The following is a 144179-nucleotide window of genomic DNA, read 5'->3' as shown; positions in this document are numbered from 1 at the left end:
AGGTACTACAGACAAAATTAGTAAGATACTACACAGACATGACATCAAGACTGCCTTCAAAACAGACAGAAAAATAGCAGACATCCTTAGAAACCCCAAAGATAAAATTGACCAGGAAAACCAAGGCATATATGAAGTCCCCTGTGCATCATGCCCGGCCACATACATTGGACAGACCAATAGAAGATTAAGTACCAGCCTGGATGAACACAAAAATGCAGTCAAAAAGCTGGAACACACTTCCTCACTAGTCCAACACATGGAAGCCACAGGTCATAGCATCAACTTCAATGGCACCAAAACCCTAGCCACTATAGAAAACCCCAGCCACAGAATCATCAGAGAAGCCATAGAGATTGAAAAAAGACCAGAAAGCATGAATAGAAGAGATGATTCCACCAGACTGTCAATCATTTGGAAGCCTGCACTCACAAACAAACAAATCTCCACACCACAAGCCAGGCAAACACCTGGGCACAGACAGATCCCCCCTGATACCTCCAGCTCAAACACATCCCAACCAGGCACCTAGATGAAACCTAGCTTTCTAGCTTTCCGTCCATTTACCTGGAGCCAAGCTGAACTAAAGGCCGCCAGTAAAGTAACACAATGTTGCCAGCTAATCAAGATACAAAGAGAGCCAAAAAAACAAACAGAAGATATTAGAAACACCAATCAAGCAGAACACAGCAAACTCCAAGACCAATAAACACAGACCAAGACTCCCAACCAATCAGGATGAAGAAAAAACCATTCTGGCACAGCAATAGGCTGCCCCAAATTTAAATCTGAAACCACTGTAAAAGTCTGACTCACAGATGAACACTATACAGAAGCCTGATAATGGCAGATGAGATTCTACTGAAACGTTGCTACAACTTTAAAAGCACAACTACAATGACATGGGAAAATACCCAAACAAAGCTGAATGCCATACATGTAAGTACCCATGAAAACTATCTATCTATCTATCTATGTTTATACACAGGTTTATATAGAGAGTATGAAGAGACCAACTCTCTTCACACTCTACATAAATGACCTCTGTGATCATATTAAGAGCAACTGCGTTCTTTTCGCTGATGATGTAAAGCTGTTCAATACCACAGACAGTACTGCTACCCTTCAAAAAGATCTTGACTATGTATCAGAATGGTCAAACAAATTGCAACTTCAAATCTCAACAAATAAATGCTCTGTCTTACATATTGGCAAAAAAAATCAGAAAATAAAATACAAGCTGAATAGTCAAGACCTTGTTGATGATCCAAGCTCTGTAAAGGAGCTTGGAATACTCATCTCTAATGATCTAAGTGCTCTAACCCACTGTAACTACATAGCCAAAAAGGCATTAAGAGTTGTTAACCTAATCCTACGTAGCTTTTTCTCTGGTAATATCACACTACTAACTAGAGCATACAAAACATTTGCTAGACCAATACTCAAATACAGCTCATCAGTCTGGAACCCACATTACATATCTGATATTAGCACAGTTGAGAAAGTGCAGAAATATTTCACAAGAAGAGTTCTCCACTCCTCTACTCATTGTAGAATACCTTATGCCACCAGACTTGACTTGTAGAATACTTATGCCACCAAACTTGAAATTCTAGACCTAGAAAACCTTGAATTATGCCATCTTTGGTATGATTTAAGTATGGTATATAAAATCATATGTTACAATGACTTACCTGTCAATGAATACTTCAGCTTCAACCATAACAACACAAGAGCACACAATAGATACAAACTCAAGGTAAATCGCACCAAACTTTATTGCAGGAAATACGACTTCAGCAACAGAGTGGTCAATGTCTGGAATACTCTACCTGACTCTGTGGTTTCTTCCCCAACCCCCCAAAACTTGAACCTTAGACTGTCTACTATTGACCTCACCCCTTTCCTAAGAGGTCTGTAGGGGGCGTGCATAAGCGCACCAACGTGCCTACCGTCCCTGTCCTATTGTTTCTTTTATTTTTCTTGTATGTACCCATTTCATATATTCATAACTATGTTTTTACTTATACCTATTATCTTGTAACCAATTGACAAATCAAATAAATAAATAAATAAAACAGGTGAGTATATTTGCCTACAAGGGAGGGAGGTGTCTAATAATCATGATGCCTCATAACTTAGAATAATGAAAATGGTATCACATCAGGGGTGGGATTCAAATTTTTTCACAACTTGTTCTGTGGGCGTGGCTTGGTGGTCATGTGACTGGGTGGGTCATGTGACTGGATGTGAGTGACATCACTCACATCAAGAGGTGCTTCTCCTCGCCTGGCCTCTCATCACAGCGGGGATGCTGCAACGGTCATAAGTGTGAAAAATAGTCATAAGTCACTTTTTTCAGTGCCATTGTAACTTTGAATGGTCACTAAATGATCATTGTAAGTCAAGGATTACTTGTACAAAAATATAAAAAGCTTTTTATAAAAAAATATACAAAGCTTCTTTGATTGCAAAAAGCTATCCTAAATACCAATCATTAGATTAAAAATACGTGCACGCTGGAGTTACAAATCAGGCAGGGTGCCAAAGCACCTTGAGGAATTAAAATAGTTAAAGTGCAATGATAACTATCAGCAGTCAACTATTGCTCATAAAGTGAAACTTTAGCAGAGAGGTCATTTAAGCTGTCCAGAAAGAGCACACCCAGGAGAAGTAATCCTTAGATCCATTTGCATTGCTTAAAGATACCAGCTCACTTCACAAGATATCCTAAGGAAATCATCCAGATTTAAGGAAAATTCACATGCCCCCACCCTCAGAAAGGCAGTAAAAAAATCAGTGCCAAGTTTGTATCCTGCCTCTTGGAAGTACACCCCAAAAGGACAGTGCCAGGAACCACTAAAGTAGTGAAAGAAGACCCCCTCATGGAAGTGTATAAATTTATCTTCTCTTTGAGAACAGTAAGGCAAATGACTATGAAAAACATGTGGAAAATTTGCTTAGGTACTATAAAGCACTTAGTACAAATATGTCACTGAAAATTCACTTCTTATACTAACATTTAGACCAGGCTTGTCCAACCTGTGGCCCGCGGGCCGCATGCGGCCCAGGTCGCCTCGTAATGCGGCCCAGTGCCAACCCCAACCTTCGCGCCAGAGCCAGCGAGGAGGAGGAGGAGTGGCAGGCGCGAGGCGGGGCAAGGTGAGCGCCAGGCCAAGCAGCAACAGAAAAGACGGGTGCCGTCAGAGTGCCACCTCCTGCTGTTGCTGCCGCCGCCGCCGCTGCTTCTGCCCCCGCCGCCACTTCTTCCCCGCCACTGCTGCTGCTTCTGCCCCTGCCACCGCTGCCCCGTCACTGCTTCTGCCCCCGCTGCCACTTCTGCCCCACCACCGCTTCTTCCCCGCCGCTGCCGCTTCTTCCCGCCACCGCTGCTGCTTCTGCCCCCACTGCCGCTGCCCCGTCGCCGCTTCTGCCCCCGCCGCCACTGCCACTTCTTCCCCGCCACTGCCACTTCTTCCCTGCCACTGCTGCTGCTTCTGCCCCCACCACCGCTGCCCCCACCACCGCTTCTGCCCCCGCCGCCGCTGCTTCTGCCCCCGCCACCACTGCTGCTTCTGCCTTCCAGTCCTGCCTCATCCAGCCAGGCCATTTGCAGGAGGAGAGGTAGGCGCGAGGCGGCGAGCTTCCCCCAGCAAAATTTGGCTAGAAAATAAACTGTGATAAAAACCATGATAAAAATAAATAATTTTTAATAAATAATTAATAATAAATAATAAAAACATCTCACTAACTTCATTTCCAAATAAATTTAATATGTTAACTATGTTTTCTATGGTTTTTTTGGATGATCAGGTATCGTTACTGTTATTTATTTTATGTGTGGCCCAAACCAAATTTTCATCTTCTAATGTGGCCCAGGGACGGTGAAAGGTTGGACACCCCTGATTTAGACTATTTCGCTTTGAACTGTGAGGCAGTGAGTGATGAGCATGGGGAGGGATAGATTCCACCAGGATATCGCAGGGATGGAGAAAAGGGAAATGGAGTCCATCCATGCTTGCCAATTACTGCTGGAATCTCCTCAGGGATGATCCTACTGCAGTTCACAAGAGAAAAGCCAAAAAGTGCAGTTTAGATACCAAATAAAGATTGAACCTTATCATTTAATCTGATGTTAGAACTGGTCAGTTTTTTTCATGCAAAAAGCATGAAAATGTTACATGAAAAACCAATAAATGAATGGAAAGTTATTTTATTGGTATCAATAAAAAGATAAATTTATAATAATTGGTGTGGCACCATTCTCATTGCTATATCACATTTTGCTGAAAAGGTATGGAGTATAATCACACACACCCCTCGTAATTTTGAATTATTTTAATGCAATTTTGACCTGAAGCTGTATCTTGGAAACTGGAGCCAATTAATACTTGGGACTTAATTTTCCTTTATTAGTGACCCAATTCTGGCAAAATTAAGCTACTTTCATTTTGTAGGCTTTCTCCTTATAGACCAGTGTAACAGAATAAAACAATAACAGATTAAAAAATTAAAACATCAGAAATTAATAACTAAAATGTTAAAATTAATATTAAAATGGATTTTAAAAAACAATGCTTAGATGGGGTAGAGTCTCCTAGTCTACTAGCCACCTTCAAAATGGGGTTCCCCCACCAGGGGACCAAGGCAGTTGGCAAAGCCTGGTTTTCCGGCTCTTTTGGAAGGCCAAAAGGGTGGGTGTGAATCTCACCTTGATGGGCATGATATTCCAAAGGGCATGAGGCATGGAAGAAAAAGATCTTTTCCTGGACCCCGCCAGCTACAATTTCTTGACCAATAGGATCCTGAGCATGCCCCTTTTGCTGGAGTGAGTGGGGTAGGCCCATCCCTTTGGGGTGAGATGGTTCCTCCAATAAATTGGACCCATCCCATGTTGGATTTTAAGGTCATATTTATGCAGCATATGCACATTGGCACTGCTGCAGAGTACCTTCCAAAGGAACCTTGAGTTGTAAATATCAGGATTTTTTTTATATAAAGGGCTTTTATTTATGGAATTTCTACAATTATCCGGTGGACCTTGAAAATCTCCTATAAACTTTAATAACATTAATTCAAACATTTTTAATGTTTTTCTTGGTCTGAAAGTTATAAGTGATAAGAAAATAGCTCTTAAGAAAATGTTTCACATATGAAATGGCCATGAGTTAAAGATCTAATTTTTATTCCTAAACCTTTTAATGTCCTCTAGTCTGATGCTACTGACCAGCCTTAGTTTTCCCCATCATCTTCAATACTAAAAAAAAATTGCTATGTATCTGCATTTCCTCTGGTATTTAAAAAGCAGGAACAGGGCTAGAAAAAAAGACAAGCAAATCATTGTTGTTAATAATCTCATATCTCAGATTAGAAGAGAAAGGCTACCAGAAGGTGTGGCTTTAGGATAATATTACATCACACATACCTCCCTTTGAACAAATATCTGTATCAATTATAGCACAAAAAGTACAGAGTTACTTAACACAGACAGATTAGTTATTAAATCTATTTTCCACATCTCTTATTGGATGAAAGTAGCATTACTCTTCACAAAAATATAACTAGAAAAGATATAGGGACAATTCAGAACTAGTGACCAGAGCTTAGGGTAGAACATTCTGATACAAATCTGACATGGGTTGCTTCTCAGTGTGAATGACAGATTTCTCTTTCATCATATTTATGTCCTAATTTTAAAAACAGGTCTTTGTACACATCTACTGGTGTATTTAGAAGGCAGGGGCTACATTTGACATGAATAAGGGAGCCTGGGCTTTGTATATTCTTGAATAGCAAAAAAAAAAAAAAACACCTACTCATATTCACACAGCAGTATTGTACAAAGTTCTCCAAAACTTCTATTTTGCAGCACTTCTTAAACTGATCATGTGACCACATGAATTTTATACATTTTGAAGCGAATGGTACTTTTTTCTGGAAAAGACCCTTACAATCCAAAAAAAGGGTGGAACTGATACCAACACAAAGTTGTGCAAGAAAAGCCCTCCTGACCATGGCTGTTGCTGTTTCTTGAACGAAAACCACGAGTCCAGGATGAATTCCAGATTTTGCACTAGTTCTGTATGAGATAGTGAAACCTTCCCCACAACTAAAGAGAAAGTACCCAGAACCAGGGATCCTAGCAACCAAAGCCAGTCAGCCTTGCTAGAGTTCAGTCGAAGCCTGTTGTTCCCCATTCACACCCCAAAGCTTCCAACAGCAAGACAGAACCTCTATGCAACCATTTGGGCATCCAGTGGTTTTTGTCAGCCTTCCTAGGTAGATCAGACAGGAAATGCAACCAGATGAGTTAATTCTACTTTATTTTAAAGCTATGTTAAGAGAATTTTACAAGCATGACAGTACAAATAACTATTGCCACCAACAGCTGTTTATTGGTTTTTGTCATTTGGAATGGCATGTCTTTTGTTTCCATTGTAAATCAGTGAGCATTGAATGTCTTTGATTTCAGTGGTCTGTAAAAATAATTTATAAATAAATCTCATTTTCCTTTCCCTAGCAGGACTAACACAATCAATTGCTCTAAAGGGAGAAAGACTGGAGAAGGAAGGAGGAAGCAGAGCTATGAAAGTAAAGATTAACTCGGGTTCCCTCTCTATTTCCAATCACAATCCCTTTCCAAATCATTTAGAAATTAGTCATTAATTTCCTTCATCAACACTGAGCTCAGAATACTGAGAAGATGCAGAAATCACTGTGCTTTCCTCCAGCTGATCATGAGAAAAAGTGAAAAAGACAATTCTGTCAATATTACCCACTAATAACATCAGCAACTTTAAGATGCCTGGACTTCAACTCCCAGAATTACCCAGTCTGCTGTGCTCCAGGAAGATGCAGAAAGAAACATTATGACAGCAGAATTGCCACAAGGCTGGGCTTCTCAAACTTGGAAACTTTAAGATCTGGTTCAGGAATTTTGGAAATTGAAGTCCACACATCTTAAAGTTGTCAAAGTTTAGAAATATACATCTGGAAGACCTGCAACGAGATGAATCTGCTCTTTAGAAAGGTCTCCAACCATCCCTAAGGTTTGGATGGCTCAAAGCTTATGGGCTTTCCATAGAACCACGATGGCAGATGTATCTGTTCTGTGATAAATAAGTGTATATGTTATTATTTCTAATCTCAATTTGGTGTTAATTATATGTTGTTTGCTTATTTTGGTTTTGGATATTGTTTATTTTATTGTTGTATGCTGCCCATAAAAATAAACTGTGAGAGGGGTGGCTTTAAAATCCCACAAGCAAATTGGCATTGCTACTCTTAATCCTAAATTGCTTTGCAAAGTGACCCACTCAGTTCACTTATCCTGAATTTCCTTTTCTTCTTCCCAATGGCTCATTTTTGCAAGTGATAGCGCTATATTTACAATATTACTATTTCTTATTAATTACAATATGACTTGGTAAAATCTGTGTTCTGAAAGGCAAGATCTCTACATGTAATAAATAACCAAATACAGCAATGCATATTAAGAATGTACACTATCATTGGAACATGCAACCTTCATTCCTCTTTTGCATGGATGGGATCCCCTTGATGGTGCCTTGGCATAGTTATGAATGGACAAGAAGGCAGGAAAGGGAGTGAAAATTACGTTACCAACATTCAAGACCACTCTCAATTAAAGATGCCCAATTAGGTGGGTTTGATCCAGTTATTAACTCTTGATCTCATAGGATTGCTATTGGATGAATTAAATTTGGGACAGAGATATCACTCTCAAATAAAAGCTTAGCTTCCTTTTATAATCGTTACTTTTTTGAAGATTCCCATATAGAATTGGTCTATATGGTTTAAGTACATTTTTATAATGTTATAATTACTTTAGTTACAGTTATCCTGTTCTTTATAGTGAAACATGAGGATAAAAACACAATTGTTAGAAGAGGGAACGTCACATATCCTGCATACAGGAAATGCTAGGTTCAATTTCAGATACCTCAGATGAAAGGCAGAGGCAAGTGCTGGAGACTCCTTAGATAGCTACTATTAATATGAGTGTAGATATATAGACTTATAACCGAAAAGGCATTAAAACATTTCTTGGTTTCCTGGTTATCTCCCCCAAAACTAGAACTGTACCAGAAAAATTGGGATGTACAATTATAGCTAATCCATTCAAAATTAGACTAGAAATAGTTCCCTACTGAATAACAAAGAAGGAAGTCTCCCAGCAAATGGCTTTCAGAGGAAGCCACTCTGCCATCAAGGTTAATAGCCATTACTTGCCATGACATTCATGAGTTGACCCAACAGTTTTTAAAGAACACTCCTCATGGTAACTGATTGGAAGATTTCTTCATAATGAGATATTCTGGTGGGGAACCTTTGGTCCTCCAGATGTTGCTGTGTTTCTTAGCATATCTGACCATGAGCCACAATAGTGAGGTCTTCTGGAAGTTGTAAATCGAAAACATCTGGAGTATAGAAATTTCCCAAACTTATCTATCAGAACAATCAATGTCTTTTCTGGCAATAGATAAGATGGAAAGAGATTAACATTAAAATGAAATGAAACTGGCATGAATTAAGAATGAAAACAATCTTCTATCCACTTTTGATTCTCGTCATCCCCACTATTAAAATGTTCTTTAAGATGAATATTTTGTCACATGTAGAAAATGAATGTAGGCTGCAAGCCCTTCTGTATGGTTCACCGCAGTACACAAGCAGCTAGCCAGAGGTGGGATTCTACCAGTTCGCACCTATTCGCTAGTTGTTAACATTCTAAGCAGTTTGGAGAACTGGTTGTTAGAAGAAATACTGGCCTAATCCTGTAAGGAAGGCAGGAAGGAAACATTCTGGTGTTGCTTACAGAAAGTGCCTCTCCATTAACATTCTTGGCAGGACTAGACTTCCTGTCTCAGGAACGTCTCTGGAGTTTTTTCCGCTTCCTTTGCTGGAACTTTGCTTGTGGGGAATGACCAAAGTTACAATGGCACTGAAAAAAGTGACTTATGACCATTTTTTACACTTATGACTGTTGCAGCATCCCCACAGTCATGAGAGGCCAGGAGAGGAGATGCGTATCTCGATGTGAGTGATATTGAGTTGGCCACACCCAGCCAATAACATGACTACCAAGCCACGCCCACCAACTAAGCCATGCCCACAGAACTGGTTGTTAAAAAATTTGAATCCCACCCCTGTAGCTAGCCATGAGAATACAAAATTCTTTAAATAATGCATAGTTGCACTATGGAGTTCACTGCCATCAAAATCCATTCCGGTGTTTTTAAAAACTCTGGTGATCAATTGTTAGCAGGCTGAACCCTAGATACTAGGGATGTACAGCACTGTATTTCATATTCAGTCTCCAGAAGATATTCCTACTCCTGCTACCTCCTGAATCCAAGCCAAAGCAAGTTGGATATCAACTACTAGGGAGCCTAAGGAGAAACAGCCTTTTGCCCTTGCTTTCAGTTTTCTGAATTATCTGATAGACCACTGTTAGACAGGAAAAAATGGGTAGATGTCCCTTAACTTGCTCTAGCCTCAAGACTCTCGCTGATTTCTTAAACTACCCCCCGAAAGTAAGTTTTTGCTGACTTTGCCTGCATTGCTGAAGGTTTGAAATTCATGGGGCCAACCAAACTCACATTCTCATTCTTTAAGTATGATTTCTATCTATAAACAGTAGAAACAGGATTGTTTCTACTTAGATCATAGTTACTAATGAAACAGGCAGAATAAAAATTTAATACATAAATAAAAAATAAACAGGATCACCACCAAAGTGGGAAATATCCTGTTCCAGAAACCCAAGGAGTCTAAAATTGGTTTGCTCATTCTATCACTTACCATGGCACAATAATTTAGCATAATGATGTTTTTCATTTCCTTTTGTTGCTATTATTTCCTTCTGGCTTTTTGCTGCCTCTTACTCCAAGCCACACTTTCCCAGATTAAGCTAATAACAAGAAAACATTCAAGGAATCAATATATTATTGTTACGAAGAAAAGGGAATAATTGTATTCTGTGTTTTGGCAGCATAATACCTAGGTGATTTCAGCAACAGGCAACGCAGTCCTATATTAGATGTAGTTGATGAGTTCAAGGCACACCTCATGACCTGGAGCAAAATTTCACACTTGATTAATATTAAGTTCCCTCCTCCCCACCACCCCTTCCTTGGGGGTGAGGGATGGGAAAGCCTTCACTGCTCTCTTTGTTTTGTGTTGGGGGGGGGGATGTTGCAATCCATCCTGCGTGACAAAGCCTCCCACGCCAAAAGGAGAGTGCCAGAAGTCTATAACCCTTGGCTGGATGCTCATGTATGTTGCACACAAGCCGATGCATGTCTGTTTCCACAGCGAAGGCTGAGGCGTGATATTTGCTCAGCAGAGGCTTCCAGCCTGCCTTCAGATACCAGTGTTTGCCTGCTTTGAAACTGGCAAATGGGTATGTGAGAGATCATAGAAGGCCCCTGGCCACATTTTCAATTGCTCCTGTGCCTGATTGACATTTGGGTAGCACAGAAGTGATGGCTTATATAACTGATTTAACTTCCCACAACTTATATAACTTCTGTTCTTTTGATATGTGATGACAAGAAGGTTTTTGTTTCTTGCCTCCTGGAACTAAGTACATCAGAAAGAAATGAATTAGGGGCCTCCCCAAAAGAGAGATGATGATTGAGCCAAATGGATGGCATTCTATGCTTCTTTCTGCAGATGCAGGTGGCCCTCAGAAAAGATAGCCCTTGTTTACCAACCATTTTGTAGCCACTTTTCCGTGTTACTTTTATAATGAAAATACACTCATGATAGTTTGTTCTCCAAAAAGCCTGGGAAAATAAAGGAAAACATAAAACTCCTGAATCAAAATCAGCATATCCAGATGTGGGATTCTACTGGTTCTGCCTGGCTCTGTAGAATTAGTAGCTCTGAAGAGCAGCAGACATAGAACCATAAAACATAAATCACGGAACCAGTCGGATCCCAGCCCTGAGCATATCATATTAGTAGAAGAAAAATGTAGACAAAACATCAGCCTTATTACTGACACCAGCTGAAATATGGCTGGTAAATTTTAAATGAGCAAGTTATTAGCCATCTAGGTGTGCCTTAGAAATTGACTCAAAAAATTATATGGAAATAATAAGGAACTCTTTATGTTACTAATATTTAATTATTCTTTTATTAGTGCTTGTTGCTGAGTGGTGTATTTTCACTCATTCCCTTCACTTATCTTAGATTTACAACTTTGAGAATAGCCAGCCAGTGAGGATCCACACAAGTTTGAATCAATCTGATTTTCAGTTAGAGAAATGTCCAACATAGTATGATATACTGCAAACTTACTAGCAAGGATAGTTATTGCTATCCTTCAAAATCAACCCTAGGAAATTTGATCTAAGCAGTGTTTCTCAAACCTCAGCTACTTCAACACATGGAATACCCCAACGACTCTGCTGAAAAACAGTGTTCTAGTTGTTGTTTGGTTTAGTTGGGAAATGGGTATTACTGTGAAGTAAGAAGAATTTAGAATTAGAAGAACATGACCTGAGATTTGGGTGGTAGGTATTCTTGTGGTACAATAAATTGGATAAATATTCCAAACTGAGAATTTGCAACAGGTATGAATCCAAGCTGTGCCCAAAAACACCTTTGTGACTCTCAAGAAGCATGTTATAGATGAGATATAACAGACAAAGATAAATGGTTAACATATTGTGAGATACTGGAATTTTATCAATAGGAATATAAAATAAAATCAAGAGAACAACTGATAACAGAGAGACAGTTTTCAATGGTTTCTTTACTTACAGTCATTGACTGTAAAGTAAAGCAGAAAATCATGGTGTTGAACAATGTAAGAAAGAACTTGAAATGAAATTGTTAATATATAATGTATAAAGTTTTACTGAAATTTGAAACAAATATAGGTCAAAGAATGCATGCTAAAAGTGGAACAATGGGAAAATATGTGAGTCAAGGATTGAAATCAACATTATATTACAACCTTAAAGGGAATTTTTATAATGTGATGTATCATTGGAACATGACACCAGAAAAAATATGTAGAATGTATGAAGGTACTTCAAATTTATGTTGGAAACCTGAACAACAAGAAGGATTTTATCATGCGTAGTGGAAAGCTAGAATATTTTGGGTTCACATACATATAACAGATGCTTCATAGATCAACATTCAGCTGAAAGCAGAACTTTTCATCTTGGGACTTATGGATAAACAGAAAAGAGAGATTGCAACACTCTTTTTATATATGATAACTGCAGCAACATTAAAGAAATAAAGATTTGGCAATGCCTACAACTGAGGAGTGCTTGATGAAGATGAAGGAGTTTGCTAAGATATCTCAGTTGATATGTTTGATTAGATAAAAGGCAAGATCTACATTTATTGGTGACTGGAACTTCTTATGGACTTTTTGCTTAAGAAAGGTAAAAGAAACAGGATTTATGGTTTTGATGATTGGGCAGGAGAGAGTCATTATGTAACTTTAGAGAGAAGTTAAACTACAGGTAGTCCTCAACCATTCATTTAATAACTGTTCAAAGTTACAACAGCATTGAAAAAAGTGACATGATTATTTTTCAGACTTATGATTATTGCAGCATTCCCTTAGTCACGTGAACGAAATTTGGAGGCTTGGCAACTGGCATAAATTTGTAATGGTTGGTAACAAATTTCTACGGTCATGTGATCACCTTTTACAAACTTCTGGCAAGCAAAGTCAATGGGGAAGCCATATTCATTCAACAACTGGGTTTGCTAACTTATCAACTACAATGATTCACTAAACAACTATGGCAAGTACGATTTTAAATGGGACAAAACTCAGTTAACAACTGTCTTGCCTAGCAACCAAAATTTTGGGTTCAATTGTGGTCATAAGTCAAGAAATACACACGCACAGCCACACACATATACACACATGCACACAGAGAGACACACACATACATATATATGTGTGTGTATGTGTACGTGTGTATGTATATATATGATGTATATATCTATGTATCTAGATGGATGATAGATAGATAGATAGATAGATAGATAGATAGATAGATAGATAGATAGACAGATAGAGAGATACAGAGATAGTGAGATAGAGAGATAATGTATGTGTGTATCTATCTATCTATATACATACATATACACAAGGATGGAAGGACTGTACAACATTATCTTAGAATATTGTTACTTTAGAACACACACACATACAGACACACGTGCGTGTTCTAAAGTAACAATATTCTAAGATAAGTCTTTCCATCCTTGCATGGAGTCCTTTCATCCTTGTATTGTAGTTCTATTAAATAGGATCTCCAGGTTTGAAGTGGTTTAAAAACCAGAAAGTTTGTTCTATATTTTAAAAACTACTTCCTGCTTCTGTATCTAGGAAGTATCTTCTAACCCAGCCTTTTCTCAATCCCGGGGCTGTCCACAGATGGATGTAAATCATCTCCCAGAATTTTCAGTAACAGGCAAAGAACATTCTGGGACCTCTATGGCAATGGGAACCTCTGCAAGATGAGATTAGGGAAAATTATTACAGGATAAAAAAATCTAACTATGTGGTCACTAGGAGTCAAAAAACAACTTGATGGCACATAATCGATCAACCTACAGAAATATATCCCCAGCCAATTTAATTGTTAAGAGAACTAGCTATATATAGCACAGGTTGGAGAAAGCTGTATATAACTAGTTCATGAAATTAGAGAGTAATGGAAAAAGAAGTAAGATTCAAGATTATGCTTTCCAACTTGTGACTATACCTGTATTCCTTAATTCTTCTGGCCATAATTGTAGATTTTTACTGTTTCTTGAATTAAGGCAGGAACAATAGAAACATGTTTATTTATTTATTTTAAAAAATTATATAGTTGCCAATCTGATTAAAGTGACTCTGGGCAGCATATACAGGTTTAAAGCAATTTAAGAACAACTGTAATGCCTAAGGTCACAAACACATTGACTCATCTAACTCATTAAAAAAAGCCAAGCCATTAACCAACAGAACTGATGGCATTCTGATTCCTGAATTGACAAATCACTTACCAATTTATAGTCTACTTGTTGGCTGGAGATCCGTACTGCCCAGATTTTGCCAAAGTAATTGTTAGATGAATATTAAAGAAGGATATTTCAAAGTATTTTAATTATACATGGTTCTTCAGCACTGCCCCTGTGACAGCCAAAATAGTAGAGATAAACCATAAGAAGTGATATCTAAGAAGTGATAAAAGGTTTGCGTGTGTGTGTGTGTTCATGTCAGTCCTGACTCTTGGCAATTCCATGCCACTTTCTTGGCAAGATTTTGGAAATCATTGGCCATTGCCTCCTTCCTTGGTCTGAGAGAGAGTGACTGGCGCAAGGTTACCCAGCTGGTTTCATTCCTTAGGAGGAACTAGAGGTCACAATCTCACCGTTTCTATGAAGATATACTTTTAGGGCATCTAACCATATATTGATGGAGCTGAATTGTGGCCTTGTTTCCATGTTTCAAGGAAAAGAAGTACTGAAGTAGCTTCCAGTTTTATGCAAATGATAAACCTCCTCTCTGAAAATGTGTCACAATGCTCACATAAGACCTCAAAGTAGTGAAAACTGCTTTCTACAAATCAATTTCATTCCCATAACATAGATTAAAGCACTAACAAGCTGGTTTAATTTCATTGCCTGCTTCTTCTTTACTTCCTCTTTTATCACTTCAGATGTTGATGTCTCTCCATCTTCTTCTGGGTCTCCCATTCATGTTCTTTGACTTTCTCCTCTTTTTGTACATATCTTGTATGGCATGGAATCCCAAGACACTTCTTTACACTTTTTCAAAATTCTCATTTCTTTCTTCTTTTTTTTTGAAAATTTTATTTGGGTTTTCACAAAAAAACATAATACAAGTAAAACATCTTTTTTTTTGAAAATAGCATGGTCCCAGGTTACACTTCTTCATACAGACACAAACTCAATTTCATACTCATTTTTGTGTTCTATTCCATATCTTATTACTGTTTTACATTTTCCACATAGTTTTTCCCCTCTTTTAATTTTCTCAACTTTATTTTGATTATCTCGTCTCAATTCAAATCATTATATATTTACCTTTGTCTGTCCTGTTTCAATTTCATATTATTTTTTCTCATTAAACAAATTTTCTCCTGTAGTTACTGATTGGAGTATGACACCTTTATATCTTTTAATTTTATCCATTCAACTCTTATTTAAGCTTCAATGTATACCTTTAAGATTATAACATTCAATAAAATACATAACTTCCAATCAAATTCTGCTAGGTACATTTTTAAAATACACACTATATTCTTTTAAAAAAATTATATATATATTATATATGTGTGTGTGTGTGTGTGTGTGTGTGTGTGTGTGTGTGTGTGTGTAAATAAAACACTCATTCCATTCCAATTCAATTCTATCATTAATATTCATTAACATCTTAACATCTTTAACATTTCTTTTCAATTAAATATCATACTACCTTGGGAACACTTATGAACTTTCCATAATTAATTTTTTTACCATATTTCTCTTCACTTATAATTTATAAATCATTAATAATAATTGAAATGTTCCCATCCTTTCCTAATTTAGTTCTTTCATGCACTTCTTTCATTTGTTTATTAACAAGGTTACAATAAATATTTTATCCATCATTTTAAGCATATTTTCAAAGATTATTTCTATTTGTAATGTAACATAACTATCTTATGTACCTTTGCAGAATCCCTTTTACAATTAAGTTTTCACCCATTATCTCTAAACAGGCTTATACTTTCAATTCTTTTACCTTTGCCCTGTTTCTCTATATCTTGTTTCTGTCCTTTATAACTTCTTTTCCTTTCCTTCTTCCCTCTCTTCTTCTCCTTCCCCTTTTTACCCCCTTGTTTCTCTTCTTCTAATTGTCTCTTCTGTAATCCCCTCTTCTGTTGCTTTCTATTTTTTTTTTTAATAGTTTAAATTCCAAGGTACCTTGCATTGTTGCTTTTGCAGTTTAACCCGGTCAACCAAGACTTTCTCTTCTTATCTTCCTCCTGCACATTCTTTTCTGGTTGTGTTCTTTTTTGAGGTGGTCATTTCTGACCACCGCTGCAGCCACCTTCAGGAAAGGGAGTAATGGCCAGCTGAGGAGGAGAGAGGCAGCTCTCCTCAACCCTGCTGTCAGTCTCTCCCCTCTTCACCACTTCTACTGGATGGCTTAGCCCTGAAGCCAGCCAGCTCAGGGTGCTCCGGTGGTGAGCACGGATCGAAACCGTGCACGATCGTGGTTTCAATCTGTCAGCGAAGAAACTCAAACCGGAAGTCCCAAAATTCTCATTTCTAAAGCTATTCTAATGATGATGCACTCAGACCCAGCTGAAGATGTCAATGGTGCTTTATTGAAACAAAAGGTGTGTCTACTGTACAACTACCATCAACCACTCCTTCGATAGTGAAAGCATTGCATAATCTATTTGCTGACAGCATCAGCATGATTCAGCATTTCTGTAATCAATTTCACTTCTTGTACTTTACTGGTACAGAATGATTAAACATTTCCTCATTCCATGAAACAGTAGCTATTTTTAGCAGGTCAGAATATCAAATGATTCTGATTCATATTAGTACATTTAGGAATGTGCAGGATTACAATGAAACTTTACTAGGTTTGAATCTATCTACATGAAGTGGTGTGTGGTGGTAATTCTGTTCTGGACTTCAGTACCTTAAATCTGAGGGAAATTATCTCACAACTAATTCCATTGGAGTCAGCATCTGTCCATCATGACCTCACTGAATCTGAGAAAACCTCCATGCTTGTGCTAGTTTGCTTTTCATTGGCAATGCAAAATAAAATACCCTTTTTTCATTTCAGAGGCATCACTGGGATGGAGTCTGCTTTAAAGGTATGATATTCAACTCATTCACCAAGGCTGTAGTTACTTAAAAATTTACTCCCAGGTTGACAAATAGCAGATTATTAAAATACAATATATTGTTAAGGGTTTTATTGTTTGACATCTTCAAGAAAAGCTAGGACTAAAATCTTCAAAAGCATTATCATGACATGGTCTTGAGTGGTCTAGAGCTAAGAAGCAACTAAAGGAGTCCACCTGTCCACACATACTTGCTTTTGTGCTCAGCAAGCTCCCTGCTCCATCTGACCATTGGATTTAATATATTTTTAACATAATTTATTTGTTAAAAATATGGAACTTAACCTAACACAAATGTACCATTGTCTCTACTTCCAAGGATGCCTCTGGTTTCCATTAGAGGAAACTGTTGAAGTGAGTAGTAGTGCTGAAGTGTTGAAGTAACAGCAAGTGAAATGCTGGGGGATGAGTGAGCGAGGGGTTGGCAGTCTGGGAATAGCAATAGCATTTAGAACTTCATAGCCCTCTCTAAGTGGGTTGCAGAGTCAGCATATTTCCCCCAACAATCTGGATCCTCATTTTACCCACCTCGGAAGGATGGAAGGCTGAGTCAACCTTGAGCCTGGTGAGATTTGAACTGCCAAATTGCAGGCAAACGACAGTCAACAGAAGTAGCCTGCAGTACTGCACTCTAACCACTGCGCCAATGTGGCTCAAAGAGAAGGCAGTGCTTTCTGAGTAGTTGTAGCCCATAGCAGCTTTTTGAGAATAGACAATTCCCAGAGGCCATTTTGCAAGGGCGTCTTTCTTAAATTTAAAAAATAAATAAAACTGGATCTATACAAAAGGAAGCTTTCCAGCAAACCCAGCATTGTTCTGTGATAAAAGCACAAGGAGTCTAACATAAGTTTTGATTTATAGATAAACCTTGAATGTGGAGATTCCTTGGAAGTTGTTTTAAAAAATTAGATGCACTAGTGAGTACTAATATTTTATGCTTTCTCCAAAGAATGTAAGTTACCGGAACTCAACTATATTCCCCATAATGATGTGAAAATCTCACTGCATTTACAACAATCATTATTTGTCATATAGTAGATCATTTGAATATTCAAAATAATCTTTGTTGATCTGCCTGTCTGGGAAGTGATTATCTGCCTGTCTGGAACTGTAGTCCCAATTCTCATGAAGATTCAGGTTTACTTGCTTGGCTGGTAGTCCTAAAATCTGCTTTAAAACTGCTGTCAATCACCAAGTTCTTCTTTCCCAGACTTGAGAAAACAGCCTTAAAATGTTATCTCTTTCTGTTGTTTATTGTGTAAAAAGTGTTTTGACAAAAAATTACATGCTGAATTATAAAATTGATATAGAACAGAAGCTTCTTGCTAGATGACTTCTTGTAGATGATTGCTAAAGCATGCAGTTGCCCTCTTCCTACATGCCTTCAGCTCCATTTGTTTTCCTTTCTGTAGATGTCTGTATTTTGGCCTATGTCAGGGATGTTAAACTCATGTCATCATGTTGTCATCACATGACATATTTACCCCTTAACTAACCCAGGCATGGGCGTATCCAGCATGTGATGGATCCAGCCAATGGGCTGTGAGTTTGACAGCCCTGGCCTATGTGGAATTTTGATTTCTTCCGCTGGGCGAATATCTTGCTCTTGACAATACCCGTATTAAGCTTTGGTAAAGCCATGCCTGTGCCATAACCCTGGTTCTTAGAGTAAAAAATGATTGTGTTCAGGACCAGGTGAAATTGACATGAGTCCATAATTTGCTTCACAATACATGAAATGCTTCGAAATTGAAAGGCACCATTTGAATTTTAGCACCCTTCTACTTGTAGCCCAAAATGGTGCAACCTAAGCCAAAGCTGATGATCAAACAAACTAGAAGGAAAGATGTCATTCTTTTATTCTTTAAAACAAGATCCAACTCATTATGCAGTGCAGCTCTATGAATAAATAAGTATACAAGAATAAATAAATTTGGCAACAGGTGAGTAAATGGGTACCACAATACTTTGCACAGTGCATCCTATTTATAAAAATATTTAGATGCTGATGGGTGTTCTGTGCTTCCATAAGTTAAGCAGCTTCTTCTTTGCTTTGCATAATTTTAATTACTTAGGGAAATGTCCTTTTTAATCAACTCCACGGAACCTTGATCACTCTGTTGGACAATCAGAATGTGAAATCTCCCCTTCCTGCCTATGGGTAGTTCAGATGGAGGCAAAGTGCAGTAAGCAATGCCGATTTAGCCTTTGGACTACAATTTCTCCCATCCTCCTTTCATTCCTTATGTCAGCGCAAAAAATTATAGAAAGTGCTTGTAGAAATCTCAGATAGCTTTCCAATGATACAAAGTAATCAGAAGTAAATCCTAAGGTGACAGGATAGTGGTGGGATTCATTTTTTTTTACTACCGGTCTCTCTGGGCATGGCTTGGTGGGTATGGCAGGAGAAGGATACTGTAAAATCTCCAGTCAGAGTGGTATTTGCCGGTTCTCCTAACTACTCAAAATTTCCACTACTAGTTCTCCAGAACTGGTCAGAACCTGCTGAATACCACCTCTGCAATAGGGCCATTTTTTGAAGACTATTGTTATACGTGTTTGTAGCCCAGCTAAGAGTTTCCAAAAGTTCATTGAGCTTCTTCGGCGACAGACTGAAACTGCGTCTCTGCCTGGTTTCGATCCGTGCTCACCACTGGAGCACCCTGAGCTGGCTGGTTTCGAGGCCAAGCCACCCTGTAGAGGTGGTAAAGAAGGGGGAGACTGCCTGCAGGGTTGAGGAGAGCCGCATCTCTCCTCCTCAGCTGGCCATTACTCCCTTTCCCAAAGGCAGTTGTAGTGGTGGTCAGAAATGGCCACCACCAAGAAGAACTCGACTGGAAAAGAATGTGCAGGAGGAAGATAAGAAGAGAAAGTTTTGGTTGACCAGATCAAACAGCAAAAGTAACAAATAAGGTACCCTGGAATTGAAACTATTAAAAAAAAACAATAACATTGTTCCCTAAGAAGATTTCTAAGCTGCAAAGGAGAGAGAAAAGGGAAAGGATTTAGTTTTTTTTTCTCCTCTTCCTATACTGACAGCTAAGAGACTTAAGCAAGAAATTGGGAAAAAAATCAACTTTGACATTAATAGGCATTTAATGCTGAAAATAAAAAGTCAAAGGGATAATAAAGATTTCTGGACAATTAAAAACTTTTGAAAACAGGAAAGGAGAGAGAAAGAATAAAAGGGCAGGATCTGGAAGGGAGGAGACTGCTTGGAATTAAAAAGAACTTACAGCAAAATCTCAGCAAGACTTCCAAACGATACATCTTAACTGAAACATCGCAACAAAATAGTAAAACCCCAGGAAGAGAAAGTGAAAAAAGAAATAAGAAGAAACAGCTTGGGACTATTTGGATTACTTGGTGATCTCTGGATTCTTGGTTATTGCATTTGAATGACTAAAATCAATCAGGTGGTTGTTTAAAACTGTTTAGAATGGCTCCACTTTTAGAAGAAAATGGAAACTTAAAAAGTACAAAGAAGATGCACAAGAAGGAAGAGGTTCTTTTGGCTTCGTATTTCAGTTCTTAGAAATGGAGATTTGGAACTATGAGAAACAACAAGAAATGCCTGCAGAACAAGAAGATTGGGACAAAGAAGAAGCCATCTTTAATGAACAAGTAATCTTAGGTTGGGAAGAAAAGGAAGGCGGGGAAAGATAATGGAAAGTTTAAGATTGGGAAAAACAACCCAAAAAAAGAATAGAGTGAAAAATAAGTGTAAAATTAGAAAGCAACAGAAGAGGGAAATGCAGAAGAGAGAATTAGAAGTAGAGAGACAAGGGGGTAAAAAGGGGAGGGAGAAGAAGAGAGGGTAGAAAGAAAGGAAAAGAAGTTACAAAGGACAGAAACAAAATACAGAGAAACAGGGCCTATTTAGAGATAATGGGTGAAAATCTAATGGAAAAAGGGATTCTGCAAAGGTACATAAGATAGTATTGTTATATTAGAAATAGAAATAATTTCAGAAAATATGAAACAACATATGATTAAAATGTTTGATAAAATAGTTATCGTAACTTAGTGGAATGCTTGTCAATAAATAAATGTAACAAAATGAATATTTAATGATTTACAAAACATATGTGAAGAGAAATAAGGGAAAAATTAATTATGGAGATTATATGTGTCTTTAAGGAAGTATGATATTTAATTGAAAAGAAATGTTAAAGATGTTAAGACTTTAATGATTATTAATGATAGAACTGAATTGGAATGGAATGAGGGTTTATAATTAGATATATTTATAATCCTTTTTTTTTAAGAATATAGTGTGTATTATAAGAATGCACCAAGCAGAATTCGATTGGAAGTTATGTATTATGTATTATATTGAAGGTCATAACCTTAAGGTATACATTGAAGTTTAAATAAGAGTTGAATGGATATAATTAAAAGATCTAAAGGTGTCATACTCCAATTAGTAACTACAGGAGAAAATTTGTTTAATGAGAAAAGATAATATGAAATTGAAAAGAACAGACAAAAGTATAAATATAATGATTTGAATTGAGATGAGATGAGATAATCAAAATAAAATTGAGAAAATTAAAAGAGGGGAAAAACTAGATAGAAAATGTAGAATAGTATAAGATATGGAATAGAACACACAAATGAGCATGAAACTGAGTTTGTGTCTGTATGAAGAAGTGTAACCCGGGACCATGCTATTTTCAAAAAAGATGTTTTACTTGTATTTTGTATGTGTGAAAACCCAAATAAAACTTTATTTTTTAAAAAAAGAGTTTCTAAAAGTACAAACATGCCTTGAAACAAGTAAATCTATGCAGCTATCTTAAGTAAATATTATCAAAGCATCCACTATGAATTGCTTATTTTTAAAAATACATCTAACTAAATCACTAAATCATCATCACATCTAACCTATTTTATAATTGGGCATTGTGTAAGAAGGAGTCGATTCATCAATACTCAGATGAAAACTGGTCAATGTTTTTAGGTGATCCTGTAGGTTATTTTTTTTTTTTTTAAAGAAAAGTTATATGGTTGTCAATTTACTCTCAGTGACTCTGGCCGATACAAAGATTTTTCTCCTGATAAGTTTACTATCAGGAGAAAAGAAAAGTATTCTAAAGCTCTAATTATTAAAGCTGTGAAAATTATGTGATGGCAAACGTTCCTTATGAGCAAAATAATTCTCTGGATACATTTCCAATAACTGCAGCTTTTGAAAGCCTGTACATTTGATCTGAAGTCATAAGGCCCTTTAGCTGAAGTCACTACAACTAAAGCAGATTTAAGAAAACCTCACTGACTGATTTGCATAGCTCTAATATTTCTATTCATTTCCTTGTGGGTTTGTGCAATGTCATTTTTAAAAAATTAAAATTAAATAAGCATCCAATTGTACACTACATGAAAAATATAAAGTACATATGTATTATCAAAGTGAACCAAAAATACATTTTCCTGGGACAGTTTGAACACGGAGGAATTCACATTTAATTTATAAATGGTTCCATCACATTCAAGCATCCTTGAAACATGACATCAGCTCAAACCAAAATCAAAATAAATCCAGGCTGTATATTCTACATCCTCTTGTTTCATGGTGTTTCTTTTGGCCTCTTTTCTCCCTTTCCCTTAAATATAGATTGTTTGAAAAGTCTCTGACTTCATTGTTTCATGAAACTGTTGTCACAGACCAGTAATAAAACATTACGCCAAGGCACTACAGCTATTCTCCTGAACTAAAGTGTAGTCTCTTACGTATGTTTTGTATTTCTCATATCAGGCCAAGCATAGCTTTCCGTCACTAGAAACAGGATATAACCAGTGATTACATTACCTGTTTTTAGCACCTAGACCATTGAAAATGTTGTTTCCCTCTGGCTAAATGGTTAAGAGCATACAATTAGAAGCAGTGCACCCTGTTTCCAGTAGAGCCAGTTAACCAGATCAACCAGATGCTCCAGAATGATGCAAGGATTTCCATCCTGGTTTGTCTGCTTAAATTTATTAGCCACCCACCCCCAGTGGATTCTGGATTCCAGTGGCTTCCCACATTGTCATACACTATGCAAGGTGGGTATGGTCGGACAAGAGTGTCTCCATTCCCAATGAAACAAGGATAATGTTTGGCTCTGGCTACATTGTCCAAGGAGCAAGAGCCCAATCGAAGTTTGCTGGCAAAGAAAGCTATCAGGATCTCTGAAAATCATGATGACTTCCTGCCATAGGAAACATTTTCCTTGAAAAATAAGTTGGGATCTGAAATGCATGGGCAGCTTCAACAGAAAAACAATCATTCAATTAACTGAAATAATAAGATCTTTAACATAGATAAAATATCTATTCACACAGCCTCCAGCCAAATACGAGGATAGAGGGTCTTCCCATACAAAAGCAAGTTTTACAGATGCATTTATACATTTTCCATTGAAGAGACAGTATAATTTTACCTTATAATCTGTAGGTTTCCCAATTTGGATCCTTTCAGATGAGTTGACACTACAAGAAGTTTCAAAGCCAGCATGTGCATTTGTGTACACTTGTGACTGAGAGCAGGGCTGGAGTAAGAGCAGAACACAGAATAAGAAACAGAATAAGAAAGTTGGAAGGGATCTTGGAGGTCTTCTAGTCCAATCCACTGCTTAACAGCTTTAACAGATAATCAGAGTTGGAAGGGACCTTATAGATCATCTAGTCCAACCCCACACCCACCCAAGTGGGAGATCCTACACCATTTCTGAAAATGACAGTCCAATCTCTTCTTGAAGGTCTCAAGTGATGATGCTCCCACAACTTCCAAGGGCAAGCTGTGCCATTGGTTGATTGTTCTCACTGTCAGAAAGTTTCTCCTTATTTCCAGGTTAAATCTCTCCTTGTTCAGTTTCCATCATTATTCCTTGTCTGGCCTTTGGGCACTTTAGAAAATAGCTTGATCACTTCCTCTCTGTGGCAGCCCTTCAAATATTGGAAGACCGCTATTATGTTTCCCTTGGTCCTTCTCTTCACTAGACTAGCCATGCCCAGTTCCTGTAATCGTTCTTCATATGCCTTAGTCTCCAGTCCCCTAATCATCCTGGTTGCTCTTCTCTGCACTTTTTCTAGAATCTCAACCAGGAGACTACCATTCCAAACAAGTGGCTATCCAGTCTCTTCTTAAAAGCCTCCAGTGAGAGAGCACCAACAACTTCTGAAGGCAAGCCATTCCACTGGTTAAGATTAATTGTTCTCACTGTTAGGAAATTTCTCCTTAGTTCTAGGTTTCTTCTCTCCTTGATTATTTTACATTGTTTCGTGTCTTTCCTTCTGATGCTTTGCTAAATAGGTTGAACCCCACTTCTTTGTGTCCACCCCTATCATGTCACCCCAGTCCTTCTTTTCACTAGATTACACAAACACAATTCCTGAAATGTGCTATCCTTCATATGTTTTATCCTCCAGTCCTCTAATCATCTTTAGTGCTCTTTTCTGCACTCTTTCCAGAGTCCCTACATCTTTTTTATAATATGGTGATCAAAACTGGATGCAGTATTCTAAGTGTGGTCTTACTAAGACTTTATAAACTGGTACTTCATGCGATCTTGATTCTATCCCTTTGTGAATGCAATTTAGGATTGTGTTGGCTTTTTTGACTCTGTTGCACATTGCCGACTCATATTTTAAGTGATTGTCCACTAGGACTCCAAGATCCCCATCACAGCAGAAGTTAGCCCACTCCATCCATCCAAAAAGGCCTATGGATATGATTGGGCTTGACTTTATGATATCTTGTAAAGTTGACCTTTTCAAGTTTTCTATCTGCTAAGCAAGTTTTCTCTTCTTCATACCAGAGAGATTGTTATCAACGCCGTTGGCCACATGAGACACTGCAGAAGACTTTCAGCATATAAATAGAATCTGAAAAACAAGCATTGTCATTAAAATCTCTGTTGCCTGAGCTATTGGGACATATTTCAACCTGCTATTGCCAGTAAATGTTAGTTTCTTGACAAAAAATCCTGCAAGGCAGGTACAGTTAGCTATTACCAATAATGTTGCTTTGCAAGAACAATACACCAAATATCCGTAGTATACATACCAGATAATGAAGTTCACTTATCAAAAATGTTAACTGAAAAAGCTGAATGTTGGACAAAAATTTGGGACACAAGGCCTAGAAAATATCACAACACATTTGCAGTAAATCCTTGCATCTTTCTATCTGAACAAAGTCAGGTTTGATATTAAGTTTCATATTCAAGTTGCTTTGGTTAAATAAACATTTCAATGTATAATAATTATTCAGGTATGGATGGATTCTTAAAGTCCACCCTGCCCAATTGTTGACATTCCAGACTGAGTACTATAGACCAGCCATATAAGGTGCAGAACCTCTATGACTTTTCTATTTGTGCTACTCGCCTGGAATTGCCAAATACCTACCTGGTGATATTATACCAGCAGTGCATTTTGTTCATTTGGGTGGGTTAAAACTGAAGGAAGGAATCATACGCTTTTTCTTTAAGCTACACTTTGTGACAAATGTTGCATTTACCCGATCTTCTGTTGTTGACAGTGAGAAAATTAAAATCCACTATACCTAACTACTTTCACCTAGAGAAGGAAATGCAATGGCTTTATACTTTCAAATATGAGCCTTCGTCATTGGTTAGTTTTCTTGTTGCTAATTGGCAAGAGAGCTTTCAAAAGGTTACTTCTTCCAATGGATAATCAGAAGGCAGCTGCTCTGAATTCAAGCAAAACCCTCAACCAGCTAAAGCCCCAGTGCTGCATCTGCCTCACAGAGTACAAGTACGGCTTGTGGGACACATAAGACCATAGTAAGGAAGAGAAACCTGGCTTTCCTCTGGAATCATTCCTATGATCTGGAAATGTTTCAACTATAATAGTGATGATACTCAATACTTCAGCAGCAATCATATGAATGAACTTGCACTGTGCATCCTCTAAATGTCATTTCTCCCTGATATGATGTTAAAATAATCTGAATTCTAGAAGTATTTCATTCTGAATAAATCTTTGCCAATCTGCACTAAAATGGACTAATGTGATCTTAAAATAAAACTAAGGGACACAATGACTCAGTGATTAAAGACACTGAGTTTTGTCAGATGGAAAGTTGATAGGACAGGTTCGAGACCTGGGCTCTGCATGACAGAAGTTAACTCACCCCAATTCCTGTCCACCTAGCAATTTGAAAACATGCAAATGTGAGTAATAAATAGGTACTACTTCTGTGGGAAGCTAACAGCATTCTGTGCACCTTGGCACATAGTCATGCCAGCCATACGGCTATGGGAATGTCTTTGGATAATGCTGGTTAAGAAAAAGAGAAGTGCCCCACCTCTTAGAGTCGGACTCGACTGATGGAGAATCTTTACCTTTTAAAATAAAACTAATCAATAAAATTATTGATGACCCTCACTCTGTCAAGGACCTTGGAGTACTCATATCAAATGACCTAAGTGCCAGAGCTCACTGTAACAGCAATGCCAAAAAGGCATTAAGAGTTTTAAATCTAATCTTACAAAGCTTCTCCTCTGGAAATATTGAATTGCTAACTAGGGCATACAAAGCCTTTGCTAGACCAATACTTGAATACAGCTCATCTGTCTGGAATCCACACTGTATATTGAATATTAATACAATTGAGCGAGTCCAGAAGTATTTCACGAGAACAGTACTACACTCCTCTGCTCGCAACAGAATACCCTATATCACCAGGCTTGGAATTTTGGGCTTGGACAACCTAGAACAATGCTGCCTACAGTCTGACCTAAGCTTGGTACACAAAATTGTCTGCTACAATGTCCTACCAGTCAATGACTACTTCAGCTTCAGCTTCAGCTTTAACTGCAACAATATAAGAGCACACAACAGTACAAACTCAATGTAAACCGCTTCAAACTTGATTGCAGAAAGTACGACTTCAGCAACAGAGTGGTCAATGCCTGGAATGCACTACCTGACTCTGTTGTTACATCCTCTAACCCCCACTCCTTGAGCCTTAAACTATTGACCTCACCCCATTCCTAAGAGGTCTGTAAGGGGCATAAGTGCACAATTGTGCCTACCGTCCCTATCCTATTGTCCCCATTTATTCGTGCCTATTTCCTCGTGTTTATACTTATACCTATTATCTTTTAAGCGATTGACAAATCAAATAAATAAAAATAAAAAAGAGACTATGTGTAGCTGAGGGATGAACTGTGGAGTCCTTGGTCCTCTCTGAGCTAGGTTCATGGTTACCCAATCAGTTAACATTATCATAATTATATATATATATATATATATGTTTTCTGAGGTTCTCGCGGTATTTATATGTAGATCTTTGGTTGTTCGGGTTTTCTCCCGCGTAAGATTTGAAGTATCTAGGCAACGTTTCGATGAAGTCTCATTCATCATCTTCAGGCTTCTGTCTCCAGCTCTGTGCTTCTCAGAGTAATGGAGATTGCAGCTGCTTCCTCCTTTTAACTGCCAGTGGGGGTGGAACTTGATTGGGTGGGGGCTTGGCTGTGTTCTGATTGGGTGGGGGTGTGTTCTCATTGGTAGGGGGTTTGGCTGTAGCCAAGACACTCATCTCCAGAACAAAATGCTTAGCCGATGAACAACACCAAAAAACCGAACTACACACTCTCACCAACGTACTCACAGCCAATGGATTCCAAAGAAAGAAGATTACCCACCTAATCCAAAAAGAAGCCCCAACCAAAATCCAAGACAGAGAACAAGAAAACGGAAAAGCCCTCCTCCCATATATAAAAGGCACTACAGACAAAATTAGCAAGATCCTCCAAAAACACAACATCAAAACAGCATTCTGCACAAACAAAAAAATATCCACCATCCTAAGAAACCCCAAAGACAAAATCGAATTAGAAAACCAAGGAGTATACGAAATCCCTGCACAGCCTGCCCTAACACATACATTGGACAAACTAACAGAAGAATAAGCGCACGCATTGAAGAACATAAGAACTCAATCAAAAAGAAGAAACGACCTCTTCCCTGGTCCAACACCTCAAAGCCACAGGACATGAAATTGATTTTAAAAATACCAGAACTATCGCCAAAACCGAACACTTCAACAGCAGAATAATCAGAGAAGCCATAGAGATAGAAAACGCCCACACAGCATGAACAAACGAGATGACACCTCCCGCCTTCCAGCCATTTGGAAACCCGCCTCATGAACAGACGAGTACCTAACATGAAGAAGGACACTGGACCCACACCCATGAGAGCCACACAAGATGCCACCACCACACTTCCATGTAGAAAACAGACTCCCACCCATTCAGAAAATGAGAAACGACCATGGACCAGAAGCTGCACTGCAGCTGCATCACTACCCACTTCAAACCCCTCTGAGCCATACATGAAGCAAACCAACACCCACTATGAAGATGCAGCAGGACCACGAACTAGAAGCCAAACAGCAAGATCACAACTCTCTAGCTCAAATCCCCAGCAACTAAAACTAACCTGAGCACAACCAAGCCCCCTCCTGAACAGAACACGCCTCCAACCAATCAGAACACGGCTAACCCCCAACCAATCAGAACACAGCCAAACCCCTACCAATGAGAACACACCCCACCCAATCAGAACACAGCCAAGCCCCCACCCAATCAAGTTCCACCCCCACTGGCAGTTAAAAGGAGGAAGCAGCTGCAATCTCCATTACTCTGAGAAGCACAGAGCTGGAGACAGAAGCCTGAAGATGATGAATGAGACTTCATCGAAACGTTGCCTAGATACTTCAAATCTTACGCGGGAGAAAACCGAACAACCAAAGATCTACATATATATATATATATATATATATATATATATATATATATATATATGTATATGTATATGTATATGTATATGTATATGTATATGTATAGGTATAGGTATAGGTATAGGTATAGGTATAGGTATAGATATAGATATAGATATAGATATAGATATAGATATAGATATAGATATAGATATAGATATAGATGGCATTTGGCTTTGTTCGGGTATTTTCCCACGTCATTGTAGTTGTGCTTTTAAAGTTGTAGCAACGTTTCGGCAGAATCTCATCTGCCATCATTAGGCTTCTGTATAGTGTTCATCTGTGAGTCAGACTTTTTCGGATTTAAATTTGGGGCAGCCTATTGCTGTGCCAGAATGGTTTTTTCTTCATCCTGATTGGTTGGGAGTCTTGGTCTGTGTTTATTGGTCTTGGAGTTTGCTGTGTTCTGCTTGATTGGTGTTTCTAATATCTTCTGTCTGTTTTTTTTGGCTCTTTTTGTATCTTGATTGGCTGGCAACATTGTGTTACTTTACTGGCGGCCTTTAGTGCAGCTTGGCTCTGGGTAAATGGATGGCTATCATTAGTTAGGAAGCTAGGTTTCATCTGGGTGCCTGGTTGGGGTGTGTTTGAGCTGGAGGTATCAGGGGGGATCTGTTTGTGCCCAGGTGTTTGCCTGGCTAGTGGTGTGGAGATTTTTTTGTTTGTGAGTGCAGGCTTCCAAATGATTGATAGTCTGGTGGAATCATTTCTTCTATTCATGCTTTCTGGTCTTTTTTCAATCTCTATGGCTTCTCTGATGATTCTGTGGCTGGGGTTTTCTATAGTGGCTAGGGTTTTGGTGCCATTGAAGTTGATGCTATGACCTGTGGCTTCCATGTGTTGGACTAGTGAGGAAGTGTGTTCCAGCTTTTTGACAGCATTTTTGTGTTCATCCAGGCGGGTACTTATTCTTCTATTGGTCTGTCCAATGTATCTGGCCAGGCATGATGCACAGGGGACTTCATATATGCCTTGGTTTTCCAGGTCAGTTTTATCTTTGGGGTTTCTAAGGATGGCTGCTATTTTTCTGCCTGTTTTGAAGGCAGTCTTGATGTCATGTCTGTGTAGTATCTTACTAATTTTGTCTGTAGTACCTCTTATGTAGGACAGGACAGCTGTTCCATAGGTCTGTTCATCTTCCGGGTCTCTATTATGTCTCAGTGTGTTTTTGTGGATCAAGCCGGTGATTTTGCTTGTAAGTATGTAAGAAACCGCGAAAACTTAAGAATATATATATATATATATGTTTTCTGAGGTTCTCGCGGGTATTTGTATGTGGATCTTTGGTTGTTCGGGTTTTCTCCCACGTAAGATTTGAAGTATCTAGGCAACGTTTCGATGAAGTCTCATTCATCATCTTCAGGCTTCTTTCTTCAGCTCTGTGCTTCTCAGAGTGATGAAGTGAGAAGCACAGAGCTGAAGAAAGAAGCCTGAAGATGATGAATGAGACTTCATCAATATATATATATATATATATATATATATATATATATATATCTTGCACAATCATGTAATCTGGCCATTTTAAAAAAAATTCTTTTGCAATTTCTTTAGCATTGATGATGTTACCTAGCTGGAGTAATGAAAACAAGAAAATAAGGAAGCTCAGAGAGCACCAAGAACACACATACAACCTTACTTTGTGATCCATGTCGAAAGGGCCAGGGCTTGGATCAGATGGGATAGTCACTAGTTTGATGTTTATGACCTAATCCACAAAACCCCCAACAATTAAATGGACATGAGCAAAAACTGACAAAATTAAGTAGATGTAGTGCTGCAAATATTTTTACATGCTTGAGATTTAATTTCTTTTAAAAAATCATAGTTTTCTTAATTCTTGTGGGAAAAAATATCCAACCCTCAAAGCTAGATAGCATCTTTGTTAGAATCAAAACATCACAAAAAGATGCATATATTTTATATTCATCCACATTTTAAAATAGCAAATTTAGTTTAATTTTAAGGTATACTATTGAATATAATCATCAAAATCTGCTTCCTTTACCATTTTGTAACCTCTGACTTCATGGATGGCATTTGAACCTGCACACTAGTTTTGGAGAATATTTCATGTTTTTCTTTACAGCTTCTCCCTGTTAGTTTTTAAATGCCAGAGATTCTTTCTTCCTTAAAATTTACATTAAACTATAATTTAAAAGATTTTTTTTAATAGAATGATTTATCGTTGGTATTTAACACTGGATAAATTGTAATGTAAGTCATGTACAATGGTGCTTGCTGGTGAACAGTATTTCTGTTATTCAGAAATACTGTTATATATATTCAAATATTCTAATAGCAATAGCACTTAGACTTATATACCGCTTTATAGTGCTTTACAGCCCTCTCTAAGTAGTTTGCAGAGTCAGCATATTGTCCCCGACAATTTGGGTCCTCATTTTGCCCACCTTGGAAGGATGGAAGGCTGAGTCAACCTTGAGCCTGTTGGGATTTGGCCTGCCAAATTGTAGGCAGCTGGCTGCAGAAGTAGCTTGCAATTCTGCACTCTAACCACTGTACCACAGAGGCTCACTTTTCTTTTAGGCTTAATGGACAGAGAAATTGAAAACACAAATTGGAACTTTGCTGTTACATATGCTGACAGCAACAAGAATATTCTATGCACAAAAATGGAAGGATACTTTGATTCCCACAATGGATGAATGGCTACAAAAATTGATGGCGTTAGCAGAGACGGATAACTTGACTGTTTTGATTAAAGAATACAATTAATTTTGTTTCTGTTTGGAAATTGCTTCTGGACTTCACACTTGAGTTCGAAAAAATAAAACTTTGATTTGAGGTTTTAATGATCAGATAGGTTTGTTGTTATAGAAATAGGTGGTATACAATATATTATTATGTAAAAATAAAAAGATAGAGGTCGTATGTTATTACAACTAGTTCTCAACTTAGGACCGCAATTGAGCCAAAAATTTATGCACTAAATGAGGAATTTTGAGTGGGGAAGTGAGTTTTGCACCTTTTTATGGTTTTTCTTGCCACATTTGTTAGGTGAATCACTGCAGTTGTTAAATTTGTTAACACGATTGTTAAATGAATCTGACTTCTTCATTCACTTTGCTTGTCAGAAGATTGCAGAAGACGATCACATGACCCCAGGACACTGCAACCGTCATAAATGTGAGTCAGTTGTCAAACATCCGAATGCAAATCACGTGACCATGGGGATGCTGCAACGGTCATAAGTATGAAAAATGGCCATAAGTCACTTTTTTCAGTGCCGCTTTAACTTGGCCATTAAGGGAACTGTTGTCTGTCAAGAACTACCTGTATCTTATTCTACGGCACCAAAAAGAGTCAGAAGTCAATGTACTCTTTCTTCTCCCTTTTATCCTACATTTTTTCATCTTCCCCGTTTTTCCCCTCTATTCTATTTTTTCTTTGTATTTCTGTACTTTATATTTTGATAAACGAATTTTAAAAAATGTAACCAGAGATTCTTTCTTCTTTATTTGGGCAGTTTGAGAGGGGAAGATGGTTCATGTAAAGAACTAGAAAGGAAAAATCCAGAGTGGGTAAAAAAAAAAAAAAGAAGGCTTGCTTCCAAATGAATGATTTTAAAGTATTTCTCCTAGTCTCTCAGGTTTTAGGCCTTTCCATTAGAGTGATCTTTTATACCAATTTTAGGCTGCAACCCAATAGCCAGTGTAACATGTCTGCATGTTTTTTTAAAAACAACAACATTTTTTTAAAATGGAAAAAGTCAAAGAGAAGAGGATAAGGTCCAAATACTGCTGTGTTATCTGGAATAATGAGCTGTGTATATCAACAATCATTCATAATGAATATGCAAGTTTCAATATGTATCTGGGGAAAATGGAAACGATACCACAGTTTCTGCTGTGTTATCATTTGTTAATGGCCTATTGTTTGTTATAAGCATTTAACAAAAGTATGGTTTACAAAAGCTTTTGTAACAGTGCTGTCACGTGTGCCAACCCTCCAAAACTGTCCATGCTGCTGCATTTTGGACCAATTGTAGCTTCCAAATATTCCTCAAGAGTAGCCCCATGTAGACCATGCTTGCAATACTCCAAGCAGGAGATAACCAGAGAATTGAATGATTGAGCCCAAGGCATCCCTCTCCTCTGAGGCAGAGGTCCTGCCCTTTCTTTCAACCATCCATTCAACCATCCTTCAACTCTCCACTGCAATTCAATCACCTGGTAAAAGGAATGTGAAGGGACAAAGCTCCTGCAGCACTACAGTGTTAGCTCTCAGTGCCAGAAGGAGCTCTCCTCAACCCCATCCCTTTTCACACCCAGTCAATCCCACCCCAGGACTGGTCTCTCTCATTGGCCAGCAGGGGGTGAGGGGAGCTGCAAGCATACACAGAGAAGTCATCCTATCCCGACTTTCACCCAGAGGTGAGGATGCCAAACATCCCCTCCTACATTCACACCAGCAACTCCTATGCTTTCACATTAGGGGTTGCTGTTCCCATCATTTAACAATTATTGTTAAAATATCATAAAATATTTGCCTAAGAAGAACATATTGCTTCATCATCATTTTCCAGATTAGTGGAAAATATTGCCTTTTCCAAGATAGGTAAGTTATACATTTCCAAAAGCCATTCCTTAACATCTACAATAATATCACTTTTCCAATTTCTCAATATCATTTTCATAGCCATCACTCAGGCTTTAACTCATAACAGACAGTTAAACTCCAAAGCTTTGGTATATAAATCACTGTTACATCTTTTAATATAAAATTACCACTCTTAAAAGTGTTAAATGTTCACAAGATCATATCACATGGGTCAATGAACTCTCTTTTTTTTTTTACATCTCCAATAAAGAAAATCTGTTGTACATGCACGCACGTGCTTGTGGTGTGCATGCGCACATGCACACAAACACACCTGTAGGTAGTAAAAAAAAATGCGCCTTTCTAAACTGCCTTTGATTTGATTCACCAAACCTTTAGAAGCAGTTTAAAGTGATTATATTCATTTGTGCCAGCTCAGAAAAGCTGAGAGCAAAGAGCAAAAATCATGGCCCCACCCTGAGCTACTGCAAGTCTTGAAGCAATAAAAATCTGCTCATCCCCACACACTGTGGAATGGGAAAAAAATACAAGAAAAACTCAGTGCTCAGTGCTTTCCATATCAGCTGATCCATTATCTAGAGAAGAGGAAAACCAACAAAGTTTCTTTCATTCCTACTTGTTCCTAAAAAGAGCTGCAAAGCCAAAAAGAGCTACTGTTTAAGATCTTGGCGTTATGAGGCCCACAGCTCTGGAATCAGGAAAAAGAGAGGAAAAATAAAGCTACATCACCTAAAAGTGAACCAATTTAATTAGTTTGGCAGCAGTTTCAGCTAAACCCACAGCTGAGCCTCAAATAAATCAATCAGAGTCTCCAATAATGCAGACTTCATGGAGACGCAGAAGTCCAAAGCTGGTTTTTGTTTTACAACTGCAAAATCCTTACCAAGAAATTCTTATGGGCACCAGGCCCATTCAAAATTAGGAAGTCTGTTCTATGTACCATGTTATGTATGCACTTAATTTCAGTTGGATGAAAAAGGAATCAGATTGTTTCTCATTAGCATACATCAGTTATATACACAATATTTTGAGTCTCCCCAGAGCTTACAGTAGGCCACCCAAAGGAGCTTTGATTTAGCTTTCTAAAAGTTTAATGCAGAATTGCTTTTCTTACATTGTGAAGATTCATCAACAACCTACGTAGGGGTGTTAAAATGGCGGCCCAGAAGCTGGATGTGTGATGCGCAGGCCATGCCCACCCCAGCTCCGCGAAGGGAAAAAATGTTGCAAAACATCACGTGACGCTGCAAGTTTGACACCCGTGACCTACAGGATCTAAACATCCTGTTTCTTTAACTTGACTGGATGCCATCCCAGTATTTTGGGATTTTAGTTCCCATAATTTCCAACCACATGGCCCACTCAGATTGGAGATTCTAGGAGTTGTAATCCTCACACACTTTAGCTTGGTTAACAGAACAGAACAAGACAGAATAGGACAGAGTTGGAAGGGGCCTTGGAGATCTTCTGGTCCACCCCATGCTCAGGCAGGAAACCCTATCCCAGTGGTGTAAAACTCAATTTCATTGAGGGCCACATCGGGGCTGTGGTTGACTTAGGGGGCCCGACTGGGTGGGTGTGGCCAACTGGGTGGGTGTGACCAGCTTGACATCACTCCCCAACCTGCTGGCATATTTCCTCTTCACATTGGGTAGATTGGGCCAAAGCTTTGTTGGCCTGATCTTTCCTCTTCACATTGGATAGACCAGGATAGCCCTATGGGCCGGATCCAACCACGTCACACGCCAGATCCAGCCTACGGGCCTTGAGTTTGACACCCCTGCTCTATACCATTTCAGACAAATGGTTGTCCAATCTCTTCTTAAAAACTTCCAGTGTTGGAGCATTTACAACTTCTGGTAAGGTAGGGTTCCCCAACTTCAGGTTTGCAGCACTATGCAAATGGTGGAGAAGTGCACAAAGCTATTCTATTCTGTTCTATTCTATTCTACGTGGCATGAATGTGTGCAAAGCCATCCTCTCCCTTACAGTCCGCAGAGCCAGAAAGTTTAGGGACCACTGCGTTAAGGTATTTGGTATTTATGCAACAGCTTCAACATCATTCTCTTAACTGAATGTTTCTTCCAAAACATGGTATCCTTCTGATATGTTGTATTATAGCTTCTGTAATTTCCAGACAGCTACTAAGTGGGAGCATTTTTCCACCTTATCGGGTGGGCAGGAAACTGAGGAGGACTCAGTTCCATTCCTCAGCAATAGACGACTCCTCCAGACCAAACATTGTTGAAAGGTAGGCTGTTGATTCCAAGGGGACCACAAAACCTGGGATTTCCGCAATAGTTAAATCTGTAAGTCAGTGTTTCTTAACCTTAGCAACTTGAGGTGTGTGGACTTCAACTCCCAGAATTGCTGCTGGGGAATTCTGGGAGTTTAAATCCACACATCTTCAAGTTGCTGCGGTTGAGAAACATTACTATAAGTCACTGTCACTGTGCTAGCAAAACTTGCTGGCTTAAGAAATCACTGTTGTTCTTAAAACACAGCAATCAAGAAATAAGTCAGCATATTTTTCCTGAGAGCTCAACTGTCAGCCAACCAAAGTGAATTCCACTGCACCACCCACATGCCTTCTCTCATCCTCCCCTTCCCCAGAGAAACCACTGCTCCTGGCCTACCCAGCAGGCCAAATACCTACCCAGCCGAGCAATCTGGGGCATACCTACCCTTCAGATGAACTGCTCTGGCACCACGATTTGTTCTCATTTCAGCTTGACATTTAGGTCCCCTTGACCTTACAGTATTGTTGCAAAACACAGGCTAAACCAACATAAGATTTTTAAAACCTGAAGCCAAGGCTAGAAAAAGCATATAATTATAAATGGAGTGAAAACCAGGGCTTTCCAGCGTTTGTCAAGAAAAGTAAAAACCATCATTTTGGTTAGAACCCATATGGGTCCTGCAAAATATTTATTCATTCAATATATCCTGAGAGAGACATGACTGTTTTAAACTTGGTGTCTTTTATCAATAGGGATTTCACTTTGAGTCACCAATTCAATTCAATTTTACCAACAATAGCAACAGCACTTAATATACTGCTTTATAACCCTCTCTAAGTGGTTTTACAGAGTCAGCCTATTGCCCCCAACAATCTGAGTCCTCATTTTACCCAGCTCAGAAGGATAGAAGGCTGAGTCAACCTTGAGCCTAATGGGATTTGAACTGCCAAATTGCAGGCAGCCGATAGTCTTCAGAAGTGGCCTGCAGTACAGCACTCTCACCACTGCGCCACCAAGGCGCAACACATTCTCATTGGGAAATCACTATCCTAACTAGATTGGTAATTGTATATCAATAATATACTTGCAGGATAGTTCAGAGTGTAATCTGTCAAAGATTCACATGACTTTACCTTCACTCCTGATAACCACATGGTACATCCAGGTTAGCAACAATGCAGTGGATTATCACTGCCTTCTTCTGGGATGTTTTTTAGCTACCTACTTTAGCTTAGACCCTTGGGACTTCCTAGTGGTCTATCATCCCAGGACCAATTTCACCATAACCAACCCTGCTTGGTGTCAGGACTCCCAACAAATCCACCCTCGTTCAAATCAAAAGTCTCTAACCGCATCTCAGAGAAAAGTAAATTGATTTATTAGGAGTGGCCATGTTGGTGTAAGCTGGATGCAGCCGATACTAAATTACATCATACATTTCTCCCTTGACCCTGGACTCCCCCCTCCCCCTGGATGTGACTTCTCCAATGGGACACATCCATCTCCAAGAATCATCCATCGTGCTCTCCAATAACCTTCTTATGCTCTACAACTTTGGGCTGCCGAGGTGATTATCTAGGCATTTCAAGAATGCCTTGTTTTCCCCAAATGAGTATTTTTTTAGTTGACACTTGGACTCTGGGTCCTATAGTCTAATTCACAACTTTTACAATAATCAAATATAATTTAAAGAATCAATCAAATCTGTTGTTGCTCGTTTTACAATAAGTTGCTCGTCAAAAAGAGACCATCTCATATAGTAATTTGAGGCTGCTCTCACGTTAACATTGTATCCTTCTATGGATAGAATAATAGTATATCTCCATTCCAGACTGCCCAAATGATGTAGCCAAGGCCTTATCCCAGTGCATGCAGGCTATGTCATTTTGGATGGGGAGGAACAGGACCAAACTTAACACTGACAAAACCAAGTGGGTGAGGGTATTTGGGCCATCCGGATTTGGAGATGCTTCATCTTTTGTCCTGGATGAGGTTGTGCTTCTTGGACTTGCAGTTTTTCCTTGAGGAGCAGGTGTCAGCAAAGCCTACCTACAATTTCATCTAGCAAGCAATTGCATCCATGCTTGGATTGGAAAGTCTTTAAGGCAATCGCTCATGTTTTGATCACCTCTTGTTTGTACTATTGTGATGCACTCTGGAATGGAATGCAGTTGGTCCAGAATACAGCAGCATGGCAATGATGGGCGTGCTGAGAGATGCCCATGTAACCACTTCTGCCAAACATGCTACACTGCTTATACAGTAGCCTTCCAGGGAATTCAAGTTTCTGGTTATCACCTATAAAGCCTTCGTGGCACAAAGCTTGGTTATCTGAGGGACTGTCTGCCATTGTTTTTTCCATTCTATGTGATCTGAACATTCCAAGACATTCTTGGTCCCATTAATTGAACAGAATTATCTGATGAGGTACAGGAAGTATGCCTTTGCTGACATAATCCCTACTGTCTAAAATTAGATTCCCCACAGATCTATATGGCCTGCACCTTGACCGTAGAGCAACACAGCCAGGCTGATTTTCTTTCAATACACTCATAATAAATCTTATATTATAAAACTTCTTCTTTGCTATATGTTACCCTGCAGGTCCAGGAGGATTCTGACAACTCTTTTTTTGCCTTGCCTCCCCAACCTATTCAGGCACAGAACAGTGGTGGGATTCAATTTTTTTTACTACTGGTTCTGTAGGCTTGACTTGGTGGGTGTGGCAGGGGAGGGATACTGTAAAATCTCCAGTCAAAGATGAAATTTTCCAGTTCTCCGAACTGCTCAAAATTTCCACAACTGGTTCTCCAGAACTGGTCAGAACCTGCTGAATACCACCTCCAGCACAGAAGTGCATAGTTGCACTTTGGAAAAATGCCAGCATGTAAATCTATGAGGTCCTGCCATTGTCAGTAGGAATTTATAACATCTACCCATCCTACCAAATCAAATAGAATGGATATGCTCCTCTTTCCCTTAAGCAGTCAGTGCCGTGTTATGAGATATAGGAAGTGTGCTTTTTCCATGGCACCCCCTGCCCTGTGGAACACCTTCTCCAGGAAGTTTGGCAGGCCTCAACCCTCCTAATTTCTGAAAAGCACTTCAGACCTTACATTTCCTACAAGTGGATGAGATGTGGTGGATGAAAAGAATCAGGTGGGCTTAACTCTTGGTTAAGGGTGTTATATATTTATTAAGGAGAGAGAGACACACACACGAGACAGATAGACAGACATGAAGACAGAGACAGAAAGAAAGGGAGAGAGGCAGACAGAGACAGAGAAAGAGCGGGGGGGTGTTGATTGGGAACCTCCCAGAGTTTAATAGGTAGCCAAGAAGCTTTCCTATACCCAAAAATTCAGATATTTTCCTAAACACACACAAAAGCACATGGCGTGGGATGTAGAAATGTATCCTTTGCTCAATTTCATGCAACTGCCTGATATTTACACTATTATACTATTCAGCTGCCATTCTTAATTGTGTGAGAGTCAGATGGTCAGGTATAGAACAGATAGGGGCAGGATTTTTTTTCTGGGCAGAGAAGCACATCTGATCTTTCATTGGTCTATCAGAGCCAAACTTTAAAAACTAGCAGAGCTAGAACAACTGCACACACATGCAAACATACACTCTGCCCTCACATACATTCATACATACTTTAATTAAAAGCACATAAAGACTACTCTCAAGACAAATGTTCCATCAAGTTGTGCAGCACTTTGGATTCAAAGGCAGGAAAGAATGTCCAAGTATGTGGGAGGGTTCCTGGGTTTCTTGACTGCTAGTCTTAAAACAGCTGTCTTTTCTATTTGGATCACACAGCTGCTGCTGCTACTACTATGCAAATCTCAAGAAAATAGAGGTTTGGTTTAAGAAGTTGCAGACAGGCATATTGAAAGAGGGGGGTAAAAAACCCTCAAGATGGAAGCTGTGACCATGTATTAAAAGCCCTGCCCTTTTTATGTGCAAGACTGGGATTTCACATTTAATATGTAAACATTCATCTTTTCCCATAGCCATTTTCTATGTCATCAGTCATCTACTGCAATCCAAAATAGCATCCATTTCTCTTCTGTCTTGTTCTCCGATTCTTCCCCAAGCTCATCTTCTCTGAATTTTTAATTCTTAGTCTCCTAATCCTTCAGAAGACATAGTGAAGTTGTAGGGGGAGAAGAATCCATTCTGCTATGGATATAACTATGGATTTTCAGACAAATGATTCTCCCACATTACTCTAAAAAATGCAGTCATGAAAGAACTGTAGATTTATTTTCTGTCCCATTGAGAAGATAAGAACCAGAAATGTCCCTATAATTAGTAGTGTTAATAGTAGTAGTATTTTCAGTGTCTAAGAATCCAATTAGGGCTGGACAGAACCTCTATCAGAATTTTGGTTGTGATTGTTGATGATAAGATAGATTGGTCAGTCTATTTGGAAAAGGAAAAATATAATCAACAGGTACAGGCATAAACTCAAAATATATTTTGAAAAACTAAGGAAGACATGAGTGCAGCAAACTTCTCCATTTCTCCCTTACTATGCCTAGAATTGTATTGCCAAGAGTTGGCGATATCAACATACTATTTCATATTTAAATCCCAATCTACTCAAGAATAATGGTGTTACTAAATATGGGGTAGAAATCTATATTTTGATAGGTTGGGCAGGTTATTTATCTTGTATAATTTGGCACTGCATCCTTCACAACTCAAGTACATAAATTTATTTTACTATAACTCATAACAAGTTTATCCCAATTATGTTGTAATCAATTGAAGCTTAAGAAACAACTATTGTGTAATTTTTCCACATAACAAAGAAATACCTGACTTCATTTTATTTCCACACACAGCATGTCCAATCCGCTAAAAAAAATTTTTTTTAAAGTACTGGTTTCTATTGTCTACACTAGGAACAAGATATTCTGTCACTCTGCAATGAGATAAGTGACTTTTGTTCAGGTTTACCTGTAACTGATTGCTGCCGATAAAGGAAGCCAAGTTCTGCACATTTGGCAACATTTCTAGGGGTACACAGTTGTAATCTCAGAATGCACATTCTCCAAAAGCTATTGTAAGAGCAGCTGTAAATAGGACATTTGGTATCTGGAGACAAGAAATGGACTACAAGATTTTCACCACATCTCCAGTCTGAAGGTGACCAGTGAATCAAAGAAATCAAGATGGTGGGCGCACCAAAGCAATCAAAGCCCCATTTCTTTTTATGGCTGTCACAGCCCCATTTTGACTACACACACACCCACATTGAGTATCTCTAGATGTGACCATTGACCCCATTCATCCTTGGATGTTATAGCCAGGTGAATGTGTATGGTGATTTTCAATCACATTCAGGTCATGGTTGTTTCAAAGGTGCTTTTTTCCAAAAGGCAACTGGACTCTCTTGGTTGTGTTTTTTGGTTAAACTGAAGAAGCTTCTTGGATGAGAAGCAAAACTTTTTCAAACAAAAAACCCAAGAAAGTCCAATTGCCTTTGGGGGAAAAAAAGCACCTTTGGGTTATAGCCAGGTGATTCTCAGCATGTAGATAAAGCATATTCTGTAAAAAAAGAAAAAAAGAAAAGAAGACTTGAATAAAGTCATTTATTGCTGGGGGAATTTATTGCAAGGACATTTATTGGTGGGGGAAAAATCAGAACCATTACGTTTCTGTATCAAACTTCCACTTTATTTATATAAGTGAGTCAAGCTCATTCTATCTCAGGGAGGCAATTCCAGATACCAATAGTTGGTGACCTTGCAGAAATTATTCCCAGCATAAAGGGGAGTAAGAAAAGAGGCTTTAGACGTCATTGAGGAGAAAATACAAGAAACTCACATTTCCTGTGTTCACAAATATTAGTTAAATGTAAAACAATGTCCATACACCTTCATAGTAAGGTATGTGAGTATGCATAGTAAGGTATGTGAGTCTTAAAATTAATAGTATTGTGTCAATTAGAATCTGCAATGCCTCTTGCTGTCTCTCTATTTATAAGCAGTCAGTGAAATGAAGCATATCAACCCCCCTGACAGGTTTGAAATAAACCTAATAATTGGAGTCTTCCATGCTTCACAGCATAATTCTGCTCCTCCCCAGATATACAGTATATCTAGTTCTATAGTTGCATGTGTAACTTCTTTATAAACTGATTTTCAAATCCAAGTATTCCTGTCCACCTCTCCAGCCAAAGGGCTTTGCAATATTTGCAATCGAAACACCTCTACACAAAATTCAGACCTTCAAAATCTAGCCCATTGATAAGGCAGCATGTGAAGATGTCATGTATATTGCTAACCATGTGACCCTATGTGCATTCAATGAAATGCAGTTCTAAGTCAGAAGTGGTATTCAGCAGGTTCTGACCAGTTCTGGAGAACTGGTAGTGGAAATTTTGAATAGTTCAGAGAACTGGCAAATACCACCTCTAACTGGCCCCACCCCCATCTATTCCCTTCCTCCCAATTCCCAACTGATCGGCTGGGTCTTCTTTTGTTGCACTACACAGGAGAATGGACCTGGAAATCAGGTTAGTGGGATGGGGAGGGAATGGGATTTTGCAGTATCCTTCCCCTGGAGTGGGGTGGGAATCAAGGGTGGGATTCTTCAAGTTCTACCCAGTTCTATAGAACCCCTTGTTAACTTTCTAAGCAGTTTGGAGAATCAGTAGTTAGAAGAAATCTCCTTTTGTTTTTTTCTACCCTTATTACTTTCTTGGCAGGCAGCCTAGACTTACTGTCTCTGGAGCTTTGGGGGCTTGGCTTTATTTTTTTTAATAAAAGTTTTATTTAAGTTTTCACAAAACATACAAATACAAATAAAATATCTTTTTTTGAGAACAGCATAGCCCCAGGTTATCACTTCTCCATACAAACATAAACTCAATACATATTTATCTTATACATTCTAATCCATATCTTATAACTATTTTCACAATTTTTTCAATAGCTTTTCCCTTTCTTTACTTCCTATAGCCTTATTTTAAATTATCTCATTCCTTTCTTAATTCAATTACATATCTTTTTCTAATTTTTAAAATCTTTCTAATCAATGTTTTTATACTTTCGTCTGTCCTGTTTACAATTTCATATTATCTTTTCTCATAAAACAAATTTTCCGCTGTAATTACTAGGTTGGAGTGTAACACTTTTATATCTTTTTTCAAATCTTATTTAAAAATTTAAGTTACATCTTTACAGTTATAACATTCATTTTCTAACCTCTATTTTATAACACATACCTATTTTCAATCGAATTCTGCTTGGTACATTCCCTTAAAATACACACTAAATTCTTTTTTTAAAAAGTATATATATCTGTATAACAATAGTAAATGGAATAATTATTCTATTCAAGTACAGCTCTGCCATTAATATTAATAACAATCTTTTACATTTCTATTTCTTTTAACAAACATTACCTAGTAATATCAGTTGTCTTTCACTTTAATCATCTATCTTTCATATTTTACATATTACTGTCTTTAAATAAAAAATCAAACAATAGTTATTAACAGTAGTCAATAAAGTTATTATTCTTAGTCAAGTTCATCTTATCAACTGATAAAAATCTTCCATGTTTCTTTTCAGTTTTTTTTAAATGTTCTTTTTAAATCATTGAGAGCCTTATTCTCTTTACAAACAAATATTCCACTACACATCAATAAAAAATTTTCTATCACTTTAATCATCTAACATATTATATAACAATGCTATCCCATGCACTCTTGCAGAATCCTCTCTTTTAACCATTGTCCCTGTGTCTTTTAAATAGGTTTATACCTTTAATTCTTGTACGTTTTTCCTGTACCTCTATATCTTGTTTCTGTCTTTTGTAGTTTCTTTTCCTTTCCCTCTTCCATCTCTTCTTCTCCCTCCCCTTTTTATTCCCTTTTCTATCTGATTCTCCCTTCTGTGATCCTCCCTTCTGCTTCTTCCTGATATTGTGATTACTTTGCAAATTACCCTTTTTTTTGGTTGTTGCTTCAGTGCTTAAGTTTTTAACTCCCTTACCCCCCTTTCCCTTTTTTACCCCATTTAAAATTGCTTGGTCATTAAAGATGGCTTCTTCGTTGTCCCGCCCTTCTTTTTCTGCCTTCTTGTTTTTCATAGTTCAAGATCTCTATTTCTAAAAATTGAAATACAAAGCCAAAAGATCCTCTTCCATCTTGTGCTTCTTCTTTTTGTTCGTTAAGTCTCATTTTTAATTCTTCAAGGAGTGACGCCATTTTAAAAAATTTTAAGCAATTCCCAATTTATTTTATTTTATTTCATTAGGATCCTCCATCCAAAGTTCCAGGAATCATCCAATAATCCAAAGCTGTTTCTTGCTTCTTTTCTCACTTTCTCTTTCCAGGGGCTTTGTTCTCTTGTAACAAAGTTTCAGCTACACTGTATCTTTTGTAAGCCTTGTTAAAATTCCACTATCAATTTTTTTTAAAGTTCCAGTGATCTCCTCCATTTTCCAGATTCCACCCTCTTTTTTCCTTTTCCCCCCCACTGCTTTCTTTCTTTTTTTAAAGAAAGTTTTTAAATTATCCAAGAATCTTTCATCCCTTTGACACTTTATTTTCAGCTAGAAATAGCCTATTAATGTCAAAGTGGATTAGTATCAATTTCTTATTTGAATCTCTTCTTAATGTTTCAAGTCAGTTAAAACTGTCAATGTTAGAGGGAAAAAAGCCAATTCTGTTTCCTTTCCCTTTCTCTTTCACAGCTTAAAATCTTTTTTAGGAATAGTATTAATCTTTAAAATTCAGGTTCCAGGTACCTTAAATAGATGTTCTCCATTCAACCTGGTCAGTCAAACTTTCTCCTTTAAACTTCCTCCTGCACAATCTTGTCTGGTTGGGTTCTTCTTTGAGGTGGCCATTTCTGACCACTGCTGCAACCACCTTTGGGAAAGGGAGTGATGGCCAGCCGAAGAGGAGAGATGTGGCTCTCCTCAACCCCGCTGATGGCTCCCCCTTCTTCGCCACCTCTACGGGGTGGCTTCAGCCCCGAATCTGGGCAGCTCGGGGCGCTCCAGTGGCGAGCGCGGATCAAAACTGCAGACGATTGCGATTTCAGTCATCACTGAAGAAGCTCAAACCGGAAGTCCCCCAGCTTGGCTTTCTTAAAGGGGAAGGGTTGTTTCAAGATTTTTACACTGTTGTTGGGAGGAAATACTTCCTTGGACAATCAGCACTTTGAAGAAATAATTGAATAATGAAGCAAAGCTTTTAGTGACAGGGAACCAAGATGAGTGACATTCAGCTAGAAAGATTGACATTCAAACATGAGTTTACATACTCTTTCTGAGTTTTGGTCTAAAACTGGTTAATTCTGTGCTTGGTGCTTGGTGAAGTTTAATCCTGCGTTCATTGATGGGATAATTTTCCCTGTTCAGCTTCAACAACCAACAGCTACTGTTGTGATTTAATTATTTGTATTGTATTTGAATTTTTTCTTGCCTTGTGGTTTCTTTTTCTATCTGGGGAGGGGATCTTCCTCACTGCACTGTCCTTTTGGGGTATACTTCCAAGAGGCAGGATGCAAGTTTGGCACTGATTTTTTTTACTGCCTTTCTGGGGGACATGCGACCTTTCCTTAAATCTGGATGGTTTCCTTAGGATATTTTGTGAGGTGAGTGAGACCAGCTGGTATTTTTAAGTGGGGCAAATGGATCTAAGGATTGCTTTTCCTGGGTATGCATTTTCTGGAGAGCTTAAATGACCTCGCTGCTAAAGGGTTTCACTTTATGAGCAAGAGTTGGCTACTTGATAATTATCACTGCATTTTAACTATTTTCATTCCTCAAGCTGCTCTGGCACCCTGCCTGATTTGTAACTCCGGCTTAGTAGGAATTTTTAATCTACTGATTAGTATTTAGGGCAGCTTTTTGCAAGCAAAGAAGCTTTTTGTATTTTTGTACAGGTAATCCTTGACTTACAACTGTTCATTTAGTGACCATTCAAAGTTACAATGGCACTGAAAAAAGTGACTTATGACCATTTTTCACACTTGTGACCATTGCAGCACCCCCACTGTCATGAGAGGCCAGGCGAGGAGAAGCGCCCCTTGACATGAGTGATGTTGAGTTGGCCAGACCCACCAATCACGTGACCATCAAGCCACACCCACCAACTAAGCCACGCTCACAGAACCAGCTGTTAAAAAACCTGAATCCCACCCCTGCTGGGAATGGAAATTTTACAGTATCCTTCCCCTGCCACACCCACCAAGCCCCGCCCACTACGCCACACCATGCTCACTAAGCCACACCCACAGAACCAGTTATAAAAAAAATTGAATCCTACCATTGTTCTAAGTACGTGTATATTAGGCATGGTAAAGACATTTGTTTAATGTACGTCACCCTTAAGTACCAATCTAATTCATCACATATGAATCACATATGAATCACATATAAATCAAACCTAATTCAATATATAAGATTGTCCAGAATTTGTAAAGCAGTCTGTGAACAGTTTTCAGAAAGCTAAAGGGAAAACATGTGCACAATACTTATTGATAGAAACTATATAATTTAGCTAATTTTTTTTAAAAAAATCTACATTGAAGTATACATGAAGTGCTCTTCCGTGTTGCCCACTGTTGCTTTTTGTGAGATGGGTACCTATATAAAAGTGTTTAGTGGATAAATCGGTAAAAAATATGCACAAGACTAAAAAAAAAAAAACCACTAATGCAAACTTTGAAAACACATGGGGTTTTTTTGGTAAAAGGGCAAAAGATTTACACTGTCTGGAGAGAAGCCAAGTATTAAAAAAAAGTCTTCAGTTTGACAACCTTAATATATTTGCCCAGATAAGAAACTTTAGAGTAACTAAAAGTTTGCCTATCCTTTCAGTATGCAGGATAGAGCTTCTGAATGTTAACCATTAAAACCACAGCGATTGAGCAAGAACAATTGTTTCTATATCTAGAAAAGTTTTACCTACAGTTATATATGTTTGTGTATGTATATATGTGTGAATGCGTTCAAATGAGTCTTGACTCCTGGCTACTGCCTGGACAGGTCCCTGCAATTTTCTTTATAAGATTTTCAGAAATGGTTTGCCTTTGCCACCTTCCTCGGGCTTAGAGTAAAGCTGTCAAACTCCTGGGCAATGGGCCGGATGCATCATGCGCTGGCCACACCCATGCCCGGTTTAGCGAAGGGGGGGAAAGTCCTGATATGTCACGTGACACCACCCTGATGGCGTGAATTTGACACCCCTGGCTTAGAGGGTGTGACTGACCCAGTCACCCAGTGGGCTTTATGCCACAATGAAACTAGAATTCAGCTGGGTACCTTTGACCACTACACCACAATGAGTTTTTTTCTTTCTGTTCTTGATTGACCTCCATTTAATAGTACAGGTAATCCTCGTCTTATAACAGCTCATTTAGTAACAATTCAAAGTTACAACGGCAGTGAAAAAAGTGACTGATGACCATTTTTCACAGTTACAACCTTTGCCTCGTCCCCATGGTCATATGATCGAGTTCAAGTTCAAGTTCAAGTTCAAACCTTTATTGTCAATGCACAACATGTGTACAATGTGATTGAACGAGTCTCCCTTGGTGCAGCCCACCCAAGAATAGGCATTGTAAGTCTATCACGTTACTCCTGATTGTGGTGTTATGTTGCATTTAGTAGTCTAACGGCCTAGGGATAAAAGCTATTCTTCATCCTATTTTTCTGGCTGGCTATGCTTCTATATCTCCTGCCCAATGGTAGGAGAATAAAGCGACGCTGTCCAGGGTGTGAGTTGTCCCTTAGGATTTTCCTCACTCTGCTGAGACAGCGGGACCTGGCAATTTCATCCAGTGGGGATAGCGGGCAGGCCATTATTTTTTGTGCTGTGCTTATCACCCTCTCTAGTGCCTTCCTGTCCATGGCTGTTAAGCCAGTGTACCATGCTGTACACAAGGGCGCTTTCTATCGTGGACCAGTAAAAGGAAGACATCAGCCATTGTTCCACCTGGTTTTTCTGCAAGACCCTAAGGAAATGGAACTTCTGCTGGGCCTTTCTAGCCACCAGGGATTATTTTTTATGTGTTATTTTTCCAGGTGAAAATCTTGGCTAAGGTGCACTCCCAGGAACTTGAGAGAGGAGACCCTTTCCAAACAGCCCCCCTTGCAGTGGCGGTATTCAAATTTTTTTACTACCAGTTCTGTGGGCGGGGTTTGGTGGACATAGTGTGGTGTGGTGGGTGTAGTGTGGCATGGTGGGTGTGGCTTGGAGGGCATGGCAAGGGAAGGATACTGTAAAATCCCCATTTCCACCATACTCCAGGGGAAGGTTACTGCAAAATCCCATTCTTTCCCCACCCCACTAACCTGCTTTTCAGCTCCATTCTCCTTTGCAGGGCAACAAAAGAAGGCCCAGCCAATTAGCTGGCACTTGGGAGGCAAGGAATAGATGGGGATGGACCCAGTTAGAGGTGGCATTTACCAGTTCTATGAACTACTCAAAATTTCCGCTACCAATTCTCCAGAACCTGTCAGAATTGGCTGAATACCACCTCTGCCCCCTTGATGTAGAGTGAGGCAGGTTCCTCTTTCTGCTTCCAGAAGTCCAACACCATCTCCTTTGTGTTGCTGGTGTTTAGATGCAAGTTGTTTTCTGAGCACCATGTAGATAACTTCTAGATTTGTTCCCTGTATGCTTCAAAATTCCTATGTTTGGCAACCGGTTCATATTTATGAAGGTGGCAGTTACCCTGGGCTCATGTGGTCTCCCTTTGCGATCTTCTGACAAGTAAAGTCAATGGGGAAGCCAGATTCATTTAACAACAGGGTTACTGACTTATCAACTGCAGTGATTCACTTAACAATGGGGGCAAGAAAGGTCATAACATGGGGCAAAACTCACTTAACAAATGTCTCACTGAACAATAAAAATTTGGGGCTGAATTGTGGGTCGTAAGGACTACTGCGATAATCCCACACGAGAGCCATTGGCCAGAAATTTTCTAAAGAAAGTGTAAACTGTTAAGCACAATAATAAAACCTAATATCTGAGGACTGTTGAGTCATGGGAGATATGCAGTGTGGCAATTTTTAGAAAGTGTATATCAATCGTCACTCCTTTTTTCAAAAACAATTTTAAAAATGCCCCTATGCTATAGCTCCTTCCTCTCTGTGAGGAATTGTAATCGCACACATCAGTCAGCCTTTTTTGTAAGTGTAAAATGAGGGAGGGGAGATAATGCTCTAAGATTGGCAGGAAAGCAAGGGCAATATCCACACACCCCAAACCCTATCCTTGTAGCTGCCTGAGCTAGTCCTGTCCACAACCACTGTCAGGCTCCCTCCTCCAGTCACTGCCTTTGACTCACCATGCTTAGGACAGCAGGAAACAAAACCAGCCTACTTAGAAAAGGTTGTAAGTGTATCAGATGCTGAGTTGTCCTCCTATCCAAGGAATAGAGGGAAGTCCCAAAGTATAGGGGAATTTCTGCCACCTTAAAATGCCAGGGGATGAAATCACAAACAAGGACTGCAATTCAAAATGGGCAGCTGTGCTGGGGGAAAAAATAGGCTTGATTGTCCTGCCCTTGAGGGACACTGGCGTGACCTTAAACCATCCACTATTGACCTCACCCCATTCCTAAGAGGACTGTAAGGAGTGTGCATAAGTGCACAATCGTGCCTACCGTCCCTGTCCTATTGTCCCCATTTATTCGTAGCTATCTCCTGTATTCTTACTCATGTTTTATACTTATACCTATTATCTTGTAAGCGATTGACAAATCAAATAAATAAATAAATAGAATCCAAGGGTCAAAAGCGTCAATAAGAGCAATTCAGAATACTGACTGGAAGTGCTTTGGCCTCCACAAAACAGAAGAGGAAAGAATGGCCTAGCGGCCAGGTCAGGTGGCTGACATGGATGCGAGCATTTAGCAAAGAAGCTAAGAATACTTATACTAAATTTATAAATTGCCCTGTATTTTAATGGGTTTGCTTTTTTCCTGTCCCTCCTTCAAGAATCAAGGACACCAAATGTTCCAGGAAGCATTTCTCAGAGAAGCCAAAGGAATTTTTTAAGCGTTGCTGTTATTTCGCTTTGTTGTTTTTTTTTAAATTTCCTGCCTAGGTGTTCTGTGTAAAATCTTTGTGGTAATAAAGCTAAAAGGAAAAGTCTGAAGTTCCTGACTTTACTCATCCGCATATATCCACTGTTGAGGAAATACATTTCATATATTTCACAATATGTTGCCTCCAATAAAAAAATGTGACGTGGATTCTACCCTGTTATTAAATCATATTAAACCGTGTTGGTAATGTCAATAAATTCAGTTTAAAACTGAACACAATAAATGCTGTGTGCTGCAGAGGAATGTGGGCTTGTTTATTTAGAAGTCCTTTTGGAAGGAAAAATTCTATCTTTTAAGGTAGCCATCTCCAGACACTCTTGACCAAACTGGACTTGTACAACAAGTCCTCTCAACCTGCTTGGCTTAGAACCTACACTACCACACTGTTGATCATTGTTTTGCACCCTGGAGATTTTAAGAAGTGTAGATTTCAACTCCCAGAATACGTTTGTTATATTAAAATCAGACTGGGGTATCTACAGTTTCAGTCTCTACATGGAGAGATGGCCAGGTGCTTTCACCCTTCTTCCCACAGTTGTTTTTCCATTCACACTAATATCTGTTCCTTTTTCTTCATATTCGTTGGTCTTCACATTAGACTTGCCAAGCTTAAGTGAGACAGTTTAAAAGTTAAGCACGATCTCCTGAGGAAATCTTATCCTGCTGCACTGTGTTTTGTTCCTCATAGCCTTAGTGTTCCCTTTACCAATACCTGGTCACTTTTCTCACTTTTCGTATTCTTCCTCAATTCACTGCACTTTGGATATCCTCAAGTTTAACACTCATAATCCTCAGACAGCAAAATCAGAACAGGATTAATGCAAACTATTCTAAGAGGAAAAAGGAGGAAAACTAACCTTTATTGTGATCATGGGGCGTGTCAAATTTTTCAACTTTCAACTTCCAAACATTAGGGGTGCTCAAAACTTGTGACATGTCTTGGGGATTGTAAAGATATTTTGGCTATTTTATTATAATGTAGGTGTGTTTGGTAAGTAACTACATAAATATCATAACTTTTTAATATTTTGTTTCATTTGATAGCATCAAATCTTGAATAGCTAATCATAAGCCTGCCCAAAGACCATGCTATAGCATGGTGTTTCTTAAGCTTTTTGTTCCCTGCCCAAATATTTTAAAAATTATAAAGGGCCCCACAAGAGCTTTTGTTTGTATAGGTTATACATATCAATATTTACTCTATAAAAATTAATATGCATTCATAGAGTATTATTTATGTTACATGAATTATATAAAATTACAATGTTAAATTCATTAGATAATAGCATAATTAGAATATTTTTCATAAAAAAATATTTTAATACATAAAAACTAATAATGAGAAGAGTGATGTTGTTTTAATTTATTTTTAAATATCTTCAATATGTGACAAATAATTTTGATTTCATGGACTCCCTTAGGAATCTTGGGGGGATCCCCAGGAATTCTCAAGGCACACTTCAAGAAACCCTACTATAGCATATTGTATTTGGCCTGAGCAGATAGAAAACCTTTAATTCCAATCCCTTCCTGACTGATGTTTGATTTTACTATACTTTCTATCAGCTTAATCTGTCTCCCAGTTTGGGGAAATAAAAAGGGAAATCCATGGAAGGGCAGGCTAAAAATGTAATTAATACTTTATGACACAAATATAAAATAATATTCACTGTTCATTGATGGACAGCTAGAAGAACCCTAACTCTTGGAAGGAATGGGTAGGTGGGAATGGGAAGACGCATAGCTACATCACATCCCCAAATAGCTTGGCTGAAGGAAAACTGATGCAGTAAAGCATTTGGGTTTAATGATAATAGATTCTCGAGGGCTGGAATTTATCCAGTATGACTCTGCTTTAAAAATATATGCCAAGGGACATATTTCTTTGGGAAATTAATTATGGGGAAAGCATTTTTTGTTCTTTTCTTGACTTTGTCAAGGGACAAGCAATTCAATTCCCAGGCTAGTTCAGTAGTTACTTCAACAAGATTAAGGAATTACAAGATGAGAGGGGAAATGTCATGTGGAAGCTGCTCTTTTTTAAAAAATAAATGTGACTGCCTAAGACAATTGTAGAATGTTTGTGAATTTGCAATCAATTAATGGCAGCATGGATCACTTTGCAATCTTGCTGCTTTATGCAGCTAAATTTTCTCTGTCCCAAAATCTGTTTTATTTGCCTTAGACATCACCCAGCTAAAACTGATTCTTAGCAGCTCACAGCATTAAAAACAAGACAAAAATAGAAAAAAATAGAACATAAAATAGTAAGCTCAAACTAATATTCTGTCAATAGAGAGTTATTTTTTTGTCTCCACTAGTAGCATTGGAAACATTTTTGATATTAGGTTTTCCTGCCATGGATTTTGTGTGTGTGTGTGTGTTAAATATAATATTCATCTCTTAGACCCTTGGTGCCCACCACAATCTTTTGCCCATTGGTGAGTTTTGTACACCAATCAATTGCACCCCTTGCCCCCCTCCATCAAATGGGCTAGGGTTAGAGTTATCAATTGATGCTGGATAGTTACTTTTGCGTACTTATGTACCCCCACTGTAAACACAGTAAAGGTATTTCACCAATTGATTAGGTCCATAATGGGCAGAAATTTGGGGGACATGAGATTTGAATACTCTTGTGGTAGGCAAAAAGAAACAAGAGCATAGTATTTTTAAAGAATCTGTGCAGGTACAAGGAGTGGTACCTGGTCAGCAATAAAAATGTGGGATGAAGGAAGATTTATTTTACAGCAACCAAGCAACTGAACTAAAGAAATGCCGTCCACAAAAGTTTATCCATGCTTTCTCTAGAATCACGAACTTGTCTATAGCTGATTACATTTTATTTATCCATATTACTTTTATTATTCTCTTCTGACCGTGGTATATAATTTGAACTCTCTACAGATTTGAAGTTTTGTTGGCTAATTCTGTTCCAATACTTTATGCTTATGTACACCATAGAGTTTTGAGAAAAGCTAGTTCATTCTAATTAGTTTGTGGTATTCCTTTCAAATATCAGATGTTCTTGAAACATAAGATTTGATTCAAATGTCTTACAGTATTTCCATTCCAGCATGTGGAGCAATAATCCCATAATTGCTCTCATCTTACAAATTTAAACTTTTAGCAGGGCAATCCTGCCACAACATCTTGGAGTATTCCAAATGTCCTACTAGCAGCAGATCAAGAAAATAGAATTCAAATTACCATTTCTTACAAATAAAGTAAACACTTTCTGAAAGCAGTGGGAGCAAACTGCTTGCACATAACTACTCTATATTTTTAATGAGAATCAGCAACTGGTTGAATTGTTAGAATGTTCTAAATTTGCCTCCGAACTCAGAAAGCAACATCTAACATGTCCAAAGCATCACCGAAGACTGCAGTCCTAGCTTCCTATCATTTCAAAAAGCAGCATTTGCTGTTAGGGGAAGGCAGGGACGGAGGGACGGAGGGACGGAGGAAGGAAGGAAGGAAGGAATCCATGGATTCTAATATTGTAGCTACATTGAGAATTTACAACACTTTGCAACTGTACCAGCCTTTTCATTATTCTATAATGAAAACTCATTGAACTCGGTTTACTACCTAGATAATTGTGGTGCTATTCAGTCAAAGTTCTGTTGTATCACATAATGCGAATCTGCACTCCAGTGACCAAGCAAATAAAAATAAATAAAATAAAATAATAATATATTTAACAAATCTGTAAAATTACTTTTTTCTGCCAGGTGATCATAAAAAGAACCTTAAACTATAAAACATATAAGAGACATGTGTCACAAATCTGATACATTATATGAAGAAATGAAAGGAAGGGTGTTGCTGTTTCATCACTATTGCTAAGATTAAGGATGGTGCAAGAAAATGTCAGCACTCATATGCATATCATAATTCATTTGAGATTAAAAAAAACCATGAAGAGTTATGTTTGCTCTACTGGACCAAAAGTCCATGTAATTTGGTATTAAACAATGACTATCCAGATAATTCTTGTAGGCCCACAGAGAAATGAGAAGTGAAGGGGCTATTTTGGCAACAGTTTGTTAGTTACCCTATCTGAGTCCTCCTATGCATTTAAAACAGGAAGGCAACATTTCCCAAATCTAGCAGATTTTAAAAATACTATCAAAGCTAGCAGCTGTCACTATAATGTTTGGCTATTCCATAGTTGAATTACTTATTGTTTAAAACCTTTAAATAACCTTGGGAATGAGAGTAACACTTTCATGAAATGAAGGATTGACTTAGCATTATAACACTTTTTTAATTTAGCGATTGACAAATTTTCTCTTCAGTCCATGAAAAGGCCATCCTTCTCCATGTAATACTTTTCTCACAGAAGTTTCAGCAAGTGATTGGGGTGTTTGTTTGAAGTAGATAATTCTATTCTTCCATATTGTGAAATGGGTGGCTTGTTTCACCCAGATTGTGTAACAAGTTAATGTACCATCTGGAGATACTTTGTCAAAGCATATTCCTCTTGGAACACAAACACACCATCCTTTATCTGAACTGCCAGAGAAGCTTTGTCCCACTGGTTACAATTTTTGAGATTTGGGTTAATGGGAGCTGTGTCTTTAACTTGCCTTTTGACAGTTCTTCAAGCAAAAGGTTTCATATAATGAAATGAGTTTTTCCATTCTACTTAAAAGTCCTGCATATTATAATCAGAAAACTGGTGTTACATCATGTAGAGATAAATAAACTGTAGAAATCTTTTCTAAGGTTTATTTTCGAAAAGCACAAAACGTGTAAATGTGCATGTTGTAGTCAGCAAAATGAAGCTCAGCAGATCCGTGTCAGGTGAAGGCCAAAACTTCATGTAAACTTCATGAAATTCACTTGTGTTCAGAGCTGGATTCAATTAATAACTTAATCACTATCCATTACAGCAGGGGTGTCAAACTCATGTCATCATGGCGGCATCACATGACACCTCGGGACTTTCTTCCCCATTGCTAAACCGGGCGTGGGCATGGCCAGCATGTGATGCATCCGGCCTGTGAGCCAGGAGTTTGACAGTCCTGCATTACAGTATTGTAAGATGACCTAAGAAAGTCTATCCTCGAGGGCAACATAGGAAATTAAAAATGAAAGAATTGCATAAATTATGGTAATACTTTATAATGGTGAAAAGAATATTAAAGCTAAAACTATTAGCCATGAATAGAATAAATAGAATCCAAAGGTGTGTTGTTGTTTTGTAAGTATTTAAAACTTTGCTTGTTTAGCCAGGGAACTGTGTTTATTATGAAGCATATAGCTCAGAGATCATCCAGCTGACCATGGCTGTTCTCCACAAATTGTACAAGGTCAGATTGGGCTAGTTCCTAAATCAGAGATTATCAGGAAATTCTAGGGCCATAAACTGGATGGGGAAGTTGTAGAACATAGTGCTGACTGAAGACAATAGAAAGCCGTCTCCCTATTGCTACTAAGGAAATTATGTGGCTACATTCATCAATTACTCATGGCTCAGCTTGACCAAAATGAAACTTTATTTTTTCACTAAGTAAATTAAAGTTTAGCTAATACTACTGGAATTCTGCCAGTGCTCACAATCTTACTGCATTTGCGTCAAGTATGGATAAATAATACTTATTTCCATTATTTATACATTTTGTAAATCATTAGAATTTCACATTTTGAAGTGATTTTCTTGCTTTTGAAGGAACTAATCACTCAATACAAAGCATTTTTCAGAGATGAGATTCTATAAATTTCTGTCCCAGGGGTCCTGAAACAATACCAGTCTAGGGTTCCTTTAAGCAGAAAAAAATCCCCTTCAAACCATTCTTATGGTAGGGAAGACTGGGCCTATTCTCATAGGAAATGCTTAAATGGGTTTGGAATTCCTGTTTCTCAGTGATAGTGATATACTGATCACATTATTCATTTCAATCTTCTTTGTTTATACATTTTAGCAAGGCTATGTCCATGGTTATCTAATCAGAGAGGCCTTGCCTCCAGGAGCAGAAACCAAATGTTATTTTGTCTATAATGCATACTTGGAAGACTCCATCTGTACAGGGCCAAGATAACCAACATATACTTAAACATTTAAATATTGGTTATTTTCCTTTCATTTTTTGCAGTTTTAAAAATTACATCACGATACAGATTATAGAGCTCGAAATTATTCTGCACATTGTCAATTTTCATTGAAGCATGAACCAAAGGTGCTTTTCCAAAAGGAAATTGGACTTTCTTCATTTTTCTTTCTTTTGAAAACATTTTGCTTCTCATCCAAGAAGATACTGCAATTCTACCTCACAATTGAGAGCCTCCATAGACATTAAAGTGAGTATTTACCTCTCCAATATCTGTAATGATAATAGTGTTGGTGAAGTCTCAGGCTCCTTGTATCCATTCTGTGAATGAAAGGTGATTCATTAAGATTTTATGTGTTTTCAAAGGACACAGTGGGAGACATGAAAGAACTGAGCTTGGTTACTTTATTTTCAATACTAATGGGCCTGAAGCATCAACAGTTCACTGTTTATATAGACATATTGATATATTATGTAACATTATATATTATATACTGTATAATATTAAATAGGCTATATGTTATAGTCCACTGTTTATTATAGCACTACAGAATAACTTTTTTTTTTTTGCTTTGTCCCTCAACCTCTGGGTATATTCCAGTTTCAGTATGCTGCTGTGCTTGGATCGGGTGAAAAAAAGCCTGTAGGACATGTTCTACTGTAAGACAAGACCAAACAAAATTGGGGGGCAGAGTTAAACATACCATCAGCCTAAAGTTATTACGTTCCCACAAATGGCCCATGCCCAACCCCTCTTGAATTCAGTTGACCCTTATCTGGTGCCAATTTAGTATTGAACTTAGTTGATTAGATTCTTGCGTATAGGCTTGAGCAATAAATCTGAACTGGAACTTATGTGTGATCCTGATTCTTCATACCTGAATCACCCACCTCGCTGTGATTCAGAGAAATGCATAAGAGAAAATTAATATAGTTATAAAACACTCTAGCAATGAGGGTGGATTTCAAAATATCAATATCATAGATTCTATGTGATAGCTGTACTGTAGAGGAAAAAGACTAATGAACAGGGATGCAATGGGATATACTATTGAATTTTTTAAAATCATTTGTCCGATTAATACATAATTATTGATTGTCTTGAGACACATTGTTTGAATAACACATTGTCTCAGGTATGTTGGTTAACTATGCCAAATCTATTCTCGAACAAGACACCATCATATCTTTTTATAGAAAGCTAATTGTTTCTGATAACAAAATTGGAATTTTCAGAGGTAAATGCACCCATAAGTAAAAAAATATTTTAAGGGTGTGTTTTAACATAACTTAGCCCTTCACTTCCTTTGCCTAATAATTAAAAGGGATCAGGTTTATAGTAAAAGCAGATAGCCATCTTTCTTTTAAAGATTCCATTTTGATTTTCGGAGCCATGGATTAAAGCAAAACTCACCATACTATTTTGTTATCAATAACACTCATAAACCGCAGCTCCATGAATACAGAATGCATATAATATCACTAATCTGAACACCAAGGTCAAAAGGCAGAGGCCACAAACACATCATGGACTAATATCTTAATGCATTTAGGATATTTAAGTTGTTAAATGAACAATAATGGAACTATGCCAAATGCATGAAAGTTACCAAAGATAATTAGAATTGTTGTAGGTATAATGGTGTTCAGTGACAACAGATGTTTTGGAACAAAAAGGCTACTTCCTGAAAATTACTGCAATATTTTCTCTGGAAAAAAAATAGCTCACATCATTTGCTAATAATGTTGCTCATATGCCATCCATTCAGCTGTGAACTGCAGTCTATGTAATGCCTTTTTCTCCTTAAAGAAAACAGAAAAAAAGGGAAGAAGCAGGCTGTTCAAATCACCTGCTTGGCAAAGGTAGACCTGCTGCATGAGATATCAAAGTGACTTATTTCCTTTTCTGAAGCCCTGCTTTATCAGGAAATAAAGCAAGAGTTTATTTGCCTCATTTATGTCCTTTTATATATGACAAAATAGACTCTGTCCTTATCCTGTGCCAATTTCTGATGTGTGAAAAGTACACAAACAAATCTACTCCCAAGAACAGAAGGAAATTGAGAAGATACCCTAACAGTGTCAATACAGAGACTAAAAGCAACCACCATTTGTTCAATGTCTAAAGTAAACCACCTCCCTTTAAGAACAGCACATATTCCACGTATTTGATTTGATTTACTATTTGCCTACTAGAATGTAAGATTGTTCTCTGGGTGCTAGGATTTTGGCTAGATAATTTCCTATTCTTTCCAAAACGCAAGAGAATGAGATGCTCAGGGATTTATGCCTATTAAATTTGCAGGCTTTAAGAAGAAAATTTCTAGGAAGATACAATGGGAAAATCAGAGTGATTAATTAGAAAATGGAACTGACGTCTTTAAGAAGGAAAAAGACAGTCTTCTACTTTCATTTTCTACATGAAACTAATCCAAATTTAGAAATAATTATCTTTAGATAGCCAGAACCATCATGAACTTTTGCTCAATATCTCCTTGTACAAGATACTGTTTATTCAACTAGGATGAATATAATATAGTGTACAAATATTGCTGCTGTGCATTAAATTTGATCTTCCCACAGCAAAAGACTTCAGCAGTCCTATTCAGATTTACCAATTTAGAGTAATAAAATTATATCCAGATCATCTAGTCCAAACCCTGCCAAGTCCAGGAGTCAATTACTACAGTTTGCCATCCATCTCCAGTTGAAGAGACTCCACTATCTTTCTCTTCCATGCTTGAATATATTTTATCATATGGAAAATTTTCTTGATCTGCAACTGAAAATTGATTCTGTAGCATTTAAGCTCACGGATTCCGTGATTGGTGTTGTTAAGGATTGCTGTTATTGAGGATTGTTGTCCTCAATAACAACTCTAAACAATGCTATTTGTCTCCTTTGTAAAATGTGCTGTCATATATCTTTACAGTAGTCTTCACTCCAGATTAAATATATTCTCTCCCTCCAATTGTTTCTCATAATTTTTCCTTTCAGGTTTCAAATTGCTTTAGTAGCTCACTCCTCTAACCTTGCCTTGGTTTGTCACTGTCCCACCTAAATACAGTGCCCAGCACTGGACAGACAATTCTAGGTAGGGTATGACTAATGTGAAATAGACAGCAGTAATGAATTATCTTGAAACTATTTTAATGCAGTTTCAAACTGTACTTTATTTGCAGCTACATTACAGGTAGTTCTCTTTCAGCAACCATAACCAGAATCGGCAACTATCGTTAAGCAAAGTGGTTGCTAAATGGAAAATCATGTGACTGTGCTGCCCCACTTACTCACACACATAACAGTGGTTTAAAGAGTTTATTAATATTCCTGTTCACCAGAAACCCAGAACTGTCCCAGTTAAATCCAGCCAAAAGCAGACCAATGCTAGTCCACAGAGCAATGGCCAATGAGTCCAAAAAGGTACTTGAAAATTTCCCAAATGAGATAAATCCACCAGGCAAAATTAAATCCACAGCACAAGAGAATTCATAAAACAAGAAAAGTCCAGAGTTCACAAGACACAATCCAAAGTCCAAAGCAAGGCAGGAATCACAACAACCAGAAAACATGTAGCTAGGAAATAAACACATCCTTCCCAGCATGATGTCTATCTGTTTGCTGTGATAAATAGCTAACTTCTGGTGCAGCCCATCAAGAGGGATGAGGCTGCCAGGCTGCTTCCTCACAAGTAGTCAGACTGAGCTTCGCTGCTCCTGCTTTTTCTCTGCCCTCTGTGTCCTCCAATTGGGTGCAGAAAGCACCAATCTTCTGACTAGTTGCAGCTGCATGCTTTCCCTACCTGAAGCCTCAGGTCTATCCTGCTGCAGCTGTGCTTCAGCCAAATCTCTCAGCCAGCTATTCATTTCTCCCCCATCAACTACTTTCCCTCACTTGGACTCTTAAACCCTTCCTCATTGACCAACTTCCCTCCTGAGATCCCTGGGACTGGTTCATCCTCTTCTGACTCCAGAAAAGCATCTGGGGGGAGCCATCACAGACAGCAACTATGATTTCTCCCCCCACTCCCGTCCCCTGCCATTTGGAAGTCTCTCTCCAGCACTGAGGTAACTAGTAAGAAGGGAATTACTACTTCTATTTTCATTCTTGGAAAGGAAGGGATCACAAGAGAGTATGCAAGGGGGAATACACATTGAAAAGGATGCAGTGACACAGTAGCCAAAAGCATACTCAGGTTTGCCTGATTTCTCTCTTGTAATCCCTTCCTCTCCAATCTGTCCACCTTGAAAAAGGGAGGAAGAAAAATTAGGTCAGGCCCAGAAGAGATTGCCTATGCTTGTTCACACTACCACTACTTGTTAATTTAAGCAAATTCTGTCCTTTGTGAGCAGGCACAGGGAAAAATACACCAGGTAATCTCTATAGGCAATCTCTCCTGTGCCTCATCCAGTTTTTTTCTTGCTTCCAGTCACAAAGCAGAGAGATTGGAGAAGAAGGGATTACAAGAAAATAAGCAGGAAAATAATGGGGATTATACCACGCAATTTGCATAGTGTACTATGGCTGCTGCCACTATTGCTATCCTTTTGATTTGTATTGTTTTGTGCTTTCTGTCATCTGTAAAATTGATAGCTCTATTTTCTAACTTCTCATCCATGTATCCTGATCGGTGTACACTTGAGGATCTTATGGCAGTGTGACAGTAACGTTGCTAGTTTCTGGGCAAGATCTGTTTAACTTATACATATTTTAATCTGGTATTTTATATTTTAAATTTTATGTTATATAGTATAACTTATTTTAATTGTGATGCTTCTGACACAAATAAATGAACAAAAACCTTCATCTACATTATTTGTTTGTTAAATGGCCAAGGTCCTAGAAGAGAACCTTGAAGTATGCAATTTAAGGGTTTCTGGTATCTTGACATTTTTAAAAAAATATATATAATAGTAAAATACAAAACAAAAAAGGCTGTATTGATTAATGATGGCACAATAAAAAAAAACTTAAGTACATTTTAGTTGGTAAACTGAATTAAGCATTTTCAACTTTCTCAAGCAAACAAAAAGATTCATATAAATAAGTATACATATCTACAGTATATGAAATTAATTCAGTCACTGAACTCATAATTAAATGTGCGGATACAGCAATATAATGGACATCTCATTTTCACAGCAAAAATTTAAAAATAGATAACAAACATATTATGGATCTACTCCTTAAAGTCAGGCGAATGACTATACTTAGAAATGTAATTCAATATTATATTGAGATCCTTAAATATAAAATGTTATCTCAATTCTATCAAGATAATATTAATTTTAAATTAAACAAAGCTATAACAGTGTAAGACCAAATCATATGAACTAAAGAATCCTCAAAAATAGATTTAAAGTTTAGCAAAATGTTCCCAAAAGAACATCTTACATCAGTTTCAGATTGAAGTAGTATCATATCGATTTCTCATGTGATCTGGGATCAAATCATAAGTGTTTACATATTAATAAGCAAATATGCATAGCAGTTTTAAATGCCAGAATCAAGGAACCTAGTTTAATATATCTAGATCCTAGTCTTTGCCAAGATTTATTTATTTATTTATTTTCCAGAAAAGAAGTTTGTCCTCCTTGTTGTATACCGTACCCATTGACAATCATTCATTGGTTATAATAGTTCAACTAACTTTGTTTTCATTTAATGATAACATTGGTGATTATGTGCCATCAAGTTTGTGTTAACTCTCGACAACCACACAGATATATTTTATTCATGACAATCTGCCCTTAAATTTTGGGTTTTCCAACAGTGCTCGCAAGTCACTGTAAATGAGAGCATCTACCTTACTGCTGATCATTTCTTCACTTTCCTTCTATCTTTCCCAGCATTCGTATCTTCTCCAAAGAGTTAGGTCTTTACATAACTTGTCTAAAATAGGATAACATGAGCCTGGTCAGTTGCTCCTCAAATGAGAACTCTGGGTTGATTTATTTAATCATCCATTTGCTTGTTTTCTTGGCTGTTTATGGTATTCTCAAGTTTTCTCAAACACCAAAGAGTAGCATAGTGTAGTCCCTATTTCACTAATTTCTCTTCTGGAACTTCATGGGAAATTTTGTCAAATGCCTTCTGGAAGTTAAGGCTTGTCATTTTGCTGAGGTCACTCTATCAAAAAAAAAAAAGTGATCAAGTTGATCTGGCATGATTTAGTGCCAAACTTATAAATATAGTCTAAACGTATGCTGATTCATGTCAAATATTATTTTCTAAAAATTCAGATTGCTTCATAAACCGTTCAAGGGGCATTTAGAGCAGTTGCTTTGATAACTCAGGTCGTCCTTTTCTTCCCTTTGGAAGATAAGAACATTTGTTCTTCTCTAATTTTCTGATAATGTTCTGTATCCAAACCCCATGATTTTCTGAAAGATTCAGGAAAGGGATTCTAAAATATCTACAAATTTCTTTAAAACACTCAGATCTATACATTGCCCTCTAGTCTAGCCCATCCAAAAGCCACCATCAGACTTATTTTTGTCCAATGCATAACAATTCCATAATTCGAGCTTCTTTATTTCATTGCTGTAAAAGTGGATTGTAATCTTCCAAAACTCCAATAAGTCTTTGCTCTTTTAGGATGAATTAACCATGGTTGTGCTATAGGAAATGCGTATGCACAATGCTCATTGTTAAAAGCTGGACTTCATGCAGTTACACTGCTATGTAATTTTCCAGAGTCTCTAGCATTATTATGGTGGCCAGAGGTGTTGTGAACAGTTCCCATTGAATTCAACCAGTTCTGCTAAAGGATCTGGTAAATTGATCCAGTTTTTTGCTCAGTGAAGAATAGAGTGTCATTCTTTTATGACTTTCCTGACTTTCAGCCACATCCATTATTTACCTATTTCAAGGTAGAAATCTTTCGTTAGTTAGTTCATGTTGCTATAAGAAGAAAAAAAAAACACCTCTCATCCCTTTATTTTACTACATCTGCACAAAAAACCAGTCATTCTATTTCCAATCAAAATATCTAGAATTTGTTTGGACAATGAAACAATTTATGCATTTCTTATAAAAGGCCATTCCCATTGTCTATAAATGTTAGCATATCTAGGAGAGTTTGGCTTTTCATATAGATTGCTTGATAGGCTGACATGTAAAAGAGCCCACCGGACTTGGGAGAGATGGCTTCTTTGCAGCCATGTCAATACTGGATCGGGCCCTTTCTTTTTTTATTATTATTACTTACTTATTCCTTTATAAAGAAATAGTTTCATAGCTTAATCTATTATGCTAGTTAACCAGTCCATTTCTGCCGTGCACTCCCATTTTGGACAGTGCATTAGCAGTTGCAATGCACAGTTAGCTTTCTTGATAAGAGGGTTGTGTGCAAAGAAAGGAGGGGCTCCCAGCCCTGTGGCTATGGACTTTCTTTTGAGCTGGAGCTATAAAGCCTGAACACGCAGAATCAGTTGTCTTTGCTGTTATCTTATGGTTACCACTCCCTGATTTCCCTGCTTATAATTCTCTAGTAACTTATTAGATTGTGGGCTGATAAAAATCCATGTTGAAGATTTCCACAGGGTCTAAGTTTATGTGAAAGCAGAAAGGAGGCATCAATAATCTCAAACTTTTTTTAAAAAAAAAAAAGGGGGTGCATGTAGTACATTTCCAAAATGTACAGAAATGGGGGGAAATGTACTGGAGCAACAAAAATGCTTCCACATTTTTAGAACTTCAAAGGTGATAACCAGCACTGTGAATTGCACTACATGCCTATAGGAAGCCAGTAGAGATTGCAAAGTAGTGATATTGCATGGATGTACTGTGGTGGGGGTCCATAACTACTCATGCCATCTGCAAACTGTATTGGCTTCCTTGTGTAATGGCTACGGTCTGTAAAGCCCCCCCATGGCATAGGGTCAGGATATTTGCCAGATTGCTTACCTCCAATTTCCCTTCTCACAAGATCAGATAGAATATACATGCTTGGAGTCCTTTCTATAATATAGTACAATTTTAGCTAGATGGATCCAAGAGACATTCTTTCCCTGCATGCCCTCCAAGATTTAGATGGCTCTGACACTTTTAATCTGCTGTAAAGACTTGAAAAGCTGGTACTTTTTTCCCTGGGCATTGGCACCTGTCTTGAAATCATATTGACAATTTAAATGTAATTATGATTTAGACTTGGTTTATTATGTTGTTTTTTTTCATGTTACAGGGACTGGCAACTATGTCACTAACTGAAGCAGTAACTAATGCACAGGGATGTTTGCAAAGTATGTTTGTGGCTGCTGGCACCAGTGCTTTGCTTTTAATGTATATTCCCCATTGTGTGTCTGCTTACTCTCTTGTAATCTTTCCCAACCCAATCTTTCTTTTCTGTCAGCGAGGTTAGGAAAATAAAAACCATGTGAATCATTTCGGTTTGATCAATTTTCTACACACGTCACAGAATGCAGATTGAGAGGAATAAATTGCACAAGAGTAAACAAGCAAATAATTGGGAATACTCTAGGCTGTTTGCATAATGCACTTGCAGCTGTCAAGACATCGCTTTGATGTGATTTTCCCATTGTGTGCCTGCTTACTCTCTTGTAATTCTTTCCGCTCTTCTCTGCAAGATAAAGGGAAAAAAACAGATCAAGCACAGGACCTGTATTCAAATTCAAACCTTTATTGTCAGTGTACAACATGTGCACAATGAGATTGCTGAGCCTGTAAGATTAAGGGATGATGTGAAGGTCTTACATGTGGATATTAGTTATAATATTAGTTATTTTTTCAGCACCACTGTAACTTGAAGCAGTAGCAGAATGAGACAATCAGTAAGTAACGTTGTTTTATTCTGTTTTTAATCTTAGGTCATAGAGTCATTGTTTATAAAATTCAAATCCCTTAAATAAACTTTTTAGAGACTTCATTCAGGCTTCTGGATGGAATGATGACCTCAATTCATATCAGTGTAATTCTTAACTGGATTTCATGCTGAGATTGCTGCAGCCATCCTAACTTGTGATCTTTGTCAAAAGAAAAACAAGGGATGTGGGAAAACGTTTGATTCTTCTAGAGCAGTGATGGTGAACCTTTTCAGCACTGAGTGCCCAAAGTGCACACATACCCAAAATGCAATATGTGCACTCCACACATTTGCAGGCATGCCCCCTGTGCATGTGCACCTGTTACATGCTGCGTGCTTCCATGCATGCGCCCCCCCTGCACATGTGCGGCAGAGACCTGAAGACCAGATGGCCAGCGGGAGGCACACATGCATGCGCAGCAGAGCTGAGCTGGGGCAACAGCGTGCATGCCCATAGACAGAGCACTGCATACCACCATAGTTCTTGACCATTTTGAGCTTGAATACACATGTATGTAGAATAGCTTGAGAATATTAAAATTGGTGGCAAGAAATTATCAATGGATCAAGGTTTTTTTTCCCAATATTCTTCAGATGAATTTTCATAAAGCATTATGGTTAATAGAAGAAACATACTTTCATAAATAAGGTGATTCTGAGGAGCAAAAATTTTTAGTTGCAAAATACAGTCATTGAATCTCTGTGAAATACAAATCAAAGTGCAAAAGAATAAAATAAGACCTATAAAATATGGCATCTGCCAGTTTTTATTAAATCAATTGAAACCTACAAGAAAAGGAACATCAGCAACATAAGTATGGGTTGCTGAAAATGGAAAACAAAAATGTAACTTTTAAAATATATGTTTCTCTATGTTGTGTTCATTCAACTAAATAACTAGGTAAATGATTAAAAAAAAAGTGCCTTCTAAGTCCCAATCCCTGGCTACATTATGCTAACCTTGCTACATTATGCCATCCAAAATTGATTTCTAAAGTTTTCTGTGCAATCCTATGCATGGCAAATGTATACACATGCCTATTCCAAGGTACGTGGGTACAGCACTGGAAGAAAATCACATTGAATTTAATGGGTCTTTCTAAAAACAGTTCTCCCTAGGATTTCACTTGAGCTACTCACAACTCCATCAAATATAAACACCAAACTCATTTTATTTATTACATCAAGTCAAAATCTTTAGTAAATACAAGAAAGGTTGCAAAGGTGCCCATATTTACCTGCTTATTACTTTTATGGTCTTTAAATTATTAATTCTGTTCATCATAATTTACTGGAAATACAGTTTAATATTTAATTACTCTCAGTAACTATGAGAGTAAATGAGAAATTAAATTTATTTTCTATTGATATAAGGTTGCTTTATATGGATCATATTTATTTGCCTGAAAACATTAGTATGTTTATAAATTCATATTTATTTAGCTCGGATATAATATTCATACCACTGAAACTAATTTTTAAAAGCCTTTACTTCATTAAAAAAAAATCAGTTTTCTTCCTAATTTCCTTAGAAATGAGAAATTTTCTTTAAAAAAAACACCTGAGAGTGAACCAGGAAAAACCAGGAAACAATGGCCAATACTTAGCCATTTGACACAAAGAAGCTTACTTCCACATTTATAAGATTGCACTATAAATGTGCAGCCTTTTTCATTAATTTGCAACAAGTACTATTAAACTAAGTGAGCATAATCTAAGTAAAAACAATGAAGTCAGTGACCAGTGTAACACAGCAATTACAATTTTACCAAGATTCAATGTGGTAATCTTAAGGTTTCAGAGGAAAAGAGCTAATCTCAGTTCATCCATTTATTGCATTATGAGAACATATGGATTTTAACAATCTCTTAAGTTTAATTAATAAAAATATCTTCAAATAATGCACCTTTTTGGTCCACGTCAGAAGACATTTCCAAACTTCGTAGTTATTTTACTTGCCTTCCTGCCAGTTGGTGAAGAGATCTTAAACAATTTATCATGATTTTGAACCAAATTCCTTAAGTATTATATTCCATTCATTTGGATCATATTATTTTTATATTCCATCTTTCATTCAACTGCTCAAGGCAGAATGCACAATGCTCCCTCCCCCTAGTTTCTCCAAAGGTCAGGTAGGCTGTGAGATAGGTCAGACTGATAAGAGTATGAGTCACCCAGGGAGTTTCTCTGGTTGTGAGTAGGCAGCAACATCCATATCATCATTCCCTCCTCACATTGGCTTTCATTTACATTCATTTCTATAAAAACCAAAATTTATGAAGTCAAAAAACCCCACATTTTTTATCTAGTTTAGACACACCATAAAAATATAGCCTTAGAAAATTCCATTCATTCTACATAAATGCAAAAGGAGAAATTTTCAGAGATCGTCAAAAAACCCTTGCATAAATTCATTAGAAGTTTGTTTATTTATTCATTTATTTTAAGCCCCATCTCACCCCAAGGTGACTCTGGGCAGTTTACAAAGTTAAAAGCAATTTTAAAAATACAAACATACAGTATATGTATATATATATATATATATATATACATACAGTATATAGGAGCCTCAGTGGCACAGTGGTTAGAGTGCAGTACTACAAGCTACTCCTACTGCAATTTGACAGCTCGAATCCCACCAGGCTCAAGGTTGACTCAGCCTTCCATCCTTCTGAGGTGGGTAAAATGAGGACCCAGATTGTTGGGGGCAATAGGCTGACTCTGTAAACCACTTGGAGAGGGCTGGAAAGCACTATAAAGCGATATATAAGTCTAAGTGCTATTGCTATATAGCAATAAAATAATAAGCTATGATAAAAAGATGGGGAGGGAGAGAACAAGGTGTGTAGAAGATGAGGTGGAGTCTGCTATTAGGCATCTCCCCCATTGGACCTCCAGGCCAGCTGGCAGAGCCAGGGTTTAGGCCCTTATGGAAAGCCAGGAGGGTGGAAGCAGATCTCACCACGGGTGTTAAGACGTTTCAAAGGGTGGGAGCCACTGGAAAAGAATCTTCTTTCCAGTGGCTCCCACCCTTTGAAACGTCTTAACACCCATGGTGAGATCTGGAAAAGAATCTTCCTGGACCCTGGCAGGCAAAATTCCTTGACTGATGGGATCTGCAACATGCTTCCTCTGCTGGTGTGGATAGGGCAGGCCTGTCCCATTGCGATGAGATTGTTTCTCAAATAATGTGGACCCATGCCATGTAGGGCTTTATAGGTAATAACTAACACCTTCAATTGCACCTGAAAGCAGACAGAAATCAGTAAAGCTCACGGAACAGCAGTACAATGTGGACCATTCTAGGGGCCCCAAAGGCTGGCCACAGCACCACACTCTGCACTGATTGTAGCTTCTGAATGCTCTTCAAGGGTAGCCACATGTAGCCGCATTGCAGTGGTCCAGACATGAGATGCCCAGGGCCTGAATGAGCACAGGGAGTCCTGATCCTGTTTTTTTAATAAGTTTTCAACAAATTAATCTAAATGGTTAATTCATTAAACAACGCAGCCCTGTATTTTACACATTACTCATTAGCAATGTATAAGATAATGACTACTCTTCATAACAAAATAGCTATAATCAAGAAAAGATTATTTTGACGAAAACTGTAATTCAAGGTACAGTTATTTAGGAGCAATCTTCTCTGGAAGTTATTCCCCATTAAAACAGTCTTTTGCCATTAATCACCCATTGAAACCAACAGAACAAAGTGACTGATATGGCTGATTAATTTAATTCAACTAATTTTAATGGATTTAAAAAATAATCCTCTCCAGATTTATTTAAAACTCCTCTGACTTAAATTGTCATATAATTGCTGATGAACAAGACCACAAAGTCAGTAGGATTGAGTGACTTGCAAATGACTGGGTTGCCAGACCTGGTTAATTGGAGCTGGAGCAGAGCCACTACATTTTAAACAAAGAAACTAATCTATCATGGTATTAGAAATACTTTTGTAAGAAATATATCTGACTCCCTGATAATTATTGTGTCTCATTTAAGGATATTCTAAATGTACCTTAGAATAATTTAGAGATAATTTAGATTAGCTTGCCATTTCAGACAAGATTAAGAATCCCATTTGTATTTTTGCCTTAGTAGTTAGTCTCCTTCAAGCGTAATTCAACTCCTGCTGGCTCTATCAGACTATCCATATGTAGCATGAGAGAGAGAAGGGAGGGAGAATAACTTGGTCTGAGGAGACAAATATCCTTATACTTGTATACATATATTGCTGCCTAGTTAAGTCTCCCACAACCACGGTGTTACTGATTTGCAAAGTATTAACCTATTTGCATTTTTAAAACATATCTGCATTTGTATTGTAACAGTAATCCCTTTAAATCAACTCAATGTGATCAAGTCAAAGATGCAATTAGATGTTGACCCTAGCAGTAGCACTGAAATCTTAGTACAGGTAGTCCTCAATTTACAACCACAATTAAGCCTCAAATTTCTGTTACTAAGTGAGACATTTGTTAAGTGAGTTTTGCCCCATTTTACCACCTTGCATGCCACAGTTGTTAAGTGAATCATCCAGTTGTTAAACTAGTAACCCAGGTATTAAGTGAATCTGGCTTCCCCATTGACTTTGCTTGTCAGAGGGTTGTAACCCTGTGCATCACATGACACTGGCACACTAAAACCATCATAAATGAGTCTGTTGCCAAGTGTCTGAATTTTGATCATGTGAGTTGGGAGATGCTGTAATGCAGAAGTGGGTATTCAGCAGGTTCTGACCAGTTCTGGAGAACCGGTAGTGGAAATTTTGAGTAGTTCAGAGAACCGGCAAATAGCACCTCTAACTGGGGATTTTACAGTCTTCTTCCCCACCAAGCCATGCCCGCAGAATCGGTAGTAAAAGAATTTGAATCCCACCACTGCTGCAATGGTTTAATTGTAAAAAATGGTCATAAGTCACTTTTTCAGTGCCGTTGTAACTTCAAAATGTCATTAAATGAACTGTTGTTAAGTCGAGGACTACCTGTATCTTCTGTGAGCCCACCAGAGTCGGTCTCATCTACCAATATTGGAAGGACCTTAAAAACCATGAAAAGCAGTGGTGGGATTCAATTTTTTTTACTACTGGTTCTGTGGGCGGGGCTTGGTGGGTGTGGCAGGGGAAGGATACTATAAAATCTCCAGTCAGAGGTGGGATTTGCCTGTTTTCCAAACCACTCAAAATTTCCACAACCCGTTCTGCAGAACTGGTCAGAACCTGCTGAATGCCACCTCTGATGAAAAGGATACCACATTTGGGCTACAGAAATTCATAACAGGGCAGTCAAGGCCTGGACAACCGAAACTGCAAGAGTCCTTTGGAAATTCTTCAAATTGCTTATAAAAGTTGCAAAACCAAAAGGAAAACCCCACTAATAACAAAATTCCAAACAGCTGATTGTTCCAAGAATATCAAATCTTTGTGTCCAAACTCTAAAGGAGACAGGGAGAAGCATCAAAAGGAAATAAATGTGGTGCAGTACAGAGGAAGGAAGATACATATTGCCTTTCCTATATTCTTTTTTCATTTCCTATCGAGAGGAAAGCAATTACCGGGATTAACCGGGACAACCCCAAAACGGACCCCGACATTTTTTGAGGGCAGAGAGAGACCCAAGACTGTCCGCGGGAAAGCTAGTCGGTGGAGAAAACCTGCACGTGGGAAAGCCAGCGTCGGGCTGGTTCCCTAAAGGCTGCATTTTGAGCACCGTCCCACCCCCAAAAACGAAGACCAGCCGTGGCGCCACCCCGCACGCTTCCTATCCTTTGACAGGACTGTATTCAAATTGCGCGCATTTTCTCCCGGGTTCATCGCCAGCACGTGGAACCCTCTTTCTGGCAAAAGAGACCACACACAGACAGACAGACAGACAGACGCAATCCAGAGAGCCGGAGACCCGATGCTCCCGTTCCCAAACCCCTGCTCGTCCCTCGCCCGGGGTCAGTGGATAGTCAGAAAGCGGCGCCGGCGCTGCCGCTCGGGGCGCTCCCGGGTGGGTGGGTGGGGCGCGGAGGTTGACTGGAGGGCGGGACCAAGAGGCGGAGCCTGCCCATAGGACGGGCTGGGCGGGGGAATCCATGCCACTAGAGGCGAAGCGTTTGCTCCTGCCGCGTTGACAGCGTCAGGTCAGTGCGAGACGAGCGGGAGCCTCTCGCGGCGCGGCGCGTCGGGGCAGGGGAGAGGGAGCGCCGCACGGGCTGCCGTCCCAGAGTGCCCGCCCGCCTCAGTAGCGGCTGCCACTCGCTGCAACTCTAGGAGGCGTTCGGGGAACTCGGTCCGTGGAGGCACGTGTCTCTGGGTCCAGCGGGAGCGGGGCGGCTGCGGGAGGTGCGACGGACTGGGGTTGGTGGGGTGGGGTGTATCGGAATAGGGGAGCTGGCGCCGCAAAAAGGCAGAAGAAACTTTGGTTTTTTTTTTTCTGCGGGGGTGGGGGACCTCGAGGAGGGCCGTGCCAGGCAAGAGCAGGTCTTCTTCCCTATCAGAGTCGGAGGCGCAGGGTTTCCTCTGAGAGTTCCTCTCCAGACTCGGGGGTTGTGATAGCGGTCGGGAGAAGGAGTTGAAGTCTTTCCGGATAGGGTTCCCCTACGCGGACTCCGTGGAAAGATAAGACTTACTATCCGGGGTTGGAGGGGTGGGGGACGGTGAAGGGAAGGAGAGACATCTGTACGAAAGACATGCCCGTGTAAACACACGCGCAACAACTTATTAACTCGTAGTTCATGGATATGTCAGTCTGAGGAGTTGGACCCTAGACGAGGAAAATTCTGCCCAGGTAAAAGGAATCTGAGAAGGGTTGCAAAGGGTTTTTGTGATGTGCAGATTTTGACTTGAAAGTCTTTAGTTAAAAGAAAAAAAGATAAACGTTTCCTGGCCCCTTTAGGCATGGGTGTGCAGTTTGCTTTGCATTAGGTCTGAGTAATACATCTTGAGGAAGGAGACGCTGATAGTAACTTGAATTATATTTGAGTTCCTGATAAATCCAAGTGGGCAGGAATGGGCATTAATAGGCGCCCTCTGGGTTTGCTGAAGTAGTTTCATAGGGCTTTGTTGTACTCTAGATCCCCTTAATCTTTTAGCTTTTCCTACGTAAATTGCCTGCTTGTGAGTATTCTGATAGTAGGAAAATGTAAAGCACCTGTAGCCAAGATGGGTCCTTATGAATAAAGACAAAATGATGGACTGGGAGTTACACTTAGTACTTAGTAATTCAAAAGTGCTGATAATTTCTTTTAAATAAATCATGCCTTTTCTTAGCTTTCCTAATCACAACAAGGAGTTTAAATAGGGTTTGGAGTGTAATCATTCCACAACAGAGATTATAGATTGTGAAATACATATAATGCCTTGGTGTCATATCCCAAGTCTGCAGGAGTGTTTTGTAAATTTCCCACTGACATTTCTCCCTAGGGCATTAAACGCTAGAGACTGCAAGTTCCTGTTAGTGTCGTAACTAACTTTGAGGCAATATGTATGAGTTATGATCCAGTATGGTAACAGGGTCATAATTTAATACTTCAGTAGCATTTTGGTGATAAGTTGAGTGAGGAAACACTTTTTATGGAGCATGGATGTCCACAGGTAAAAAAACAACCACCATAATTGCTTTCAGTGATAACTTGAAATCAAATATTTCCATCGCTAGCCAAATCATAAACAGTTATATTTCATAAATTATAATTTACCAAATATATCCAGAAGACATAAGAGCCAATTTAGTAATGAGCATTCATTTGACAATAATTATTTCAAAATTCAACCCTGACTCCTTTTAAAATATGTACGGTGTAATGTTCTGAGATGGGATTGAGCTAGAAAGTGATGGTACAGTTACTTTCTTTGTATAGTGACCTTTGAACCATCTTTTTGATATAAGTGTCAGATGTTAATAACACCCACAGAGGCAGTTTTTACTTGTGAAACTAGAAAGATTAGCCATTTTCCTGTGTGTGGTACAGTGAGTGAAAGCTGTATCTAAGAAGGAAAAAGGGAAAGGAAAATCAGACAGTGATTACAGGTTATGTAGGTTGTTATCTTGATCATAAAGATTAGTGATACTTAGTCTGGTGTACTCCAGTTGAAGTGGGACTTACCAGAGAGTTGAAATCCCAATACTTCTGGAGACTAAATTGCTGAAGTGGGTTCATTACTACATAGAAACCTTTATAAGAAAAAGGCAGTTTAGATTGTAGTTATTTAATGTATATGATAAAGTTGTCTGTGAAAAAAGTTTATTTGGAACTTAATTCTAACTCCTATCTCATCAATTAAAGTGCTTCTTTTCAACTCATTTCTATTAAGTTCATTTTGTGGAGTAATCATTCTGATATATTGCTTAAAGATATTTTGATTTCCAGAGATGTTTGTATCTAAACTACCATATTGATAAAATCTAATATTTAATTTTTTAAAAAACGATGTCTGCAATAAAATAAATGAAAGTAGCATGCAATCGAGTCATGCACCGTTATTAATGGCAGAATAAACATTTGTGATTTTTTTTTTTTTACATGAGCATGTTAGATTTTTCCTCTTTGTACTTAGATTAGCTTTGCACGGAAAAAATGTTGAATGCAGTTTGGGCAGCAAAAATTGGTACCTTGAATTTGGTGTGTGTGTTTTTTTAATGTTCCTTACATCCTAGTCTTGAATATTTTTATATTTCAGTCTTCTCTGTATTTTTTAGAAGTTAGTCTCAAAAAACTTACAAGATTTCAGGTCTAGGCTAAAGAACTTAGTAGATTCTCGGTATAATTTTCAATTTAGTTATCTGGTTTAGATAATCAGCTCAACTTTAAAATTGAGTCTCTATGCTTACCATCAATATGGGATAGCCATTCCATCACTTTGAACACCAATTATGTTGGTTTTTATTTTATTTTTAGCACAAATCTTTTTTTTTTTTGAAAGCTTATTTCCTGGTATCTGGGGTAACGTTAAATAACTACAACACTTTGTAGAAGAACGGATTATAAGACATTCATTCTATGTTTTCAGAAGCTGAAATCTAAAGTTACCTGTTTTAAAGTGAAGTAAAAGTCTAGTTGATATATGGATGTGCCTTGTCCTCAGAATCCCTAAAATGTTACTGTAATTATTTTATTTATCCAAAGAAGACTACACTTAATTTTTTCCAAAATCAATGGAAGCAATAATATGCTATAGATTACATAGAATAACCAGAGAGAGAAAAATTTCTAATTTTACTAATATTTACGTAGCACTTTTCAATAAATGAAATGCATTATATGAATGATCAGATTTTTCAGTATATCTGTCAGATTCCTCTTCTCAATATTTTTTTCATGTACTGTACATATAAAAAGCTTTTTGTCAATTAGTGATATTAATACATTGCCACAAACTCTCAGTTCAAAATCTATAATAGTGAAGTTATATATAGTTCAGCCCTTTACATATCAGCCCAATCTGTTTCACTGGTTGATTATGGAAATAAAATGAGTAGAGAATTAAGTGAGCTCCTAAGACAACAATGCAATATATATGACAAGAAATAAATTCATAATATCTATTTACTCCCATGTAATCTCAATCAAAATTGTGGCCTATGTTTTAAAAGTTTTGCTTGCCAGTATTGCAGATGATCATGTGCTGCTATAATTTAAAACCATCTAGAAATAACAATTTGCCACCAGAAAATAGCTGGATGGCCAGTAGTATGATTCCTTACGGTATGCATTAGAAGTCATAATGAACATACAGCATAAGGATTGTAGTGAATAGCTTGATAAAACTTAGTTTTCTGTTTTGTTGCTCTGCTTTGATATTGGAAATCAGGACAGGTTTAAAATAAACCTGCAATACTACAGCCATACTTGGAATAAGTGAAGTCAGAACAATTAAGATATTTTTGGATGAGAAAAAAAATAAGGGGGAAATCTCATAAAGATATATACGATTAGTGTAGGGATGATATGGTGAAAGAGTCTTAAATATTAGAATTAATGTGAACATGGAAAATTCAGAATCTATCTAAAGAATTGCTTCTTCATATCGTCTTAGCGTAAAGTTATGTGATTAGCACAAGGTGTAAGAGCTATGAACTCTGACAGTTTTAAAAGAGGTGTAAACAAAGTCATGGGAAATAGTATAAACTTATCATAGCTACTGGTCAAGATGGCTGTAAAGTATTGTAAAGTCAACATGCTTCTCCATACTGTTGGCTAGGGACTATAAGCAGAAGGGAGCAGTTGCATTCACATGCTGCCTAATGCTTTCTCACAAACAACTGGTTAGACTGTGTGGGACTAAAATGCTAGATTAGCTGGGCATCTCATCTGAAATGGCATTCAGTACTGTAAGTGTTTCCTTGCTATTGCTAATGACTCATAATTAACACTTAAGAAATTGCACCAATTTGGACCACTTGCACTACTGAGAAAATGCAGGCTTTTTTGTGTTTTTTGAGAAAATGTTCTTGTGTATGAGCTATTTGATTGTGCCATTATAGAATGTGTTGTGGATGAGAGTCACTAAGAAAGATCTAGCAATCAACAGGTCACGTCTAATTTTTGCCAGCCAGCTAGCATTATATCAAGTCACATATTGTACATGACAGTGTATGAGTGAGTAGCTGTTGGAATAGAAAAGCTCCCCAGAAATACAAACGCCACCTCATTCTCCTATGACTAAGCATATTATTTGCATAGCCAGAACAAAGTCTATGAATTTAATACTGTGAATCCCAAAGTTCCGCCTTACAAAGCAACAACTATTTGCAGCTTTACTAGTTGAAAATTAGCAGGGTTGGAACGAAGGAAGGAGGGAATGGGATAGAAATTCTAAATAAAAAAGAAGGAATGATTTGAACTATACTGCCTTTTAAGATTATATCTATTTGCAATTATTGGTCAGTGTTGGCTGTTTGTAGAAGCCATCACTTGATACTGAAATTATCAAATCAATAACTTGGAGGTATGAATTCAGCTTCAATAGGAAAAAAGGCGTGACTTTTGAAAAACTTATCAATGCAGTACATCACAGTTTTGAAAAAGCCACTGGCTTTTTATTTAATATTTCAAATCAAACATTCCCATCAAAATTACTTTGGCGTCTACAATTATGGCACAATGCTTTTGAGTGTTGCGTTAATTTCAGAGTACAAATACTCTAATAGGAATTCAAATTATCCGTAGCCTGCAGTTTATCTGATTTTCCGCTTTAGCTCTCAGCGATTACTTATGTGTCTGTTTTAATGTTTTCTAGTACAGGATTGGGTGGAGCCTTTCCTTACTCTGCCACATTTTCCCTTAACGAACATTGAATACCTGGGTTACATAAAATCAAACTTCAGGATGCAGCAAGGATTGTCAGTTTTTAATTTACAGTGTAATCCTAGAACTTCTAGGAAGTATAGATGGGGAGATAGAGGATTTTTTTTCCCCTTACATTTGGTCAGCTTGAAGTGTTCCCTCAGGAAGAAAAATGAAAACTTTTTTTTTCTTTGAAAGACAAGAATAGCTTGGGATATGAGGATTTGAACAGACATAATTAAAAGCAAGAGAAATTTCAACTCTGCTGTGATTGTGCTTCAGCTAAAACAGTATTAAGAGAAATAATCTTGTAACTTTTTATCTTTTCTAGTTTGTTTTATAATGATAGGATTCTATACAAGTGAGATTGGATTTTGCTAAACTTCTAGACATCACCAGGAACCATTTAGCTTTCCAGTGTAGAAGTAGTTCTTGACTTACAACTATTCATTTCGTGACCATTCTAGGTTACAATGGCACTGAAAAAGGGATTTATTTCTAATCCTTGGATTTACAACCATTTCAATGTCCCCAGTCACATGAACAAATTTTGGGCACTTGGCAACTGGTGTGTATTTACAACAGTTGCAGTGTCCCTCGGTCATTTGATAGCCATTCCTAGGCAGCTTCCAACAAGCAAAGTTTATGGGGGGGAAATGGATTCACTTAACAACTGCAGTGATTCATTTAACAACCATGGCAAAAAGGTCATAAAATTGCACACAGCTCAATTTCCTTACTTAGCAACAGAAAATTGGTTTCCAATTGTGGTTGTAGACTACTTGTAATCTACATTTTTAAATATTTCTGTAGACAACAAATTGTTCTTGTGTTCTGTGGTTTCACCCACTTCATATAAGCCAACATTTTTCAAAAGTTGGCAACTATAAGATGGGTGGACTTCAACTCCCAGAATTCCCCAGCCAACATGCAAGTGGTAACACTTAATACAAAGTCTTTCACACTGATGTGAAAAATACGGGAAATGAGTTGTCTTTTAAAAGTAAAATGTTTGGTTTAAAAAAATTATTTTAAAAATAAAATACTTTGATTTTAGATATTTTTATTAGAATATATGCTTTGTATTACTGGGTTTTGATCTTGAATTTTCTTTTTAAATCAAAGTTTTAAACATAAACTATTAACTTTTTTTATCCTTATGAGCCCCTGTCAAATTTTCCCCTTTTTTCATGTTTGTCCTTTATTTTTTCCAATAAAATATAGTCACTGTAAATATAATTCATTGCTTTCCTCTAATATCTTATGTACACCAAACTTCACACATATATTTTTAAACTAAAACTTCAAGCTATATTTTAAGACATATCTTCCCAAATCAACATGCAGAAAGAATATTAAAAGACAAGAATACTATAAGTTACTTCCATATTTATATAATATGAAAATGTTTAATGAGGAATGTCTCTATTCAAATATTCCATCATTTGAAAGTTCTTTAAATATGGAATTTGAGGTATGAAAATAATTTAAGGTAAGGTAAGGAAAGTTTTTGATTGGTGGACTCACTTGGGATTTTAAGAATGCTTTGGGCACTCTCATATAAGTGCAGGTGTACGGACGTTTCCTTCTATACAAAATGACTGCCAGTCGTGGATATGGCCAGTCATATAACCCTTGTTTTTCAGAAGGTAGGGCTGACAAGATTGCTCCCTTTATTCACCTTCACTCACAATAACCATGATACATTTTCTTGAGAACATACTTGTTTTTAACAACTACTTGTTTTTAACTAGAAGGATCTAAAATAATAAAGTAAAATAAACGGATGGATTGATGCCCAGATTGGTCAAGGCTGCAAACAAAGTGGTGGCCAGAGGCAGCTTGTTGCTTATGGTATTGCTAACTGAAGTGTAAAATAGCTTAATTAATATATGAAAATACATTTTCAGGCTGTTGTATGTTGCTCATCTAACTGCAGCTTGCAACATTAGAGTTGTTGAATATACTCTTAGCTGCTGAGGATAGTAAAGATACATTTCCTCATGCCATTTTACAACTAAGTAGTTATGATAACAAATAGCCCGAGGAGTCAGGATTCTTTTTTCTTTTCCCATGCCTGGAACAACTATAGATTGCTCTTGATCTTTATTCCTGTTAAACAAGAAAATATTCAGCTATTCCTATGTTTTCGCTACTACCACTTGAGCAACTCTTTTTCCAGGAAGCAAGGCCAGGTTTAAACATAAAACTTTTTTCTTCAGCGATTTCATTTCATCTTGTAAAAAGAATCTTGTAGAAGTTGAACATTCTTTTTCTTTAGTCTTTCAAATCATTTAATCATAAAAATGTCAACATGCTTTACCATTTTGCTAAGCAGGTGATTGGTTTGTATTTTTTTTATAATAGGAAAACAAACAGACATGCGTAATCCCAAACACACATCTATTTGAAATGATAACACTTTCTTTGGATTCTATCATTTTGATTTTTCTGAAAATATAAACTGCCTTGATGAAATGCCAATCAGGAGAAAAGCATATAAAATGTTTGAAAATTTATTTTTGAGTAAAGATACCTTAATTTAAATGCTTTAGATTAATCTCTAAGACATACAAAGTAGAAATAGTACAAGAAGAATATCAGGAAAAGATTAATAGAGTCAGATAATTAGTTCTTTCATTTGACATAGATCTCTAATGTTCTAGCAATGTTCTTACCTCTGATGCTTTTAACCAAAATTGAACATGATGGTGAGAATTTCCGCTTACAAATATTTGGCTTTTTCAAAATAACAAAGCTGGGAGGAAGGGGAGGGGAGAGACTGCAAACTTCATATTTGTTTTCAATTTAAACAGCAGTACAGAGTTTAGGAGAATTCAGTACAGCAGATTCTTCTTTTAGCATCTTGACAAGAATGTTATTCTTTACAGACATAATTTACATTTTATAATTTCTAAATATTCTATGTAAGCTTTAAATTATCACTTCAAGCACTTTTTGTGGGTATTTTCTGCAACTAAATTAAGCAAAAGATGCCCCAGTTTTAATGTCACAGGGATGTGTTATTTGTTACTTCAAACAAGCTAATATGCAGACAAAAATGTTAATTATAGGGTTTGAGAACTTGCTGGTCATTAAGCAGTAATGGTCAGAAGAACAGGTTTTACTTCCCAAGGGCAGGGACTTTGATTACCCCAATCAGGAGATTTAAAGAAAAGCAACATTGATTTGTTAATATTTATTATTCCAATTACTTATACTTGGGAACATGAGAAAACTAGCAGAGTTTAAGTCTTATTACAGTGAATAACATTTCAGTTAATTGGGGCTAACTAATTCCCCAGTTTCTTCAGTGGCACTTAAGAACAACTAACTTTCTTTGAATCTGGGATGCAAGTGTTCTATTTTAGATTCGAATGGTGAGACTGAAAAAAAAGTTAAAATAGAAGCATTCTATTTATTTGCCAAGTATATATGGCTGCCTATCGCACATAAAGTGGCTCTGGGTGGCATACAATAAAACCAACAATTAAAAACCATAAATATGGATAAAACAAGATTATGATGGGGAAAATATATAGCCAACATGCCGATTCACTATTGCCAAGAGATGCTCTGGCTCCCCAGAACCATGTTTTGAGGGCTTTCTGAAGGTCTAAGGTTAGGGCCAAGCTAACCTCACCATAGATGATGTTCCAGAGGGCAAAAAAGGCTCACCTTAGTCCAGTGAGATGGAATTCTTTCACAGATGGGCAGCATATCCCTCCAACAAGACCTAATGGGTGGGATAGATGTAATCAGGAAGTCTGTTCCCCAAATAATCCAGCCCTGTGCCTATATAGTTTTAAAAGTTAAAACCAGCACCAACAATTGGACGTTGAAGCAAACCAGTTACCAATATAGGTGATGGAGCAGAGTGGTACCATGTCTCACTCTAGTCTAGGGGCAGACATAACTGCCCCCATTACCTCATTCTGCACTAGTTGAAGTTTTCAGAACTCTAAAATCAGCAGTAGCCCCATGTAGAATATCTGAAAGGTTATAATCAACACACAAATTCTTTTCTACTTTTAAAGATATGTTAGAATTAATTCAACATTGAATAAAATCCTGTGATCTTTTGACTATTAGTTTTTTGTATGGCATACTTTAAAGGAGCTCTGATGTTCTCCCAGACATGATGGCCTGGACTGTATCAACTCCAACAATGAAATGGCTTATGCTTATGATGGAATCCAGCACATCTGGAAGTTGCTGTGATAAAGTAGTAAACTTTATTTTTATCTTTTCTAGTTTGTTTTGTAATGATAGGATTCTAAAGAAGTGTGATTGGATTTTGCTGAACTTTTACACATCACCAGGAACCATTTAGCTTTCCAGTGTAGAAGTAGTTCTTGACTTACAACTATTCATTTCGTGACCATTCTAGGTTACAATGGCACTGAAAAAGGGATTTATTTCTAATCCTTGGATTTACAACCATTTCAATGTCCCCAGTCACATGAACAAATTTTGGGCACTTGGCAACTGGTGTGTATTTACAACAGTTGCAGTGTCCCGGGGTCATGTGATAGCCATTCCTAGGCATGTTCCGACAAGCAAAATTTATGGGGGGAAACGGATTCACTTAACAACTGCAGTGATTCATTTAACAACCATGGCAAAAAGCTCATAAAATTGCACACAACTCAATTTCCTTACTTAGCAACAGAAAATTGGTTTCCAATTGTGGTTGTAGACTACTTGTAATCTACATTTTTAAATATTTCTGTAGACAACAAATTGTTTGTGATAAAGTAGTAAACTGTCTTATGGAACATAATTTAAATTTACATTGCTGGAATGACCCTTAATGGAAATGTCATTTCTGACTATTTATTTCTGTTTCCCTATTTTGACTATGGACGCAGTTTCTCCAATGTCATTGAAGTCACATCAAACTCTTCACCCCATGCATCATGCACTATTTCAACCTTAATGTGATGTAACCTTGTGGTTGTGAAAGTCATGTGCACATCTTTCCATTCACTTTTGAGTGACAGGATGCTCAGTCTGGTAGGCAAAAGTTGAAGTAAAAGTAATTTCATGAAGAAGTCACTTCAAATGTATTGTCTTGTTTTGATTAATAAATAAAAATAATAAAATATAAAATATAGCTTTCCAAAATAAGAAATACTTTTTTATATATGGAAGAATGAACAGGGTAGTTCGAAATGTTACCAGAAATGTTCTGTAGTCACTGTTTATGGATATTTACAGTATTTTGTTCTGGAACATTAGGAATGGAGTTGGGTTCAAGAGATGTCGTATAAATTGTTTTTGTAAAACAAAGTAAGGGTAAGTTAAGATTTCTGGGACACTGGGCTAATTTTCTGATGAACAGTATTGCAGAAGCAGAAACTGAAAATGTTTCTGATTGCTGGGAAAAGAGTTCACATTAGAGCAGATAAAACAAATTTTATGGTGAATTAAGGATACAGATTAATATCATGAAAAAAATGTTTTGGCATCGTTTTCTTTGCTGTTTTCTCACTAGTGAAAGCAACACCAAATAAAGAAGTCTTCCATAATTCCCTATTAATTTGCAAGCTAGGACATCCAAATAATTTTAAAATTGGTTTAATATCCTTGTTCATAATCTGTTGAAATTGTCTTCTATTTTGGAAGAAAAGGTTAAATGTAAATCTAACAAATAAACAAATACTTTCCTTAACTTTCTTCGACATGTAATGCTACTTTTTTCTAGGCTTGAGATTAAAAATGAAAGCTAGGAATGTGTCACTGATTTCTAGTTTGAATATAACCTCGAACTATGATTAGCTGAAGTTTTACTTATAGTACAATAAGAGAGATGGGACTATGAGTCTGGCAAAAGACTGCATACATATGAGACTCTCGGTATCTGTTTGGAGACTTTTTATTAAAAAGTGACATCACAATAGGGTTAGCTGTTAATTTTTAATTCTCCATCCATATTTTCAGCATGTAATTGAAGAAGACAAAATTAAGATTTTCACCAGTGCTTCTTTGTAATTATCAGGCAAGGTTTGCAAGTTGGGGAAGTCTGTACATGCTTGTACTTATTCCTTTTTTCCTTTCTTTCTTTTGTTAATTTATGCTGTGCGCATAAACCCCAACATTCACTGGCTTGTTACAATCTATAACAAGGGCAAACAAAATATTTTAAAAGACTCGAATTAAATAAGGGAAATGTTAAGCCACACACTGACTTTCAGTATGAGATAACCTGCAATATAATCCCTAGTCCATATATACTAGTGTAGTTATGCGGAAATTAAACCAAAAAAATAGCAACTACGAAAAGTCTTGTAGGACCTTAAAAATAGCAATTTATGCCATAATAAATTGGTTACCACCAATTTATTTTTTGCTTTTGCTGCTACCAAAATGATTATTCATCTGAAAACCAACTGCAGAATGATTGGAAATCATTCCTGAGCCCTCACTCCACATTCCACAGAAGTGGATAAGTTGTAGCAGTGGAGATGTTGAATGAAAGCTCCCATTAATTTTATCTAATATGGTTAACCATCAAGGGATTATTTGAAGTGACTTTTGATTATTCTGATGCTACAAAGATGTCATCCTCAGTCCTTTTCTATTCATTCTGCTCATGAGTATAGATAGGTTTTACATACATCTTCTTTACTTTTTGAACATGTAAATAAAGAATATAGAATAACAAAGTTGGAAGGTACCTTGGAGATCACCTAGTCAACCCGCTACGTGAGCAAGGAGAATCTATACCATTTCAGACAAGTGGCTGTCCAATCTCCAAACCTCCAAGGATGGGGCACCCACAACTTCTGAAGGCAAGGCATTTCTCTGGTTAATTGATCTCACCTTTGGGAAATTTCTCTTTACTTCTATGTTGCTTCTCCTTGATTACAGTAGTTTCCTGAAGGTTCAAAATAACTTCCCTTTTTTGCGGGGGAAGCCTTGTTTCAGGCTGATCATGTAATTAGGCAATGTGGAAACAAAGTTTTATTTAACATTTTATCTTAATGAAAAAGAACTTGCTGCTTCTGCTTGAATTCTTAATGACCTTTTTTTTTTACACAGTAATAACAATTTGCTGTTGGTAAAAAGCAGCCTCCAGCTTGGATCAATTTATATGGAGGGAGTGAAGTGTGTATACAGGTAGTCCTCATAACGACAATTGAGCCCAACATTTCCATTGTTAAGGGAGACAATTGTTAAGTGAGTTTTGCCCCATTGTACGACCTTGCCAGTTGGAAGTGAATCACTGCAGCTGTTAAGTTAGTAAAATGGTTGTTAAGTGAATCTGACATCCCCATTGACTTTGCTTATCAGAAGTTGTAAAAGGAGATCACATGACGCAGTAATCATAAATATGAGCCATTTGCCAAACGTCTGAATTTTGATCATGTGACCATGGGAATGCTGCAAAGGTTATTAAGTGTGAAAACTGGCCATGTCCCCTTTTTCAAAGTCATTTCAGCTTTGAATGATCACTAAATGAATAGTTGTAAATTGAGAATTATTTGTAGTCCAATTCAGATTTGCAAATGAAGCTTTCTTTACTATAATGCTCTCGCTTGCTCTTCTGTTTGAAATTTCAATATGAGTTTATACTTTTTAGCAATTACATGTTCACATGTAATCGTGCACAGTTCTGTTTTAAATTCAGTTTTACAATGGCCAAAACCATAAATTCTTTTGTCTATTTTAAATCTAATAATTGTAAATAAGAGACTATTGACTCTATATCCTACTTCTACTTATTATTTTCTTGATTTTATTTTATTTTCTCCTTTACAAAAATCTAGTATTTTACAGTAAGTTAGCCTTTCTGTTTACCTATTATTTTTTGTCTATAAAATGCTTCGTGCTGAGAATCACAAAGATGTTTTTAGACACAGCCTGGATTAGTATCTATTTCTTATTCTCAATATGGCACATCTAACATAAAAATTTTAAAATACACATTAACCTTGACTTTATCACTAATATCCATGCCACAAAAATCTTGGGTCGGGTCCTCCTAACTCAAAAAACCTTCTGTTTCTCAGCAACATCCATTTTCTTTTATCAAAATCAAACAGAAAATTTCGAATCAAGTAAACTCAATCCTCCTCTTTCCTTTGTATCTAGTAATACTATATTTAATTTGTGGTTTTTCCCACTAACACACAAATCTATGTATATATCCTTCTGCCATAGTTTGAATGGTGCATCAATTTTCTAAACAGTTATTGTCTGAAGCAAAAGTATCATTTTAGGCAAGACATTAATTTTTATTTTTATTTTGTAAATTTTATTTGAGTTTTCACAAAGAACAAAAAAATACAAATAAAACATCTTTTTTGAAAGTAGCGTAATCCCAGGTTACATTTCTTCGTACAGACACAAATTCAGGTTCATGCTCATTTTTATATTCTATTCCATATCTTACTACTATTTTACATTTTCTACATAGCTTCTCCCCTCTTTTAATTTTCTCAATTTTATTTTAATTATCTCATCTCAATTCAAATCATTGTATTTATATCTTTTGTCTGTCTTGTTTCAATTATCTATTATCTTTTCTCATTAAACAAAATTTCTCCTGTAGTTACTGATTGGGGTATGACGGCTTTATATTTTTTCCCTAAAGTTATAACATTCAATATAATACATAACTTCCATTCGGATTCTGCTTGGTACATTCTTAAAATACACACTGTATTCTTTAAAAAAGAAAAAATTATAAATGTATATAATTAAAACAACATTCCATTCCAATTCAATTCTATCATTAATATTAATATTCATTAAAGTCTTAATATCTTTAACATTACTTTTCAATTAAATATCATACTTCTGTGGGGACAATTATAAGGTTTCCATAGTTAATTCCCCCTTCACTTATATTTTATAAAACATTAACTAATTAAAATGTTCCCGTTCCTTCCTAATTCAATTTTCTCATTTATTTTATTTCACTTATTTTATTCACAGACATTTCACTAAATTACACTAACTATTTTATCCCTCATTTTAATCATATGCTGTTTCCAATTTTCTAAAGTTATTTCTATTACTAATATAACAATACAATCTTATGTACCTTTACAGAATCCCTTTTTCAGTTAGATTTTCACCCATTATCCGTAAATAGGTCCTGTTTCTCTATATCTTGCTCCGGTCCTTTGTTACTTCTTTTCCTTTTCTTCTTCCCTCTCTTCTTCTCTCTCCCCTTTTTACCCCCTTGTCTCTCTACCTCTATTTCTCTCTTCTGTATTCCCCTTTTCTGTTGCTTTCCAGTATTATACTTATTTTTTGAATTATTTTTCTTTTCTTTGGTTGTTTTTTTAAGTCTTAAATTCTCCATTCTCTTTCCCCCCTTTCCTTTTTCTTCCCCACATAAAATTGCTTGTTCATTAAAGATGGCTTCTTCTCTGTCCCAGTCTTCTTGTTTTGCAGTCGTTTCTTGTTGTTTCTCAGTGTTCCAATTCTCCATTTCTAAGAATTGAAAAACGAAGCCAAAAGAACCCTTCCCTTCTTGTGCATCTTCTTTGTACTTTTTAAGTTCAATTTTCAATTCATCCAGAAGTGGTGCCATTGTATAAATTTTTAAACAACCACCTGATTGATTTTAGTCATTCAAATATAATAACCAAAAATCCAAAGATCACCAAATAATCCAAATACACGCAAGCTGTTTCTTTTTGCTCTTTTTTTCACTTTCTCTTCCTGGGGTTACTATTTAGTTACAAAGTTTCAGTTAAAATGTATCTTTTGGAAGTCTTGTTGAAATTTTACTGTAGATTCTTTTTAATTCCAGGCAGTCTCCTCCCTCTTCCAGATCCTGCCCTTATTCTTTTTCTCTCCCTTCCCGCTTATGAAAAAGAAAAATTTTAATGTCCAGAAATCTTTATTATCCCTTTGGCATTTTGTTTTATTTTCTGCTTAATTGCCTATTGATGTCAAAGCGGATTTTTCCGATATCTTATTTAAGTCTCTTAGTTGTCAGTATAGGGAAGGAGAAGAAGAAAAAAAAAAAGCCAAACCTTTCCCTTTTCACTTTCCTTCGCCGCTTCTGACTCTTCTTTGGGAGCGATGTTATTTTTTGTAAGTTTAAATTCCAGGGTACCTTAGTTGTTGCTTTTACAATTTAACCCGGTCAGCCAAAACTTTCACTTCTTATCTTCCTCCTGCACATTCTTTTCCGGTCGAGTTCTTCTTTGTGGTGGCCATTTCTGACCACCACTGCAACCGCCTTCGGGAAAGGGAGTAATGGCCAGCTGAGGAGGAGAGATGTGGCTCTCCTCGACCCTGCTGGTGGTCTCCCCCCCTCTTCACCACCTCTACGAGGTGGCTTAGCCCCGAAACCAGCTGGCTCGGGGCACTCCAGCGGCAAGCCCAGACAGAAACCGCGCACGATCGCGGATTTCTGTCTGTTGCCGAAGAGACTTCAAACCAGAAGCCCAGGCAAGACATTCATTTTTATCACAGAAAATCTCCCCAAGAATGATAGTTGTAGTTTCTGCCATTTTAACATGGCTTGTTTAACTTATTTAACTTTACTCCATGTCTTATCATGATTATTTAGAAATAACATACAATTCATATTTATCATTATGACATCCAAATATTTTACCTCCTTCTCAATCTTAAAGCCTGTTTTGTTAAACAATTCTGTTTGATCTATTTTCATATCTTTTGCAATATCTTTATCTTTTCTTTATTAATCTTGAAACCTGCTAATACACTAGCATCTTTTAATTTGTTTATTAATATTTCAATTCCATTTAAAGGATTGTCCCAAACCAACACTTGTTTCTTTTTGTATCACATGGGGTTTTTTAGATGTCCATTAACAATTACTTGTACTTTCTGTGAAATACAGATGTTTTACCTGTTTTATAAAGTTCTGTAAAAATTAAATTCTTTCAGAACTTTGGACGAGAAAGCCCAATTCAACTGTGAAAGGCATTCTGTGCACCTGAGAAGATCAGTGTGGCTTGTTTTTTTATCGTATTGCTCCAAGTATTCCCAAATATCCCACAAATTTCTAATCTTATCCCTCAACTGTATTTTAGATAAAAATCTATATGAATTCTCATCAATAAATTCTTGCAAAATTATTTTCAGTCCATCAGAAAGAATAATTGGGAAGAACTTCTAGTCATTATTCAATAATGATATTGGCCAATATTTTCCTGTTAAAGTCAAATCTTATCCCTCTTTAGATAAATAGTATAATATATGCCTCTGGCTTCTTTCCAACTCTCTGGCAAATTTCCTCCCTGTGGTTTATTGTATTTTGTAAAGGTTGTAAAAGTTCATCCTCAAAACATTTCTTAATCCATCTGTCCAGGAAGCTTTCCTAGTTTAATCTTTTTTTATGGCTTCAGAAACTTCCCTTATAAATATATGTCTCTGGTCCTTTGTAATCCTGAGTAAATTTTATTTTTTTAAATGTTCATCTATTTTCTACAGAGATGTCACTTTATACAAATTGGAGTAATATTGAATAGTGAAATGCTTTTTGTCCATTGATACAGATCCCCATTTTGTAATTGATACAGATCTCCGTTTTGTAATTTCAATATTTTATTTTCAGTTTTGTAATTGATATGCTACTCTCTTTACTGATCTATTTGCAAACTCAATTTTTTTCTTTACACAATTCATTTTTTTCCATTTATTGCTCCTGACAGTTAATTGTTGTTGTAAAATATTGCTCTTAATTTTTTAAGAAATACTCGTGAGAAATACTTAGGCAGATGGAACAATAGGAAAATATATGGCTGAAAGGATTGAACTTTGCACTGGAGATTTTTTTAATAAAATAGGATACATTGGAATATGTACCAGACAATTTTTTTAGAATACATATAAGCACTTCAAATGTATGTTGGAAATGTGAACAACAAAAAGAGACATTTTATCACGTATGGTAGATATGTAAGAAAGCTAGATAAGTTTGGATTCAAATGCATATTCAGAGGATTTTAATGACTAATATGTAGTTGAAACCAGATATTGATCTTTTGGGGCTGATGGACAAACAATTGTGGAAAAAACTATGGAAATCTGTTTTTGTACATGATAACTGCAGTGAGATTATGGTATGCACAAAGATGGAGGATTGGTTGGTGCAGATGATGGAACTTGCCAAAGTGGCTTGATTGATTTCTTTGAACAAAGAAAAGACAGTATGTACATTTATTGTTGAGTAGATACCCCTTATAGACTTTTTGTGTGAAACCAAAATAATAATAAACTCTTGTTATGGTTTTGATGATTAAGATAATTATAGAGAGTTATGAAATAACTATAGAGTAAGAGGTAAATTTATCATGGTATTTATAACTGCTGTAAAAACAGATTGGAAGTATCTACTTTGTATGTTTTTCCTTTCTTTTTTATTTTTCTTTTAGTTTTTTCTTTCCTTCTTGCACTTGCAGCTTTCTCTTTGACTTCTTTCTTTTTTATGTTCTTTTTATCACTTTATATTAGTTTGTACTGGTTTATCTTTCATTTTTTAAGAAAAAAAATCTTTAATAAAAAGAATATTTAAAAAATTGGCAAGTATACACTCATTAGTTTACATTAATAGCAACTTTGAGATGAGAATATTAATTGGATAGTGCTGGAGAGTGACCATAAGGGATTGGGGGAAGGGGTGTTTGGAGTTTCATGCCTCCGTGAACAAAAGTGCCCAAATCTCTAGCTTTCAATCAAAACAAAAGATCTAATCCCCAGTCCAGGATTGGTTTCAGATTAGATCAAGTAGCATGACATGGTTGAAGGAAGCCAAGGAAGATTTGTTTATTAGATTTGCTTTTTACCGTCTCTTCCGAAATAGCAGACAAGGCAACCAACAATTTCTTTATGAACTTTTTAATTGATCAGCAGTAACTCTCTAACATCTAATTTAAATATCAGTTTGCTTTCCTTATCTGAAACATGACAGCTATCAAACTAATTTTCAGAACTTGAACACTGTCCTAGGATATCTTTCCTGGATGACTTTAGCCATAGATAGAAAGATGTTTAGATTCCAGGGTTACCTATTGTAAGAGAAAGAAGAGATCTACTAGCCTTTCTCCCCTCAATCCCTTATGGTCACTCTCCAGCACTATCCAATTAATGTTCTTATCTCAAAGTTGCTATTAATATAAACTAAGCCTTTCATGCTTGGGCCAATATATCTTGATAGACCTGCTGCATAGTCTCTTCAGTCATTAGTACTATTAGAATTGGTAGACCTCATATCTAGCTGCCAGACTGTATTTTATCCAATGTGCAACCACTTACTCACCTTCAGTATATGGAGTTCCAAGAACATTTTGTACTGCAAAATCAATTTCTTATATAAACTGATAAAAAGTAACTGGACAATTTTATAGAATTAATTTCCAAAGGTTTGTCCAAGTATTTTTCCAGATCTCTATTAAAGAAAGCATTTCCCACCAATTCCACTGCTAATTCTCCACAGCATAGGTTTTCAATTTTTTTCAGACTATGGAACATGTTAACTAAATAATAATGGAAATTTCTAGAACCCTTATCAAGAGACAAACTCTTAATAATATAAAATTTGTAATAAAATAAAACTTACTTTTAAAACTTATGAACTATTTATTATAATTTATGTATGCGTATTTTTATAATACAGGTATTTGAATTTGAATTTATATAATACAGGTATTTGAATTTCACAAAAACCCATTCTTGTTCCAGAAAGTTCCTCTGTATGAAAATGAATTGTTAATTGTAATTGCATAACTATTATTTCCAGTATACTAAAATTAAACCTAATATTTCACAATTATTTGGATGGTTTCTTCTAACAAACAAATCAGCAGGTTCCCAGCTACTGGGCTACAGCTCAGTACCAGGCCTCAGCCCGTTTGGAACCAGTGGTGGGTGAGTCCATGCTTGAAGCTGCATTTGTGAAAGTAACACCTGTGTGTGAAACCATCCCCTCTTTCCCACCCATTGCCTCCATCGCTGGTCTGCCAAGCCAAAAATGTTGGCCTTAGAAAACTTATTTGGATGCCTGGCTGCATTCAAGTGAATTCCTTTTTCGCTTTTAGTCTCTCATGGAGCCCTCATGCAATTCTCATAGAACCCTGAGGTTCTGTGGACACCATGTGAAAAACTCATACCTTAAACAGTATTTTATAATGTTCCCAAGGCTGAAGGAAAATTGTGATAATCAGGTAGAGCCTCTTCTTTATATGCAGAAAGTCTAAGGTGTTTTATTCCTTGATCTTTCTAGGTAGAGTGTGAAAGTTTCTCATTTGAAACCTCAGAGAGCTGCTGCCAGTCATTGTAGACATTACTGAGCTAAACAGATTTGACTCTGACTCAGGATCAAGCAGGTTAAAGGAGTGTCATTTGCAGATAATATGAAGTTGTTAGAAAAGGTACCGCTGAAAAAATATCCAAGAGATCAGCGTTTTAGCTATCCATATTGTGGCAATCACATTCTATATTGCAGTTTCCCAACATATACACTCTTCCTGGAAAAAAGTATGCAAATGACCATGATAGGAGATGGAACATGTGAAGAAAAGTATACTTTTAGACACGCTTCTCTGGACTGTGACTTTTCCAAATGCAACCAGTAAGGAAGTAAAGTATTAGTGCTTTTACTCATCAGCAGATTTAAAAATGACAACAACCTGCAAATCCCATTCTGCTCCTTCTGTCATGTGTCTGGATATTTCTTAAATCTTCACAATGTTACTAAATAGCATTGATGTGCCAAATGTTATCCTTCAGCACTCCTTCAGAACCCTGCTGTGTTGCCCTCTGGCAATATGGGAGATGTGCTGAGTCCATCAAGGACATTCTAGTCCAACTAGAATGGATTTGAGAAGCCCTTGGAGAGTGACAGCCCTTTTGCATAGGTACTTCCCAGCACTATATACAGAAGGCCTGCAGGAGGTAGTCCATTAATAGATATTAATGACCTGGACACATACATCTGTCCAGGGCCCTGTTTCAGACTATCCAAATGGGCTGCTGTTGCTACAACTGCTTGATTGTGACAGGGAGAAAACTTCTCTCCATGTTACTTACATCACACATGAGTCTGTATCTCTAATCTTGTTTCCCTCTATCTGTTTTGACTCAAAGATGCCCAATTGCTGTAACCTTTTCTCATAATTCTAATGATTTCAACTGACCCTTTTTATCTCTTTTAAACTCTGCAAAATCCTTTTTAACACGATGATACATACATAAGGCAATGGTGATCTCACCACGGATTTCTGTTAAGGATCTTGTTTAATCATCACTTTTATTTTAGTTCCCTTCCTAAACCCTTTCATTCATAGCAATCACACCTTGGGTTAACATTTAAGTTACTGGTCCTATGTGTCTTATAAACTACGCCAGTGAGTTAGACTTTCCAAATTGGAGTCAGATTTCATTAATGAATAGATCAGGTTTGCATATTTTGTGCTGATATGCTTCTGCCTATATTTGATATTTTGAAGAGCATCAAGTGAAAGTAAAATATTCTTTCTTGAATGCCATGTGTCCAATATCTTTTCAGAATGCCTGGCTTATAAAAATAACAGACAAGACAACTCCATTGGCAGAAATTATTGAAAATATATGAGAGGGTGAATGAAGCCTGTTTTTTTAATAGTTAAAGCAGTATGTCTTTTTTCCAGGTTTCTATAGCTATTTCAGGAGCTCCTCCTACCTGTCCTTGGGTGGAGTGGAGAGGGATGGACCAGGAGCAGCACTGCAGTAATGTACATGCACAAGCCTAGGCTAGAGCACATGGAGGTTTCCAACCACCCCCATGAACATATAAAAGGACAAGATTGAAAAAGAGCTGCTTTGGATGTGGTCTACTAGCTAGAACAGGATACAGTTCTACGTAAAGCTAATGCATCCCTAAGATCAATGTATATTTTGCGCTGACTAATCTACTACTAAAGTCTACGATTCATTTTTGCATTGTTACTCCATTAATAAAAATGCTTTTTTATTCATTTGAACTATATTTCTTGGGAAACATTTAAACACATCTGAGACTAGATGTAGTTATTAGTGGTGGTTTATAATATACTAGAAATCATGTAAAATCTGTCCTAAATTAAAGATTAAAAATCCTGAATTCTTTTACACAGGATTCTGTTTTGCAAAAAAAAAAAATGCTGTAGTGTTTAGTCTATGGGAGAGTCAGTACTAGAGTTAATTTATAACTAAAACAAATGTATCTATAAAAAGAAGAACAGTTGCATAAGTAAGTCAAGAAAAAAAGGGTAGATAAGGCCTATCTGAACCTGTTTGATCCCAGTGATTTTATGACCAAGGAATTCAATTATAGGTGTGTTGAGCGCAGCAAATCACAGATCTTTAAATTAATGGGTCACAAATACCTTTATCAAAATTCTATATATATTCATATGCTGCAAAGTTCAATCTATCCTCCCGTAAATAAATTCCTAGCAGCTGCATTGGACACCTCTTGCTGAAACTAAATGGTTCGGCTGAAATATTTTTCAAACCTACCTACTGATATAAAGCCTAGCTTTAACTACAATAAACTAAATCAATTGATTTTTCCTTTAGATAAATATTTGATTGTGCATTGGCAGCATTTTGCTTCTGTAGGCCTCACAATAATTAGTGCTTAGGAGGCAAAGGACACAATTAATGTTGCAGGTAAATTGCATCCAATTCTATGCATGTATTGCCTAGGTTCTTTGTTCAGCTCAGATGGGTTTATTTAATATGAATTTTGCTTTATTTATTTAAAACACATTAAAGTTTACTATGGGTTAGCGTCTGTTACCAAACTTTAGGTTATTTCCTTAGAAAAGCAGTCATTTTTAAGTCATGTTTGAGAGAGTTTCAAAGAGATCCTTATGGTTTCATGATTTAGTAATAAGATAGGTAATAATTAATAAGATAGTAATAAAATAAAATATATTTATAATATTACCCTTAGTGCTGTGGGGAATAATTAGGACTAATTCTGCAAATGGGGTTTCAGATTTAGGCTGTTTACAAAGAAAATCATACTCCCATCCTTTTGAAAGGAGGTACACCTAAAATTATTCCATTTACTTTGATGGAACCTAAGTAGAATTTACTTCATTGAAATTGAAGTTCTTGAGGTTACTAATAAAAATCATATGATTGTAATAAATATTAAAATGTATGTCACCATCCTAACCAAAACAGTTCAAAAATGTCTTCGTACATTTTTCTTTATTTTTCGTTAGCATATCATATGACTTTCCTCTCGATCCCTAGGGATCCATTCTTTAGATATCTATCAAGACCTCAGTGTTGATGTACTGCAGAAATATATGGAATTGCTTTTTCCAGAATTTGTCACTGCTGTTTTCCTTATCTGTGAAGGAAGCTCAGTTACTCCCAATGGAGAAATTTTATGCTTGCTTGGTCTTAAAATAAAGTTCTTAAAAAAATCTGAGGGAAAGGTCATATCCTAATAACTATGACAATCTAAATTCCCAGGGAGTTTGAGAATGATGCTGTAGACCACAGCACTGACAGCTTTCCAGTAATAGGTTGCTGGAATGCTGCCAGGGAAAGTTATCTGCACTGAAGCAGAATTACAGTAGTGGAATAGAATACAAGCAAATGATACAAATGAGCAAATGGGTCTTCCTCTCCTCCCCCGATTAACTTTGCAATTTCTCATTGGTCTTTAAATTAGTCTTGTGATAGTGCTGTTGGCCAAAGCTCCTGGTCACTTGCGTCAAGAGTTGATGTAAAGTCAAGAAGAAACATGTGTTATCTGTGGGAACAGGAACCAAAGGTGTTCACAGCAAGAGGACTCTAGCATTGATAGGAATGGAATGGACATATTCTTGTTTTTCCTTTGTGGAAAAAATAAGGAAGTTATTAATTTATTAATTAATCAATCCTGGAACTGTCAGTGTATCATATATTCAGAGGTTAGAGATATGGAAAAATAATTTATACAAGCTATTCTCAGATTGAACATTCCTGCTAAAATCAATGAAACTTTTTTCCTGTTATCTGCGGGGACCTTTTCATTGTGTCTGGAAAAAGAAATTTTAAACATTGGTATCCTGCACATGAAAAACTACCTTCCCTTCGACTTCATATTTTAATAATTTAAAAAGCTGTTTTTACTCATTAAATTAGAACCTAGTTTGTCCATCTGATATGAAACTGATAAAGAAGCTGTCTCAGCTTAATCTACATCATAGCACTATGTTGAGCTTAAATAATATGGTAGGCTCCTAGGAAGAGTAGAGAGGTATTACGAAAAGTATTCTACTTAAAGTTCTTTCGTTTTTATTTGCTGACCATAAACTAAAATGGCATCTGTCTTTACATTGGATTTTTAATCTGTATTTGTAACTTAGTCTTGGAAGTTATAAAAATAGTTAAGTTTAATAATTTAATGTAATGTACATGCATTTATTTATCATTAAATTTATATACCGCTCATTAGCGAGTGACTCTGGGAGGCTTACAAGATCATGCGTGTGACGCATATAAAAACTATATTCTTATAACAGCCCTGTAAAATTGATCAGTGGTGTATTCCCATATTGCAGATAGAAAGAATGGATTGCCTAATTTATTTCCTGTCCATGGTCCCTTAGGTACTATTCTATATTATGCTACACTAGTTCTCTGTGCTACTTATTAAACCATAATCAGCCATGCTTGAAGAAACTTGTTAAACCATAAGCTCAGGCCTGCTAAAATTAGTTGTAGTGAGCTCATTGTCAAGGTTTCTGTTCATGCTCTGTGGTGTTCCTCTGTGCCCACCACATACATAGTTTCACAATTTTTTTCCATTATGTATCATACTGCCTTCATGTGCTCATAAAATAAGCAAACTCATCTCTTCCCACTCGCTTTTTTCTTCTCTCACGTGGAAATGATTTTTTTTCCACTTGCATTCCTCTGAAGGTTGTTTGATCATGATTAAGAAACATGACTATTTGTAACTAGTAAAGTAATACACTAATTTTTTCATTGATTTATTGAACACACAGCTGAATGAAAGCTATATTTCAATATTATAAACATTCACAAAGGATCAAATTTATATATGCCTTTTGATTATGGAAATTATTATTTAAAGTGGGTATTTTGTTAAGTATTTGTTACTTTCAGATTTCAGAAATCTGAAGGTAAAAAATTAAATTTAAATGTCATTAGAAAATTATTATGAACTGATACATAAACACTAAATTCTGAAGGAAACATCAAATCTATACCATGGGTAGGATTAATTTTTTTCTGAACAACATACACTCAAGAATAAACTAAAACTAGACATACGTTTACATAATACATCATTTTATGCACTTTATATACTCTTTGGGAACAATGCCATAATTTCCAATTTCAACAAAGATTGGGATATGTTATTGCCATCTATCATGCATTTTATTAGTTGATCAATTGATATGATTGCTTTTCTTTCTGGCATATATTCTCAATAATCAAAATTAAAAGTACCCTATTTTTATCACTTGAAGTTGCAAGTCATGCCAGAGGTTGATCACTGCTGTACCTTCCTTACAGATTATAAAATCATGAACCAGTCATCTAGATGTGCCATAAAGCAAGGAAACTTTTTAAAATATTTAAATTATGTTTTCAATAATTAGACTGAAGCAACTGTTTTCCTTATCTGTGATTCTATACTGTTATTTATTCCTTAAACATCTAATCCCTCATGTCTCTAAGTCTGGCTCTCATTTCCTCAACTTTTTATTTAATATAATGTCATTATAATAAAACTGAAATAAACTATGCTAAATTCATTATGTTTATGCATAATTAGTAATTTACTCAGAATGTTAAGATTCAGTTTCTTTCCTGAGAATGTATAATACTCATAAGACGTCATTTAAGGCTGGAATTTCAGGTTGGTATATATGGGCATAAATTCTGTTGCCTACTTTACAGGAACCAAGTTAGGTTTTAAAAGTTCTATCTGTATGTTTGTCTGGCTAAACTTCCTATTTCTATCCCAAGTTGACATTCCAGAAATGGATGACCATGGTTGGAAGCAGTTTGCTTCTTGGAAAAAAATGTAAGAATGCTTGCATTTGACTTACTTTACAGGAAGGGCAGGATTTGGAATGATGTTGCCTCTAAGGACCCATGTTGAATATATAAAAAAATGCAGTTGGAACTTTGAATATAAAAGGAATGCGGGAAGACTATTAGCCCTGATTTCTTTTACTGTCTAAATGTAAATGCTCTGTCTAAATGCTCATCACTCTGTTCTTTTAAAAGTGAGTTTGCTCTCTGTATTTTCAGTTCTTCAGTAAGCTTTGTTCCCTCTGAAGTGCCACTGAATGATCTAAGAGATGTAATTTAAAAATCTAATACTTTCAAATAATAAAATGCAGAGTCACTTTCCAATTACATAATACAACCCACTACAACCACATGATCTTTTCTGGTAGTAGAAACTGGCATGTTGCAGAAGTAACAAAAAGTCACTGTGAGAATGTCTCAATTCCTTAAATATGCCTTCCTTAAAAGATGTATCTAACCTTATATTTTTCATTGTCCCTACATTATAGATATCTAGCTCAAAAATTCCATATGTGTATGTTGAAATGTGATTTACGTGGAAAATAATGTTGAAATATTTCAAAATGTTAACAAATACTATGAAAGGTTTAACTGTAACAGTTGAGCTTTTCAATTTAGTTTAGAATAGTAATACAAATTAAATATATGAAATGGGGGGAAAGGCATAATCTTTAATACAGAAGCAGTTAACTTGAGTTCTTTGTGGCAGTGATGTGTGACAGAATGATCTGTAGTGCATGATGATAAGTGCTTCAATTTTCTGCTGGAACTACATTCATTGTGTAGCTTATCAGTTCACAAACTATGTGGTGACAGACACTTCTGAGATCTGCATACAGTCATAGAATTGGAAGATGTCATCAGATCCAGTTCTCGCTCAATAGTTAATTGTAATATAAGATGCATCTACTCCTACGTGGAGTATCATATATTTAAAACCATTATCATATTTCTCATTAATATTTTCTTCTTCAAAGTAGTTACAAATAACCTGTTACGTGACAATTCTATTGTCAGACTCTATATTATTGATCAACCAGCTCTAAATTTAGGTACATGAAATGTAACCATGAACAGACCATGAAATAGCTTAGAGGGTACACATTCAACTTTTTCAGATATCTGAACCATAGAGTATGCAAAATGCTATTGCTTATACTAAAATCTTATTCTAGTTAAATTATTGGTCCTAGTCTTATAAACCCATATTTTGAATGTTAATATGCTAAATAAAACAGCAATAGAATCACAGACTTCCTCCTTTTGACTTTTTAAAGAAGACACATTGACTTCTGCCTTGTTTGAGAAATCTGATTTAAAAGATGACTCAGGACATTGATATTATTAGAAATTTTGACTTTTGCTTAGGCTTTTACATCCTGCTTGTTATATATACTAAAATCTTCAAACTACTTTATTATCGTTATGAAAAAGAGTAATCAATATTCATTCTATCTATATGAAATGTTTAATGTTGAGTGTCTGGCATACAAATTTAAATAATTTCTGATAGAATGAGATTCATATGTCTTTTTTTTTACATGAAAAACATACAATCTGTTGTAGACAGTCAACTCCCCCGCATATTCTCCTCACTCCCCAGTTGCAAATTACAACACTTCCTCTTTTAGATGAGGGAGAATATAAAATGTAATGAATAATATCAGAATGACAGATCAGAACAAATAATTTGCAAGCAAAATGAGCTTTAGATAAAGCTAAAGATAAATCCTCAATAAGTATCTTTTGTCAAGCTATTGGTTTGCTCTTGTTTTAATCATATACACTGTTTCCAGTTGAGTATTCTTAAAGAAACAGACATTTGCCAAATAAGCTGAATCACTAGGAGAATAATGGGCTCAGCAGGCCATATTTTCTGGTGGCAAGCCGCTTCCTCCCCGCATCTTGAAAAATAAAGGATAGCTATCATTTTTTTCAGAAATTTGGTATTTAAATTTGCCTGCTAACTGTAGCATGCCTTGCTTCTGATGAAATGAACACTAGTCAAAACAAACCTTCCATAATAACCTTTTTAGTGTTACCTGTACCAACATACCAAATGCATCTTTAAAAAAAGTCAGTGACATAAGAGAAAGATGGTTTCAGGTCAGAAGAAAAAATCTCAACAGAAGTAGTTGAATTACACTCCCACACACATTATGCTTTTTGAAGTAATAAATGCAGTGTTGTAGGCAGATACATGTTAATACAAGTTAGCATTCTTTAGGTATAATTTCTTCCATTCAAAAGTGTGGTTGACTGAAGAAATCTAGGCTTATCAACAAAAAGTTGATATATTTCCTTGAATAGCGCAAGTAGATATGTATATATTGTTACTGTATAGACAGATTGTTCACATTCCCTACATGTATCTGCACATGTCTGGGACCAATGACACATCAATCAAGGGTAGTGTTTCCCGTCTGGGCATAAGAGAAAGTCCCATGGGAAATGTTGCACATAAAATGCTACAAATATGTATATGGAGGTGAGAAAGCAAGATGGGTGGTTATTTCCTTATGCCTTGTTTCATCTCTAGCAAGGTATGAGGAACCTGTTTAATATAGGTATAAAACTAGCTTTATGGACAGATATTGGATCTATTACTGTCAACCTGGAGATTATTCATCATCATGGTCAACTTTTAAGAATGAAAAACTTGAGGCTTTCCAAAAATACTGGAGTTCTCAGCAATTCCAGGGAGCCATGATGAAAAATGTTAGGAGATGAAACGTTCTAGTCTAGCAACATTGGAGCATACATAGATGCTTAGGCAGTACTGAGCTTCAGGGCTTAGCAACTGTGATCTACTCTAAGACATCCAGGATACACCAATATATCATCCATACATATCCCAACCTTACATATCTTTTTTTCTAGATCATCTGTCCAAGAAGATAGTGATTTACTCCCTCTTGATCTTTCCCCCCACTTTGTGCCTCTTAAAACAGTGGAAAAGGAATTGCTATGAGGATGAAAGCGCTGTAACTTTTTGTGAGTGAAAGGAGTTGTTTCGTTGTAGTTATTCAGGCTTATCTGTTCTTCTGCTTTGTGTCAGAGAGTGTTACATACAAGTTTTTGAATGAGTTGCTTAATATTGATATTGTTGGCTCTGGATATTATTTAAGGTATGTTTTATCTCATGTAAACTTCTAAAATGTTTTAAATAAGGGGTCTAGATGAATTTCTGATATTGTTCCAGAATGTATTATAATTTTGGTAATTGTATTTATATCTGTTCTGCAAACTGTTTTAGTGCGATATGTTTTGTAGTATATACACATAGATAGACTATAATAACAAGTGGTGTTACAAGCTTGTTAACCATAAATGTACAACTAGTCCTTGTTTAACAACCACTTATTCAGTGAACATTTGAAGTTACAACTGTGCTGAAAGAAGAGACTTTTGATTAGCCCTGTCAAGCATCTTCATGGTTATATAATCATAATTTGGATGCTTGGCAACTGGCACCCAATTATGATAGTCACAAATCCCACAGTCATGGCATCACCATTTGCAATCTGTCTTCCTACAGGCTAAGTCAATGGGGGACCAACAGGAAGTAAGTGATTTCATGTCACGCCTTATGACCATGCAGGGTTCAGTTAAGAATGGCAACTGCATCTACTGCAACTGTGGTCATAAGTCGGCAGGATCACATGATATAGCATTTTATGACTGCGTTCCTTAGTGTTACCATCATGAAGCAAGGACTATCTATAATGTCCACCACTAAAAAAGATATGGATCTAATTGCAATATTGAAAATCTAGCTCGTCAATAAAAATTAAGAATACAATTCCCAAGCATAATTGTAGTCATCTTCCATTGATTTGAATGTAATAAGTCAAGATAATCTTCACTTATGACTGTTTGTTTAATGATGATTCAAAGCTATGATGGTCTTGAAAAAAAGTGATTTATGACCTGTTTTTCAAGTTAAACAATTGTTCCAGCCCCATGGTCATGTGATTGCAATTCAGGCACTTGACAACCAGCTCATATTTAAAACCAGTTATAGCATCCTATAGACACCTAATCACAATTTGTGACCTTCCCACATAATTTCTAGCAATCAATATAAATTGGAGAAGCCAGATTTACTTATTGACCACATGATTTATAATGACTATGTGATTCATTTAATAACAACAGTAAAATGTCAAATCAGCTCTGATCACATAATGACTTAACAATTGCATCTCTTAGTGACTGAAATTCTGGTCCTAACTCTGGTAATAATGCACTTTTTGGCATTTTCCTACTTGTTTTGCAATAATTTAAGTCATTTTAATCTATAGAAATAATAAATAAATATTCATGCTTTATTTCATTTAGTTTATGCTAATTCAGCTGTCTCATCCTGGCACTCCTTAGATTTTTCAGTTGGGGATTATGGGATTCAGTTGGGGTCCAATGCAAATATTGGATTGCCAGTTGACGAACTTTATTTATGATAATAATTTAAGTTTCTATTTTATATAATGCTGAAATAATGTAAAAACCTTACAGTGCCTAAAGTTTGTTCCATTTGCATAGTTCCTACTTGTTATACAGAAACATAAATGATAGGAAAAACACTTTAGTTTATCAATCATGCTTTAATATTGTTCTCTAAAAAATGTTCTGATTTGGGACTTTTTAAATACAAGTAGATCAATAAATGTGCTCTAATTTTTATCATAAGTGAAAATAAAAGTTTTAAAACTAAGCTCGAGTAAACCAAGGGTAATGGTTTAGGGAATTATGGAGATCATTCATGGAAACCAAAGGGAATTAAAAGGGGACAGGTTTTCTGATTTTATAGGCAAGCAAGAAGGAGCGTTTACTTGTGCATCTCTTGTGTATATATGCAATGATTAAATAATGAGATTTCACACGTGGGATTTAGAGTTGTATTAATTTTCTTGAGCCTATTAGTTTTAGCCTCATTCAAATGCCTTTTGAAAAATAGGTGTTTTGGCATTTATTATCTCCCCCTCCAATGTCTGCCATTTTGTGAATACGCCATACCCATTCCTTACCCATTCTTTGTGAAAGTGTTAAAAAGCACGTGATATGGCACTACATAAACATGTTGTGGATCCTAATACTAACCAATAAATGTTTCAAGCTATAATCTGAAATATTCTTACTAAACAATAAAGCCCTCTGAATGTTGCGGATCTTATTTCTAAATAAATACGTGCATCATTTTGTTTTGTTAAATTTGTTCCAGAGAGAAAAAGACACCCAACATTGCTTCCATCTTGCATCAGATGAGATTGAGACAGAATCTGTCTCAGGATAAAAGTTCCAGGTGCTACTCTCTATGAATCATTTCATTAACTATTAGTAGATGTCTGCTGCATCACAGTTACGTAATCAGGGAGAAAAAAGGTTTTTTAGTAGAGACCTTTGCTCCTGCTGGCAAATGCTTAGAACTCATTGTGCCAAGCAATTAAATATGACACGAGATGTCTGTTGCATTCTGTTACCCATCTCTAAAAATTGCACTACATTGCAAACCAAGTTATTTCTATAATTATAGTAAAACTTCACAGGGAAACTTTGTTGATGACTAGATTAAGGTAGCCAATACACAGCCTGCATTCAGCCCAGTCATAATTTTGTAGGTCCACAACAATTTTGTGTCTTAATGATCACACCTCTGAAATTCAGCAACATGGCCATTTTGATGGTGCATATATTTTTCAGCCTCCAAATGCCTGTTTGTATTACTTCAAATGAAAATGCTGTTTAGAGCTCCAGCCTCCCCAAACTGAATTTTAAGCCTGATTCCAAGCTATTTAATACTTTTTATTTCTATTTGTTTCTAGTATAAGTCATGAGGATGCCATGGCATTATCTGGCTATCAATCTATCATTTTTATTTCTAAAGGTATCCACTTGCCAACAAATCTAGGCAATTATTATGCAAGTGATTTAAGTTTTGTGTTAGTTGGGTCATTATAGAATTGCTAAATCTACTAATATAAAATGTATTATTAGCATTAGTGATACAATGTCATTTGCCCCCTGCAAACACCCATAACTGTGGTCCCCACCATTTCCCCATAGTCATGCAACATTTGAACAAATGGGCAATCTAAATTTACCTCTCCAAGAAACAAATCCACACTTTTTCTATAAAAATATAGAAAAAATATAGACAGAATATTAAAATTTTCAGAACAATCTTTAATGCAGAAGGTTGTATGTGATGTTTCAATGAGATGAGGGAATAGAGAAACTGAACGTTCACTAGGGCATTCTTCTTATACTGATTTCTTTTAAACTCTGTTTTTCCCAACAGAGAAAAGTATTTTATTAAATTTATATCCCACCTTTATGTACACGGAACAGGATTTGCATAATGCTCCCTCTTCCTATTTTCTGCACCATAGCTCTGTAAGGTGGGTTGGGCTGAACGAGAATGACTGGCCCCAAATCACCCTGCCAGCTTCCATGACTGAGAGAGCTAGACTTACAATCTCTGGTTTCTGAGTCAGCCCCTAGACTAAACTGTAGAGCCAAATTTTGACCCATTTGTGGAAATAAAAAATTGGTTTTTTTTCCTCACTTCTGGTTTTTATCGCCTCTTTGTTCCACAAAGCGGGTAAGGGGACTCTCTTCCTAGACCCCCCAGTTGAAATTCTTTGACTGATGATATCTGTAGCTTACCTTCCCTGCCTGATCAAGTGATGGGCTAATGAGATGGGGTGAAGCCATTTCTGTAGGTAATCTGATCCTATGACATGTAGGACTTTATAAGCCCAACACCTTGAATTGGATCCAGAAGCAAACTGGTACCTTGTGCAATTTGCAGAGAAAAAGTGTTCTATGTGCCCTTCTCCAGGAACCCAATATAGCTTGTGCTGCCATACTCTGCACCAGCTGAAGCTTCCAGATTTTTTCAGAATTATTAAATAGCTCCATGTAGAGCCTGCTGCAATAGTCCAATTGGGAGATGAGTAGGGTATGAGTAGGGTAGTCCCTGTCCAGAAAAGGACATAATTGGCATGGACTGCGGAGTTGAGCAAAAACCCTCCTGTCCACGACTTCTACCTGCTCTTTGAACAGGAGCTGAGGATCCAAGAGGAGACCCGTGTAGTGTCCGGTATAATGAACCCCATCCAAAACCAAAGATGATAACCTCTTGAATACAGATGGGCTCACTCACAGCCACATTACATACTGTCTGTGTATGTAACAAACATATTTGAACATGAGTTCCTATTTTCTAATCATCAGGAGATCTCTTATGTAGTGGAAAATATGCTTTAATAAACTCTGGAAAAGCCAGTTGGTCATAAATGGCAACATTTCCAAATACCTTGAAATATTCCTAAAAATATCAGAATCATAATATGTTTTTGTTACTAGTAAAGCATAGGCATGAGGATTACCCAATCTATTGCATCATTATATTATGAATGCTGTAGTTATGTATTATACTTAATTCAGTGGGGGGGAAGGGTATTTCCATTTTGTGAGATAATAGATATTAATAGGAAGAAATTTTAAACACGAGAAAATGTTGGTTACATTCCATAAATGAATTTTGTTTTATTATTCATACAACATAAAACATGGTGATCACCTAGCAACTAACCCCTGCCCAATATCAGAATTGCAGATCCCTGGTAGATGGCCCTCAGGCCTCTTTCAAACACCTCCAGCAAAAGTGTGTTCACTTCTAAGAGCTTATAAGCATGGAACTCTTAGTTATCATTAGACATATTTCACTTGGTCTCTATTTCCTAAAACTTTATGCCCAGGGTTGGAAACACTAATCTGATCAATGCAGTGACTTTAATAAGTACTGGCAACTAAGAGTTCTATCCTTAAAAGCCAAACACACAAGTGAATACCCATTTAAATTCTGTGCATTAAGAAGAAAGAAAATTCAAGAGCTAAGGAAAATCTCTTTATAGAATCTTCTTTAAGAAAATATCTGTGCAAATAATCTAGCAAATAAGAGGATAGGATTATCTTAATTGGGCTAATATTGGGGGAAGATCAGTCTCCTCTTCCACTAGAATCTATTTTCAGATTCCAAACCAATATCACTGAAAAGTAGAATAGTCCTATAAAAGCATAATGTTCACTATATCTGATGATGCATCAGAGTACCAAGAAACCCAACACATTCTAAAATGAAGTCCTATGAGCTACTGCTCTATCCTTGTACAAAAAATAAAGACTGTCACACGATTCACTTAAAGGAATTAATAGTTGCTTTCCCTTTCCACCATCACTTCTCCATGTGGAAATCCATTCAATTTGACCATGAATGAGTAGATTTCCTAATAAGATTTGAAGCAGTAAAATAATTTACACTGTGATTTAAATCCTTTATGTGTTTTCCTGTAAGGACTGACTAGAAGTTAATAAGGTTTTTTTTTTCTTTTACAAGTAAACTGAAGTTTATATCTGTGCTATATTAATTACAGAAGATGTGTGTGGCTATTTCAGCCAATTGCTACAATTAACTTTAAAGAGATACCAGGACTTAGTAACATGTAGACTCTAGAGGAAAAAAAGTAAATTATATCAATATCTGTATATGCCTCTTTGTGTGTGTGTATATATGTGTGTTTTACTTAACATATAGATAGGATAGAATAGAATTCTTTATTGGCCAAGTGTGATTGGACACACAAGGAATTTGTCTTGGTGTAAATGCTTTCAGTGTACATAAAAGAAAAGATACATTTGTCAAGAGTCAAGAATCATAAGGTACAACACTTAATAATAGTCATAGAGTACAATAAGCAAGTAAATCATACTAGGAAATGTTAAAAAATTGTTAGGATACAAGCAACAAAGTTAGAGTCATACAGTCATAAGTGGGAGAAGATGGGTGAAAGGAAGGATGGGAGGATTAATAGTAATGCAGACTTAGTAAATAGTTTGACAGTGTTGAGGGAATTATTTCTTTAGAGTGATGGCGTTCGGCAAAAAACTGTCCTTGTGTCTACACAACTATCCTTGTGTCTACACAACTGTCCTTGTTGTGTAGTGCTCTATAGCGTCGTTTTGAGGATAGGAGTTGAAACAGTTTATGTCCAGGATATGAGGGGTCTGTAAATATTTTCACATTCTGATTAAATAAGTTCAAAATAACACGCATATTCTCTCTTATCCTCCTTGCTGTCTTGTACAAGATCACAAGAGTGAATTGCTCCTCTCAGTGAATTGCTCATTCATCTCAAATTTACCATGTTGGAAGACAAAATATTTGGAAGGCAGCCCCTTAAAGAAGAATACAAAGCTGGTGAACCCCAAAGGATGCTTACCCTTTTCTAGCCATTCAGAACCGTGATGTGTTTTTAAAAAGTGCATTAATATGATTAGGAAAATGGAGCAGAATAGGTTATAAAAGAACAGAATATATTCTGTGACTATGGATCTAGCAGCTGATGTTTTCAGTTTAAAGGAGATTTTTAATACTGAGTGTAGTACCGTCGGTACTGAAATAGAATATTTTAAACAGAAGAGAGGTTCAAATCTTTAAAGAGGTTTGCGGTGGTGCAGTGCTATATGAATGTATTTGAAATCACTTTACCACAAGCTCTTTGTTGTTTATTTAAACAATTTAGAAGAAACAATTTAGAACAATTTCTGAAAATTCTGGGCAACCTGTAGTTAAAAAAGTAGGAAGAATACAAAAAATAGTAATTGTGAAAAGGTAGAGAAGTAGAAATGGTTCTAATAGAAAGAAAGCTTGAAAGGGTAGTGCACTGAAGCTGCTTCATAAAAAATGGCTGATGTAGGTTATCTTCATGGTGAAATTACCTATTCAAAAACTGCTGCTGTGTTGGCCCATATTCTATTTTCGGGTAGATGAGGTAGGAAGACTCTAAGTACTGACAATGTCTCTGTAAGCAGCCTAGGATCCACTGAAACGTACTCTCAAATTAATGCTGAGATTTCTATTAAATGAATAAGAACAAATTTGGAAAAGCCATTGGATCAAACTGCAGACATTTCCCATCCCTCTTTCTGAAAAGCCTTTGACAGCAAGACTGTTTTTTTAAAAAAAATCAGTTTACAATTCTACCTACTAAACCTCAAATACTAGAGTTTTATACCTTGAGAATTCACTGTGTTTAGGTGAGTGAAATCTGACTGCCATCCAGTGCATATCCAAGCATGCTTAAATCTCATTGATTTTAAACTATTCGAATACTGCAGTCCTGTACAGAAATACTCAGAGAATTTTGAGGTCCACATATCAGAAAGGAATTAAAGTTGGCAAAAAGTAATTTATGCCAGTGCACCTCACTGAGTAAAGTTTACAAATTAGCCTAATGCATCTTTAAAATGTTTATATATACACAATGGTAAAATAACTCTATAGACAATACTCTTAGTTTCCTGGGAAAAGGTGGAAATGTGTGTGTGGTGGGGTGGGGCTCTTTAACAAGAATATAAAAATGAGCTTAAATGGAAAAAAAAACGGTATATTTTCAGTTCTGTATTTCAGTGTGTTCCTCTAGCCAAAATAAAGAGCTTTCATTTAGTTCTATCTTTTTTCATTTCTTACAACGTTTTTGATTCAGAAGATTGCATCTAATAATTTAACTTGAAATCAAATATATATTTTTCTTACATCTGTTTCCTATTAAAGTATTTACATATGTAACAACCTTGGCTGGAAGCAGATTTCCATGTTTACTGTAAAGAATGGGGGAAAATGATATATTTCAAAAGTAAAGAAATGTGTTGGCTTTGGAGGAAGTACATGTTAGAACTTGAATGGCCTGAATGGCAAATTTTGTCTGTCATTATGTTATGTAAATTTTTGGCCAAGTTTTCCACATTTCTTAAGGGACTGTGAGCTTGTTTTAAAACCGGAAAACAATATGCTGTCATCTGAATGGCATGCACTTAATTTGGGGTATTTCAGAGTTGTTCCAGACCCACTTTTTTTCTTAGCGCAAAGCAAATGTTCTGTCCTTGAGATAGAGTCCTTTTTCCTGCCACTGAGCGGATGTCTTCTCAGTACTAACTACTGGTGATCAATCAAACTAAAGACCTCCCAAGCTCTATACAAGGCCTTCCATAGCTCTCGTAGGTTCAGTGTTTTTATACAAATTGGAAACAATTGTTTACAGTCCAAGTGATCTTATTACAGTTATGAGCTAATGGTAATGTAAAATTGCTGGAAAGTTGGTCAAAAAATAATAATAACAGATATTATATGGTCAATATTTGGTAAAAATATTTGGTCAATATTTGGTCAAAAAATGATACAAAGTCCAGATCACATTTTGATAATGGGAAGTCTGTGAATCTAGGTTTACACAATGTAATAGAATTCTATGGCATTTATTAATACAAGCCATGTTAATTGGTGATTTTACTTGGTGGGAGTTTACAAAGCTATAATCAAATGAGTGGTGTTTCCTAAATAGTATTATATTTAGGAGGAAAAGTACTCCAAAAAACTATTATAAAATGCTACCATTTTATTTTTATCTGCCCTTTGAACTGCAATAAAATATGACTAAAAACATGCACATCTCCTTTTCCTATGTAATTGAATGTGTCAGGTAAGCTCTGAGTAATGCTGTGCTCCCTCTGCTGATTTTACAGTACCACAACAGAATAGCTGTGAAAGGGAATTGTCTTTCTGAAATAAATGCCCAGAAGATGCCATGTGTTAGGGGAAAGTATACAACCTGAATCACTAGGGCTACACGCAGCCCTTGGGTTTGGTTCTCAAAGTCCTCCAAAGTTTGTTACCAAATTATAATTTCTAATAAGGCAGAAAATGATGATATACTTGACTGAAAAGTGTAGGCATCCATACAGGAGACAAGAGGCAAAATATTTGTCATGATACAATTGTAACATTTGCCTGAGTCGAGGGGAAGAGAAAACATAATAGTTATAATAGTTTCTGGAGTACTTTTCCTCCTAAATATACTACTATTTAGGAAACACCACTCATTTGATTATAATAATATTATAAGAGGAAAAGGTGCTTTGGGGAGACTAAAAAGTAGCAACTGTAAGAATACAATTTTTCTCTTCAAATTGAAAGCCCTGTACAGCACAGTTAACTAATCTAACTTAAATTGCCTTTTTAAAAAGTGATTAAAACTAGGCTTTGGCTTGGCACCACTAACTATTGTGCGATGCGAGGTCCATGCACATCATTCAAATCCACACGTGGCCCTTTGGTAGGCCAAAGAATTGATCGATCAACTCTCTATCCCCTCCGTTAAAATCTTCCTTATTCTACTATTTGTTCCTCCAATGACATAGATAAATCAGCCTTCTCCACCTTCCAGAATTCCAGAATTTTCTTAATTCCCAATGCATCTGGTTGGGGAAGACTGGTAGGAAATGATAGCTACATATGTGGTGTTCTTGTGTATAGTTTAAGGCAGAATAAAATCCATAGAATTATATTCACAAGAATTCTAATGTTTATTTTTGCTTAATTCTCTCAGAATTTCTTTTTGTGTATTTTTCCTTTCTTGGTTTTGTACAACCAGTGTGAAATTAAGGATGTGGCTGCCCATGTTCACAGGTCTAGTGACAATGTTCTGTTTGATGAAAATAAATTATGTCTAGAATGCAGTGCAACGGGCCAATCAAGTTAGCAGAAGGATGCTTCTTCATTGGATGGGGTAAACGCTGAACAAAATGTTGTTAGCTTATTTTTTATTTATTGCTATAGATAATGCCCACCAGATAATAATTCCCTTAATTCCTAACTTGTTTTTTAAATTTAAACACACAATTAAACCATGGTAGAACCACACGTCTGCAGAACACAGGTTTCAAGAAGGTTGCCATAGACAAAATATGGGAGTCCAGGGGATTATGGGGAACTTTTTTCCTATGACCTAAGCCAGTGATGGCCAACCTTTTTGTCGTAGCCTGCTGAAAGTGCGTGTGTGCCTGCACCAATAATGCAATGCATCTGCGACCCCCCCCCATGCCCCTACGCATGCGCGGCAGATACCCAACAATCAGCTGGCTGGCAGGAGGCGTGCGTGCATGCGCAGTCAACCTGATCTGAGGAGATGGCTTGCGTGCCAGCAAAAATGGCTCTGCGTGCCACTTTCGGCACGCATGGCTTAGGTTTGCCATCACGGTTCTAAGCTCAGGGTACTTCAGCCAAAGCATTTTAAATTACTATTATTTGGGTGGGGGGGAAGGTAATAACATTCCAGAGCTCTGTGATCCTGTGAACTAATTTATTTCCCAGTTGGCTGTGGAGCAGTTGAAACAAGCCCAACTAAAAGGAGCACTGGTGAAATTGACTAATGTTAGCTAGGAACTGCCATACTAAGCACCAATCTTAAATTGTTAGTTGAGTTCCTCTTTAACATGGAATGAAAATGTTGTTGTTGTTGTGGCAGTCTTGTGGGTCTGCATCATCTTTGGCAATAGAGACAGTAATTTTATTCTTTGCCCTCAGCATTTTGTAAAGCAACTAATAACCTGATTTTTTTCTGAGGGCTGCAGAAGTGAAAACAAAACAATGTGGAAGTGTGTGTGTGGCCAATAGGATAGGCTTGCCTTACCCAGTCCCATGGTCACTTTCAAGAGTGCACTGGAAACCCGTCTGCAGTTTTTTTGTCTTTTGTTTTTTATCATATCCTGTGTTCCCCTTATGTGACTAGCAATGCACAGTTCTGTCCTGTTCATTGCCCTTTCTCTATTCCTTGAAAGTAAAAAAGAATAAATGAAACTCGTTCCCTCCCATGGGTACCATACCAATTCATTTGCACTGAGCATATTTTAATGAACAGTGACTGTGTGGAATAAAAGGTACTGCAATTGAGTTAAAGTCTCCTGGGGAATCTTTGGGATCTACTTACCCATTTCCTTTTCACTTAAGCTAAGAATGGGACTGTGGAATGGAAGAGCATAAACTATAAGCTTAGGAACTCAACAGAGATGGGAATCTCATCAGGGCACTGCCTTTTGCCTATTCCATCTATCACTGTAAATTCTGGTCTTTCCTATGAATGCAGAGAAGCAAATTTTGAATTAGAAATGTTATGTCTTTGGGACTGGTTGGAGTCCCCAACCAGGTCCGCTGTTTGAGCGGGAGCACCAGCCGCTCCCATTGGCTGGCACCGTTTGACAGCCGGCTATAAAAGGCGGCTGTCGAGCAGTGCCAGCCCGTTGCCGCCAGCTAACCTGCCTAGTTAGGAGGCAGACGCAGCAACCCTTTATTCATTGCAATAAAGCCTTTATACGTTTCACTCTGGCTCAGCCTCGTTCCTCTGCCGCTCTACAACAAGAAATGTCTAGTTTTCAGTTAGAAACAGCTTTGTTTTCCCAGCGTGAAGCAATCATTTTATGCTTCAAGCAGTTTTTTTGTGCTACTTCAGTCCTTTTAAAAGTGTTTGAAGTTCAAAAAAGCTTCTTTCATGATCCAGACACTTCTGAAGTTAGAGAAATTAGAGAAATTATTTCAAATTCAAAATGGAACAATTTACATTTGAAATGATTTGTACACTCATACATTCGTTGCATGGCTAATTTGGGGGAGTGTGGTTATTACTTTATCAACATATTTATATGGTAGTTATATGATAAAGCTTTGCTTTATTCTTTTCTTTCTTTTTTTATTGTCAAAGGATACTGGATCACCATATGTCAGACTTAGAGGGCACCATATTTACCCATAGTATTATGCATAATTTGTTTTAAAAGCCACAGATATCATAGACCCAAAAAGTCATCTCTTATTCTTGTGTTTAATTATTCTATAGGACAACACTTTTACGTAACAAATTCTAACAATATTTTCCTCTTCTAGCCACAATTAGTAAATTTTATTTCTGAAAAAGTGTTAAATGTCTCCACAGTGCCTTTCATGTAGACTAAAGAATATTACAGACAAAATAAACCAGAGGAATGGAAAAGATAGGAATATTGTTTCTTCAGTACAGTTTTTGTTTTTGTTTTTAAAAAAGATTATTTCTTCAGTTTGAAATACTTAGAAAATGTAAAACTGAAACAGTTTATTCAGAAGATATCAAGGAGAAAATTATCTTACCAGTTTCCCCAAAATGTGTCAAAGAGGGCATGCTTACTGCATTTTCATCATAGACAATTCTTAGTTTTCACATTATAATCTGAGAAAGCATTAAGCCTAAAGTTCTAGGTGGCACTTTAAATACTAACTCTTTTTTGTTCTGGTCAAGGTTTTGAAGAGCTGTAAAGTTGGCGCCATATACTTATGGCACCAACTTTAGCTAGTTCTCTTACTGATGCAAAACCATAGGCAAATAGCTATTTAATCCTATCTTTCTCTGTGTGGAAAAAGAACCATGGAGGTTTTGACATAGCATTCTAAAAAACATTTGCCTGCTTCTTGGGTTGTGCCAAGATCAGTTCTGATGCAGTTTCAGTATATTGGAAGAGAGGAGAATTAAAGGGTTTTTTCTCAGGCTGGATTCAGACACTGCAAACTGTGGTTTGCTTTTGAATAAAGCATGGTGGTCTGGGTTACACAATCCTAAACTATAAAACATGGTTAATAAATCACAACATATGACTTTGTTTATCCTGTCAAGCCAAACCTAAGCAAGACAAGTTGTGCCTTAAGATCATCATTGAATTATTGTATGTCACCCAGAGTCACTTTCCATGAGATGAGTGGCCATATAAATGTGATAAATGAATAAATATATCAATCCACTATAATTGGGAGACAGTTGCTGGGGGGATAGTTTGATCTCATTAATGGTTTTTTAACACAACAGGAAGGTTTACAGTCTCAAACAATTGTAGCAGCTGGTAAATCCATACATAAATTCTTACATATTAATTGTGTTCTTCTTTTCTGGGATAAGCAACATTATATATAGCACAGATAAGGAGTAAGAAATCATAAACCAAAGGAATTAAGGTATGAGATGAGAAAAGGAAACACAGCTAATATCAGCACCATTCAATATGTTTTGCAACCTTGGAATTTTCTAACATTCTCAACCACATTCTCATCTAATTTTCTTGAACACTAATATTCACATTCATTCTACACTTCAATCACTATAATTCTTGTAAAATCTCTAATGCACACTGTCTACCAACCCTTCATTTCAGGTTCATTCCAAATCATTTCATCACTTTTATTACTTTTAGTTCCATCTATTGTGCTAGAACTCTTCCTTTTTTCCTGTTTACCCATTTCCAAAACCGGAGGCTCTCTGGAAGCCAGAAACGGACCCATTTCCAGACTTCTGGAACTTCCGGGGGGTGTTTTTCGCCTCTCTGAGCTTCTGCACACACCCTGTACTTACCTGTATCCAAAACAGGCTGCGTGGGAGGGGATGGGCGGGATGGCTGGGGCCAGCCAGGAGTGGGAATTGGGGGTTCTCCAAACTGCACAGAATCTTAGCTAGAGCCTCTCTCGAACCCCTGCAAACTCCCAGCAACCCACCCCTGATTCTAACTTGAGAAAGTTCAAATCTAAAGCAAGACAAGGCCCGTTGCAATTGACTCTTGAATTATCCTGTGTTGAATTGTCCCTTAGCAAGCTGTTTTGTGGCGAGTCGGCCAGGGCGAGAGAGCCGGGACAAATTGGCCAGAGTAAGTTGTCCTAGACCTCAACAACCCTATGAGTAGAAGTAGGTGGGGCTGAGAGAGAGTGACTGACTGCCCATGTATTCCTCTGATTTTCACATATATATATATACACACACATTTCATTATATGATATCTGTATCAGTGGAAATTTCAATTGTTTTTCAGTTGAGAATATTGAAATCACTTTTTTAAAAGGACTTTTCCACCCTGCTAAGAAAATTATTTGCTCAGTGGAAAATACTGATGGAGGAGGAGGAGGGAATTGCCAAAGAAGTGTGCTGAGGATTGCATGCCCAGACTCACCTAGGTCATAGGGTACATCTTTTACCAGAGCTGGGACACCCAGGGCCACTGATATGTTTGCATATGTCACTGAGGAAGTTAAACGTTGACAAAAGCCTCTCCTCCTGAGTCTAATGTGATTATAGTCGATAGACCATTGCTGCTATTTTAAAAACCATTTTTAGGACAGAAGGCAGGGTAGTACTGGCTGGTTCAAAGTAAACAGAGCCAAACCAATTTTTATTACCTAAAGGTGTAAAGTCCATGCACGCTAGCATTCCAAGTTTCAAATCAAATATCAAATCAAATACAGTCAACTTTCTATGTTTATGTGTAGGCATGTATGTATATATAGATATAGATATAGATATAGATATAGATAGATATATAGATATATAGATATATAGATATAGATATATAGATATATATAGATATATAGATATATAGATATATAGATATATGGCTTATAGTTCTAGTCTATATCTATATGTATGTGTGTGTATGTGTATCATATCATATATCTCTGGTACGAATTAAGCAGTTGCCTACTTCAAAACTGTATTATATATGCCTAAAAGTAAGTGTTTACTTGTGGCCTTGGAAAGGAATTGCTTTCCTTCCTTTGTCTTCCCTTTTTACAAATAGGATATACAGTGTGTGTTTTCTTATTTTTTAGGGTTAATAATAAGATCTAGTCTGATCCTAATTTAGACATGAGTATTTTACCATTCCAGACTTGGGGAACAGTTACTGGATTTCCAGTGCAAGGCAAATACAAAAATGTAGTGATTGTTACTGCTTTTTATGGAGTCTGTTCATTTGTAATGAAGTCCAAAGTTGACTCTTTACAGTTGCAGGCAGCATTCTGTCTGAAAAAGTAATTCTTTATGAAAGAACAATTGTACTATGTACTATGGGCACTATTTAATTCTGCTGAGCAAAATGATTTAAATCTTGCAATAACAAGTCACCTCCTAGTAAGTATTTGGGACATCTATTTAGTTTTCTTGGTAACTATACAGAATTGGTAAGCCATGGCCACCTTCTATGATGATGTTTCTACTTTCGAAACCTAGTCTATAGGTTTTTTTAAAAAAAAACTGCAAAAGATCATTGGGGATCTCAAGCAAAGGTCAAAGGAATCATTTTTTATCGAGTGACAAAGATCAAAGGGATCATGGTTTATAGAGTGACAAGAGTAATAATGCATTTGTAGAAGAATTAATTTAAGTAATATTTGAAGGCTTCTGAACATATGTAAAGTGTACATCCACAATCAGCCCTAATTGCACATCATTTTAGGGGATGGTTTTCCAGGTCAGTGTAACTTTCAAATAAACAATTAAGTAATATCCACATTGAATGTAATCTACAGGGAACTCTCCCACACAATTCCCACTAAAATTAATTTTGCCATACTAATGGTAATAAACTTCCTGGTACCTTAAGTATTTGCTGATTATTCATCTCCTCCCTAGATTTATTGGTTTCCTTTCCCTCAAAGGAAAAAAATCCAAAATACCACTCCTGATATTAATTTAAAAAAATAACATCACTAAAAAATAAAAGATCTGCAACCATTCACACATTATTAGTATGTGTTTGTTTTTAAAATCTTGACAGAACTGTGTCAGCCCAGCACTTCTGACTATTTGTGACTCTGTTCATTATTTTTCCGGGATATAAATGTAATTGTAGTAATGTAAATTTTTATTTTATAAATACTGAGTCTCACTTTTTTTCTCTGTTTTTTTTTTAATTTCAGGCTTTACAATGGTTGATACCGAAATGCCGTTCTGGCCCATGAGCTTTGGTATTAGCCCAGTTGATCTTTCTACAATGGATGAACACGCCCATGCATTTGACATAAAGCCCTTCAGCACCGTTGATTTTTCCAGCCTTTCTTCGCCACATTATGAGGATCTCCCTCTTGCAAGAACTGACCAGATAGCCCTTGACTATAAATATGATGTGAAATTTCAAGATTGTCAAAGTATGTAAACTTTTTATGGCTTGATAATTGTAGATATTAGAAGAGTGTTCAAACACCATAGCTTATAAATTAACTGGTGAACAGCTTTAAATCAGGGGTTTTCAGGTTTTCAGGTTGTGAAACCTGTTAGTTTAAAAAAAAAATTCCCAAGACCCCTGATCAGGAGGCAAAGCTCCATAAGTCTCTTACAAAACTCCATCAACTGAACACAATTCGAAAAATCTTGCTTGATACAATCTGGGATACAGATAATAATACATTCTTCTGTGGTAAAAGGCCCCTGATTGATTGTTAGGGGGTTGATAATTTATATGATATAAATTCCTCTTTTTTTTTTTTGCTATGTTATAGCAACAACATGAATTCGTAGGCCATTAGGACCTTCAAAAAAGATTCTTTGGTACAATCAATCATATTTTAAGATTATAGTTATTTCCTTAAATAAAACAACCTGTTGCTTGGCCTTTGCAATAAAAAAAGAATAGAACTATCATTCTGTGTACACTTAATCAATTTAAAAGTTTGGGAAATCAATTTTATGATTCTAAAATGATGTACATTTAAGTGACCTGTAAAGTATATCAAAGATAAAGCCAGCTCTTCTGTGGTCCTTGAGTCCCCATACCCATTTTTAATCTTATATTACTATACCTTCATTGTTTATTCCATTGTTTAATTTTATCATTTCATTATTCTGATGCTGTTATTTTTACTCTCATTGCTCTCTTTTTACTGTTGTCAACCACCCAGAGTAGCCCCTTGCAAGGTGGGCAGAAAATACATTAAGCAAACAAACAAATAAATAAATACTAGTTCATAGGTTGGTAATCTTAGCTAAGATATGTTCACAATATTCATATCCCACCCCAATCGGAATAGTGTGGATGGGACACTATATGAAGCAGGATTGGGAGAACTAACAGCCTCCTTTCAACTTCATGGTTGTATAACCATAGGTTTGTTTTTTTACTCTGAGCACAACTTTTAGAAAAGAATCAGTTAGTGGTGCATGCTAATATCTGCGGCAACACAGTCTTGCCTTTGCAAAGTATTAGATGCCGCTTAATCTTTAATATGACCAGAATTTGGAGGCATAATGCCTTGGAAAATCAACAGCTTAATGGCATGCTCCTTTTGAAAGCTCAGGTTCCAAAGGGAGCATGTTGAGTGTTAGAAATCAGCCCAAACCATGCTTGATTTTATGAACTGAGGCATGTATAAGATGTTTAATTGACACCAATATGTTTATCATGCTAGACAATTATTTCATGGCACTTTCTATAGCAACCTGTAGCAGTTATACAGATGTAATTATTCATTTTGAAAAGTCCTATTCATAGTTTCATAGTATATATAGTATATAGTATATTCATAGTATATAGAAATTCTAAAGGATATTATTCCCGTGTTGTAGGATAGGGAGCTAGCCTGAGAAGTATCAGCAAGATATATGGACAAATCACAACCTGTAGCTCCTTTCCCTGGACATTGGCCTTTTTAGTGTTTGCTTCACAAAAATTATTTTAAAAAATGAAAATACTGAGTTTATTATAGTTGAAACTATGTTTTGAATTGGATTTCAAATTCTGCTTTAGAAATGTAATATATAGTAATTTGTGGCCACCAATGTTTTACTTTGGCTTTTTACACTAGAGTGGCATAAAACAAGTCCTGCATATGATACACGAAGAAATATAAAATGGACTCAGAATTCATTTGGGGAAAACTAAAGGAAGGATAGAGGTGGGGTTGGGGGTTAAAGCTCATTCATGAGAATTAGGTTACAGTATGGTCAGTGGATTGTTTAAGGTCTTTCGGGACTTCATACCTGAGATATCTATTAAGCACGGTTAGGTAATAATTCAGACTCCCATTCGCTGACTTCAGTAACTATGTATATCTAACTCTTGTATATTTTTAAAAACATTTGAATCTTGAATGCATTCAGATTGATAATACTAAGTAGAGGTAATTGGTAATAATCAGGCATTTGGTTAATTCTTCTTTTGAAATCTTCCTCTTATTCAGATGCAATTAAAGTAGAACCTCCGTCTCCACCATATTTCTCAGAAAAACTTCAGATGTATAATAAGCCTCATGAAGAAGCCTCTAGTTCTCTCATGGCTATTGAATGCAGGGTGTGTGGGGACAAAGCTTCTGGGTTCCATTATGGAGTACATGCATGTGAAGGTTGCAAGGTATGTAATTGTAGTAATGCATGATTCGTTCAAAAAAAATGTTTCATTATCTCTTTAAAATTCTATCAGCCTTTACTGTAATATCAATAGTAAAAGATAAGAATTTTGAATTCACCAAATTCAGGAGGGTCATATACTTCTAGTTTATTTCTTTTCTAATATATGTTAGAACATGCTGGTTCTTGTTATTTTGTATTAATAGAATCGAAAACATCATCTGAGTTAGTTTTAACTAAAAATGTCCTTGTCTGTTTTAACTAACAGTCAAATGACAATAAGGAACTTACTTTTCTAAAGTATGTTTTGTTTTATATTTGTCTTGTTGGGATATTGCACTTCAGCTTTTATCTGCCCCTTAGTATACCCTGAGAGAGCAAGCACATTGAGGTTTTTTGTAACAATTCTAGGAATGTGATTTAAATCACATTTTTAGAATTGTTAGAAAGCTAACTTTCTGTTGTTAAATCACATTTTTAGCATTGTTAGAAAGCTAACTTTCTGTTGTTAAATCACATTTTTAGAATTGTTAGAAAAAAGCTAAATTGGTAAATGTGCTTGCTCTGTCAGGGTATACTAAGGGGCAGATAAAAGCTGAAGTGGAATATTCTAACAAGACAAATATATTTCAAACAGGAAGTAAGACAAAGTAAGAAAATGTTTCTGATACACTCCATCCAAGCTTGTGAAATAAATACAACTCTTTGAGCTATGTCATTGTAGACGCCCCCAAAGCATGTTCAATCTTAACATTTTGTCACATCAAGCAATTTATTAAAAAGACTTCTCTTGTAAACAATCACATCACTTTCCCAGAAATGATAATTTAATACAATTTATTAAGTATTTTTTGCAGAATTATAAATAAGAAGGTAGAAAATTATTCCATATGCATGCACACACAAATATTCTATTTGGTATACTTAACTCTTACAGATATCTTAACTAAGCTACAATGAACTTGCCATAAAGTAAATTCCACTGGAATTAAAAAGAGTTCCTTTTATGTTAATGCAATATTTAAAGCACACACACACACCATATTGCTTTGTTCTGAATGCATACCGAGAAATCAGATTTAAAAAAATATTACAGATTGTGATCAATCCACAATAAAATGAAAATATTTCAAGCCAAAAATACATGTCTTTCAAATTAAATCTGATATGGTGGGATATTCCATGAGGCTAATATTTTTTGTGTTCCTTTATTTTTATTGAAGGGTTTCTTTCGCAGAACAATCCGTTTAAAATTAATCTATGATCGATGTGATCTCAACTGCCGCATTCATAAAAAAAGTAGAAATAAATGTCAATATTGCCGATTCCAAAAGTGTCTTGCCGTTGGAATGTCACATAATGGTAAGCATCCGAATTTCTGGTTAGTTGATTGGTAATGATGTGTCAAGGGAATGGATTGTATCTGTTGTCTATGAAAACTTTCTCCTCTTCTGCAATTATGAGGCTCTGTGCATTTTGAATATACACAGTTTATAACAGGGTTCAGCAGGCTCTTTCTATAGAATGTGACATCCTGTGCAACCTGCACACATAACTACTCTTTAACAGTGGCCTGAAAATGTGTGCAATTTCAAATGTTTTAATAATCTCACTTCCATTATATCACATAGAAACATAGACATGTCATGAAATGCTAAAAGAGTAATTAAAAATATTTTTTAATATAATCTGGATGATCCATGGATCCCTTTGCTTACATACCCTATCTTGCCAACCTCCAAATCAAACCAAGTTAAAAAATCCCCTAAAATGGACTACCAGCCTGAAAATACTGAGAACGCATTGCAAGATCTAGACATACTCTCCTTGGAGTTTGGCACTTCAATGCAATGCCCATAGAAAGATGTTTAGTAATGTCAGGGGCTACAAACCATGAGAATCCTTCCTAGTCATGCAAAATATTTTCTTACGACCTCAGGACTAGGGCTGCTGAATGCGAGCAACAGCTCTTCCAGTCCTGACAAAGGATCATTATCCTTGGAGTGCTGGTTGATATGATAGCTTAAGCAAAATGATCTTGCTGGAATGAAGAAGCATGTTCACCCAGCAGAACAGCTGGAAGAAATCTGCAATTATCAGCTGGTCTTTTTGGTTGCTATGTCTGTTGCACACAATCATTGTCTACCTTTGTATTCCCATTAACTATCACTGTTAGTTTTCCCTAAATTATTTTATGTTCTCCTCTACCACACTATGCCTTTTGGTATCCTAGCCATATTTTAGAAAGAAATATCCTTCTAGTGCGGTGTTTCTCAACCTTGGTAACTTTAAGATATGTGGATTTCAACTCCAACGGCTGGCTGGGGAATTCTGGGAGTGCACACATCTTAAAAGTTGCCAAGATTGAGAAATACTGTTCAAGTGTCAGTAGAATATGATATTATCAGTAACATATGAAGTGATTGATAACGTATGAAGTTATTTTATATCCATCTGCATATAAAATAAAACTCCATGGCAATACTGTAATGTGTTTGTTGATTGTTGGGAGCTTGTATTCTAGGTCAGCCCTGAGCACTGAATTCTATACTTTTTGGAAAATAGGAAGGTTACAATAAAATATAAATATCCTCTTGAGGCACAGGCTTTATGTAGGTTTGTTTTTTTCAAACAGTGAATATTTGGCTTAAGTAGGTTGTTCAGTAAATATTTGGCTTGAAAAGCTTTGGATTGCTTATTCTACTTCGCTGCACCTATTCTTCCATTGCTACATCTTATTGTGTTATTAGCCTTGTCTCATTTGGTTATTTAGATATCATTTTATTAATTGGCATTATATAATCATAGGTTTTTCTGCCTGTGAGTCTGAAAGCCCTTTTTGTTTCTGACTCACACCTTGTTTTTCATCATATACTAAGTACATCATTCAGTGCTATAACATTAACACTTCCAAAATCAGATGTTTTTTTTCTTTCTTTCTTTCTTTCTTTCTTTCTTTCTTTCTTTCTTTCTTTCTTTCTTTCTTTCTTTCTTTCTCTCTCTCTCTCTCTCTCTCTCTCTCTCTCTCTCTCTTTCTCCTTCCTTCCTTCCTTCCTTCCTTCCTTCCTTCCTTCCTTCCTTCCTGAAACTTATTTCACCTCTGTGTTACGTCTGGGGCAATATTAATTCATTTTAACTGTGGTGAGATGAAAAGGTTGTGACTTTTATCTTTCACATGTATAATTATTAATGAAGTGGCTAGCTTTTGGCTGAATGAGATTTTTTTTTTCTTCCAAGGAGTTGAGAGATAAAGAGATGAATGGCATTTCTATACAACCATTACCCCCATAGTCTTTCCTGCATCTTTATGCCACTTCATTAATAACCTAGATAGTTGGCCAATGCATGTATATGGTCGCTGAAAGAGTGAAGAAAACAGTACAAATGGCTAGTATTGTTCAGGGGAGAGAACAGAAGGGACCTTCATTGCAGGAGGGAATGATAAAATCCATAGTACCAGAAGACAAGACAAGACTGGAATTCTTGCTATTGGGAAACCACTCATGGTACAATTCCAGAGGAAATACAGCTAAATGATCTTCACAACATTTCTGCTTCAGTTAGAGTTAGCAGCTACTTGGCTTAGCTTTCCACCCCCTACTTAAGTCCTACAGTTTCATGGGCTTATAGTTGGTGCCATTCTCAGAGGAAGAACGTTACAGTCTAATGCCATTTCACCCAATCTGAGGAAAGAAAAAAAAATCTGATGTCTGTATATTGGTTTTCCACAAGAGCAGAATTATGCTTTGCAATGTGATTGCAATGACTATAAGTTGAAAGCACTTGCGATAACATTCTTCGGCAAGTAGTCTCAAAATTACGTGGTCCGGGTTTGAACTATCTGAATTTGATCTTGTTATAAGAGTTCATGAAGTAGTTTATTTGCTGTTACTTATTTATTAAAAGTTATATGCCGTCCATCTTTCTAATAGGGTATATTCTGGGTGGCTAATAGAACATAGAAAGGGAATTAAAAGTTTTAAAACTATGCAAAAAACTAGAACCAAGGAGACAGATAGGATGGAGATAAGGTCTTCTGATCCCATCAATCACCTCCAGTGTCTCCCTTGTGGTTCCAAGCCAACTGGCAAAATCAAGTTTTCATATCCTAGTGGGAGGCCAAAAGAATGGGAACAGTTCTCGCCTACAGTGTTCCACATGTCAGAGCTACAGAGGAAATGGCTCTTCTCCTTGACCCTGCCTGCCAGAATTGCATAGCAGACAGGGTCTGTAGCAGACCTATTCTGCTGGAAGCCTTGACAATGTAGAGAAGTATTTCTGCTAAGGGAAGTTAATGTTGTTTCATGTATCCTCATTGGCAGGCTGATAAAAGCAGATCTCATTTACTCCAAAGCATTGTGATATTAGTACACTCATTAAATGATTCCAGTCAGTAGGGAGAGAAGGGGATGCCAACAAAACAGAACAGAACAAAAAAAATAGCATGGTTGTAAATTGCCACAAAAGAGTGAAGAGGTACATTTCCTTTTTTCCCCCCATATTACATTTCATGTTCCTCAAGGTCAACTTTTATACTTGTAATTTTTAATGAGCAAAAAAATCAGGAAAAAACTCTATTTCTATTTCCTTCTTGCTCAGGTTTTTGACATATTCATTGGTCAGTCTTCTTCAGTTATAAAATCTTGCCTAGTTTTTCTGGGCTGTACATTTATTCTTCTATTTCCTTAAAGGAGTCCCCATTGACTTTTAAAAGAATATATTTGAGTACAACATATGTTTGGCCCTTACGCAGCTTGTAAGAATGAGCTTGATAGATTTAGGAGATGAATGTATGATATGGGACAATTTAAAGACCATTTAAGTTCATGCTATAAATTTATGAGAAAATATTTAATGTTATAATTCTTGAGAGAATGAATTCTAGTGAAGATTGTGTTCTCTCTCCTGGCAAAGCCAAATGAAAACAGGAATAGAATGTCATAACAGAGTCTTATGTAATTAGAAAAACTAAAGAATTGCAAACATTACTGGGAAAATATCTTCTCTGTGGTTTTTATTTTCTCAGTATAAAATTTAGTTTCCTGACGCCAGAAGAAACTCTTAACTTGTTTTTTATTACCAACAAATAAATAGTTATGAGAACTATTTTCTCAAATCTGATGTTATTTTAAAGGCAAAAATATTGCTGTGAAAATATTTTTATAGAACCTCATATGGACTCACACACTTTGCTAGTTAAGCTCATTCTGAACAGTATGTATTATCTATTATGGAAGAATAATGAAATGTATGGGATTTCTCAAGAGAGGATAGAAATACACGGGGCTCTAATATACATCTATATTCAGTGACCTGAGCTTTTTGAAGTATCAGATTCCACACCATAAGTGATCCATCCTCAATAATTCTATGAATTAGTTTAACATAGCTTTGCGTAGCCTTCTTTTCCCCAGAAATATTGGATTGATTTCCAATTAATTTCCAACCAAGAATAGCTAAAGGCAGTTGGAGTGAAATTGGAAAAGACTAATCACAAACACTGTCAAACATTCCTCTTTGCACCCTTGACTGGAAAGAATTAATTCAAGGAACAAGAATCTAAGAGCAATAATTAATAGTATTTTTATTAGAATTTATTAGAAAGTTATAACACAAGAATTCAAGCAAGTGCCCTACTTTAGATAAGATGTCTATAGTCTACATTAGCAATTCAGCAGCAAGAGTCTTGTCTGTTTCCTCCTGTTTTGTTGATGTAAAAAAGAAATAATTCTCTCTTGTGAAGATGGGACAGTAGGCATTTCCTGTGTTGATAACTCTCAGCGCTTTTATCAATGTGAGAAATAATTCTCACGAACAGATTTATTTAGCAAAAGATAGATATCAGATCTTAAAAATCAGACCGCCTCCCAGTAAAACAATTAAGGCCCTTCTGAATTTGCATAAGACTGAGACTGCTGCTTACTGAGAAAAATTAATATTTTTACATTCATTTTTAGAGAAAACATAGACCATGTAAACTGCTTAGACTATAAAACACTATGAAGCGATATACAAGTTTAAGTGCTTTTGCTATAGTCATTCTGCTAAACAGGATTTTACTCATTGATGATTTTTGCATCAGTATATTTCTACAGATATATATTTAGTTCAGGTCCTGTGGATATTCTATTTTGGATGCATAATGTTTATCTCATTTAGCAAGAATCCACCTGTAATATTGATCTAGGGCTGTGGGTGAGTTCCAAACCTAGTATTGCATGGACCACCAAACTCCTTAAACTGTTGTTAAACAACAACTTTACTTTACATGTTGAAAGTAACAAAGAGTTTGGATTGTTGCATCAGTTCCATCAGTTATTTTAGGCAATTCCTTTCCCAGTGTGTATACTTCCTACCTACAAATGCGGAAGAAAATCACATGTTTTGGAGGTACAGCTTTTGTTGACCTCCAGAATTTATGATTTATAGCACTAATCTAGAAATTCTCAGATTGTTAAAGATGCTGTGTGCTTTACTTGATTTTATTGTAGGTAAATATGGCCGTGTAACATGTTAAGGGCTATAAAGCTTGGCATCCACGGAAACATGCTGTACAAATGAGGATTATAAATAATACTGTCTCCCTCCATAGGACTCTTTGATCTTGCAAAGAATAATCCATTTCATTCTAATTCATATATTACCGTCAAACATCTTTCCTTTGGATTTGTTTCCACTCTACTACATGCATTTTTAAACATGAGCAATTTGGACCCTTTGCCCCAGTTTCTAAATACATGGATATTGTTAGAATTATTTTCATTACAAAATGAGTTATCACCTTATGATCACAATTGAGACCGAAATTTCTGTTTTTTTGGCTGTAAATTGAGTCAGCTGCAATTTTACAATTTTTACGATGGGCATTAAGCAAATCACAGTGGACAATCATGCGGTTGTTAAGCGAATCCAGCTTCCCCAATGGCCTTTTTTTTTTTTTGGCCAGGTATCAGCAAAAAAAAAAAACCCATAAATCGCGAGCATTTGATCACTTTACACTATAACCAGCTGTAAATGTAAGTGTCAGAATGGCAGTCACATCACCTCAGGGGTGGTCTAACAGTAGGAAGCTCAGGTCTTAAGTCACTTTTTACAAAGCCAATGTAACTTTAGAACAGAGATCTCCAAACTTGGCAACTTTAAGACTTGTGGACTTCAACTCCCAGAATTCTCCAGCCAGCCTAAAGTTGTCAAGTTTGGGGACCCTTGCTTTAGATCATCATTAAATGAACAATCCTAAATAGAGAACCATTTATCCATGTGAATTTTCTACACAAAAGATCACTGTGGAAGCTTTGACTCTTGCCTTCTTTGAAGAACTTGTTAGATTTTTATCCTTCCTTTTTATCTCTTTATTTTTTAATTATATTTGTATTTTTATCCTGTTATTTTATTAAGGCAACAAGCATACCTAATTCTCCTGCCTCCTTTTGTTCCCAAAAAGAATGCTGTGAATTGGGTTGAGTTCAGAGAGACTGGCCCAAAATCACCTAGCTGGTTTTCATACCCGAAGAAGTCGTAGAACTCATAATCTGCTGGTTTCTAGACCAGTATAATAATCGCTACATCACATAAAACCACTAATTCCTAAAACATAACAATTTAGTACACTTATTTGGTGCTTTGGCAATTTTGAACTTTCTTTCATGCTTTTAACATTTGGCTAATAAAGGAATGGAGTAAAATGTTCTGCTTGAAACTGAAGAACTTTTATCTTTGTGATGATAGAATATTTTCAGTTCTATACAGAAAAACTGATTGCAGCGTATTACACAAACATAGACAAAACAGATATATGAAGACAAACACACATACAGATAATTCTTAACTCCTAATATTACATGTCAATATGTTTTAATCTATGAAACTTCCTTTGAAAGCAGTGAAATTCTATCAGGTTAAACTTTTTATCCCTTCAAATTATTTATGCCTTCAGCATAGAAAAGAAAAATAGCCTTATAGTTAAATAGATATACGTTAGAATGTTTAGCCTACATTAACCAACACTATGAACATGCCTAAAGCTATTCTTCCAGTAGAAGATCAGTCTAGGTAGCTACTCTTTTTATTCAAATGCAGAGTCTTTATACAACATGGATTGTACTAGGAAGTGTGGAAAGACATTTTTCTCAAAGAGAAGAAAGGAGGTGATTTAACAATGATTGATCACTAGTGATGGTGATACAGAGCTGACCAAACACATGCATAGCTTTTCCACTGACAGGAAACATATTGCAGTTAGAATTCAAAGCAAACATGCATTTTTTTTTCCATGATTTTCATTGAAAGAAATAGAGAGGTAAAAAGAAAGTAATTAAATTCACTCTATACACTTCTACACTCTAGGGATATGCTGGTTTTCTTTTTTTTCCTAACAATGGTAATGGGCAATGGATAATGGGTGAAGACATTTGAAATATTACATTTGCTATAGTGAGCTGGACATCAGTGGTTTGGTGGGATCAGTGGCCTGCTGGGAAAACCATTGGTGGGATTCAAAAGTTTTTACTACCGGTTCTGTGGGCGTGGCTTGGTGGGCATGGAAGGGGAAGGATACTGTAAAATCTACATTCCCTCCCCACTCCAGGGGGAAGGTTACTGCAAAATCCCAATTCCTCCCTACCCCACTAACTTGCTTTCCAGCTCTGTTCTCCTGTGCAGGGCAACAAAAGAAGACCCAGCCAATTAGCTGGGACTCGGGAGGCAGAGAATAGATGGGGGCGGGGCCAGTCAGAAGTGGTATTTGCCGGTTCTCTGAACTACTCAAAATTTCCACTATTGGTTCTCCACAACTGTTCAGAACCTGCTGAATACCACCTCTGATCAAAACGCCACCAGCGTCTCTTGGCTTGTCCAAATGTCCTAAATAAGCTGACCAAAGAGACTGTCAGAGTCAAAGTTTAGTGCCACCAAACTAGGATGTCCTTGTTCCCTCTTTATTGTTGGTACATTTTATGAGCTGATAATTTTCCCTCATTATTTTCAATGCCCTGTTTTCATAGAAGAAATCCATCCTGTAAAGTTGTAAAAGGTGGTGGAGGGAAAATGCAACTACAACAGAATGGAGATCTGTTAGGTACAGTTTATTACTGTTGCCGTTTTCCTTTCAGCTATTAGGTTTGGGCGAATGCCACAAGCTGAGAAGGAGAAACTCTTGGCAGAGATTTCAAGTGACATCGACCAGCTGAACCCTGAGTCTGCTGATCTGCGAGCCCTGGCCAAGCTGCTCTATGATTCCTACATAAAGTCTTTCCCCCTGACCAAAGCCAAGGCAAGGGCAATCTTGACAGGAAAGACAACAGACCAATCAGTAAGTTCCATCCAGTTGTTGTTTTTTCTTCTTAGAGCAAAAGGTCTACCACTCTAATGGAGCATATTGTGTGTTTTTTAAAATACGTTTGGTACTTAATATATTTCAAGCCCAAGCTGAAACACAGGAAATGGGATGGGATAAGTAAACATTATTTGGAAAAAAATATAATAAAATATTTGAATCCCTTACAAGTATGTGAAGGTCAACACAACTTGTCTTCCTGAATAGTCATTCCTTTTTCCATTGGTAATCACCTAAATTATCCAATGGAGCTACTGTATCTCTTAAACCATCTATGTTGGGCTACAGTTCAATCCCTTTCTTGGCATTAGCCTGGACATTTTTAGTTCCCTGGTAGAGAGGATAATTTAAGGACCAGCCACATCCTTTTGCTAAGGTTTCTCACCCATGACAATAAATATGTAGATTCAACTCCCAGAATTCCCCAGCCAGCATGCCTGTTGGAGAGTTGTAATAATTGAAATCGATATATCTTAAGATTGTTCAAGATTGTGAAACTCTGTGTTAGAAGAACAGCAAATTCACTTTTTTATTGTTTTAAAGCTAACCCATCTAGTCCCACTGATCTTTTTATTTTCAGTTGTCAACAAATGTCAAGTGTTCAGTTCTTCCTTCCAGTATTTACTTTACTTTCTTATACTCTGCCTGTTTAACAATTCATTGTAACTTTACTAGTTCTATGCTCATGAAAATCCTTGTTTACATCCTTTATTGCAAGCGTGCATTAGATCTGAGCAAGCTTATTTTTGTTCTCATTTGAATAAAATTGCCTTGGTCAGAAAGAACTCTTGTACTTCCTTGATGCTAGGTTATGACCTTGCATATGTCCTCTTGTCTCTAACAGTATGTTTTCTGACTTGCGATACAGATATTAGTTCATTCATATGATCCTTCAGCCTCAGTATCTCAGAAGGTCACTAGCTTTGCATCTTCCTGTCAATCATAAGCTGCATTTTCACAGCATCTTACAGGTGCCCTCTTCCTTTTCTTCTTGAACTGATTGATGGTGGAAGATAGGGGTGAGCAGGAAGGACAAGGAGACCTTAACAGCTAGGTCAAGGGGGAGAGAACAAGGCAGAAGTTTTTGCCAGTAAGTCACTACCTGCTCTGCAACTCCCAAGGAAGTACCGTACTGCCAAATTGTTTTTGGAGCATTTCCTCTGGAACAGGAGTTAAGGTGATATGTAATTGGCTTGGCTTTTCCAGTTGATGCTGCTCTTCAAATGAAAGAAATCTTTGACAGAAATGCATTGAAAAAAATCTTAGTTTGTTTTTCTAAAGGAGAAGACACAATTATATCCAGAAAACACAAGAGTGGTCACTTTGCAAAATGCCCCTCTGAAATAGAATATTGGAAAGTCCTCACAAGATGTTCAGCATTTGGCCGTATATAACCAAATGTGCTATTCTGTAAGACATGAACGTGTTCGCACTATCTATAGTTGATATATTGAGAAAAGGATGGACTGCTACTTCCAAATAGTTTTACAGGATCTATGTGTGGTTTATAGATATACTATCTTCATACATGGTGGGCTATGTGTAGATGTAGCCCGTTATTTGCAGAGGTTCCATTCCAGCCTAACAACTGTAGATAATGAAACAAGGTTTATTTTATTGTGTGTTAGCCCTATATGACCACCCATCTTGTAAAACAACTCTGGGCAGCTCACAATAATAATAAAATCACAAACAATAAAAAAATATATCAGGTACCTGACCTACCATCTCCAATCCATCACTCTGTTCAGACCTTGAGTTCCAATCTTGCTCTATCCCATCACCCGGGGGCGGGGGGGAGGGAAGCCAGCCCTTTACAGCTTTCTGCATGGCTAAAAGTGTGAGGGCCTGCCTGTTCCCAGGGGGAAGGGTGTTCAATAGGTGATATGCAATACCCCTTATTAGGGGTGGAATTCAAAAATCCCAACAACTGGTTCTCGGCCCGGTTGCTGAGTGGGCATGGCCTACAAGAACTTCCAGGAGGGCCATTTTTGCACCTTCCCCAGAGTCCGGAGACTTCCCTTGGGCCTCTGGGAGGGCGAAAACAGCCTCCCGCGGGTTCCAGAGGTTTTCTGGAAGCTAGAAACAGGCCCGTTTCCGGACTTCCAGGAGGGCCATTTTTCACCCTCCCAGAGCCTCTGCACAAACCCTGCACTTCCCTGCATCTAAAATGGCTGCGTGGAGACTCCTAAGAGGGGCAGGTGGGGTGGGTGGGGACAGATGGTCAGTTCAACTACCAGTTCGGGGGAACCAGATATAAATTTAACATCCAGTTCGCTCAAACTGGCCCAAACCAGCTGAATCCCACCCCTGCCCCTTATTGTGTTCTACTCTGTAATTGCTGTGTCAAATATTGGATTATGGAACTGCTGTATGAAGAACAAATGAAATGAGAGGAGCATGGATGAAAGAGGACCCTTCAAAAATAGAATGTTGTTTACTGGTAGGTTTTCCATCAGTAATCCTGCATAAAATCAGATGTTTTTTGTGGTTGCGTACAAAAGATCACATTTTGATAAACTTTAAATAATATTTTAAAATGTGAATTCAAGATAAACATTATAATAGGCAACCATTTTCTACTTATTCTCTGAATAAAGAAAAACTGAGACTGGAGACTCTTTGAAACTGAGCTTTCACACTATGAGTCTGATGTGCTAAAAATTACATCTAAACTGGAATTTTTATGTGTGTTCTTGGGACTGTGTTTACCTATCCATAATTAAATTCCAACTATCAGGATAGTTTTGCTGAAATAAAAACTAGAAACAAAAACCCCATACAAAACGCCAATACTTTCTTGGCCTTGCCTTTAAAAAGAATGAGAATAAATGTGCTCATTCAGTAAATAATGTGTAAAACAATTTTATTATGCATTTTGTGATGGACTTTGGGTTCCCAAACATTAACATGTTTATTGTGGATACAATTCTCAACTATGTTCCTTCTCAGAATTGTGGGTAACACTTCATCATGTGTAAATGTGTAAATGACTGGTAATGCTTAAATAAGTTGTACAGTTTAAAATAATTATGTAGACAGTTTTTCTGAGCCATACAGTGCCTTTGTAAAATACTCTATTAAGTGACAAAGAAACCCATTTCAGGTCCTCTAGCTTCCACTAATTAGCATTTTGTTCAATTTTTAAAGAAATGCCACTTAGAAAACAAAGAATATCACGGAAGCACTGGTAATAATAAAGTAGCAAATAACACCTCCAGCCAAGAAGATCAGCAGACACAAAGCTTGAATTTCAAATTATAGGCAGAACTTCCCATTTCAATCCAATCATAAATATTTCTACCAATCCATCAATGGCGATTGGAGTGAATCAGATAGTACTGGGCACGCCAGTGGGTTCCAGTCTTCGTGTACTCATGCATACCACACACACTGGGGAACTGCTCTTCTAGTTTCTGATGCTCCCACGTGCACATGTGCGTGCTCCCATTTTGGCACTTGGTGCAGAAAGGGTTCGCCAACACTGAGATAGTATTTGGCAAGGAAGAAACAGTATAGTTCTGTGCACAGAAATTATTGAAAAAGTTGTCCCATGATTATCACTCATTAAAAACATCTGCCAGGCAATCTCACATCTTTTACATGGATGACCTGAGGCTGTATGGAAAAACGCCATCTGAAATAAAATCGCTGCTCGACACTGTCCAAAGTATTGCAATGGAGTTTGCACTGAACAAATGTTCTACCCTTACCTTCAGTAGAGAAAAATAGTGAAAGCTGAAGGATGCCCTACAGCAGGAATATCGAACTCAATTTCATTGAGGACCACATCAGAGTTGTGTTTGACCTTGGGGGGCCGGGGTGAGTATGGCCAACATGACATCACTGTGGTGGCCAGAGCTCTCTGCCAGCAGAAACAGACTCCCAAGCTCAGTTTTTGGCTGCAATGGTCTCTTGAAACCCTCTACCAGGGAAAACAGAGCTCGGAAGGGCTGCACACAGCCCTCGCAAGCTCCATTTTTGCTGGCAGAGACACCGTGAGCCGGTCCTTTGCTGTTTCCAGGCTGGCCTCGTGGGCCAGATCTAAGCACCCCGTGGGCCGGATCCGTCCCTCCAGGCCTTGATTTTGACAACCCTGCCTTAGGGAAATAACATAAAGAGTCTAGATGGAGATCACTACAAATACCTGAGTATACTTCAGGCTCAAGCACACTGAAGTCAAGAAGAAGGTTAATAGTAGATCATCAGAAGAATGAACAAGATCTCAGAGTTCCAATTCATTTGTAGAAATACCATTAAGGCAATTAATACCTGGGCAATTCCAGTCATTAGATATACAGTTGGAATAATGGATTGGACTAAAACTGAACTAAAAGCCCAGGACAAGAAGACCAGAAACACAATAACATTGAATCATGTCCTTTATCAGTGCAGTAATGTTGACAGACTCTACTTACTAAGGAAAATAGATGGGTGTGGAATGTTGTAAGTACACCAGACATTTGAAGAAGAAGAAAGGACATTGGAAGAATATCTGAAGGGCACTGATGAAGATACACTGAAGCTAGTACACTGTGAAGGCTCTCTGAATACTCTATAGACCAAACTGGCCTTCAAGAAAGACCAAATGAAAGATAGAAAAGAGACATGACAAGGCAAAGTGGTATTACATGGCCAATACATTAAAAAATAGCAGGCAAAGCAGATAACAACAAGAGTTGGCAACACCTAACAGCAGGAAAATTGAAGATAGAGGGGCAAATTCTCGCTGCATAAGATGAAGCCTTAAGAACAGGTGCATACAAAGCCAAAATTGAGAGGACAGCAACAGATATATTGCTGATATAGTCCTCTGAAAAGAAGTTGAAGAAAAGCTTAGTTAACTGCTAAAGAACAGACTGCCTACACAATGGCAGGACAAAGTAGCAATAATGGTGCATTGGAACAGTGGTCGCCAACCGCTGGGTTGGGTCCCTGGGATTTAAAATTATGAGTTTAGTGGTCCCTGAGGTCCAAAAGGTTGGCGAACCCTGCATTGGAATATCTGCAAGATATACCATTTGCCTGCCAGCAAGAACTGGTAGGGCACTAAAATAATAGAAAATGAAAAAACCTAAAGTGCTCTGGGACTTTAGAATTCAGACAGAAAGGCCCTGGCCAGATAATGCCTCAGACTTAACAACTCTGGATAAGAAAGGCAAAAAATATTTGAATAGTGCATGTTACAGAGTGATGTGGTGCCTTTATTCTAATCTTTATATAGGCAACAGATTTGAATTTTGTCAATCCTCTTATCCTCTGTAACAACAGATCCATACTTTTTTGGGAAGTTCAACCTTTTGAATTTGAAAGAGCTTCAATGGGTAAGGAAGAAAAGCAGAAATCAGATCCTCCACCTTCCATCCTATGTATCATTTTCTATGTCTGCCATTCCCTTGATTTTAAAAAAACGGTTCTTCAAAGTCCAGTTGAAGCAAATAATGCCCTAGCACCTTCTACTTTTCATCCAACTAGCTGCATGGTTCATTGTGATGACTTTAAATACATTCTGAGTAAGCATACTCTTTATGAAATGATCACAATCATGTTGTGAAACAGCCTTCTGTCTGTCTGTCTGTCTCTCTCTCTTTCTCTCTATCTATCTATCATCTAGCTAGTTATCATCTACCTAGCTATCATCTAGCTAGCTATCTCCTGGCAGTACAATCAGAATTGTTTACCTGTTTTTGTTTTAAAGAATCAGTGACTCAATCATAAGTATTATTGATGATGGGGTAAATTCAATAAAATATGCTAAATGCATTTGCTGCACAATGCTCCTGCCTTCTATTTCTGTAGGAGTAATGGATTATCTTCCGTGTTGTTTCATGAGTTTTAGAACTAAGGTACAAGTCAGCTTCTCTATCATTGAGGATGATGGTGGTACATTCCAGCTCTGCCGTTAAGAACATTCAGTCAATGATGTATGATTGGGGGTGCGGGGGGGGGGGGATCAGCTTAAAATATCCCAATCCCGTGTTATACATTTTACATGGGTTTTATTGCCCATTACAAATCTATGGCAAGGAGATTCAGAAAGCCATAAAAATACAGTTTAGGCTTTGTGATAAAATATAGGAGCCTAATTGCCAGTATTATGTTGGTATAACAAGTTTTCAAAATGATAAAGCAGATATGCTATTGGCTTTAAATGATTGCTGCTTCTTAGCAATTTACCTTGAGGGGAAAACATAGGGCTTTATTTACCAAAACAAAGTGGTTTTTCTTCAGACTATGTCCTTGAAAACTGAGGGACCTATTGCAGCTGAGTTCTTCACATTCATACACTTAAGTCTGTCTTTTCCAACCTGTTTTTCAAAGTCATTGTGTTTTGTGTCACAAAAATCCTGTACAGATCATCAACTGTATCTTCTTCTTCTTTTTAGCCATTTGTCATTTATGACATGAATTCCTTAATGATGGGAGAAGACCAGATCAAGTGTAAACATTTGACCCCCATGCAAGAGCAAAGCAAAGAAGTGGCCATACGTATCTTCCAGCGCTGCCAATTTCGCTCGGTGGAAGCTGTTCAGGAAATCACTGAATTTGCCAAAAGCATTCCAGGTTTTGTGAGTTTAGACCTCAATGACCAAGTAACTCTCCTGAAATATGGAGTGCATGAGATCATCTATACACTCCTAGCCTCCATGATGAATAAAGATGGCGTTCTCATATCCAATGGACAAGGATTCATGACTCGGGAGTTCCTAAAGAGTCTGCGGAAACCTTTCTGTGACTTTATGGAGCCAAAATTCGAGTTTGCTGTCAAATTCAATGCACTGGAATTAGACGACAGTGACCTGGCAATATTTATAGCTGTCATTATTCTTAGTGGAGGTAAGTGTGAGAAAGTTTCATAGTTCTCCTTGATTTGCAAAGATTTTAGCCAAGGTTCATGACTTATGAGCCCCCCCCCTCCAAACACTCCATATTTAGCACACCAGCCTTGTACTTTGGTCTTCAGTTCCCGCTCAGAACATTAAAATAGATACTAAATCCCTGGCATAGTTACGAATGCTTCCTGAACTGCTTTCAGTTGAATCATAAATTGGGCGGTCCTGATTTGAAAACTATACTACCATATTATAGATAGGCCCTTGTCTCCCAAAGTCTAATTTACATATGTGCAATGATCCTTTTAGAACAAAGATTCTTGAGAGAATTTTTCTCACTCTACTATATGCAGTTTGGAAGATGAATGAAATGAACAATTGCCCTTCATGAATGCCCTTATGTATCGAAAAGAGTTTTAAGAGTCCTCCAGAAAGTATATGTCAGGAGTCCTAGGAGGACTAAACGTCTCAATTTTTGGATCTATGCTCCACATCCAGTGACTGCATATTAGCTGGTTGGACTAACTCTACTCGTGCTGGTTATTGGATCCCCTTGGCAAGAGAAGATACAAAAATCTTTGTTTGAATTAATTCTTGCTTGACCAATATGATCTTTTGGAGCCCTGGTTTCTTTCTGTACACATTCACTGCTGTTCAGTCTGAACCTCTGCTTGTATCTCAGTTCTAGTTTGTCCTTCAGTCCTTATTCTTTGGTCCTGGCAAACTAGTTTTGTCCCTTTTCTCCTGATTCCCTTCAGACTGCTGTCTCTGAACAGCCCTGACAGTTCAATCACAAAACTAAGGCCTGGAAAACTATCCTATACCAGGACAAACTATGAAACCCAACATTATTATTAATAGCTGTTTGTCAGAGTCTGCAGCAGAAGTCTTGAGATTGAACATGAGGCCATGTGTCAACAAACAAGTGACAAGTAGATCTTTGTGTTTCTTTGCGATTTTTTACATCTCCAGGGTGACCCTACTGAGTTGAGTTGCTGCTGCTTGTCACCATATGCACTGCTATGTTTTCCTTATACAGAACCAGATGCCACCACCCTTACATAATTTTATCTCTCTGGTTGCTTCTTTCTCTCAACTACCATTTGAGACTTGCATGATTCAACAAGTGTCAGGATTAAAGAAGCTTAATTATTATTTGGCATTTTTTCACTTGGAACTGCAGCATTGAGGCATGTTGTTCGTTAAACCAAAGGCTCATTTAGCAAGAATATATACTTCAATTCTACGTAAGAATTCTTGATAAAGATGTTGGGATAAGTAGCTGAGTGGCTCTGAATAAAGGCAAAAATCAAAGTTGATTTTTCTTTTGAAAGCTGTTTTCAACACACCAAATTTGGTTCCATTCTGTTTTCAGAGTCCTAAGCCCTCTTAAATATTTTCTTTCCAACATGCCTTTAGATTAGAAAGAATAAAAAGCTGTATTAGTTCAAGGAAGATTTAAAAAACAAGTTACAATTAGTCACAGATGCAATAAGAGAGGAGTTCTCAGATTTTGCAGTGGAATGAATCACTAACATTTCTCTTTTCCTTCACTTTGATATGACAAATTTAAGAATTTACTCTAAATAATAAAATTCAACAAAAGTTAAATTGAACACTTTGAGAGAAGTACAGTGTCTTGGAATGCAAGGTTGTCAGGGGGAAAAAACACCTTCCATCTTAAGAAATTCCTTTAGATGATACTTTTTGATAATAAAGGTTAGAAAATGTCTTCCTGCTTGCTTTCCTCAAAACACTGAACACATAAGGAAAAAAGAAAATCTGTATACATCTCAAGTATGGATGTTTCAGATATAAATACTTTTTAACCTTTTTAATTTTATTTTAACAGATATTTAGAAATACAACCAGGCGAGGGGAACATGAATGTGAAGATTTCTAGGGTGTAAAAAGTTGAATAAGAATTTTCAAAGTAAAATTAAAGATAATTCTAACTGTTAGTAAGAGCAAATCAATAGGAATTACCAAATGCAATTAATAGGATAATCAATCAGAAATATTACGAGTTTATAAATTAAGAAACTTTATCCTTGTTGTAACAAAAGGCAATTGTTACTGATATCTAACTGCAACCCATCCTTCTTTTAATATTGCTAATAGATAGATAATTAAAACAGTTTTAAAGGTTTCTTAGTTAAGAGGCAATAGCTGCATTTCTGAACATGATGGCAAAACACTTCTGGTCAAACTTGATTGCAATAGTTCAATGTTGTGTCCAAAAATTCACTGTGTGTGTGATGGAGTATGAGTGGATGTGTTTACAATTAATAATCACATTTATAATCAGACCAATTGTAAATTAAATTTTCAAAAGGATTTAATATGTATTTGCCTATAGAACGTCCCAAAACAAAGCTCCCACAAAATGGACAGTCTGCTGTCTTCCCAATCTTTTAAATCTTCTTCAAGCATGATCCAACAGAAAGTACATTCGGGGTATTTCATATTCCCAATAATTGTGCCTGAAGTTGTACAGATTAAAGTTTTCAAGTAATAATTGCACTGTCGTTTGAATAATTGTAAACTATTGACAGTAGGAATAAATGATTTTGAGGGTGAGCTTTCTTCATAGTTTGATCCAATTTTCATTCTGCTACCAGAATTCTGCCCAAAATGGTCCTTCCTGTGAGACAAGAGGAATGAGATAATCCTTGCCGGTTTTGTTTCACTGAAACTTCATCACCACTTTCCCTGTTGCTCTGGGAATTTCAAAGAAAATTGGAATAGTTTGCAGTAGGAGAGGGGATCAGAAGAGATTGCTTCCCCCTTTCCACTGGAGGATACCCAGACTAGATTAACGGTCTCCTGTAGAAAAAAAAAGCCATCTGCTAAATACTTCTGCTGGATCCAATCTAGTTGAAAATACTGTTTTTTTTTCCAGGGCCTGAACTATTCTATCAGTATAGGAATTGCTGTTTACAGATTGAAAAAGACAAGCTGTCATTTAAAAGGACAAATCAATCAAAATTTTGAGGGATATTCCACCTATTAAGAATTTTTATATAACTTTTAAGATATTGGCAGCCAGTTTCTTTGGATTTAAAACCTGATTTGTTCTGTACTCATTAAAATCAGGCACGCAACTGCTGAGTCACACTGACATTATGATAAGAGTTCCCAACCAAATGCTTATTCTTGTTCTAAATGAGCTTCAGTAGCAATTGCTCTTAAGAGATAAGAATACATAGGAATTTTGCAAGTGTACATAGAACATAAAATAATTGTTATGAACATTTTGTACGTGAATGATTAACAGAAAGTATGGTTCTCTTTGAGAATGTTAAAGAAAAAAAGAGACTTCCACACTGGATAAAAGCCTATCTCTAAATATGGTCGTCTACTTTGGGAACATTGTTTCAGCTTTACATTTCACGTAATTATCAGTCTTTCAAAAGTAACTTTGATATTATTGATATTACAATAGCAGTACTCTTAATGTTTATTTCTAGTTAACTAAACTATAGATTAATTCTAAACGAAAGGAAATAGAAGTTCATTTTTATCACTTCTGTTTAATGTTTCCTAAAAGGAGAATCCATGACTATTTGGGGATACAGGCATATATGCTGCCCTATGTTAGGACTTCATCCTAAAGTCTGTCTGGAATTTATCTTTAAATGCATTGAAGTCTCCAACTATTCAAATTCCAACTAGGCTTTCATATATATATTTTTAAATGCTTCAGCATCATAAGCTTGGCCTTGATCTGGGAGTACTTTTAAGAGGGAAGACTCTGAGATAATGCATTATGTAGGTTTTCTTCCTTTTCTTGCATTTTTCTCAATGATAAACAAGAAAAGCAGAAAATAAGCAACAAAGAGGACATCTGGATCCATTGATAAACCCAGGAAACAAAAATTATTCTGGAAAAAAAATCCTTTTTTATTGTAGAAAGAACCTATAAAATTCAGTCTGTTTTTATATCTGCTTGGGATGAAAGGAAATTATTTTAGCCAAATTGAATAGTATTATATTGTTAACAATATTAAAAACTGACTGATAGTGAAGCAAGCAAGGGATTTCCTAGGATTTCAAAAACAGTAGGAAAAGATGCTGCAGACTTTACCTTTGGTTAAATTTTGTGTTTATGCACAATGAGTCATAGCCAGATGTTTTAGCATTTGCAGATTATCAAAATGTTGTTAAAATCTATGTAATCTCCCCAAAACCAAACAAGTAACATTTTTTTAAATATTAATTGCCACATCTCTAAAATGTTTATGCACACATATCCTCCATATATAGCAGACAGATCTAAAAGTTTTGAATACATACATGGGTAGGCTTCTGTTTTTGCAATATCACATGAGCAGTGTTTGTCTCTCTTTTCTCCTCCTTTTCCTGCAAAAATAAATAAATAAATATTGTTGTGCTCTTCCAAGCTTCTTGAGCAAATTTGGAACTAGAAGGAGGAAAGAGGTGAAGTCCGTTCTAACTGCAGAATCTCTTTTGCTGGCAGAAAGGCATCATAGGATGTAACACATAAAATAATGTAAACCCTGTAAAATGCCTACTTCTTTTTGACACAACTTTTCTGTGTGTCCTTTTTCATACTCTATGTCAGGGGTGTCAAACTTGGCATCACATGACGTATCATGACTTTTTTCGCCTTCACTAAACTACGCATGGGCGTGGCCAGTGCATGACGCATCCCACTCACGGGCCGCAAGTTTGACAGCCCTGCTCTATGTTATTCCTTCCTCATTTTATTTAAAAGTAGAATGATATTTTTTTGGTAACTAACTTATTGATTGGGTTTAGAATTCTGTCTGCAATGGTAGTTATGACTTTGTGATTTCTGAGAAAAATAAAACATTTGAGAAAATGTTTTATATTCTTGTTATGTAAATATTTGGGAGGGTATAACATTTCCTATATATTAATCAGTGTGAAATATAATGTAAAAACCCAAGTTATGAAGGAACTATCAAGTATATCAGTTTCAGTTTATATGGAATGCTGCCTTTTATTTTTTGACACCTAGAGTAAATAAGTCATTTTGTGGTTTATATAATCAGGTTGTAAATTCTAACAAGAACTAGTTCAGCCTACGTGAACTCCTTTAAACAGACACAGAGCTGATTTCTTGTTTTCATCTGTTATTGTTTTAACTTCCTTCACTTAACATCATAGGATTTCTATGACCTTGAATAAAATTGTATTCCACTGACAAAACTGAGAACTTGGCAATGTAATTAAACAGCTTTACTTAAATAACTTAACAGCAGTCAGTTTGGGCTTCTGAAGCTTGAGCTGCAGGCTTAGTTGATCAAGGAAGTTACCCTTTCATGTTTAAGAATTGTTCTACAAAAGCTGCAGGAATGGCCACCGTGAGAAATCTGGTATCTATAACCAAACCTGTAAAATCACATTGGGTTATCAAAGGATTTGCACGACTCCTAAAGTCATCCTTTGTTGATTTCAGTCTTCTTCCCTTTATTCTTTGATGCAGGAACTTTCTCATCATGTGAGGGTGTCATTTGCTCTGTTCCCTCCTGTCTTCAGGCTGTAAATCCTAGACAATTACAGATCAGCCTCCTTTTGTTGGTTTTGTGTGACTTTATCATTGTCCCCATGAGCATTCTGAATAAGACAAATGGAAATTTCTTATGGCACAGCTGGAAGACACTAGATTAGTGAAAGCTGTACAGTACAGTACACCTTATCCAGACATCTGAGCCTGTACCCAATGCCCTCATCTACAACAAGATGACACCCAGCTTGTCCACTTACTTGAATGACAAAGCAATTGTTTTACTTATTAACTTTTGCCTTGCAGCATGAAGCCAGTGGATTCTGGTTATTGTGGTTTCACATGGCCAAGTGAGTTTAAGAGATTATATATTAGCAAGAGAGGCAGCAATGGTCACTTGCAGATGTTGTCAAAATAGGAACATTGTGCACAATTATTAGCAACATTTGGCTGTTTTTTCATCCCTTTTGCTTATAGAATTATAGAGTTTCTCAATTTGTCCAAAAGTTCAACATAAAGATTGTGATTGGATTTTAGTATTTATCTATCTATTTATTTATTTTTTATTTTTTATTTGTCTTTTGGGGATATAAGGCTATAGAGCAGGGAAAATTGAAGGAACTAACCCAAGAAATCTCATAAAACATTGTGGTGGTTTTGATGGAGAGCTAGTAGAATGTTGTCAACAACTTACTGTTAAATAAAAATCATAAACAAATGGCAAGAAAAATATAATGAAAAGAGGGGTACAGGTAAATTTGTGTGAAGGAAAAATCAATACTCTGAATTGAGGCTAGGAAATATCTCTGATCCTAAAAAGTAGGCTTTTGTGACAGTCAAAAACTTATGGGTAATTCCAGTTCAGATGGTGCTTAAAGGTAATTTCCGTAATGCTAGAACTGATACAGAAACTTTTATAATTCAGTTACACCTATGGATATACCTATATACATTTTAAAACTAATGGTTTTATTTGTTTCTAGATCGCCCTGGATTACTGAATGTGAAACCTATTGAAGATATTCAAGATAGTTTGCTGCAATCACTAGAACTCCAGTTAAAGCTGAATCACCCAGAATCATCACAACTGTTTGCAAAATTGTTGCAGAAAATGACAGACCTCAGACAGATTGTAACAGAACATGTGCAGCTGTTGCAAATTATAAAGAAGACGGAGACAAACATGAGCCTTCATCCACTCCTACAAGAAATTTACAAGGATTTGTATTAAGGGTCATCAGATTTCTAATTCATTTACATAAGTACGTTCATCAAATTGCACTATTTCTTTAAGAGGGAAAATATTACATACCTAAGAAATTACTGTGAAAAAAACCATTTAAAAAGAGACAGAGCTTTACTATTATAGATCTATTTTATGCATATTGTTTATAAAGATACATTTACAATTTGCTTTTAATATTAAAATGTCTTTATCATCAAAATGTTGACTGTATTTACAAGATTCTTTTTTCCTGACTTATTTGATATAATAGCACTGCTTTTTCAGACTGATTTTAAAATAACATTGGAGTAAGGGTATAGTTCAGCTTCATTGCAAAGAAGAGTAATTTCTCCCTCAAGGGAAGTTTTCTGGATCTTGATGTGGTTGTGAATCAACAACAATTATACAGGTCACTGCATTATTCTACAGGGCTCAAATTACATACATCTAACTTTTAAATATGTTTTTCAGAATGGTGCAAAAGAGCCAGATTTTAAAAAATAATTAGTTTGCGGGATTTTTAAAAACATTCCTGACATTTAGCTGGGTTTGAAAGAGATTGCCAGAAGAATGAATATTTATGATTTACATTTATATTAAATAAACATATGTACATTTCAAGGTGCTCAGGATATGTAGTGCAAAATTAGTTTTATGCTTTTTTATATTGTATGCTGATTTCAAATGTGAGCTGCATAGCTGTTTTGTTTTTTCTCTGCTGCCTCTAGCGGTAGTTTGTCACAGGACCAGAAACTCCGATTTGCCCTGAGATGTAAAACACTCCCTCTGTATGGTGGTGAGGGCGGCAGAAGCAGGCTCCTTTGATCTTGGCAAAGCTGGCAGTGAGCTCCCTCATGTGATTGCCCTCAAGCAAGTCAAACATTGCAAAGCAACAGGGAAGATTTTATGGGACTGCTGTTTGGATTAGTATTTCTAGGGCAGCAAGTTGGAACAAGATAGCATTCATCAACTTCTGACTGAGAAAGGAAATAGTTCTCCAACTGGAAATGCCTGGTGACTTTGGAAAGCCTACTGGTATCACTGTTCAGACAGATCGTGCATCGGTCCTGTTTGGGGGATCCCAGGAGTTTGGGAGGCTGAGCCAAAATGGAAGTATAGGAAGCATCTTTATCCCTTCATTCCCCCTAGGTAAACATGCTGCTAGTGTTGAAGATTTAGAATGGTGTAAATGGCCTGAAAATAACACCAGTGCAGGCAAATTACTGATTACCAGGATCTAAATACTATGGCTCAGGGAAATTCTCCATAGTGAGAGTGAATTAAATCAGAGTTAGATAACAGGTGGCCGTTCAGATATTGCTGAATTAGAGCTTCCAGTCTCCCAAGCCCATCTGGCTAGTGGTGAGGGATACTAGGAGTAATAGCTTAGCAACTTCTGAATGGTGGTAGTTACCTGTCCTTACTATAAACTGTGAATAAACAAACAGTCTTAATCAGGTTTTTGATCCACTGTGGATCTTCAAATCTTCTCTCAAAAATTTTCTAAGGAGAATAGATGGAAATAACAAGGAATTTACTAGTCTCTGCCTTGAACACAATTGTGGTTCCTTCCAGTAGAAGATATCTCTCCATTGGCTGCTCCTAGAATGGTACTGCCAGGGATCAAAAGTAAGAGTCTTACACATTTAAACCTCTGGTTTGCTTCCAACACAATGAACAAAACCATAGCAGGAGATATGGACAAGTGTACATTCAATCAAACCAATAAGACTGCATATCTAAAGCAACTCAAATGTGAACTGTATTTATTATCTAAACTGAAAAGGAGAGTTATTCATTACACCCTGATCCCCTGTGGTTTATACTGTATATTGTATATTTAATCAAGGTACAAAGCTTAAACATAAAGTGTGTTCCTAAATCCTGCAACTTTGTAACATGTTGCTGGACAGAATTGGCTAATGCTGATTCCATTCTGATGAACTGGTTTGGCAGGAGGTTTATTCTATGTGGAAATGTGTGTTCAATACTTGGCAAATGTTAGTAAATAACTAAGATTCTAGAGTATCTGCAAAGGAAATTTTATGACATTGATTTCCAGCTGTTCCTCACTTCTGCTTTTTATGAATTATTTACGAGTGGGAAACGCAATATTTAAGAATTTAATGAGAGACTCTCGATCAAGTCAGAGTAGCTATCCAATGTGCCTCAAATAAAATGCCATTTTCAATTTCCTTACTGAAAATAAGGAAATTACCTATTTCAGATTTTGATTTCAAATGGTGCTAATAGCTTGAGAAAAAATGAAAAATAAAGTGATAAATAAAATCTATATTATAGTTTAGATATCATATTACATTTTTCATATTAAAATTGCTTTTTAATTTTCTTGGCAAAATGATATTCAAGAACTTAGGCATTTGTCTGTTTAAAAGTAGCAAGCCAAATTATTGAATGAGGTACAAGAAATATAACATTTTTAGCATGTATCAGGGTTTGAAATAAGAAAACATTTTTTACCATGGGGTCTGTACTTAATTAGACCATTCACCCACTTCAGGGAAAAACCCTTTTTCTAAAGTCCTAGTATTTTCTCATGTGAATTATAATCATAATTTTGGTTTGAGTTTAAATATATTCTGCTTCTATGGGATTTTATTTATTAAAAAAGCTTGCTCATGTCAATTTATGTAGGCTGTGTTATTTTCAGAACCTCAAGGGCTTTGGTGAAAATATTCCAAATCGTAAATCACTGAGTGTTTTTTGAAAACATGACTCTAACCCAAAACATTTGTTAACTTGAACATGTGTTCTTTTTTCTTTTCTTTTCTTTTCTGAATCTTAGCAGGTATATATTGTATTGTCCTCTTCTTTTTTAGAATAGCTATTACATAAAACGGGCAAAATTGTGATTGGGCAATTCAGTTCAGTTTAATACATTTGATTCTGGTTTTATACATATGTATGTGTGCGTGTGTGTGTGTGTGTGTGTGTGTGTGTGTGTGTGTGTATATATATGTGTGTGTGTATATATATATATATATATATATATATTCATTCATTCATTCTTAAGTTTTCGCGGGTACTTACATGTATGGCATTCAGCTTTGTTCGGGTATTTTCCCACGTCATTGTAGTTGTGCTTTTAAAGTTGTAGCAACATTTCGGCAGAATCTCATCTGCCATCATCAGGCTTCTGTATTGTGTTCATCTGTGAGTCAGACTTTTACAGTTGTTTCCATTTTAAATTTGGGGCTAGCCTACTGCTGTGCCAGAATGGTTTTTTTCTTCATCCTGATTGGTGGAAATGTTGCTACAACTTTAAAAGCAAATGCAGTAAAAAAAAGCTGACCACACTTCCTCACTAGTCCAACACATGGAAGCCACAGGTCACAGCATCAACTTCAATGGCATCAAAACCCTAGCCACAGAATTATCAGAGAAGCCATAGAGATTGAAAAAAGACCTGAAAGCATGAATAGAAGAGATGATTCCACCAGACTCTCAATCATTTGGAAGCCTGCACTCACAAACAAAAAAATCTCTACACCACTAGCCAGGCAAACACCTGGGCACAAGGAGGTATCCCCCATGATACCTCCAGCTCAAACACACTCCAACCAGGCACCCAGATGAAACGTAGCTTCCTAACAAATGATAGCCGTCCATTTACTCAGAGCCAAGCTGCACTAAAAGCCTCCAATACAGCAACACAATGTTGCCAGCCAATCAAGACACCAAAAAAAGCCACAAAACAGACAGAAGATATTAGAAACACCAATCAAGCAGAACACAGCAAACTCCAAGACCAATAAACACAGACCAAGACTCCCAACCAATCAGGATGAAGAAAAAACCATTCTGGCACAGCAGTAGGCTAGCCCCAAATTTAAAACTGAAACAACTGTAAAAGTCTGACTCACAGACGAACACAATACAGAAGCCTGATGATGGCAGATGAGATTCTGCCAAAATGTTGCTACAACTTTAAAAGCACAACTATAACGACATGGGAAAATACCCAAACAAAGCTGAATACCATTCATATATACATACACACGCGCACACGCACACACACACACACATATATATACTATTTTAATAGATGATAAACAACGTTTAAGACAAAGTTAAAATATGTTTATAAAACAATCTAACCACCATGCATAAGATCCATGATGCACTCTATATCAAATTATAGTGTGCACACCAAAATTAGTGTCAATATGTTTCCCCCTTGTTTGAACAACACATGCATGTGCACATACACGGCCTTAAACTTCCAGCATAAAAACGTTTATATGCTTCTATGCACATTTTTACAAATGCCATAAACCACTGGAGATACCAATTGTGTTTGTTGAATATTAATGAATATAGTTCGTTTAAAATTATTTTCTTGTCTTCAGATTGCTAAAAATTTAGTAGCATGTTTCAGAAAGAAAGGCAATCTTTAATTTCACAATTGTAATACATTGAAAACTT

The 144179-nt window shown here is 36.8% G+C and overlaps 1 protein-coding gene across 2 annotated transcripts; it reads left to right on the top strand.

Moving 5' to 3' along the window:
• Window positions 1-70590: 70590 nt before the first annotated feature.
• PPARG (peroxisome proliferator activated receptor gamma) lies at window positions 70591-139957 on the top strand. 2 transcript variants are annotated; one of them, XM_026724294.2, is made up of 7 exons: window positions 70591-70651; window positions 114426-114653; window positions 116682-116851; window positions 118071-118209; window positions 125958-126157; window positions 132568-133018; window positions 139492-139957. In XM_026724294.2, the coding sequence occupies exons 2-7, from the start codon at window positions 114434-114436 to the stop codon at window positions 139737-139739; spliced, it is 1428 nt and encodes a 475-aa protein (XP_026580079.1). In that variant the 5' UTR covers window positions 70591-70651; window positions 114426-114433; the 3' UTR covers window positions 139740-139957. The 2 variants fall into 2 exon arrangements, with proteins under 2 accessions (XP_026580079.1, XP_087780052.1); XM_087923926.1 differs by lacking the exon at window positions 70591-70651 and adding an exon at window positions 71174-71298.
• The last annotated feature ends 4222 nt before the right edge of the window (window positions 139958-144179 follow it).

The sequence above is a fragment of the Pseudonaja textilis genome, chromosome 2 (genome assembly GCF_049901715.1).
Source record: "Pseudonaja textilis isolate UNSWEBS1 chromosome 2, rPseTex1.2, whole genome shotgun sequence".
Classification (NCBI taxonomy): domain Eukaryota; kingdom Metazoa; phylum Chordata; class Lepidosauria; order Squamata; family Elapidae; genus Pseudonaja; species Pseudonaja textilis.
The sequence above is the reverse complement of the archived record's forward strand: the minus strand, read 5'-3'. Positions and strand labels throughout refer to the sequence as shown.

Excerpts from the sequence above, each read along its gene's own strand:
- PPARG (XM_026724294.2), top strand. The coding sequence starts at position 114,434 with ATGGTTGATACCGAAATGCCGTTCTGGCCCATGAGCTTTGGTATTAGC. Across the intron at positions 118,210-125,957 it reads CGTTGGAATGTCACATAATG|CTATTAGGTTTGGGCGAATG; the intron begins GTAAGCATCCGA and ends TTTTCCTTTCAG. Across the intron at positions 126,158-132,567 it reads GAAAGACAACAGACCAATCA|CCATTTGTCATTTATGACAT; the intron begins GTAAGTTCCATC and ends TCTTCTTTTTAG.